The 144,179-nt window shown below is 39.8% G+C and overlaps 4 protein-coding genes across 7 annotated transcripts; 2 read left to right on the top strand and 2 right to left on the bottom strand.

Moving 5' to 3' along the window:
* The first annotated feature begins 73,457 nt into the window (after positions 1-73,457).
* On the top strand, positions 73,458-102,838 carry cmss1 (cms1 ribosomal small subunit homolog). Its single transcript, XM_080291087.1, has 10 exons — positions 73,458-73,635; positions 99,436-99,569; positions 100,084-100,155; positions 100,283-100,418; positions 100,515-100,574; positions 100,663-100,765; positions 100,852-100,912; positions 101,009-101,096; positions 101,173-101,261; positions 102,582-102,838. The coding sequence occupies exons 1-10, from the start codon at positions 73,587-73,589 to the stop codon at positions 102,663-102,665; spliced, it is 876 nt and encodes a 291-aa protein (XP_080147213.1). The 5' UTR covers positions 73,458-73,586; the 3' UTR covers positions 102,666-102,838.
* On the bottom strand, positions 76,383-80,830 carry LOC113008529 (filamin A-interacting protein 1-like). The gene is made up of 2 exons (XM_080291086.1): positions 80,640-80,830; positions 76,383-79,231 (listed from the first exon to the last, which is right to left on the bottom strand). The coding sequence occupies exon 2, from the start codon at positions 78,907-78,909 to the stop codon at positions 76,726-76,728; it is 2,184 nt and encodes a 727-aa protein (XP_080147212.1). The 5' UTR covers positions 78,910-79,231; positions 80,640-80,830; the 3' UTR covers positions 76,383-76,725.
* A 311-nt stretch (positions 102,839-103,149) lies between the features above and the next one.
* tmem30c (transmembrane protein 30C) lies at positions 103,150-107,198 on the top strand. Its single transcript, XM_026145999.2, has 7 exons — positions 103,150-103,508; positions 103,743-103,859; positions 104,149-104,256; positions 105,781-105,871; positions 105,952-106,095; positions 106,166-106,378; positions 106,505-107,198. The coding sequence occupies exons 1-7, from the start codon at positions 103,311-103,313 to the stop codon at positions 106,690-106,692; spliced, it is 1,059 nt and encodes a 352-aa protein (XP_026001784.2). The 5' UTR covers positions 103,150-103,310; the 3' UTR covers positions 106,693-107,198.
* A 2,199-nt stretch (positions 107,199-109,397) lies between these two features.
* Positions 109,398-135,984, bottom strand: dcbld2 (discoidin, CUB and LCCL domain containing 2). Of its 4 annotated transcripts, none has more exons than XM_026145996.2 (15): positions 135,631-135,984; positions 131,812-132,036; positions 129,832-129,969; positions 126,763-126,814; positions 126,606-126,678; positions 124,342-124,475; positions 124,130-124,170; positions 123,256-123,456; positions 120,794-120,918; positions 120,155-120,302; positions 119,069-119,209; positions 118,896-118,986; positions 118,748-118,797; positions 118,529-118,666; positions 109,398-111,293 (listed from the first exon to the last, which is right to left on the bottom strand). In XM_026145996.2, the coding sequence occupies exons 1-15, from the start codon at positions 135,731-135,733 to the stop codon at positions 110,899-110,901; spliced, it is 2,055 nt and encodes a 684-aa protein (XP_026001781.1). In that variant the 5' UTR covers positions 135,734-135,984; the 3' UTR covers positions 109,398-110,898. The 4 variants fall into 4 exon arrangements, with proteins under 4 accessions (XP_026001781.1, XP_026001782.1, XP_026001783.1 ...); XM_026145997.2 differs by having other exon boundaries at positions 118,529-118,663; XM_026145998.2 differs by having other exon boundaries at positions 119,075-119,209.
* Between the last annotated feature and the right edge of the window lie 8,195 nt (positions 135,985-144,179).

The following is a 144,179-nucleotide window of genomic DNA, read 5'->3' as shown; positions in this document are numbered from 1 at the left end:
AAAGGATGATTAATAAGAAAATGAAGACTATATTAAATCACATTTTATAATTGACTATCTTTTAAAGTTTTGCACAAAAAAAAAAAAAGAAGAGTTAATTATGTCTGCAGTGAGCAAATTACATGCAGCCTCTCCTTTTAAAGTTGTCTTGGAGAAAATAATGAATAACTTTAATCACCATGAAAAGAATCTCGGTTACTGTTAAAAAACACTGGGGTGTTGTGAGATCTGTTTTTTGTGCGTGCGATAGATTTGTCTAATAAAATTCACGTAGCTATTTGCATTACGGCTGACGATGCATCACAGGTCTGCACGAAGGAAGAAATTAACATGTGTCCCCATGAAGGAAGGCAAAACTTCACACAGTTAGCCTGATTAAAATCAATTAACTGCAGACTACAATGCATAATGAGAGGCCATGTTCCCTATTAGCTAAGATGTCAAAGTAGATCCCTCTGTTGTACTATTGGCTGCTCAGGGAGTCAACAAACCCGCTATCGGTCCCCGCTACTTGTTAATAAACCTCAGATGTCCACTTCACCTAGTGGGATTATACTGGTGTTTAATATTTATAACAGCTGCGCTAATTACACTCTATTAATTATGGAATAAATAATTGGAAGTAAAAACTATACTCCAGTTAGTGTAATTAAAGACTACTAATTAATGTATTAATTGATTTTATGCTAATTTAATTTTCCATGAAGAATCAAAAAGAATCTTGGGAGAATAATGCAGAGCGAAGTACGGAGCCCTTGGACGAGGTCGATCATATCTGACACGCTTAGAAATACTTGATGAAATATGAGCCATGCTCCAACAAACCAGGAGAAAGTTCCAGAGAGCAGTTTGATTAAAGGGGAAGTTTCTGTCTTATAGACTCGCTCATATGCATACTCGCCAAGTGTACTTGTGTTTTTTTTTTCCTTATATTTTTTCCTAATTGGAGAGCATGCTATAACCGGATAGCACCCTTTCGTCAATTAGACTCCGGAGAGCATCCTCATCCACCACAGGGACTTTATCTCAAAGAATCCAAAAACACAGAAATAGTAGAAAATGGTGGAAATGCACAAATGAGTGGAATGGAGGCATATATCTGAGGGCTAGATGAGCCTTTGTTCTAAAAAGAGAGAGAGGGAGAAGATGAAAAACAGTCTTCGTCTCGGATCTGGGTCAGAGCTCTGTGTTGCGGCGCAGTGTTTCTCCGTGGTTCTGTGCTGCACTGTAATGACTGTATCTGTCTCTGGATAAGCTCTGAGATGAATCTCCCCGGTGAACCGTCGCCGAGTCGATAGGCGATAGCACCCACATTCCCCCCGTCTACAGTAATACGCAAACAGCAATCAGAATTAAAATACTGTTTCGCACTCTTACATGCACAAGCGCTCAGCCCCGGTCGTGATATGCGGTGATGCAGAGCCAATGAGGCGAGAAGCCATATGAGGTTATGAGACAGCGAGTAGGCCAGCTGTGACAGACTGTTCCCGCCGTGAAAATCTGCTCCCCCTCTCTGCTCGCCCGATCCGTTTTACACTTAAAATACCACAGGAACTGTTCTCAGAGTCAGCAGCCATACTGATTTCTTATCCCCCCCCACACACACACACACACACAAGTTTTACCTCCCAACCAGACTCAGACTTGCCTGCCATCAGCATGAATGAGCTCTATTAGATTAGCAGCACGGTGAGCTAGCCAAGCCCCCTACTCCAAACTGCATTACAAGGTAGCATGTCTTTGTACGACCTTCCCTTTGCAGGTCACTGCACTCATTTTGCGAGCACAGAGCTGCAGCAAACACACACTCAACTCACTAACATATGCCGACACATAAACACACGGAAACACTGGAGATGCTTGCACAAAAACAGCCGCTGCCGTACAATGGAAGCACCAGAGGCATTTTGATTGACATTAGCACAGTGACTGTAGATCTAATTTTCTCGGCTTGGTGGAGAGGAACAGCAATGGAGAATGCACCAAATCAGCATGTCAGTCAAAGCGGCTACCTGCTCCAGCTAGGGCGCTGAGCAGTCTCCGCAGCAGAGCAAACACAGCAGGAATAACGGCAGCAACAACAGGTACATCAGTCATGTCACTCAAGCAGAAAGGATTCATCCACAAGTTGTTTTCGCTAATATATTGTTTTAATTGTGCCAATAATTTATGGCAATTATCATGTCTTGAAGATGACAGTAGTATTTTTTTGGTGAATCAGAGCAAACAGGAAGCACTTTTCACTGGGCCTCAGTGACAACAGCGCGCCCTGTTTTACAGAGAAATCTTACAAATGTACAAATCTAGGACAGCATCAGACCGTGTGCACACAGGAGTGATGAATGCCCGGTCGTCTTAGAAAATGTAAACATGCATCTTTCAAGTAAATGCTTGGCAACTGTATTCATTAAAAAGGTTTTTAACAGAAGACAATATTTAATACCTTCAATTTACTAATGTGTTGGCTAAACGTATTAAAATGACCATGAAATGATGCCCTTTCATCCATGCTGGATTACATCACTTTCCGCCACATTTCTTGTTAAAAGGCTATCCCACTTATGGATGCTTGTCCAGTAATTGTGGTGAGTTTCTCATCTTGGGCTGACGGATCAGGTGGTCCTTTTCCTCTAGCTTCTTCATCTGCTGTCTTTTTCCATCAAATTTGATTTTTAAAAAATGTCTTTCTTTGTTTTTAAACCCGAGCTAGACTTGGTGCGTGTGTCAGGTGACATACTCACCGTCTTGTGTATATCAGCACATACGTTTCAACTATCATCAATCCTCCATGGAATATTTGTCTCTCTGTGCCTGTTTTGTATTTTATTGTTTGAAGACTATTGTTTCACTTTCTTCAGTTGCCATTTTTGCTTTAGTGGACACAATTCCCTTCATTTCTCCAATTCAATTCTATTACCTTTGTTTTCCTATCAATGCAAAGCAGACTGGCTATTCTGGCTATTCACTGCATGTTTGCTCTTCGGCTTCTCACTTTAACCTTATCCCTTGAATCATCTTATGTCACACCAACCATCTCCATGTCCATGTCCTCCTTCACTACATTCTTAAACCTTTTCTGTGGTTGTCTTCTTTCCCTCCCACCTGGAAGCACTATCTTCAGCATCCTTTGTCCAATATATCTACAATCCCTCCTCTCCTCATGGCCACACTACCTGAGCGTCTCTAACTCTTAAACTGCTCAAGCTGGGTTGTCCCTGTAATGTTCTCGTTTATAAACCTGGTCACTCTTAGTTAAAATCTTCACATCTTAAATTCTGCCACCTCCAACAATGCCTTCTGTCTTTTTGTCAGTTCCACCATCTTCAAACCATACATCATAGTCCCACAGCTATCTCCTATACCTTCCGTTTCACTCTTTTTTTCTTTCTTTTTTTTTCTTTTTTTTTTTTTTTTTTTTGGAAGTGACATCAGAAACAGCAGCATGTGACATCACGTGTTGGCGGAGCTTCAGTTCATCCGTTTCACTCTTGCTCCTGGAGACGAGTGCCACCCACTTTCCCCTGAATGCACTCTTTTTCACCTTTTTCATCTCTCATGTGATGTCTGTTGCTTTGGATGCTTGGCCCTAGGTATTTTAACTCAGATTATCAGTTACTCAGATCCTCAGATCAGCCCATCTGTACGGTGGCCCTGAGAGGCCAAACGGACTGCAACTTAAGAAAACACCAGCAATAAGAAAAATGCTGCAAAAGCACACAAAACACAACGGAAATAGGAAAAACAACAAAGGAAATAGGAAGGAAACAGAAATTGGGAAAAAAAACTGATTTCCAAAAGCACAAGGGAAGTGTTTCTGAGGAGACAATAACCCGACGGACCAGTTGAAGAAACCAAAATATGCTAAGAATTGCACTGGGAAACACTTAAAAGAAGTGGAGGATTTATCGGTTTTGTGAGGAAAGAAAAGATGAGAGGTAAGTGTGTTAGCCTAACTATTAGCATTAAAATCCATCATCAGTATTATATGAATCATGATAAAACATGCCTACCATGTTTTGGGTTCCTGCAACTGGTCCGTCGGGTTATTGTCTCCCCAGAAACACTTCCCTTGTGCTTTTGAAAATCTTTTTTTTTCCAATTTCTGTTTTCTTTTTTCCTATTTCTGATGTATTTTGTGTGTTTTTGCAGCATTTTTCTTATTGCTGGTGTTTTCTTAAGTTTCAGTCTGTTTGGCCTCTCAGGGCCACCGTACATCTGGCACCAACAGCCACACATTTAAATTACACTTCTTCCCAATTCAGATGCTCACTTTCTGATGCTCGTTGCTGCCATATGACTGGCTAATTAGACATTTGTGTCAGTGAGCAGTTGAATAGTTATACCTAATAAAATGGCCGGTAATTATATAAAATGAGAAAACTGGTTAGTGACAGTAGTAAGAACAAAGCACTCATCAAGAATCCGATTGTACATTCCTGCACACATACAAAAACACATAAATACTGTACTGTTATTTTTTTTCTTTGAAAGATGATAAAGTAGTAAGTACAAACAGCACACAAAAAAACAGAATTTGTTTAAGTACGGGGACTTTAAGATCTCTTGATAAAGTCAAATCCCCTTCAGCAATGAAAATACATTCACCCACAAGCTATTACCCAGAGTGCTTTAACAGTGTGTTCCTTTTCTTCCCTGGAAATGAGGTTATCATCTGGGTTCACTTTTGAATGGATTGTTGGGTAATATCATCAGTTCATTCTTAATCTAACAGATCCTTCAGGGGGTTAAACAAGGTGTATCAGATCAATTTAGCTGCTTATAGAGGAGGATTTAGCAGGAGAAGGTGGTGGTGTGGGGCCTGAGGCAGAGAGAATAAGATCTCAGCTAGGTATCTGCTGTATCTTTATTTCGCTGGCGGGGAGGAGGTAGGTGTCATATATGCTGTTATCAGCAGAGTAGGACTGCTTCCCATATCTCTGATATCTATGTTTCATCATCGGTATAAACAAAAGAACCTTTGAACAATGAAAAAAAAAAGGCCTTAGGCCGAGTATGGCCGTGTAACTGTCTTCTTTTCTTCCCATTCGTGTTTCCTTTCTTTCCCCCCAGTTGTCACAGTGAAGGAAATGGACCCACTCGACACTGACAGCCCACTCCGATTCTAATCTTTTCTCATTTGTCCGCCCCTGTTTAAAGAGCCTTTGTCACGGGTGAGCACAGGTGAAGGACATCAGCGTCTCGGCTCTATCTTGCCCTGTTCTTTCGCGTCTTCTCTTTTATTAACCGATGAAAGGTGAGGATGGACCTTGCAGTGGATTCGGCCACACAAGGGGACCACACAGAGGGTTTTTGAAAAATCTAATTTAAAATCTATCTTAAAATCTTTTGTGCTGTCAGTTTTAAAGGGATCCAGAATAGCTTCCGGTTTTATTCACAGCAAAACCGGCAAGAAGAAACCTCGTCTGGACTGTATGGAGCGCGCGGGTGCATGTGATACTTCACGCTATCAGTAATCCACCTTTGTTCCTTTGCCTCTTTTGTTCTCCGTTACAGTAGGATGTGCTCAAAACCTGCACTTCCCTCTGCATGTACAGACATCTCCTTGACTTCTGTTTTCATTAACCTCTCAGTGTACTCTATCAGAAAGAGGCGAATGTGCTACAATAATATCCCGGTGACGACACACGGGTCAGGACCCCTCTGATCCTGAGAGGGGAGAATATCTCATTAAGAGAGAAAGCCTCTGGGACATCAAAGCAATTTGGCTTGCCCTCTGTTCTCGGGAACCAATTAAAACATTAGCCTAAACTATCGCAGCACTCACAGATGTTGACGCAGCCATGACAGTTCTTTGCATAACACCGAAAAGTCAAAGCTGTAGCCATGACTCCCAAGGCTATAATGGTAATCAGAGAAGGTGACAAATATGCCCCATAATGCAAATTAAAACAGCAATCAAGAGAAAATGAGAAATGTGCTGCAATTATAATAAATATGTTTAAATAGCTTGTGCACCCATACTGTGCATATTTTTGTCCCAAAGTTCAGAAAGTTGTGTGTGCATTTCTTTTCAGAGCAAATGCGAGCGGAGTAATATAAATGCAGTCAATGAACTTTGATTCAGACTTGAAAAGTTGCTCCCCGACTGTTCTCTCCCACAGAGCTTTCTCACATTTTCTACCCTTCGATTTGATTCCAGTCTATTAATGTGTGCTTCCAGGCCAGCTGAGAAACTCTCAACAGCTTCATTCTGTGCTAATGAAGCACCATAACCAAATCTGAGTCTATGAAATTTCTCGATAAAACTGGCCCGTGCGCCGACCTTCCCTCCGATCTCTAACTCAATTCAACAATTACATGCAAATGATCCACAGACTCTTAAACTGCACTGGTGTGAAAGAAGAAAGTTCAGGTCAGGAACATCCATGGATAAACGCAGATTAAATGATACAAAATAGAAAGAAAGACAACTCAATTGACAAGAGCAGATTTTGTCCGTAAGCCACTTTTTCATGCAATCTGGTTCGGGTTCTTTCTCCAAAATCTCTCAGAAATATCTGATTACTCATGAATACTCTTCCTGGAGCGAGTAGTGTTCAATGCTGTGCCTTTCACAAGTTATAATCAGAGCTGAAATCTGTCTTCCAGAGGAAAGATACGAGCAAATGCAGTCCTTGAGTTAACTCAGCTACCAAACCATGAGGATGTTATTTTCTCAAGTCAAAACAATATTTACAAGTATTCAGACACGGTGCTGACAGAGTGCGGCAAAAAGAAAACCTTTAAGTGTCACCTCTGACCGCGGGTCCCCCTCCTAGCCGATATGACTGACAGAAGATGGGTGCTGATATGCTGAGTCCACAGGCCATATCCCACAGCGATGTCATTGCGAGGTCATGTGGTGACAGTTCAGAGTAGTGGGTCATCACCTCCCCCTGAATAAACAGCAAATAAACAGAGGAAACGTCCGGTGAATCTCAGCAGTTTACTTCAGAAAATAACAGACAGATGCCGGAGCTCTGTAAATGTGTTATCTGCAAGAATGACTTCTCGTGAGAGCTGCAAAATAAGTGCACTCCACTGTTTCTAAACTTTAAACACTCCATCAAACTCCTAAATCCAGCCAAAAGGTTACAGATTTCAGCTACTTGTCAGTTTTGATCGCTTCACTAACCACATTAACATTAAATGCAGATGGATGATGCCTCTTTATCCCTGCACTTATACAGGCTGATCATCACTCTGCAGGTCAGTGGTCCAATCACCCCCTCGACCTCGAGGGTGTTGGTTGGACGCGGGCCAGCACTTAGAGACAGACTGGCATTTCACCCACAGCACCTAACATCACTGCCAAAAGCATGCCTTTGTGCAAGGCCCTTAACAGTTACAGATCAGCGCTCCAGACATTGTGGTTTTTGGCTGACCCAGTGTACTGTGACCCTGCAATAGAGGATACTGTTTATGTGTGTGTGTATGAAAATGTTTTTATTAGCGAGAACCCAATATCCATAGACAAGTAAACCAACCTTGATGAAAGTTTGCATAAACATTGCCTAAGGGACTGTGAGTGCCAACATCTACATGGCGTACACAAATATTTGACACAAATCCCGCAATCGTACACATTTGTAAATTTGACAGTTCAGCTGAGTGACCTTAAAATTCGCACATGCGGCTGAGCAGCCGCTGATTATCGATTGAGTTAACAAAACAAGCCAGCTAATAAAGTTCGGCTGACCATGATAGTGTCTTGAGACATTTTATGAAGCTGTTCATTTTACATGTGTATATTGTACTTCTAACAAAGTCAGTATTGTTCTGGTAAACTAACCAGTATACAGGTCTTGATTTAACACCAAAGCAAACTTTGTTTGTTAGTATGTATTTAAATGTTCATTGCAGTTCTTTAACCATTATAAACTCAGTAATAGAGCGTGGTATGAACTCGGTATGGTCGCACTAAATCAGTCAGTGACGAAGTTTGACCACATCTAGATTAGAAGAAGAAAGGTAACAAGATAATGACCCGTTATTCCTGTGAGGTGTTGAAGAACAACAAAAACACATTGCAAGTGGTGAGCTGGAAGCAGTCTCTGGTGTGCTTACACTTTTCAAATCTTGATGCAAACAACATTCGCTGCAACCTTTAAAGTGCAAAATGAAAATCTGGCTTTGGCAACACATTCAATCAATGAACACCTGACCAAACGTAACATACAGCTGAAGCTGAAGAGTGTGCTGTATTTAACAGCATGAAAGTCAAATTTATCAAAGGACATTTATCAAAGGACATGCTAATGTTAGCTAACATTAGCATGTCTGTTGCCAGTGGATAAGAATCTGAAGTCTTGGATGATGATGATGGTGATGAAACGTTTAGGGACTCATTGATAGCTTCATCAACATCTCTTCAGATAATTAGGTTGTAGAATAAGTTGTCAGAGAAACTGTGCTTTTTCTTTCCACTGTGGTTTTAGTTGACATTTTAACATAGCATTTATACACAGGCTATACTTGTCACGTGGCCGGGTGGCCGGTACTGAACAGGACTCAGGTGCAGAAACCCAGAGCGGAGACAGCAGATGATGCAACAATTTATTAGGTTTAAGTGCAAGAGAAAAATGTGGCAAAGACAAAAAACAGCGAGACGTGGAGTCTTGGTGCGGCGTGGCCTGGGGAACGTGGCTATGGCGAGGGAATGAGGCCTGAGATGCGGAACGGAGCTGAGTGGGGAACAGTCACACTGAAGGAAGAGGATATAGGAGTTAGGTAGGTAGTGAAGGCAGCTCTGCAGTGGCCAGTTGTAAGAGCAGCAATTCTTACTTGCAGTTAGGGACCTGGAGTGTTGAGAGGGGGGTGATGAAGATCCAGGGGAGGCTGAGTGGTGTGGAAAAGCTGGCCTGAGATCCGGGGCTTCAGATGGAGTGTGATGGCAGGAGGGCAGGCAGGTGAGGCACAGAGAGATTTCCAGAATGATTACTAGGTATCCTGAGTCCAGAGGTGGAGTGTGAGCCAAGGTGGATACAGCAACTGTAGCACAAGAGAGTCGTGTTAACAGGATGAATCACAGCAAGAACTTAACGTATACAGCCTGTTACCAACATGTGTTGATGACGAACTGGCAGTGAATGAACATCAACGTGTGGTTTAAATCCCTCTGGCTTGATTGTCTGCAATAGGCTCCAGGTGTGCGGGAGCTGGAGTTGGCCCTGCCCAGGGGCGGATCCCAGGTCAGTTCAGGAGCCTTATGGAAATTCCAGCCACCCACCGCAGACCATGACAATACTGAAATATCTCATGAGCGTGCAAACCTAACATGTCATAAAGTAAACCACAGATTTAATATTTAGAATGAGTAAAGTACTAAAAAAAGGTGTTGTCTGGTACAAATATTGGTTCAAACGTCAGAGCTACCCGATTCGACTCAGTAATGACTGCCAATCATCCCAAATATGTCTGGGATGCTTCAATATGGCCCACAGGAGTGTCTAAAACTGATTTTGAAATATATGTTTAAAATAAAATGACGCTGAGCTTAAATAACTATAATAACTTATTGCCCCCATTAAATGATCCCATGTGTTTTCCTTTGCGAAAAACAGAAAAAACAGTATTAAAAGCATAATCTTTTTTAGCAAGGACTCGGTTTTGTAACCGATATAGGGAAATGTGAGAGCACCCAAAGATAGAAAAAAAGGTAAACATACACATTCATACATTCTGACACACACACACAATAGGATCCCTCTTGGCAATCTATGACCCAAATCCTCTATGAACCTCCTCCCTCTTGGCTCCTCTAGTTCTGTTTTCTCTCAGTCTGTCTTTCTGGCAAGGGATTGGGACCTCATACAGTTGCGAGTTTCGAGTAGAAATACAGGTTGTTTGTAAGTAAAATAGCATCTTAACTTGTGTCTGAGCAGTATTCTTCTCTTTTGCCCCTCACTGGTAATTATACTGATAATAAATCTATTTCTTGCCTGATATCTCTTTTCTATAGTCAGTCAGAATTATAATACCTCTGTCTTTGTTTTCTCTTTCAAAAATATCTTTACCTTTGGTACTATATCACCTCTGAGTGAGACGCTGGCTCCCAGTATGAAAAAAGAGCAGGTGTCCAGGAGAGAGAGTGGCTACTAAGGCTACAGAGGGTTAAATGCTGGCTCTGACCCCCACCGATCCCCCTGCGGAGTCTATAATGCCCCCCTTAGAGTGAGGTCACAGAGAGACACGTGGCGATGCTTTGGGAATATAAACTAGGCAAGACTTGTGCAGTTATAGAGAAAACGGAGGGAAGGGATTTCAAAGAAAGTCTTCTGAGAGTTGCCATATGCTCAATAAGCCCTTTAACGCCTTCTCTCTTTACCATAAGCTGTCATAAGGATGATGTTCACACACTCAGCAGACAGCTCCATCCCTCAGAGCATTCCTCTTCTTAAGTACATTGAGAGCCTCAACAAGATACTAATTTAAAGTACTAATTTAACAATATGAATATTATAAATTGCAAATAAAATTCTATGTTCATAATCGTATTCAGGTAGAATTAAGTCTGTTACACACAACCCTATGCAATCTGCAGAAAAATTAAAGCGAACACCTATCAGCTGCAGGGAGAATTTCATGGTTTTATCCATGAGCTGAAGCTGTTTCGTGGCCGCTTTAGTACATATTTGAGGATGTCAGTGGGGCAGTTTGAGCTCTTGTTGGCAGAGTTGGGAGCACATCTGAGGAGGCAGAAAAATTATTTCAGAGAGCCGTTTGACCCTGAGCAAAGTGTGGCTGTGTGTCTGAGGTAAAATACTGTTATATAATTTTTTGTATAATCAGTACCGGTTTGTGTTTCGAGCTACAGCGCACTTGTTGCCAAATGCAGTCGTCTGACTGATCAGATCTGTTTATTTGGAAAATTCAGTTTGGTTCGAAAAAATTAATGCCCCAAATTAAAAACGCACAAAATATTTGGACAGATTTTACACATGACAAAAGCGCTGTGGGTTCAAAGACAGGTAACTGCAAGCACTTGCCACATTTTGGCCTCAATTTTGGTGACGTCATTGTTCATCTACACAAAAAACAATGTTATGACCATAAACTAGGCTTCAAAAATATTGGAAAACTTTTTTACTTACAACACTCTGAGGTTGTTTTTACCTAACTTTAAAATAGGTGTAATGTTCTTATTCCTCTATGAATAAAACATCAAGAATTGCTCCTGGTGCTAGCTTCAGCTAGCTGTTTATTATTCTTTCTACCACGATAACTTCTTCTTCTACTCTGTATATCTTATTGATTCCAGAGCGCCCCCTGTGGGTAGCTTCAACAATAGCAACTATCATTACATCCCCTTTCCAAACAGGTTGGTGTTATAATAAGCACAATTCCAAAGAGAACTGTTACTCGGTAACATCTGAACATTCTTGTCTAACATTCAACATGTTATAAATTGTGCAACAAGCTACATTCAGTAGTATTCTTTTTTTTTTTTTTATAACCAAAAATTGTAGCACAAGTCAAACAAAATAAATCCAAATGTATACCTTACATCTTCCAGAATGAACCAAATGAATCCCATACAGCTCTCGAGCACATTAGAACTCTTCACCTTTGACAGCTTGAACAGTCAATAACACATAACTCAGCAGGTATCAATTAAGTGTGAACAATTACTATTCTAAATGAATTATTATCCGTTGTTTACTTGTGATTTATTATTATTATTTTTTAACAATTCTTTACCACAACAGTTCACACTTGTTCTATGAGCCTCTCTGTAGGTTTCTTAGGTCTGGTAGACCTTCTCAGTATCTCAGACATTGGGGAAGTTGAAGGAGGCTCACTGTGGTGCTCAACAGGGTTAGCACCTCGTTGTTCAGTTCCAGTCTCTGTGTCCTGATGTTTAACATCCTGTGTCTTTAACAGACTTCTCCGGTTTCTTCTTAACACTTGTCCATTCTCTGTCTGAACAGCAAACGATCTGGGCCCTACTTCGCTGAGAACTGTTGCTTTTTTGTCCCAGAAATCTGGACCTGCAATCCTCACAACATCTCTTTCCTGAAGCGGTTCCAGACGCCTTGCAGTTTTGTCATAGTTCCCTTTCTGTCTGTGCTTGAGTTTCATTCTTTTGTCGGTCAGCTTGTTGTCATGTGCATTGTCATTTTCCTTGGAAATGTGTGGAAGTGTGGTGCGGAGCTTGCGATGCATGAGTAGCTCAGCAGGTGATGCCCCACACTCCAGGGATGAAGCTCTGTAGCTTAGCAGAGCCAGGTAAGGGTCGGTCTTACTGTCTCTTGCTTTTTTGAACAATCTCTTTACTATTTGGACTCCTTTTTCTGCCTGTCCATTCGCTTGGGGATACAAGGGACTAGAGGTGATATGTTGAAATCCATATTGTTTTGCAAAGTCACTAAATTCTCTACAGTCATATTGTGGACCATTGTCACTGATGACACACTGTGGAATTCCATGTCTGGCAAAAAAGCCCTTCATGTGTGTGATGACTGACTGTGCTGATGTACTGGAAAGCTGTGCCACTTCTGGATAATTAGAATAGTAGTCAATCACCAAAACATAGTCCTTGCCATCCAGATGAAATAAATCCGTGCCTACCTTTTGCCATGGTGCAGTGGGTAGGTCTGCTGCCAGCATTGGCTCTTTTGTTTGTTTGTAGTGATGTTTGAGACATGTTTCACATTTCTGTATCATCTCTTCAATATCCCTGTTGATGCCTGGCCAGTAAACTGCTTCTCTCGCTCTCCTTTTACATTTCTCCACTCCAAGATGTCCTTCATGGATACGCTGAAGCATGTCTTTCCGCATGGATTGCGGTATGACAATCTGGTTTTGTCTCAGCACCAGCCCATTAGCCATGCATAAATCAGCTCGCACAGAGTAGAACCCTGGACAGACTCCTTTTGACCACCCATTCTGTATAAGGTGGGATACTTTCTGCAGCACTGGATCTTTTGTCGTCTCCTGTACAATTTGCTGCAACATGACATCTGATGCTGGGAGTGAGGCAGTTACCATGTTTACATGTGTTTCAGCCTCCTCGGCTGTAGCGCTGACTAACCTGTCACCACTTGGTGCTGGCGCTCGGGATAAAGCATCCGCAAGTACGATATATTTCCCAGGCGTGTAGATCAGCTCAAAATCATAGCGCTGCAACACCATCATCATGCGCTGAATTCTGGGTGACATGTCGTTGAGGTTCTTTTTTCTGATCGAGATGAGAGGTTTGTGATCAGTCTCTGCTGTAAAGGTTGGTAATCCATATACATAGCTGTGAAATTTTCCACACCCAAACACTAAGCCCAAAGTCTCTTTTTCAATTTGAGCATAGCGTTGTTCAGTTTCTGTTATTGATCTGGACGCATATGCTACAGGTTGCCACTTGTCTTTGTTCCTTTGGAGCAGAACTGCTCCCAAGCCATCTTTTGAGGCATCTGTTGAAATTTTTGTTGGCTTTGATGGATCAAAGAATGTCAAGACCGGCTCTGTAGTTACAGTTTCCTTCAATTTTTTCCACTCTTTCTCATGCCGGGCCGTCCACTCGAACACTGTGTTGTGCTGTAGCAGCTCCCTTAGACATGCTGTCTTGGAGGTAAGATTAGGAATGAACTTACCCAGAAAGTTGATCATCCCCATTGCTCGCAAGACACCTTTTTTGTCAGTGGGTGCTGGCATATCCAATATGGCTTGTACCTTTGACTGATCAGGTTCCACCCCTTCACTTGTAACCTTATCTCCCAGGAAGGTCATCTCTGAAACACCAAAGAGGCACTTGTCTCTATTCAGTTTAAGTCCATTCTTGTTAACTCTCCACAAAAGTTTCTCCAGCCTTTCATCATGTTGTTGCCTTGTATTTCCCCAGACTACGAGGTCATCTATGTAGACTCTGGTGCCTTCCAGCCCTTCGATCAGGGACTCCATTGCCCTGTGGAAGATCTCTGGTGCTGATTTAATTCCAAATGGGAGCCTCAGGAAACAGTAACGCCCAAATGGTGTGTTAAAGGTAGTGTACCTGCTGCTTTCTGGGTCTAGCCTCAGCTGCCAAAATCCATGTGATGCATCCAGTTTGCTAAAAAACTTAGCTCCTGCCATTTCACTCATTATTTCCTCTCTCTTAGGGATCTGATAATGCTCTCTTTTAATATTTTCATTTAGATCTTTGGGATCAAGGCAGACTCTTAAGGCACCTGTATTCTTTTTCTTGACACAAGTGATAGAGTTCACCCAGTCTGTGGGCTCTTCCACTCGTTCAATGACACCCATTTGAGTCATTCTTTCAAGCTCTTTTTTCAAACTTGTCCGTAATGGAGCAGGCACTCTCCTTGGGGCATGCACCACAGGCACGGCATCATCCTTGAGCTGGATTTTGTAGGTGTAAGGCAATGTTCCATGTCCTTTGAAGACTGAAGGAAATTTACTGATAATGTCTGAACTTCCTTCATGCCCTTGGTGTTCCTGTCTTTTGCCTTGTTTGGCTTCTTTCATAGTGTCAGTATTAATCTGATAGATCCTCTTTACTAGTCCCAAATCCTCAGATGTTTTATCTCCTAAAAGTGACTCGTGTCCATCAGGCACGATGGTGAACAAAATGTTATGCTGTTTGCCTTTTGCTGTCACTTTAAGTCTGCATCCTCCTTTTGTTTGTATTGGCTGGTTATTGTAGGCCCTCAGCGGCGTGACTTTCTCTGTAAATCTTCTAGGCTTCTCAGTCAGTGCCTTGAAATCCTTCTCGTTGATCAAGTTAGCTTTGGCCCCTGTGTCAATTTTAAATGTTACCAATGTCCCATTGACTAACAGTGGAGCAGTCCATTTATCATCTGTGACTGAACTAACACTTTGGCCAGTGTTATGTCTTGAAGACTGTGCATTGACATCTTCTTCATGTGACACCATCTTAATGAAAAATGTTTCACTTAGATCATCACTGTCATCTGTGTCTTCCTGCACAGTGTGTACTTTTTGTCCCTTGTTTTTGGAGAGACACATTTTTGCATAATGGTTTTGTCCTTTACATTTTGCACATTTTTTTCCATATGCGGGACATTGTTTTGGTCTGTGTTTCTCTCCACATCTCTTGCAAGTGAACATTTCATTGTCACACGTTCTGTTTTTGTTGTCGTTGTTTTTGAATTTACTCCATGGCTTTCTTTTAATCGACACTGCATTCACTGCCTCATTTTCCTGTTGCGCTGCTCCTTGAACAGGCTCTCTAAACGTCAGTACATGTTGTCGTGCTAGCTCACTGGCTTGACTTATCTTTATAGCACTTTCCAGCGTTAGTTCTGTTTCTCTCAACAGTTTCTCTCGGAGCTTCTTCTCATTAGTTCCAAACACTATTTGATCTCGTATCATAGAGTCTCTGAGATCACCAAAATTGCAGGACTGAGCTTTGATCTTGAGGTCTGTGAGAAAAGTATCAAATGACTCACCCTGATGCTGTAAGCGTGAGCGAAAGACGTATCTCTCGTATGTTTCATTTTTCTTTGACAGACAGTGCTCGTCAAATTTCTTCATGACTTCATCAAAGTTATCTTTGTCCTCGGGCTGAGCAAACACAAAAGTGTTGAAGACCTCTATTGCTTCTGTGCCGGCGATGGTGAGCAGCATGGCTATTTTCCTTTCATCTGCCCGTCGATCCACTCCGACAGCTGCAATATACAGTTTGAACTGCTGTTTGAAAGTCCTCCAACTTGCATCCACGTTTCCAGTCAGTTTCAACGGACTTGGCGGTTTTATTGCATCCATCTTGTTGCGTTGCTTCTTATTCTTAACCCGTCTCCTGGTACCATGTAATGTTCTTATTCCTCTATGAATAAAACATCAAGAATTGCTCCTGGTGCTAGCTTCAGCTAGCTGTTTATTATTCTTTCTACCACAATAACATCTTCTTCTACTCTGTATATCTTATTGATTCCAGAGCGCCCCCTGTGGGTAGCTTCAACAATAGCAACTATCATTACAATAGGTGGTTACTATTTTAAGTCTAACACTTCTGTTTTTGGGGGTTTTTTTTGCTAGGCATTTAAACCATCAATCCGGTCGTTAAGTCTGACGTCACTAGCCATGTCTGGGCCTAAACTCCGCTGCAGGTCCATATATCAAACGATCACTATGGCATTACTGAGAGTTGAAAAACTGTCTAAAGTCTTTCATCTTTAATAAAATGATCAATGTTCTGCTCTACCAGGTGTAACAATTGAGTTTAACATCCAGGCATCCATGAAAACGGAATTTATGACATTTAACGGAGTTAGAAGTTAGCAGGAAGTTAGCTCGCTAGCTTCTATCTAAATACAATATAGCATGTCCTGACTGTGGGGTTGTGGAAACAAATTAAAACATACAGCTCTGTTATCACTTCCAAAATAAATGAAGACAGAAAACTAAACAGCAGTGACGTTTGTAGGGTTACTGAAGTTGGGCTAGCTGGTATATGTGCTACCTGACCGCTAGCGACACAGCTATGTTAGCATAATATAAACAAGCTAACCTTTTTTCCACTGGATAAAAGTTAACGTGAGTGTTCTCGGTGGTCAGGAACAAATGTAATCGCATGGCAGGATGCTGTAAAAGGACCAAACTTCAGCCAGGAGAACAACTGAGATAATCCATCCACAATACGAGGTTAGTCATTCATATACTGCTGCATGGGCTGGGCTGTAGTTACATCCTAAGGTTTTAAAAACTGAGCTTAAATAAATGATTAGCGGTAATAAAAACCGAGGGAGGTCAACAGTGATCACTGACTGTTTTAGAAGCTTTTTGAGATTAAATAGAAGAAAATACAAAACATTAAACATGTTAACAACACAAAAGCCATATTAAACGCAGACTACTTTAGGCCCAGAAGTAGGATGCGTCACGTCATCACTTAACGACCGGATAGCTATTAGCTGGGGGGGTTTATATAACTCGTTACTATAACTTAGCCCACTGCTTTCAGTTAGTGCTATTAACCTTTTTAAAGCGTTTTTTTTTAAGCATTATGTAATATTTCACCTGTCTACAAACACATACCCTGTGACAAACCAATGTGCTAAAAAAAAATTCAACATAAAGCTGATCGAGGTTATCGTTAATATTATTTAGACTTATTTATTTATCACACTGAAGGATCCTGAATCGTGAACAGCGTGGTGGAGGCAACTCAGGACACTGTTTTCAGTCTCTCAACTCCACACAACATCAAAGTCACTGGACTGCTGACCCCCCATAGAGAGACTCCCTCCGTAAGGTCTGGGGGCTGTTTTGGAAGGGGTCATGCAACGGTATGGGGGTGACTCAGAGCTCCATAATAAAAGCCCAAGCTACAAAAATAAATGACAGGGATGGTAAAATAAAAACACAGAGAAAAAGTTTACTGTATTAACTGGAAAATAATAACATTGCTTACCTGACCAATCCTGCTAAACCGCTGCAGGACCCCTGACAGTGACCTGATCTTGTGTCACTCCAGTGTCAGTGGCCTGGGGCATATACATGGATCTGCCAATACCTTCCCAGCACCCTCTCTTTACACACACCACTGTTTTTGCCTTCCTTTACATGAATAAATCTACACCCCCCTGCACACACTACACACAACCTCATATACACTTATTTTAATCTCTATTAATGTCAGCAAATATTCCATATCCATGTCTTGTCCTATGTTTACATGTAATCCTTATATACCAAGTGCCCCAGCAGTCTGCTTGGTAATGCACCGTGTATAAGAGTCCTTATTGGAAAGCTGCTGGAGTGCACCCTGATTCTATTGTTGCATAATACCTATCATTCTTCAGCTATCCCTGTCAAACATCAAAAACATCTTTCAAAAATGCTCATATATTTGTTGTTGCTCATGTTGAAGTGTCTTTTTAATTATATATACACTTCAAAGGGTCGCACATCTCTGGAGGGCTGTGAGGATTTTTGAAAGTGCAAGAAAAAAATGAAAAATACTTTTAAATAAATTTAAATGTATTATTTTCCAAAAAAATCTCACAATTGAAATTTTATCACTTTTTTTGTGAATAAAATTAAAATAAAATCGATGTTTGGAGAGAGAATGCCTTTCTCAACAATCAGTAACTCAAAAGCACCTGAAACGTGACTTTAATCACATATTTCTTGTGACATTTCATTCATATTGTTGCCAGCTAGAGTAAAAGGTATATTTCCCTCGGAAAGAAGTCAAATGGAAATTTAAATCACGCTTGAGAAAAGCACATCATATTCTACCTGAGTGCTTACACGCATTAGGTCACACCAGTTCACTGTGAACTACGACACAAAAGGTCAGTGTGGATCAACACAATGCCTCGCAAGCAAACACGGCCAGACCAACAACAAAGCGTTAATCAGCTTTCAGCTCTTTGTGGAACTTACTCCATTACATGGACAACTGTGTGATGAAGTCAGGAGACAAGCAGCAGGCTGATAATACACTCGCGCACACTGTTGCGAGGTTACTAATATCCACTCGGGCCTGGCATTGATGAATGAGATTCCCGGGTTAGCGTGGAGGTGTATTAACTGTGAGGTGAGAGAGAAAAGGATGCGGAGAATGGACAAAAGCAGCTGGGTGATTAACCAAAGTTTGTGTGAATGGCCCCTCTGATAGTTTCTCAAACGCGCATTGTTACGTTGGTGCTCGACCACGTTCGAATGTGGGGTCTTATTATTCTCATGGCAGATATTGAGAGGGAGGGAATTTTTTATGCAGACACTGTTTCACCAGGCAATCTTTTTCATGCTCTGCTATCCTATTGAGTTCTTCTTTGTGGTTTCAACAAAGCTATTTTTTTATGTAACCACACAGCGGCAATCAATATTTTATCGCTCATCTGAATTAAACTAACTCATGAAAATCTCCACAAGGTTTTAGAGACTGTCACAGAAAGGTTCAGCACCTTCATTTCGTGATACAGCCAACCCAACCCTCTATGATACAATTTAAAGCAACAATACATTTATCTAAAAACACAATTAAACATCATTTTAAGAACCTCGTTTTGATAGATTTTGGTCTATATTCCCATTGTAGCATGAATAAAAAGGTCAGTTGATAAAATACAATTCTGTGCAACATGATAGGGAAGATAAACCAAAGAATGAAAAAGGAAAAATAAACAATTTCACAACTTTCACAAGGCCTCTTCAGACACTCGTTCCATTGCCTATTTATCTACACTCATTAAAAAGACAGAAAACAAAAACACAAAAAGCAATTTTCACTTTTGGTTCAGTTGGAACCAGCTGGGAACCAGTAGTTGTTTCTATCAATGCGCCCTGCTCTTAATATTGTCATAACAGCAGTGGATTGAAAGCAACATTAATTCACAGTTTATATTTGCACATTTTCTTGCGATTTGATTGCAGCTTGTGCTGTCCTACTGTAATATCTGGATAAATGTCTAAAATAAGAGTCATTAGTAATTACAGTAGCTCTGGGAGAAAAAAAGCAAAGTGCCAACCAAACACCTTTAGCACGTGTCTTACAGTGTACAGTAAAAGGGTGAATTAAAGAAATGTGTCATCTGAAGCACAAATGTCAGTGCATTACAAAGAAGACAGAACATGCTGTGTGAAATGCTGCGGATTTCAGATCCGGCACACTTCTGCCTGTTTAAAGTAAAACTCCTCTCAATTTGACCTCATGGCTATTCTAAGGATGTGAGAGCACCTTCTCAGATCTATAAATGGGTGACTTATAATGAGTATGATGACACCAAGCAGAAATACTTTTCTGTTTCATCAGGGAACTCACACAGTCTGATTTACTCTATTCTTCTGTTTCAGATGTAATATATAGGATTGTCCTTTGTTCAAAAAGACGGTTAAGTCTCCGCTGGAAAAATCTGGAAAACCTTGGAAGTAGAGCCAACCCAATCTGTTATATTATATTTAAAATTTACACTGTCATTAGACTCTAATGTGTCTAAAACAATAGATGTTAGGATGTAAAAGAATTAAGAATTTATGTGAAGAAAGCCGACATCGTTATTCTACTTTGCAGTGGGATTAAGCAATAAGGAAATGTTATTGGTTAGCTAAGAATTACCATATTTTCATGAGCACCTGGACTTTGAAGGGAAAGCCTTAAGAAAACAACATAACAGTCACTTTCAAACCAAAGGAAGACATAAAGGAAGTCCCCTGTTTTGTTGTGTCCATAATGCAGTAACTCTATTAAACTCCATCTTTTATAGTTTAGGTATTGGCACTCTCCAGCAGGATTTAAAGGCAACTGCCATGCATTAATTAAAAAAAACATGTAAACATCAGCAGAGACGTTACAGGCAGCATAGAATAACTAAAAAAAACTGTCTTTTGCAACCCACTGCATTAATGCCAGCACATGTGATTCCTTTGCACCAGGCTTGTGGGACTTGTAGTCTGTCTGAGGAAGATTCTGTCTAAGTTAGCCTTTGCCTGCTTAACAACACAACAAGTTTGTGTTTTCAATAAACTTTCTAGACCAACACTTCTAGTGTATGTGCAGTACATACAAGAAGTTTAATGTAAGGTATGACCTCTTCTAGATGTGAAGCAACCTGTCACGCATCTGCACATGGACTGCACAAGTTTCCAGATCAGTTGTTGAGGAATATCCCTCCATTCCTGGATGAGTGCAGCTACAGGCCGCACTCATCCCCCTCAATCCCCGTTGTCCTGTTGAAACAGCTGGAAGAAAGGGTGCTGCTGCAAGAAAAGCACAAGTACAAGTTGGAGCAGTCAGATTGGCACCAAGAACAGTCAGATCAAAGATGGGCATGCAAAGCTGCTAATGCCAACACATACTGTGCCAATACGATCTTGGTGTGTTTCAGTCAGTCACAGCATGGTGGCACTGATGACAGTGCGATATAGCCACCAACCATTTTTTGTGTTCTTGGACCACTGGCTTGAGATTCCAGTAAATTGAACCAATTCTGAGGTTTACAAGTGAGTTGGTTTGTCCCTGGCAGAGAAATTACCAACCCGCCATTGACTAAAAACAGTCGACCGGAACCATGAACTACTGTTTGGGTTGTCTAAGACATTAAAATTACGCACTGAGGAAGGAATTTAAAACAAAGATTGAAAATGTTTTTTGTGACACAAAACTTTTGACACAAAACATCTCATATCATGTGGTTTACCAAGACATGAAAACAAACAGAACAAACCAATACCTCCAAGCAGGGCATCATGCAACTTGTTGCTGTGGTTGGAGCCTGTAGCTTTTACTTCACCCTCCACCAGGTGGGTAATGTGACACATTAGTATGTTTGTAAAAATGCAGTTTCTCAGAAATTCTGAATGTTTTCTTGAATTGTAACTCAGTCCCTGGGCTCCAGTTTCTAACTTTTGTTTTTGTTACCTGTAATGACCTTAATCGTATCTGGTTTTCACTGCAGTGGCCCAGACAATGATGCACTGTTTCCCACTTAATTAAAGGAGCTACACTTATTGATAGCTTGGGTTTTGGTAAATGATCATCAGAGTATGTTTTATTTTCATTGCTGCTGTTTGTGCATGAGGGGAAGGTTATGGTGATTAATATTACCTCTGCATGTGCCTGAATGATGGACCTTGGGAAGCAGAAAGACAAGGACAAGACATGAATGCTCCACTGCACGTCGGGCTCAGTTAACACTGCAGCCACACAGGTTGTGGCAGAGAGTGAATATAAATGGGCTAATAGGTCCCTCCAGTGTATTGTTGTCAAGGTTTTACCCTTTTCTGTCAGATAATATATGTTGTATCCATACTAGCTACTAAAAGGAATAATTCTTATAGTTCACATATTACTACTTTAGGATTCACTATATCGAGATACAATACTTTAAAGCAATGCTTTAAGACCTGCTCTCTGACGCAGAGTAAGCAATATTTTTGATGCGCTTTTCTACGCAGAAGACAAATTCACTTTCCTGCGAGAAAAAATACTTGTTCGTGAATAAGCTTTGGCTTGTATATTTTCCATTTTTAAAATGAGATTTCTCTACCAGCTTAATACTGCAGTTTGCAGGGATCTGACTAAATGCACCAGTCGAGATACTTTTCTCACTGAGTTTAAGCCCTTCCTGTGGCACAAGTCATTGGCCAAGAAATCAAATTAATCTTTTTCCTTTAATGAAAACTTATTTGTTATAATTAATTGATAACTGTAACTGCTGCTTGCTCTAAGCATTGATACAAAATTCTTCTATATAATAACCCAATTCCAAAAAAAGTTGGAATACTGTGGAAAGTGTCAACAAAAACAAAATGTAAGGATCTGCAAATTTGAGTGAGGGTTACAAAATAGAGACATCTGGATTAGGTTAATTGGCAACAGATCAGTAACATGAAAAAAAGAGCATCTTAGAGAGACAGAGTTGCTCACATCTCAGTAAAGATGGGCACAAGTTCACCACCCTATAAAAAAACTATGAGAACCATTTCAGAATGATGTTGCTCGTTGTAAAATTGTGCAGACTTTGAAAAGCTTGTTATCTACAGCACATAACATCCTCAAAGGGGAATCTGGAGAAATCTCTGTGCACAAGGGACAAGGCTGAAAATCAGGATTGGATGTGACTTTCAGCCTTTAGGTGGCACTGCATTAAAACGCATTGAACTTTCCAGAAATCATAATCTGTGAACACACGATCCACAAATGCAGGTTAAAGCTCCATCATGCAAAGAAGATGGCCTGTCTCAACATGGTCCAGAACTACTGCTGTCGTCTGTGGGCCAAAGCACATTTAAAAATGTTACAAAAAGTTTGGACTTACAGCTCAAATACTTCTGAATACTTGAATACTTCTTTCTTGAAACAAGAAAACATTCTGTGATGTGTTGTTCATACTCTTCATGTAGTTCTGCACACTTGTAGCTGAATTTGTGCGCAAAGACTCGTAGACTGTAAAAACGATAACTGAATACTTGTTTGAACTAATATCATTTCGTGAGAATGTTTTTTCATGTTTCCAAATAATGATAGGAATATGATGAACCGCATCTACTCCTCCAACCTCTAAACGCTCAATCTATACTATAAAAGCAAAGAGAATAAACAAGACAGTACAGTTGTGGACCAGTCAGTGAAGCAATGAGTTGAAATGCTCTACAAAGTTTGAAAAAGCACACGGGGGTTGTTGATTTGATTTGTTTTCAGTTCTTTATGCGCTATTTTGAACTATTGATGCCTGCAACATGGAAGTAGACAGCAACAGATGAGAGACTGAAGTTCAAGTTGAAGCATCCTTTGGCTGTGTACAGAGGTCTGCTTACATGTGTCAGATTATCTCCCCCTGCACATGTACGCCTGCGTCGGCTCGCTCTTACATATCTTTCTTTCTCCAAATCCCTTCTTCTTAACACAGCCTCTCCTCCATTCTACATTCCTCCCTGTGTGTCTCTCCATCTTTCGTGGTGCAGTCGTTTGTTTCTAGCTGTCTTTGATCATGAGCTGAGGAGGACAGTAATCTACTGGAAGCCAAGTGTTTATATCTAGGACGGCTAAGAACTGGGTCACACGTGACTCCTTCTGCCCTCGGCCCACATGGGCGCTACCTCGAAGTTTCCTCATGGTTGTCTCACTACTGTGCCCGAGTTTGCCGGCAGTAACTCGGCAGAATGGATTGAAGTGTTCATCCAAGTGTCAAGGTGATACCATGACAAAGGACAGACGTCCTGTACAACATGCAGTGCTTTCCTGCCATTTAAATCAATAATGTGGCATCAGGCCAAGTTCAAAGAAGATTACAGTGATTTAAAGCTACAGCCTAGTACTACTGTCAGCATCTGGTTTATGTTACATTTTTAAAAATGAAATACATTACAATAAATTCATCCCTAGTACTGCTTATGAACTTTGGCATTCAGTATAAGTAAATGCTGGCCTGCTAAACTAAATGCTTTAGCATTAAACATTATACTTGCTCAGCACCCGCATGTTTGCACTGATATCGTGAGCACGTTAGCAGACTGACTTTAGCTTTTAGATCAAAGCACCACTATAACACAGTTTGCCTTTGTAGGTCACCTTTAGATGGAACTGGGGAAGGCTGTGTCATCTGGGGCTGATTGGCTTAACGTATAAAGATCAGACCTGGTCAGTTTCTCTCTGTTTTTCCTTTCCATATGGCTGACACCTAGTCTCCAAGCATACATGCCAACAAGCACTACTACTACTACTATATGAATCAGATTTTCATATTATTTTGAGTAGATAATCTAGTTAAATCATGGACTTTTGTAGACTTGTATGTGTTGTATAGAGTTTTTAGCCTCAAAAGAGCTTGACTCCTTTTTTCTTTCCTGCATGTCTCACATGTCGGGCACCAACAGCAGGGGCAATCCTTAAACAGCAGGACGGCTGCTGGCTGTGCAGACTGGTAAAATGGACCCAGGGAGTCTCTTTTATTTGTGTTGGCGCACCAGTTGGTTAAGGTGTGCTATATCCTGGCTGTGCTCGCTGCTGCATATCAGCCATTGTGTTATGTATCCATCACAGCTGATCAAAGCTGGAGACATATATCTGTGACCACTGCAGAGGCATCAGATGCTGATTCGAAAGCTCCCCACTGAAGATAAAACTGACTTATCAGTGGAGGGTTTGTTTTTTTTCTGTGACTCTAGATTATATAACCTCTCTGTTAAGACTCTTTTCGAAAACACAAACATCGCAGCGTAAACCAAACGGAAAAATGTCTCAGACATTAAACAAGAACATGATGTGATAGCACGATTTCTAAGCTGTTTTCATGGGGTTTTATTCCAAGACGATGACTGACTGGAAGTAAGCAGAGTGTAATGCCATTACAGACATCCTCGGTGATTGCATTACGCTCTGTTTAGGATATCAGGGATAAAGTTGTCAGTGATGATGCAAGTGATGAAAAGCTTTATCTGAATTTATCTTTGCAGTGTTTTGTTTATCCGATCAGAGAGACTATAATGATCCAATAATACTGCAGATCTTTGAATACAAACTCTGTATTCACTGTGTTTATCCAGCACAGGCTCTTATAGGACTGAAAACTCTGTTCCTTTAAAACTGTACATAAAACTGATGGGATGTTGCAAAAGGTTGGGGAAGCAAAACAGGAATTTTGGAAAGGTATTAGGCAAATAGGACAAATATGCAGCTGGAAGAAAAAAATATTTTCTGTTTTTAACACTGAACCTTTTTTAACCTACAAAATGAAGACTAAGGGGTGTGGTTGTACACTTTGCCTGCTTAGAGCTGCAAATATGAGGCTATATAGTTGCCTTTCTCGCTGACAGTTCCCTTTTTCAAAGTCACCAGAAAATACTCCAAAACATTAAAAAAAAACTATTGCAGTCTCATCAAAGACAACGCAAAAACGCAGATGTGCAGCCATTGCCCTCTCTGAGGTTTTGTCAAATTCGTATATTAAAATGGTGGTTTGAAATTTGCCAGCAGACACAACACAGCAGGATGTCTAGTTGACTTTTTTTGGAAAGGTAATGCCATTGCGGATCAGTAATGGAGTGGCTAGGAAGGAATGAAATTTGAGACTTTAAGTAAAGGAAATTTACACATATAATGCTGTTTTTCTGCTGCTTTCCTTGCTTTCATTAGGCCACTGACAGAAAGCAGCACTCGGGGCCAGGAAGACTGCACGGTGATGTCAGAGAGGACGGAGGCACGTGTGCTCCCACAGATGTTCCGGTAATTACGGGGGAATGAATAGTGATGTTTTAAGAGGAGATCTGGGGCAATTACAGTGATTTAAAGCAATGGAGCTGGGCCCCGAACACACACCTTCTAATTATCAGGCAAAATCTCGCAGTGAGCACGACAGATTTGGCATGTTTGCATAATCAAACAAAGGCTGCTGTATGATGTTTATCTTTCAATATTTAAAGGTCTCGATTCTGCTGGTGCTCGATAGTGCACTTGCGCCGTGATGTGTTTGTTTCTGCTGCCGCTGTTGTCGCTGTTAATGACTTTGAAGGAGCTTGGTGATATATTTAGCTGCTAATCAGACGAAATTAATCTAAAGTAATTTGGAAATTTTGTTGCATTGCAATAGCTTGCGGGAATGCATTAGATAGGAGTGTGTGTGAGGGGGTTGCCCACAAGAGGCTAAAACAGGGATATAATTTCATTTGATTGCCACACTCATCAAGTCCAAATGAAGATTAATGAACACATGATGGAGGATTGAAAATAATAATATTCCCGTTGTCTTTAGGGCTCTAATTTGTTTGAGAACATGCTGTCACGCTACAGAGGGCTTATTGGCATTTGCTAATGGACTGCTCATTGCAATGGAGACAAGGAGGGGGGCATCTGTATACACTAGTGAGACCACGAGCCATGAAGAGTGAAAAGGGAATGGGCAGTGGATGTGTTTTTAAGCACTATCTGAGGAGACTGTTATTAAGAACAACTTTGCATAAAAGTGTGTGAGAAGGATAGAGTTAGTGCACTGGGGGGAGGCGGGGCAATTCCCTAAATAACTTGTTCATTGATCGCAGCGAGTAGATGCAGTATTGAGTGTTGTTCACCCAAAGGTCCCAGATCCACTAATAATTAATTGCAATAGAATGAGGAGGGAGAGCGTCTATACTGCATTGCAGTTCTACACAGTACACTGGAGATCCAGTGTGTAACAGTCTACGTTCAACCCTGTCTCCTTACTGATTTGCACAGCAGTTACTTTTTGAAGGAATAGTGATGCTGATTTATTTATGCATTTATGCTAATAATAGGAAAAAAATTTTAGTGGCCAGCTCCTTTGTTTTTCTGCAATATTTGCTGTTGCATCTGAAGAATAAAATATTTTTTTATTATTATATTTAGGCAGTGCATTTCTTTAAAGGCAGAATAAATACACTGTTTGTTTGAAATTCAGAGAATACAAAGTGACTTGGATCAGACGACAGGATAAGTTGGATTGCGGACTTTTAGCCAAGACCATTGTTTAAACTGAAATTTAATTTAAACTAATTACACTCTGAATGAACTCATACCTTATATTTACATTTCCAGCCTGCCTTCTTTAAGATCTGTTTCAGCTGTTTCAGAACTTCATTCTTTGAAAAATAAGTATGCAGCAACTATAAGCACAGCCTGAGTATTTTTTTTCCAGCCTTCTAACATGAAGTCATTTGATGGGAAAGTAAACAACAGTTGTTTTATTTGCAATAGCAATAGTTTGAAGTCTAATGACGCGATGCACCATCCTTCACTATAAGAAAAAAAGTGTCATGCTTGAAGTCAGAGCTTTGACAAGTTGGAAAACTCTGCAAAATGCATTATTTCTTATAAGGGCACAACTTGTCTTATTCATGCATTCCTCAAGCCAGTACATAGTGCACTGTACAGTACACAGTACACAGCAGCAAGTATCAACAAACGTTCACAGTGCCAGTATTGTAAGTTTGTAACTAGCTGATGGTTTGAGAGATTAATGAATTGATTTTTTTTTCCCAGATGTTCATAAACTCGGCAGCTTTGCATGTGAGATAAAATGCTTCAGGCTGTCATACCTCTCTTAACAAAATTACTGTTAATAGTTCAGTGTGTTTCACTGCATCAATGTTAGATTGAGCTAAGTGTGTCACAAAAATGATTTGTTTAGGCCTCAGTCACACTGGCCTAGAGAACATTCAATAACCCTGATGTTGCCACAGTTGCTCGTCTCTTGTCTGCACACCTGCAAATTACCCTACAAGCAGAAACTGTGAAAGTGTGCAAAATGGATGAATTGAAACCTTAAACCAAGCCATTCACCTCCCAAGTGAACATTGTGCCTTATTGCTGTAACCAACACATTTAAACAACTTTTACTTTGAAGGCTAATCGTCTCCGTTTCTGTTTTGCATCACGTTTTTTTCAGTTTCCACTGTTTGCAGACCAGTTGGTGTCTTCCATGCAAACTACAGGCAACCGTAGCAATCTGCTTGTGACCAAAGCAATCAAAAGGTTGTTAGTGCAGCACTCTCTTGCCAACTGGTTGAGGAATATACATTTTTCCCTTGACACTGACAGCTTCCAGGTGGTCACTCTCCCTGGCTCATGGTAACTAAGGTCTAAATAAATAATTTGTGTGACTCTTAACTCACATCAACACCAAAGAAATTGCAAGGTTTCCTGTGTATGCCTCTTTACTACTAATTTCACACAAGTGACTCCAGAAACCACTCACCAATTGGTGCTGGAATGTACACTTCTCCATAGTAACAGGTGGTTGCCAGGGGCACAGAGACTGGTTTCTTGGCCTGTTAGACTGGGGCTTTATTATTCAGCATCACAACAATCTCCATCAACCACTTGCAATCAGTGACTGTGACCCACATGACTAGTGGTTACCAGATGGTCACTAACCAGTCTCTAGGCCTGTGTGACTAAGTGGATCTATCACACATACTAGCTTATTTTGCAAATGTTGTCAGCTTTCTTTACATATTTTAAGTTGAAGTAGGTTAATGCAAACTTAGTGACTTATATCTGAATAGCTTATATTGTGTTAATTACGTCAGTGTGTGTGCATTCTGCAAATCTAAGGAGATGCATAGCCATCAGAAGTTGTACAGTACACCACTGGGAAAAGCAAATTTTGGGACATAAGATGTTGACTATAGCCTTGTTTACAAAGTCTGTCATTATAAAGAGTGAAAGGGGGATGAACAATTATTGCTTCATATGACATAAAGTATGTCTTTAGTGCTTGAATAAAGGTTGAATGAGTTTAACCAGCCCTGCATTGCACCTTGTCATTACAATGCATTGTCATGTCATGTTAAAAAAACATTACCAATATGATTTAATTAATTAAATAACCTAGTTGTTATTTTAATCATGTTAATGTTACATGGAAACAGTATACAGGCTTTAATATGCACTCTGTCGATGTGGCTGATTGTTGCCATGTAGTGTTAACCTTTATTCTTCATCATGCTAAAAAGTGATTTTTGTTCTTTGTATTTTGCCATTTCAGATTTGTTGTTATCGCATGCTTCAGTTTTACAAATGCAAATTTAAATGGCTGCAGTAACATTCAGTGCAGTGAATGTATAAACAATTTTTTACGGTTATTGATTCAGCTGTAGAAAATCAGTACACCAGCAACTTAAGTTATATTTTCATGTTTACAAAAAAAGGATCCAGTTTTGATTGACTCAGGCTGCCAAATGTACTACCCACACAAAGTGATATGCTATCTACACAAGAGACAGAGAGCACGTAGTCACTCCAGTATTACAACTATATTTACACACTTAAAATAAATAATAACAATAGTAATGTAATAATAATAAGGTCAGTGCTACTACAACCATTTTTAGTTTGTATCGACACTGACAGCTATCCAAAACCCTCCTTACGTAAAGTAACGCCACACTGAGAGGACTAACCTGAGACCCAACCAGGATGATTCAGAAATCATTCAAGATCATTCAGAAATAATGATCTGTATAATGGGCCAGAGCCGTTGTTCAGTTCAGTTCAGTTCATTTTTATTTCAAACATTTCAAACATGTGCCTTCACAATCATTACAAAATATCATTCCATTATTTGTTTGAAAAGGAGTAGGCTGAAGTATTTACTTATTTGTCCCTACCCCCTCAAGTTTTACCTCTCATTCATTAAATTTTTTTTTGTCTTAAATTAAACAAACAACATATGAAACATATGAAGTAAAACAAAACATAACATACATAAATCAAAACAAGAAATTAGCAAGCCCCACCACAGTATAGTTTCTTTCATATGAAAAATACAGAATGTGTATATTTGCAGATACACAAGCTATGGAAAAACAACAAACCAAAACAAAACAAAAAAAACAAAAAAGAACCGCAACACCATTTCCAGCAACATTACCGTCCCGGATTAACCCCGTTTTCTTCATTCTTATACTTATTTAAAATTAGGTTTTTATATTTTACTTTAAACTGTTTTATGTTTTGACTGTCTTTTATTTCTTCTGTTAGACTGTTCCATAATTTAACTCCTGCAATTGAGATAGACATAGTTCTTAAAGTTGTTCTAGCACTTTGTATTTTTAAATTCCATCTCCCTCTTAAGTTATACCCACCTTCTCTTTCTATGAACAATTTACAGATTTCTTTGGGAAGCAGTTTATTTCTTACTTTATACATTATCTGCGCTGTTTTAAGCTTCACCAAGTCTTGGAATTTGATAGCTTGCATTTTGACAAAGAGTGCATTTGTATGGTCCCTGTACCCTACATTATTTATTAATCTAATGGCCCTTTTCTGTATTATAGTTATTGTTTGTGTGTTACTTTTGTATGTGTTTCCCCAGACCTCTACACAGTAGCTCATATATGGCAGTAGTAAAGCACAGTATAAAATGTGCAGTGCTTTCTGATCCAACATATGCTTTGCTTTCCCCTGGACGGCAATGCCCCGTGCCAATTTCCCCCGAACATAAGTAATGTGTGGCTTCCAACAGAGCTTGTGGTCAATGATCACCCCAAGAAATTTTATTTCATTTACTCTTTCTAAATATACATTGTCAACACATATTTCTACTTCGATGTTTTTCTTTTGGTTTCCAAACAACATAAATTTGGTTTTATCTAGATTCAATGATAATTTATTTATATCAAACCACTTCTTTAATATCGTTAATTCCTGTGTGATCATTTCCAAAACCTGTGGCAATTCCCCACCTGCACACAGTATATTTGTGTCATCTGCAAATATTACAAACTTTAAAATCTCCGATACTCTGCAGATATCATTTAAGTACATAATAAACATTTTTGGACCCAGTACTGAACCTTGAGGTACTCCACAAGCTATATCCATCAAATTAGATTTATATTCATTTATTTGTACATATTGTTGCCTATTCCCTACATAGCTTTTTAACCATTCCAAAACCACTCCCCTAAACCCGTACTTTTCCAGTTTTTTTAATAGAATTTCATGATTAACAGTATCAAACGCCTTCTTTAGATCTAAGAAAACTCCGAGCGCATACCTCTTATTATCCATACATTCCGTTATCTTTTCCATTAAATCTATCAGTGCCAAAGCTGTTGATCTGTTGCTTCTGAACCCATACTGACTATCTGTCATTAATTCATATTTTTCCACAAAACTGTCAAATCTTTTTATGAAGAGTTTTTCCAGTATCTTAGAGAACTGGGAGAGTATTGACACTCGTCTATAGTTTGTAAAATGATGTCTTTCACCGGTTTTGTAAATGGGAATAACTTTAGCAACTTTCATTTTTTGTGGAAAAACTCCTTTTTGAAACGACAAGTTGAATATATATTTTAATGGTTTTACGATACCATCAATAACTGTCTTTACCGTTACCATATCAATATTATTCCAGTCTGTACTGGTTTTGTTCTTAAGTCCTCTAACTATGTCATAAATCTCTTTCTCTTACACTGCTCTTAAAAACATTGAGCTACTATTCCTTTCAATATTTTCACCAGTGTCCCTTTCTATTCCATCCATCCATCCATTCACTTCCGCTTATCCTTTTCAGGGTCGCGGGGGGCGCTGGAGCCTATCCCAGCTGTCATAGGGCGAGAGGCGGGGTACACCCTGGACAGGTTGCCAGTCTGTCGCAAGGCTAACACACAGGGACAAACAACCATTCACACTCACATTCATTTGCACATTCACACCTAGTGACAATTTGGGTTATCCAATTAACCTATCCCCACAAGCTGCATGTCTTTGGACGGTGGGAGGAAGCCGGAGTACCCGGAGGGAACCCACGCAGACACGGGGAGAACATGCAAACTCCACACAGAAAGACCCCGGCCTGATGTTGGAATTGAACTCAGGACCTTCTTGCTGTGCGGCAAGAAGGTCAATTCTATTCCATCAACCTTTATTTCTTCTGCCAGTTTTGGCCCTATGTTTACGAAGAATTCATTAAAGCCATTTACTATCTCTTCCATGTTATTAATACTTCTTGTCCCTTCTATAAAGTACCCAGGGTAATCATGGGTTGTCTCCCATATCCTTATCTGTTTAAAGGTTATAGAGATCTTGAACATCAATATAACAGCTGTCTGTAAAGACAAGAGAATATAGTCCTCAGGAGAAATTCAAGTCACTCTTTCTTCACATGCTAAATTAAGCTTCTCCATTCTGCATTTTAGTGGCCAGTCCAGTCTCTCCCTTTATTCTTAGATTCTATAAGAGCAACATCATTCTGCATCACCATGCACCCAACAGGATCCCCATGAAACAGGAAAATTTGGAAAATAAATGTATTCATATACCTAATGTATGTTATGTGTGTCTACTTTGCTTTAATACATTCGACATGAATCTGGTGACCAAAAAAAGAAAAGCCAACAAAGGAAGCACCACTGAAAGCTGATGGGCTTACTGTAACATTTAATGGCCATTCAGTGTATTTTACAATGTTGCTGTGGGATAATGGTTGTGCTTGGATTTATTTTCCTTTCCGATTGTAAGTGAAACACAAAGAAGGGGAGGACGTGTGGCTGACATGCTAGTCTGCTGTGGTCTGAGATGCTGGTGCACTAGCGAAGCTTGAAGTCATGTAGAATATAGTATAGCAACTTTAAAGCAAGTGTTTGTTAGCTCCACGGCTCAATAACACAGTGCGTTTGCATGTGAGTTATTAATAACTGCGTGCTCACGCTCTCAGCTTTCATCGGCTGACACTGCAGCTACCTGACGTCTTATTCCAAGCACCGTTGTCTAAATTGAAAGTACGGAGATGCCTGAGGTTTATGAGTTCTGTCGCAGTCAGGGCTGGGGGATCACGTGCAACATGCAGCTCAAATGAAATGTGTGATTCGAAAGGAGAGAGATGACATCCCTATTTCCTGAGTCATCAAGTATCCACTCTAATGCCTTCTGTCTTTCATCTCGTCTCTCCTTTCACTTCCCGCTATGTGTTAGAAAAATGCAAGCCTAAGTCGGCTGCAACTTTATTAACTTTTCAGTCTAAAATAAGTTGGAGAAACAGGGGAAGGCTTATCTGTTGGGAATTGAGTACGGTATGCAGTACAGTATCTGTGCTGTATTTTCATCCCAGCCAAAGGTTCATATAGGTGGGCTTACACTTAAGCGCATTCACATTTATGCACAAACAGCAAGATTTCTCCTACTACCTCATGCAGAGGAATAATGTGTAGGTGTGCCCCTAGGCACTTTCTGATCCTTTGCAAAAACTGAGACAGAAGGAGGAGGTGGAGGGGGGAGTGGTGGAGGGGGGAGTGGTGGGGGGGCAAAAGAGAAAAGAAAGCTTTGTAATGAATGTCATAAAAATGTCAGATACTGACATCTCGCATGACCTTTGGAAATACAGCTCTCTTGTTAAGTAGATTCACTGCCTATAAAAAAAATAAATTATGATTGAACTTATTAGTAAAATCTTTTTAAGCTGATTAATACGGAGCCCCGCAGGGGACATGGGAGAAAAAAAATTAAGACGGACTTTTGCGAGATCTCGCAAAACAAACTCGGGATCTCGCAAAACAAACTCGGGATCTCGCAAAAGTTTCATACATCTCCGAAAACTTTTGCAAATATGTGATGTCTTGTAAACCGAGCAGATATCTGACGTTTACACAACTACATTCATGCCTCAAAATATCTTTAAAGTGTATTTTGTGACCCAGAAAGAGTAATATTACAACTAAATAGCTGCCGCCATTGTTGGAATTCAATTTTTGTGAGATCTCACAAAACTTTTGCGAGATTCCGAGTTCGTTTTGCGAGATCCCGAGTTAGTTTTGCGAGATCCCGAGTTAGTTTTGCGAGATCTTGCAAAACAAACTCGAGATCTCGCAAAAGTTTTGCGAGATCTCGCAGTTTTTTTTCTCCCATGTCCCCTGCGGGGCTCCGTAGATTAACATTAACTAGTTGTATAAAAGAATGTTTTTGCATTTGTATTTGTTATTTGGGTTCAAATTCTAATCTCATAGTAAAGATGCCTCCATCACAGACACTTTTTTATTTGATGTCTAAAATAAACTGTTCTTAACAAGACAGCAAAGATTGCCGGGACTATGCTTTCTGTTGCACTGAATGTTCCTTCTTGGCTCACCTTTTTTCACTTGTTAATCTGTGGCTCCCTTCCCCAAAGAGTTTCAGAGTGCATTAATTTTTAAATTAATGCACTCTGAAAGTTAAGCCACTAGTATGTTTAGCCTTCTAGTTCCCAACCAATTGTGAAATGCAAGTTGTGCATCCTTTTTATTATTCACAAATGCAAGCATTTGGAATAACAGATGTAGTTAAAGTAGTCACAGAGGACTTTTTGGGAGCGGCAGCCAATCAAATCAAAATCAGGTATGTTTTTTTCTTATTATGAGCCAAGGTATAGTTTGGTGTAATCTCAACTTGCGATGAGTTGACTTGTGCTAAGGTGCTGCATAAGTAAAATGAAACTGAATGAAATTATTGTAGGTTATTATAAAGAAGATAATTAAACCTATTTGACATTTTGAGGGTAAAATCCTGAGGAAACTCTAGTCAGACCTTAAAGAGAAATCAGAAAGCCCCAGTTCTGTCCTCATTCATGCCACTATTATTCATCATCTGTCTAACAGATTGTCTCTCATTATCTGAGTTTTTAGGTCTTTTTGTAGGTTAAGAATATAAAGCAATATGAGCTAAAGTAGGTGATGGTGATAATGGATCTTTGAAGAAGGCAGAACAGTTTGGAAAATAAAGTACTGGTGCTCAGTTTGAGATTTTTTTGGCAATAGAGCACAAGCTGCTATCTAATGTGCCCAAAGTCTCTCATCTGTACACATGCTGTTTCATATTCATTTTCATTTTATTTGAAACTTCAGCTATTACCATGTTGGCAGCATCATTTTATCTGTAGTCAATCTTTCGTTGTGTGATCATTATCATAATACCAAAAACAAAGGAGGACACAGAAACCGATGGGGATACAGATTGCAAGTTTTACTGAAGGTTTATTAAAGCCAAGGATTCTCTCAGAATGCAACAGATAAGTGAGAGACTGGAAGGGAGCGTGAACTCTGTTGACGAGGAAACACAAGTTAGTGATCTATGGAAATTAAACAATCAATTTCTTTTGTGTGTCCAGTGATGGATTAGAGTTCTTACTTGGATTCTTAGTAAGTGTAAGTGTATCTCCTTTCTTTCACAGATGTGAACTCGGGTAAATGTTTGCATGCAAAGAGTATGCATTATTTTCCTTTGCACGTGATGAATGGCTTGATAAGTACGCAGCTGTGGGTGTGGGAAGTCGTTCCTGCAAAGCAAATGACTTTCAGGTTTCCAGAAGTATCCAGTCATCGGGGTAAGTTTCACTGACTGAAGAAGTTTTGTATCAAACAGACCTGATTACCACTGCAAGGGCAAAAACAGTCTGGCACAAAGAAGATGTTCAAGAAGGTCCTTAAATACTGTGGATGATGAATGGCAACCCACTGGTGGAGCAAACACAGAGCCAGTCCAACTATCCACCTAAAGCAGGATTTAAGGTTCAGCAGGGAGAGCGCGCAGAGAGCTGTGTTGTGTCAGTGGCGTAAAAGACAGATTTAATGCGACATGACCATTCAAACAGCAGTCGCTTTCTAAAACATCAGATATGTATCGGATTCAGTACCACATACAAAAGTGACCCAGATTGGATTTGAAAATATCGGATTTGTGCCGTTCACACTGTCACACCATGATCGGATATGGGTCGCATAGGGTCAAAAAAGTCGGATTTGATGCGTTTTCGCCTGCAGTGTGAACGTAGCCATAATGACTGGTGATGTGTGATCAACCTGAGGAGCAACAACATACATCAAACCTGCTAGCTTTGTCAATAGCAAGATATTGATTTGGACCCCTGCCCAGGAGGATGATGATGTGTCTGCTTTGTTAAGCCAACTGACAGCAGTGATTTTTTTTTTTATTTCTCTCTCTAGCACCCACTCTTCAGTCCCATACATGCCAGACATCCCGTCTGTCGCCTCTCATCCATCTCAAAGTGCCTTTTCCGGTGTGAAGGGAGACCCGGGAGAGAGCGGCAGGGGCATCTGAGACATGGCACGAAGATAAGGGTTATAGTGCTTAACAGACAGTGTCTGTCTCCAAACCCCTCGGCCAGATGGCCACTGTCTGCCAGGGAGATGGCCAGTCCCCCAGGTTCACACGTGCAAATTCACACACACATGAACACATATTAAAAAAATTAAATATGCTACTGTAAATTGACTTTACAAGTGTATTATTCCAAGAGGAACGCAATAAAAAAAAAAATAAAGTGGTGTGCAGAATCTTTTTAACTGCTAATTGGAGCTGCCATATCAGCTGAGCCAAAATTGAAGTCAAAGGTAATGAAGCCCTACACAAGTAAAAGGCATCATGACGTTTAAGCCATATGTGTTTTCGGCAGCCATATGCGGTTTTGTTGTCCATCCCGTCATTGGCAAGCAATGGCTGTGACATGGCTGCCGTGGAGCGCAAAGCGAGCCTGTGTTTGATGATATCTGCCCAAGACTCCCCACTCTTCCAGGGGGAGATGTAACAGTATGTGAGCCCCTTGGATCCACAGACAGATGGAGACACTCATCTTTTCTCCTCCCCCTCCTCTCTATTCTCCCAGGCGGAGCCGTTCATCCTGCCCCGGGGAACATATGTGCTGCTTCAAGGAGGAAGTGCACAATCGCATACAGAGGCCAGTTTTAGAGATCTGGCTAAGGGCCTTTTTATTGTTTAGTCAGACCTTCTTTTTCAGCGGACAGGGTTGGATTTATTGTCGATGTAGCACACAGCAGGCTGTGACTACCTCTTGATGGCCTGTGACCACCTTGAAGTTAAAGTATATGCAGGCATAAGTCCTGCACTCCAATGTGAAGGATTAGTACAACACAAAGAGGTTATTAACAGTTAAGGTACGGCCTGTCAGGGGATGAGGTAACATTTTTTCAACCCTTTCAGAACACAGTGCAGGTTGTTGGCTCTTTCAGGTAGCTGTTGAAAACCAATTACACCATCCAATATTCCTTTCACTTTGACAATGGCAGAGGATAATTAAATGTGATTTTCATCCAGGTAGTAGGCTATTAAATGTCTCCACCTCTGCCACTCAGCATTCAACCCTTCATTTAATTTTTCTTAAAAATAAAAGGAAAGAACTGTAAATGCAAAATTATTGTGAGGTATGTGCAAAGAGAGTTAACCTAGGAGTCACTATTACAGTGCAGTTTATAGTTACAATTTCTTTTTTCTTATTGAAAGTGTCTGATAATTATTGGTCTTGCACCTTTTTTTTGTCTTCACTCAAATAACATTCACCTTAGACTTAATTTGCAGTACGCACACTAACTGAGTAAGCGCTGATTATGTTATTAGAATGACATGTTCTCTTATTACATTACATTTTATTATGTTGGCAAGGGGCTCATAAAATAAATTTAATGCAAATTACTCTGTTGAGATTAAACTTTTCAGATTAAACTTAGTACTGAAGACTTTGATTATGACTTAAAATATGTACATTTCATTTTTTTCTTCATTTAATTCGGTTTTTGCTGTTTAATCATTTGGTTTTTTGTTTGTTTTTGGATTATGAGGTTGAATAAAAAGCCTCTAAACTCTACAGCAAGGTTTCCTTTGGGGGACATTTAAGTGGTTCCGGTCCACTTGCTTCCTTAAGGGGAAGGGTCAGTGCAAAGTTTTTCTGAGTGACCTTCACTATCATATCAGACTATGCCTCCATCCAAAGGGCATGAACGGTCAGTGAATTAATCATATCATAAAACCTCCACAGTCACATGACCTCAACCCACCTGTGGTAGATTTCAGACTGGCATGTTACACAGAGCACTCTCGTCACTGCCGACGTCAAGACACCAAGCGGGGGGAACGTATCACAATTTGTGCAAAATGTTTATGTTGCAGGACGCCCTGGAAAAAAGTTCAGTGTTTTTAATGAGCTCCTTCAGGTTAATAACAGGTATGCATTTGCAGCTGTTCAGGAAAGTGAGTGAACATTGCTTTCAAAGGTCAGAGGTAAGACTTTGTTCAGGTAAGATTTCTCTGTTTCTCCAAATGCTTGAGTTCAAGTAAGTGCTCTCTAATTTCCTCAGGTTTGAACCTGGGTAAGAATTCTCCTGTGGGGCTAGAGTGGGACTGGCAGGTTTTTCTAGAAACTAGGCAGGAGGGTACATCAGGGCAGAGTCTGTGATGAAGGAGGACAAGTCAGGTAAGCATACAGCAAAGGTTAGCAGGCAAGTGACATCAGATGACTAAGAGGCTCAAGTAATACTACCACGCTATGTGGCTTAACGATCCAGTGAGGAGGTGAGAGGAGGACTGTGGTGTAGATGGGAAACAAGTGCCAGTGGTATCTGGGGTGGCCACATTCACTTCTGGAAGGAGGTAGGCTGAGTTAATTCACTCACACCCAGACACACATGAGAAAAGGATAGAGGTAGAGCAGACAGGGAAGACAGGTCAGCACCTGAGAGGACGGGGGGAACATTTCCTCTCAGGTGCATTTTGCAACTACGTTGTTCAACACAGCTCTGTGAAGTTGGAGGATGTAAAGTAAGTAAGCTGAAGTCCTCCTACTGGCATGTGCTGTTCCTACACACTTCATGTTGGTTTTTTCCATTAATTTGAAATGTTTTTGTGGCACCCGTGTGAGTTGTTAATAAGAAATTTCTGATATATTTTTTTTAAAGTGAAAATGTTTTTTTTTTTTAATAAAAGCATTCCTAATCTGCTGAGAGTTATCCAGAATGTCTGCAAAATTGCAAAATGCCTTCTGTAAACAATAATCCGTTCCCTACAATACAATTAATCTAAATAAAGGCGCCCTGGGATATCTGAGATGTCTCTGAACAGCTCTAGCTAATCCTTTCCATTCTACATGTACTTCTCAATTATGGAATATTCCATGTGGTTCAGAAAAAGCATCCACTCGGCCAAATGTTAAATTTCAATTTTTGTTCTGTTTTATTGCTCATGATCAGTGTTGGTCAACTTACTTTAAAATAGTAATTAGATACTAATTACTGATTACTTCTTCAAGAAAGTAATCCCATTACTTTACTGATTATGCAGTTTCAAAAATAATTCGTTACTTATTACTTAGTTAATTTTTGAAAAACACGATACACAACCTGAATACGTTATAAAGCAATAGACCTTTCAGCCCAATTCTATTTTTTCTGCATAATCCACCATATAAAATTAAATCAAAGGAAAAAGTCTATTTTTAAAACTTGTGTTATTAGTTTTAATCTTTTTACTTTATGCATATTGCATCAAGTAAAAATTAAATTATATGCAAGATTCTCTGACCAGAAGATATTTGTTTAACATTTAACTATTTTCTGCATATTCCATTAATAAAATAAAATGCAGTTTCTGACTCGTGCTTCCAAGAAGCAGTTTGCATGCCATTTAAAAAACAAGACAGATGTTAATTATTCCATGTACAACAGACAACTACAATACAAAATGTCTCCAGTCCTGCTTATCGATTTCTCATTTTTGTTACTATTATATGTAAAACAACTATAAACTATAAACTACTCTTCACTTGCTGACCCAAGTGCATACACCAGTTTACAACAACAACCTACACTAGTATCAAATGACCTGATTACCTCCACGAGGGCAACAACAGTCGGGCTCACAGATGATGTTCAAGAAGGTTCTTAAATACTGTGGCTGATTATTAGCAACAGGTGTGACCGCTGGAGCCCAGCGACAACCGCAGAGTAGATTAACATAAGCAGGATGAATTTAATAGAGTGCAATATGTTAAATTACAAAGTTAAGTAATCAAGATAAAATATACTACGAGCTACAAATTAAAGATCATAAGGAAAACCTTTTCAATGTGGCTCAATACATTTAAGCAAAATATTGGCCCTAATACAAACTGAATCATTGATGCTGCAATCAGGACTCTGGTGGAGCCACGCCTTCTGTTAAAGAATGCCTCTTTGTTTAATCGCTGAAGCTAGTTTTCTGTCACTCTGTTGTGTTTCCGCTGAATAAATCTGAGACTGATCAGATGGTATTGTTGCTTGATGGTATTATGTGATACAAACACCTGAAGTGCTAACACTTCTGGACAGTACTGTCCATAATTATAAATGAAGTCAGTCAATTAGTGCTGCATGTTTATCTTTAGCATGTATTAAAATCAATGTATTTTTTGGTAATGAGGGGTTATTGCATAATTCAACAGTGACTTACAGAAAATAAGCATTACCATGATTCTATGTAAAGGAGTGGTTTGGAATATATGGCTTACATGCAAGCGAACACATACAGTAGCCCTTTGCTGTATTTATGATGTAGGGAAAGGATTGATCATTTGCCAGATTGGTAACAAGAAGAACACAGAGTCTCGACTGGGGGTGGGCCTGTGTTGAGCGCAGATCATACGAGCCATCATGGTTCATGACTGAGTGTGATGCTAAGAGAGGAGAACGGAAAATTACCACACACCAAATTAACTTGGCAGAGTGTGATTAAAAATATTTTTTGTGAAACTAATTTGCACTTACTGTACCATAAAATTAAGGGTGCGTTGGAACAGTTGGTTCAATTTTCGGAGGACCATCAGGACTTTTGAAAATTTAATGAGGATCCAAATTGCCTCTTTCTCTCCTATCCACATCATGTATTTGTGACATCCCAATGCCGTCTCTGTCTGTTAAAGACCAAAGAGCCATTGAGCAGAGATGCATTCAGCCCAAGTGGAGCTATTTGGCAGGATTCAGAAAATATTTAAGTTTAACTGTTGTTAGTGCATCTTTTGATTTATTTTAATTGGATTTTTTACTTTTTGGTTTGTTTGTTTTTTAACGTACAGAGAGATGCATTAGACAAAATTAGTACAAATATTCAGACTGAAAATCCAAGACTTTCCATCAGTCTTGAGATGACATAGCCATTACATGGATGACCTATTAACCCTTCAGCTACAACATAGAGTGCAGGGATCATTTGTAGCCCCACAGCAGCTTATTAAGCAACTTAAATGACTCCATATATGACTCCCATTTGCTTAATCTTCCTCAGGTTACGAAGGGAAACATACCAAAAGGAATATAATCTGAATAAATATGCACGTAATCAGCTATGATAAGAGAGCTATGCCATTAGAATTCCCGTCATTAAAATAAGTGTTTTGGGTTTTGTTGGTTGTTGTTGTTTTTTTTACATATAAAACACTTCTAACCATGGTTTTAGGGATCCATAGCCGAGGTAAAGGCTTTGTGTATGTGCTGCATTGTTCCCTCTTGTGGTTGACACAAAGATCGGCCTACTTGAAGTGAAGGCAGTGGATCTCTATGAGCTTCTCATGATATGGCACGAAGACATTAGGGTGACGGGTGTTCTAACCTATTCTCCTCATGGTCATTGTGTGTTGAAGAGAAATGTTACAAGATGACAGCAGAGAGAGCAAGCAGAATATAATCATCCTTTACCTTTCCATGGCCTCAATCGAGTGTAGCGGTCCTTTGCGTGTCCGCTGCAGACATCCGTGGTCTGTCTGAAATGACAGAATAAGAAGCCATGACTGACTTTGATTTGCTGGAAAAGACACAAGTTATGAGCCCTGGTGGTATTTTTATAGGCTAACCTTAACCCTTCTTACCAATGAACCGTTGCTCACATCACAAATTTTTCAGTCATTCTGTAAGAGGCCAGTATCTGTAGAAACAACCAGACCGGCCTCAGTATGGAATGAGCATTATCTTCCTAGAAAAGCTAGCTAGCTATCTAGCTACATTAATAATACATTTTTTTTAAGTGGATACAGAGAAATAGCAAGTTTTAAAATCTTAAACCATCATTTTTTTAAACCACAAAAAGGCTGTAAAAATGCAGTACTGGGTGATTGGTTAACTGTCTGACTAAAGTAGAAGTATGTCCTGGTAGTTTTTGTTACTGGCCAAACCAACACAATTCATTTTCAAGTACAAATCAATCACCAAATTGAAATATGATGTTAGAAATGAGTAAAACAAACTGCTACTGCAATAATGGTAGTATCGATCAACATTGATGAAAACACACAGTATGTCAATCCACGAAGATTAAAAGTCACAAGTGATGAAACTGCATTTTTCATTTAAATCAATGCAAAAATAAATGCAGATCTACTGTGATGGCATCAGCCACACATGGGTAAAACCTGTCCATTCATTCGTTTCATTGGTTTGGTTTGCAGTTATTTCAGTAATATAATTCATTATTATTCTTACTTAAACCTAACAATGATATTATGAAGTGCACGCATAGTAGCATTGTGTGATTTTTAAAGATGTTTTCTGTTATATTAATTATTTTTCTCCTTCTTTGAGTTACCTGGTCTGGGGAGGCCGTTTCCTGTCTGGACAAAAGGCGTGGCCAAGGCCTGACTTTGAAAACACAGGACCAACTAAGTGTTTGTCAGAAACGGGGGCTGTTTTAGGTTTAGTCATGTTATTTTTGCGCTTAGTTGGTATTGGTGTTTGTTTTTGTTTCCCCTATTGTGTGTAAATGGTTTGGTGAAACCACTATATAGGTTACCCTCCTGTGTCTTTGTGTTTAGGTCAGTTTGTGAGTTAAGTTGTGTCTATTTTGTTTGGTTAAGTTTCTGGAAGTTACTCTTTGAGTAGAGTTATATTTAGTTGACCTCTTTTAATGGGCTCAGTAATTATATTTTGAACTTTGTCTTTTTGGGGTTAAAATTTTAAAAAGCCCATTTTGAAGACATTTTTCCTGTTTCCTCTATGCCATTGCTGCTTGGTCCCTCACACCTACACATTACACAATAGTCCAGGGGAACAGGTGAAAAAATTGTTCTGGTGACAAACATTAACAAACATCATCAGTTCTTTCTCTCTTGTACCAAGACGTCTTGCAGCAGGATCAGAAACACCTGATCTCAGATGCATGGTTGTAGGTAACCTTGTACCTACAGCGAATAAGCCACAGGAGGGGATGTTTCTGCCTCAGGCTGGACACATTTAGTTGAAAGGACTGTCTTAAAGTGATCTGAAAGGCCTAAGCTTCTATGAGGATGTGTAAGAGCAAGTGTATCAAATGCAGTAGACTGCAAGGGGGGAAGGGGTCTTCTCCAGTGCATTTGTAGAATTTGGATTGTTCTGCTGATACCAGATTTGTTTTAGTCTAAGATGGTTCAGATCTAAAACTTCATTGTTCTCAGTAATTTCTCTGAAACGTTATTGCTTTGACAAAACTTTTGACAAAAAAGAACTTTGTAAACTCTTGTACTTTTGCACAGAATATAAAAAGTAACCTTGGTCCTTTTAATGTTAAGATGAGCATTAAAATGACTGCTGCCAGAATTTCTTCTTGTAAGCTGGTAAACTATGATACGTCATGAAATTGATGAAAGTAAAGCTGAATTTGTTTGATTTTCCTATATTTCAGGAGGCTCACATTTGATTCAAGCAGCAGAATCCAGTCTAGCTCATAGCTCCCTGCCACTATGAAGTAAACAAAAAATGGGGAGTGTTGAGTAAAAAAAAAAAAATACAGAAGTTAGCAGACATGCAAACAACACTAACATAACAGAGTGAGAAGTGTGAAAGTTGGCAGGGTGCATCACTATGTCATGCGAAGAGTGAGTCATGTTAGCATATGACACAGTGCAGTTGACTGCCTAAAGTACTCTGCATTACATAACATTATTATTTTTCCATGGTGATTTTAAGGTATTTTTTCATTTAAAATTGTGTCAAATGTCTTTCTTTATGAGAGGTTTGTGTATAATTTAGTAAAATGTCACTATGAATGGTGTTCCCCAGGGTTCAATTTATGGATCCTTTCTGTATCCATCATTAAATAGAGCCAGGTAATGAGCCATCATCCAGTTTAAATACACATTTGCAGTTGTGTATGCTGCCAAAGTGGGTTTATGGGTCTTGAGTGGGTTGGGCTGTTGCTCAGAAGCAGTGTTGCTAAGATTTTAGTTACACAGGCACAAGAGACTTGTTGGAAACTATCTAGCAACAACCAGTCTTGAGTAAAAATGTGTCTTCCCATCCAGTTGGTGAATGGTTGCTAGAAGTTGCTGGTGATTCCTTTGTTCAATAGCAAGTTGTCATGGTTGCCAGTGATTAGCATGTCATGTCTGAAAATACAGAGTCACATTACAGTATTTGTATTGTATATATGTATTTGTACTGACATTAGATTACACACAGGTGCACTCCATTTAGTCATTAGCACTCATCAGGCAATGTCTATGGGCAACTGACTGCACTCAGACCAAAGGGGGCTGAATAATTACGCACTCCCCACTTTTCAGTTATTTATTTGTAAAAAAAAATGTTTGGAATCATGTATGATTTTCTCACGTGTACACCACTTTGTATTGGTCTTTCGCGTTGAATTCCAATAAAATTGATTCATGTTTGTGGCTGTAATGTGACAAAATGTGGGAAAGTTCAAGGGGGCCGAATACTTTTGCAAGCCACTGTACTTGCGAACAAGCAGTTTTGAAACTGTAAAAAGTATAACACAAATGTTGTCTGTTTCTAGTTTGCATTGCACTTTTTCAAGTTTATCTTCAGCAGAGAAAACAAATGGCAAGTGTTTGTTCAGATTCTATTTCACCTGACTATAACCAGGACCCTCCAACAACCAGTGAAAGAATTCACATTTTTCCCTTGTGACTATGGTTGTCAGATGGTCACTGACCGGTCTCTGGATCTGTGTGACTGAGGTCTGGAGCATTAAATGTTCAATAACACTGAGTCTTGAAAAATGCAAAATAGAATTACCAATAAGCTTTCATCAAAATGCAAAGTCCAAACAACCAATTATAGAGCAGCTCACATACACACTACTTGGTTGCAAACTGTGAGCTACTCTCACACATTCACCCTAAAATGAACCAAAAACAATTGGAACAATTATTCTAACAAATGCTGGGTTGCATAAGTAACAAATTTCCATTTCTTGATTATTTTACAACATAAAGAATTGATTTTGCTTGTCTTGAAGTAAGTTTCTACACTTGGTAATTAAAAAGAGAGAGCAAACATGTACCCCATATTAACTATCTGTGTCTGCCAATTTGTGTGCAAAATGAATCAAAAATCACATGTTAAACAAATCAGTTCATTTGGTTTCAACCTTGACTCGTTGTCATTTAAGAAGTAAAACTGGCACTGCTAACCAAGTCTTCGTACATGCAAAACTGTTTCTGTTTAGTGTGTGTGTGTGTGTGTGTGTGTGTGTGTGTGTGTGTGTGTGTGTGTGTGTGTGTGTGTGTGTGTGTGTGTGTGTGTGTGTGTTTGTGTGAAATATGTCTTTTAAGATAAATTTTATTTTCAGTGGTTAGAGTCTCCAGAAATTCAATGTGACCCAGTATAAGCTGATGGTAATGCATGTAGAAGTTGTTTGTCGACCACCATTATACAACAAATATACAAGAAGAATGCCTTACAAGCTGCCAGACCTCAGACAATAAGGCATGGGAAGATTAACCATTACCACATGAACAGAAGATGCCAAGGTACAAGGGAATTCAGCAAGCCCTGAAACAAACAATCCAATAGTAAATATGTGACAATACATCATTTACATTCAAAATATCTTTGAAGTACAAACAGAAAATGCTCCTGAATCTCTAAAGGGGCCTCTGTAATAATTTATTGAGAAGCTGAATTGTAGTCATTGTAGGGATAAACCCAAACAGCATATATATATATACATATTGTATATTTTATCCAAAGTGCCCTACATTTCGACTCTCATGCACCAATTTGCACACTAATAGTGCAGCAAGCTTCAGTGCCATTCAAGTCATTAGCATAAACATCTGTAGGTTCTCAAGGACACTTTGACAAGACAGAAGAAGAATACTGCAATTAGCTGCTGACCTCTACCTGCTGGCTCACAAAAAGAAACACATAACAGTATTCCTATTCCCTGAACTCTAGTGGTAATATTTATCAGTCAGGTTTGGATAGCCACCACCTTTTCTTCTCTGCAAGGACAGCGCAAGGGCTTTTAATGAACAGTATAGTCATTCGATTTTTAACTAAGTCAAACACATGAACAAAAACATAACAACAAGTTACTCCCAATGCATGACTGAAAAGTAAAATGTGCATTTTTTTTTTTTTTGGAAAAAAGGGGAAGTCTTCATTAATTCAAAACTCTCAAGAAAAAGAAGAAAATTGCCAAATGATTGACTCCCTATCTTCTACATATTTTAAAAGTCCCCAAACCTTTGCAAATAACTTTTGTTTTTCTTTCTGGATATATGTTTGGAGTTTTTTAGTGGAAGATTTGATATTATTTGTCATATCCAGCATGTAATATTTGACCAGTGAGTTTGAATCTAGTGGAATACCATTATGCAATACTTTTTAATAGGGTTAATAATGAGTAATAAGTAATACAATACTTTTTTAAAGTAATCACACCAGCATTGTTGATGGCCTGGATTTTCAGTTGGTACTTTGCGGTACTTTACTACCCTCACTCACCACCACAAAATCCAAGACACAAACTACAACTTGTAATTAGTTTACTGTTAACATGAACCCTCATTTACACCCACAAATACAAAACAAGTGGAAACCACTTGTAGAATAAAAGAACAAGGCAACTATTATGCCTTAACACCATTAAAGTTTAGCTGCTCCGCTGATATCAGTCATTTATCTTCACTAATCATAGTAGGCTAAATTTACAGGTCCCTCTCTCCTCACAGAAGCAGTGGTGTGTCTGAAGACTCAAGCAGTGAGCGTTAACCCACAGCTGCTCTGACTTTGACGCACAGCGCGTGGTACTGCAGGTGGACAGCGCTCCACTAACACCCCCTGCAACTCTCGATCAAACAGCTTTTCTAGTGGAAATTCAGCATTTCTGCAATTGATTAATTTTCAAAATCACGTCTCATTGATTTTTCCACTTAATTCAATAATCTAATTTAGAATATTTGACATGAATAGTTGATAGCCCTACTCTCTATATCCATGTGTCTCATCTGGACAGACTAATCAAAACATGAAAACAAATGAATCAAAAGATGCACATGAATTTTTGAATAAATTATCTCTCGTGTACATATATTACATGCTCTGTGTTGTAATTTATGCACTCTGTGGCCACTGATAGACTCCCTAGTGTGAATGCCATTGGACCATGGAAGGAAGCAGGAGGACCTTGAGAAAAAGCAAAGTGCCATGCAAATCTTGCCCAGAGACACAGCACAACATGTCAGCTAAAATCTAAATCTTTATTGATTTCCAATCAATAAAATCAATAAAATCAAAATTACTTTGATATATTTCTTTTGTTTTCAGATGAGGGAAATATTGTGAGATGGCAATAAGGGGTAGCACTGTATATGTGCCTTCTTTCCTTACACTAGCCCCATCTCTGTGGTCTCTAATAACACACTGTCAATACACTACAGTTATGAAGTGCCCCTTAGGGAATCACATCATCCGTCCTTCAAAATAGGTTGTTTGTTTATTGTGCCCATTGACATAAAAATGAAAATAAAGTCATAAAATTCCAGACAGACAGATGGACAGAGAAATATAAAGTTTGGATAGGCTCAAATCTGGGACTTCAAAGAGCTTTTTTCATCACCGGCTTTAATGAAGCCTTCTCAGAAGGGAGTGAGCAGTGAGACTTGCTTTATTAAAGCACAGTCACTAAGGGCCCCCTATGGACCCACATAACAAAGTGTGTCATTAAAAATTAACTTTGGGTGGAAGAGACTTAGTCACAGAGGAGAGAAGTAGCACCTAATCAGTCAGGTCTAAAGCTAAGAGGCCTGGAGAGTGACCGTGGCATGGCAGAGGTAAAGCTCTAGGTTTAGGCTACGTGAAAATCCCAGATATCACTGTACAGTGCAGAGATTAAAACAGATGAAAGGCTACTAGATTTCTGGAGAACAAAAGATATCTGGAGTAAGAAATAAAGAAGAAACTGGAAGGGCATCTGATAGTATGAAATCTGGAAAGGGGGCAAGATCAGATCATTTTCCTGTTGATTTGCATGAAAGTGTTAAAATAAAATAGTTAGTACTACTGTTATCACCATGGCAGCATTAGCTTTCTATGAACGGTGCTCTAAGTATATTACTTTCAAAGCATGGGAAACTTTCTATCAAACATGAGAAAATACAAGTTCTGATCTTAAAGGGATATGAAGAATTTTACCAAGAACAAGTCTAAATGTGTCAACCAGTAATAAAAATAATAAACACCAGAAGTGATTTTTTTTCTTTCTTTCTGTTTTCACTGTAAGGCAGGGTTTTCATAATGCTAGAAGAGTAAATATTATAAATAAAAGTCAGATAAAGCACAGATACAGATGGCTCTGTTTGTTCAATGTGCTGGAAAATTTCTGTTTGGAAAAAATTCAGAAAGTGTGTTCAGCTGATTCCAAGCACAGACACTTTTTTGGGACAAACAGGAATAATTCACACCCAATTTCTTTTTAAAGAGTCTCCACCATGGTTGCCATCTGTCTGCACTGCTGTTTACAACTTCACTAACAAATCTATGGAACAACGGTGGGACCGACTAAGCATAAGATATCATTATATGCTGATGATGCCAGTTTTGTTTTGCCTTATTACAATGTATAAAATGAAGTCAGAAATTTACTTTCTAGTACAAATAAAAGAAGGAACCCACTTGCTTTACTGTTTAATGTCATATAACAATTCCTATACAAATTGTGCCAAACACAGAACAGGTTGTTTGTGGTAATTATGGACCTGTTTTCACTGACTGGCACGTGTTGTGAAAGTTTCAAAACTACCTTCACATGCGTATTTATATAAAACACTGCAAAAGCTGGCTGGTAAGTATATTATTAAAAATTTTGTGTGAAGAGTATTCAAAATAATCTGTCTCTTTGTTAATATAAAGTCCCTTTTGGGGTAACCAGATTTTAGCCCAAGATGAGCAGATGCTACATTTAATTTTGGGTCCTTTGGGATTTAAAAGAAAAAATTTAGAATTAAGGTACAAATACTGTATACTGTTAAGTCGAATTGTTGAATGTTGTCATTGTGTTTCTTAAATTTGTAAAGTCTTAGTTCAAGCAGTAGGATCAAAGACATTCCTTTGTCTCTGACCACCTCCCCTAGCCACTCTGTGCTGGGGAAGGTTTTATTGCAGATACATCCTATCTGACAGATCTGTTTCTTGTGACCCTTTTGGTCAGCAGGAGGTCACACAAACACACCCCCATTACACACACACACACACACACACACACACACACACACACACACACACACACACACACACACACACACACACACACTAAACAGAAACTACAGAAACAGTTTTGCATGTACGAAGTGCCAGTTTTACTTCTTAAATGACAACGAGTCAAGGTTGAAACCAAATGAACTGATTTGTTTAACATGTGATTTTTGATTCATTTTGCACACAAATTGGCAGACACAGATAGTTAATATGGGGAACTTGTTTGCTCTCTCTTTTTAATTACCAAGTGTAGAAACTTACTTCAAGACAAGAAAAATCAATTCTTTATGTTGTAAAATAATCAAGAAATGGAAATTTGTTACTTATGCAACCCAGCATTTGTTAGAATAATTGTTCCAATTGTTTTTGGTTCATTTTAGGGTGAATGTGTGAGAGTAGCTCACAGTTTGCAACCAAGTAGTGTGTATGTGAGCTGCTCTATAATTGGTTGTTTGGACTTTGCATTTTGATGAAAGCTTATTGGTAATTCTATTTTGCATTTTTCAAGACTCAGTGTTATTGAACATTTAATGCTCCAGACCTCAGTCACACAGATCCAGAGACCGGTCAGTGACCATCTGACAACCATAGTCACGGGTTTTACGGTGGGAGGTGCTTTTGCTGTGATGTGTATTGAACTGTTTTTCCCAATAAAAGGCAGCGAGCGGAGGCCGGATTTGGGGTCATTTTGTGGTAGGATTCGAAGTGCGTTCCTGAGATACCGACGAGGCCTCCCTTGCGCAAGTAAATCGATGGATTGCTGACTGTCTTGTTTTCTTCATGATGAATAAGTCTCTAAACTAGCGGGGCTTGTGGAAACACAGACCCAACAATACTCTAAATTGTTTTTTTGTTTTTTTTTAATTTCCAAAACTGTCATGGCCCCGAGTGCCCTTCTCACCTTCTTCCTCTGCTCTGTGTTTTCTTGCTCCTCTGTCCTAATCTGTATGGGCAATACTTACCTGCCTATAACATCGCCCCGAGGTGAGTCCTACCTGTCCTACTCTGGCTGACACACCTGCCTTTCATCTTCTTCTTTGCCTTTGTGATATTTTTCCCTTTACTTACTGTGGTCTCTCATCTTCCTGCTTCAGGTTCCCGATCTGTCAGCCTGTCATCTGCCTCAAACGTCACTCCTCATCCTCAAGAGTTGTGTGTGTTAGATACCTGATGAAGATCAGGGATTTTGAGTTCTTCATTATCTTCACATTAGCATGTTGTTTGTGCAGATGCTATAGTGGACTTGTTTCATTCCAGAAGTGGGGGCACCAGCTACCATGCCTCCACTTCCATTTCAGCTACGCCTGAAACATGATTACCCCAACACCACTGGATCAAAGCACAGAGAAGACGAGTGGGGATATTATTTAGTGGAGGACAACACATATGTATAGATATATATCAATGAGTCAATAATTATGATCTAAGAATATCATGTGTATGATTCTGAAAATGGCCTTTTACATAATGAGCACATTGACTCTACATATTTTAAGTATATTTTGATGATAAAACTAAACTTTAAAATTTTTCTCACCTTCAGAAAACTATTATAAAACTCAAAGTTATGTTTAAAGTTAGTGCAGCACCATTTTCACATAATAAATATGCAATGGGACACAGAACCTGAACATTGTGCCTAATATTTTCTACTCCGGTTTTCTATGCTGGCTCTTATTTCAGATATTTTTTTTCAATCCTGGAAACACCTGAGTTCAAGTTGTTCAAGTACACAGAAAAAAATGTCTTTTTTTTTTCTATCCATCTATCGGATAACTGAACCTCTCTAATGCAAGTATCAATGTACAGGGTGGGCCATTTATATGGATACACCGTAATAAAATGGGAATGGTTGGTGATATTGTGGGGATAGGTTAATTGGATAATCCAAATTGCCACTAGGTATGAATGAGTGCGATTCGAAAGTGAATGCGAATGGTTGTCTGTCCCTGTGTGTTAGCCCTGCGACAGACTGGTGACCTGTCCAGGGTGTACCCCGCCTCTTGCCCTAGAGCTGGGATAGGCTCCAGAGCCCCCCGCGACCCTGAAAAAGGATAAGCGGAAGTGAATGGATGGATGGATGGATGGTTATATTAAAGTCCTGTTTGTGGCACATTAGTATATGTGAGGGGGCAAACTCCTCAAGATGGGTGGTGACCATGGTGGCCATTTAGAAGTCGGCCATCTTGGGTACAACTTTTGTTTTTTCAACTGGAAGAGGGCCATGTGACACATCAAACTTATTGGTAATGTCACAAGAAAAACAATGTTGTGCTTGGTTTCAACGTAACTTTATTCTTTCATAAGTTATTTACAAGTTTCTGACCGCTTATAAAATGTGTTCAATGTGCTGCCCATTGTGTTGGATTGTCAATGCAACCCTCTTCTCCCACTCTTCACACACTGATAGCAACACCACAGGAGAAATGCCAGCACAGGCATCCAGTATCCATAGTTTCAGGTGCTGTACATCTCGTATCTTCACACTATAGACAATTGCCTTCAGATGACCCCAAAGCTAAAAGTCTAAGGGGGTCAGATCGGGAGACCTTGGGGGCCATTCAACTGGCCCACGACGACCAATCCACTTTCCAGGAAGCTGTTCATCTAGGAATGCTCGGACCTGGCACCCATAATGTGGTGGTGCACCATCTTGTTGGAAAAACTCAGGGAACGTGCCAGCTTCAGTGCATAAAGAGGGAAACACATCATCATGTAGCAATTTCAAATATCCAGTGGGCTTGAGGTTTCCATTGATGAAGAATGGACCCACTATCATTGTACCCCATATACCACAACAAACCATCACTTTTGTTGTTCCAACAGTCTTGGAGGGATCCATCCAATGTGGGTTAGTGTCAGACCAATAGCGGTGGTTTTGTTTGTTAACTTCACCATTCACATAAAAGTTTGCCTCATCACTGAACAAAATCTTCTGCGTGAACCGAGGGTCCTGTTCCAATTTTTGTTTTGCCCATTCTGCAAATTCTGTGCGCCGATCTGGGTCATTCTCGTTGAGATGCTGCAGTAGCTGGAGTTTGTAAGGGTGCCATTTGTGAGTAGCTAATATCTGCCGAAGGGATGTTCGACTAATGCCACTCTACAGTGAAATGCGGCGAGTGCTACGCTGTGGGCTCTTGCTGAATGAAGCTAGGACAGCAACTGATGTTTCTTCATTAGTGACAGTTTTTTTGCATCCACATTTTGGCAAATCCAACACTAAACCAGTTTCACGAAACATAGCAAGCAGTTTGCTAACTGTAGCATGGGAGATGGGTGGTCTCGTAGGGTGTCTTGCATTGAAATCTGCTGCAATGACCCGGTTACTGCATTCACCAGATATCAACACAATTTCGATCCGCTCCTCACGTGTTAACCTCTTCGACATGTCAATGGCTGTGAACAAAGAGAAACTTGTAAATAACTCATGAAAGAATAAAGTTACGTTGAAACCAAGCACACCATTGTTTTTCTTGTGACATTACCAATAAGTTTGATGTGTCGCATGGCCCTCTTCAACAAAAGTTGTATCCAAGATCGCCGACTTCTAAATGGCCACCATGGTCACCACCCATCTTGAGGAGTTTGCCCCCTCACATATACTAATGTGCCACAAACAGGACTTTAATATCACCAACCATTCCCATTTTATTACGGTATATCCATATAAATGGCCCACTCTGTACAATTATATTCTTCCTATAGTTACACAGGGAACAACGACTGAAGTTAGTAGAGTACTGTGTTACATTACAGAAAAATGTAACTCTTACATTTTAATGTGTTACATTGTAACCCATTGACCATCAGTGCGATCACCAGTGTGGCTGTTTTTATAGTGCTGTCATAAAATCCTTGTTCCTTTTTTTTGGTACAATAGTTGGTTCATATTCCCTGTAGATTATAAAAACTTCATTTTAAGCTGGTTAGCTTACAATATTAGACACAGACTGCAATACTGGTTCTTAATGATGTAGAGAGAACTTTGAAATAAAGTGTTACTGCTAGTAATTGCTCTCTATTGCTGTGTAGACTTGTACTTCTGTTCCTTGCCAAAATGAACACCTGGCTCTTGGCTTGATGCTGTAATAATGAAGGAGGAAAAAAAAAGACTGCAGCTGTGCTATAGTTGTATTTAGCACCTAAATTAATAAATATCTTCTACAGGTTATGCGGAAATTGATAAGACAGTTTATTGGATGTGTCTACTTTCTTTTCTCCCATTATGAAACATTGTCTTTTTCTTATTCCCTCATTTCTCCATTGAGAAATATAGGGAGTGTCATTACTTAGAGGCCACGCAACAGTGTCGTCTAAGTGACCACGGTACCTGGGAGCTAGCTAGAAAGATGGCAAAGACAGCACACTGGGGCAAAGTTAGCATATCTGCCTTCATTATAACAACCCCACTGACATAATATCAACTCTAATGCATGACAAACACAGGAATTATAATATTCAAGGAATCAAGGTCAAGAGGTCATTATAAGCAGCATTTTCATAGCTATGCTATTTTTTCCTATGGTTTAGCTACATGTTGAAGAGTATAGGAAGAAAAACAGATTGAAATCAGCAATAATATTAGCACAAGTTTCATTTGTTTTGGGTATTTTTTTTAATATATTTTTTTTTACTTTTGTGCCCACAGGAAGTGAAAATATCCACTAAAGCCACTGCTCTTCAGAGGGAATATCAAATATGGAACAGTCAGCAGAGGGAATGACAAATCTTCCTTTAAATATTTACACTGCACTATCATCTGCACTATAGCCTCATGTACTTTTTTGGTGCTGGACACAGACCTCTGATAGCAATTTCCTGTACACCTTGAGCCTCAGTTGAACAAGCAAGGCTAACTTTGGTCACTTAATTATTATTTTCAGGTAGCAGGTTTTCTGAATAAATTATTAATTCTGTTATTAATCTTATAGAAAATGTTGAACTCTTGCAAAAACATTTTAAACATCCTTTAAATGAAGCTTAAGAATTTGAATTCTTAATTCTACATCTTTTACAATCTTTTATCATAGCATATGATATCAGCTGGTAATTATTTTACCAGTGTCGATTTAAATAATGCTAACAATTATGCGCCTCATGCAGGTTGTGCGCTGCAGAGGCAACATTCTGTCTCCATTTGCTTCATGTGATTTTGCACTCCCTCCTCACAGGAGGAGAAGAGCTGATTACAGTGTTCTCCCTGTCTTTTTCAATAAGCTCAGCACTGTCGCCTCCGCTCACAGTCAAACACATGTGTGGAGTGACTGTCAACCCGCCAAGGCCCATTTACTCCAGCACACACCACATCCAAACTCCCAGTGCTCTCTCTACATCACATCTCCTCCCCAGCTCACTCTCAGCTCATAGTCATGTTCTGTAGCTTTGAACTTTTGAATTTAGCTCACCGCCAGCCTTTACCCCACAGCCCCTTTCCACTTCCTCTATTTCTACTCTCCTCCCAATCTTATAACCACCCCCCCCCCCCACCCCACCCCCCCTCGAGCTGCACTCAGGGCTACATGATAACACACTTTGGAGTGAGCTGCTTTCCCCCAGAGCAGCCCAAACTGTGAGCATATTCACTCCATCATAACAGCACTGTAGCAAAACTGCTGTCACGCCGAGTTTGCCATGCTAATGTGGCTGTAGGCGACACTCGCCTGCCCTTAAAATGCAGTGATGGAGGTGTGGGGCGTGTTTTGTGGGTGTTGGAGGGGAGGTGCGGGGTGTTTGGGGAGCTACATGGCACAAATCAGGGTTTCTGAGGCAATGGAAAGAAATATAATACAGAGAATAAGATGTAGAACAACTCTAATGCACCCATCCAAGGAGTATTTTCTCTCCTAAACAAAAGATGTCTAGTTCACTACTAGATGCATGGCATAATGTGAAAACACTAATAGTAGTTCCGCGCATTCTTTTCCATCTACCCTTTGAGAGCGGTGATAGAAGAGGCTTCAAAGGGCTCGATTGAAACCTGGCAAAGCTTTGAACTATGTCCTTGGACTGTCATGTGGAAAGACAGACACTCCCTTCAGTCATCCACTTACAAACAGAATAGTATACAGACAAATGTACTCAGATCGTACCAACATGTCAACACTGCTTTACCCTTATACCTAAACGCACACTTGTTCAGCTGTGGCTGGAGCCAGGAACTGATTAGCGCAACAAAGATCTTACTATTCTCAAAATGAGCAATTACTTCCTACTGGTAACATGTTGCTGTTGTCTGCAAAATCACTGAGACTCCAATGAACCAATTACCATCACTGCAGTTTTCTGGGTTAAAGGTTCCAGTCTTTTATAAGGCACACGTGGGAAGCATGAAAGTGAGTCCTCCTTTGATGTTTGATAATACTTCTTGAGTTAATGCTTCTCTGAAATGGCTGGTAGCCTTTTTTTATATATGTGTAGAGTTAAGTGATGCAAATAATATTTGGACATTTTGAGAAAGAGACTTATTTGCTTTCTTGAGTGTTTGATAAGAAGATTAGTACCAATCTCATGTCTCCTGCAAATTTAAAGCCAGCAAACATCAGAATGACTTTTATAAGTCATTTTTCGAACGTCCACGTAAGGAAGCTGTTTTGTAACGTCAGGCAACGTCTTCTTTTCCAAGTCTACTGAATTCTATTGTTGACGTCTGTAGGACCTCTGAGCACGGGCTATCTTCAAGATGGCGCAGCTCTTGAGCTAAGTCAAAAGTGAGCAGCCGCTCGGTGGATTTGGAGCAGAAATGTCCGGAGCTTCTCACAGACAGTTTTCAAAATGTGCGTATTGACAAAGACTGTCAAGCAGATAGTTCAGGTTATACATACACACTTACACACTCTTCTCAGTCCTTCTACCAATCACAATCACATATACTTCCTCGTACAAAGCTCTTCACAATAAAACAAGATACCAACCTCACTAAAATAAAAACAAACCAATTATAACTCAAACGGTCTTTTAAACATATTAAACGCATTGTACTCCTTTCTAAATACTTCAACCATTTTATTTTACACTGTAACATGGATTTCAACATTTTTAATATTTCAGCACTTTTTCATAAATGACCGTTTTAACCTTATTATGAACATTTTCTTTTATTTATTGAAGTAGTTAAGGAAACACAGGAAAAGGTAAAATAACAAAAACCAACCCACATGTACTGAGTAAATCAATAAGACAACACATAATAAATTGTGTTTGTTTATAAATAATCCTTATCGTATCATTTTAATAACAACAATGCTGATGTTTATAAATAAAATATATTACATTTATTAATCAAATTTCCTGCACCTGTCATAGACATCCACATGACATCCCAAATAATTACCAAGTTCAAATGTTGAACTTCATATTCATGTCCAGGTTGGGTCACGATTGGACATCCAAATTTTGGACCAAACTCAGATGTGGTATAGATGTGCAGAATTGGCCATGGACCAACGGACCCAATATAGACATGATCTGCACGTCTATCCAACATCAATATTTAGTGGGTTAGCACAAAGACTAACACAAAAACCAAAACACAAAAACAGCTAGCTCGGTTGTGTCCAAAGCTGATAAAATATGACTGCCGGCACGTTTTAAAGGTGGCTAATAAAAAGAACTAACAGACTTAAAAACTCCTTTGTCCCACACGCCATCAGACTGTTTAACTCCTCCCTGGAGGGGAGAGGGAGGGGAAACAGGAGGACAAAGGAGGGGGGAACAACTAAGCTGTAGTGCCTCTTCACCTCACTGTGCAATACCTTTTGTGCAATACTTTTGTAAATAGTCAACGGTGCAATAGACTCAATACTTGAAATGTGCAATTCACTTGTATTTTTATTTTTTATTCCTATTTATTCTATTTATCCCCTTCGTATATTTTATTTATATTGTCTCTGTATTTATATATATGTGTGTGTGTATATATATATATATATATATATATATACATATATATATATATATATATATATATATATATATATATATATATATATATATATATAAAATATTCTGTAACTCTGTAACTTCTGTCGGTGCTGTGCTTTTTTGGAAATCGAATTTCCCAGAGGAACCCACCCGAGGGATTAATAAAGTTCTATCTAATCTAATCTAATCTAATCTAATTAACATGTCATTTCTCATTTTATGATTTAACAGGTGATAGACTTGGCTTATTCCTGGTTATTTTTGGTAGGGAATTACAGAACTTCCTCTGATACACATAGCTATACCAACTATTTCAGTGTGAGACTCATCTTTCACCCTTCAAACCTAACTTGACTGGAGAAAAAAGACTCTTTAGCTATTGTTTGAGGAGGCTTTTTGAATAACTTTAAATTACCAATCTAAACTACAGCCACCTTTTGCAGAACTTCTTACACAGGCACACCTCTTCTGTTTATTGCTCCTATCTCCCGCTGTGTGTATTTTCCATTCACTTTTCTTTCTAGGGCTACTTCTGATGTTTCCCCCCGCAGCTGTAATTTGCTCCATTTTCTTTGTTATTGTAAGTCTTGAAGTATTTAACCAGATGATTTCCTTCACTTATTGAAGGAATGCCCCAACCAATAACCAGTGTTGGGGAGTAACGGAATACATGTACCGCCGTTATGTATTTAAAATACAAAATATGAGTAACTACAACAACAACAAAAAAAGGTGGTATTTAGAATACAGTTACTTTGTTGAAATAAATGGATTACATGGCAGTATTTTCCTGTTTCAAATTGTGGCGGGTCATGACTGTTTGGGTTTTGTTTGACAGCTACGGCAGCGTTATGGTTGCCATGGTTAGAGGGCGACACGCTCTCTCTGCGACTGTGTGTTTCCTGGGTGAGAGAGGCCTTTTTGTTGTTGTTGTTGTTGTTGTTGTGCTAAGCTATGCTGAGCAGTTTGGTTAGCAGCGGTGTGTTTCTGTTGGAAAATAAACGGCTGTGCTCCCTGGCAACTCAGGGTAGCAAGACCAAACGACACCTCTGTCTCCTCCTTGTCTGAGCTTGCCACAATGTGTTTGGCTTGTTTCCTCCGAAACAATAAGTTCCGTTGGAGCAGCCTTTCAACGCCTCTCTCACATCAAAGTTGACCCAGACAAGTAAAGCTATTTTTCGGCTACGAACCGGACTTATTAGCCAGAGGTCCCTTTACTACGGTTTGGAGCCGCAGACCTTCAGTAATAGTAATAAATCACACAGCAATAGTACATTCATGTAGTTGTAAAAAGCATGATAATATATTGAGTAATCCAAAGTATTCAGAATAATTGAGTAACGTAACGGAATACGTTACAAAATACATTTTGGGGCATGTATTCTGTAATCTGTAGTGGAATACATTTTAAAAGTAATCTTCCCAACACTGCCAATAACACAATTTGTGTGAATATAATGTACCCAAAAAAACTAATGAAATAAGGATTAAAAGCCTGATTCTGATCTGTTCTTAAAAAGAAGACAGGAGCATATATGAACACTGAACCAGGTCTTCTTGCTGTTCTTTCATTCTATATATACAGCCATTTTAAAACCCCTTCCTTTCAATGTAAGTGATGTGAGAGACATTGTGCTCAAACATGTGGTCAAATATAGAGCAAGAAAAACCTCTTTTTATGTCATTATGGGCAACCAATACAAGCAAGAAGCCACAATGTGAGCCTGTCCATTAAAAGAAAATCGAAGTGTTCACAACAGCATTCAGAATTCTTCACAATACAAAAAACGCATCTTTTGGCCTCCAACAGTGGACTCAGCTCTCTGCTGGTCCTGCTAGACTGCAGTGCAGCATTCAATGATAGTCACCACGACACATGCGTCCCTTAAGCAATATAATCAAGTAAGGGCTAACATTCATTGCTATACAGATGATACCCAGCTCTCTCTATCATGAAGCCAGATAACAAACACCAGTTAATTAAACTACAGGAATGTCTGAAAGGTATAAAGAACTGGATGACCTCTAATTGTCTAACCAGAAACTTACTCTGCATGGCATAATCTTGACCTCCAGTAACACTTTGAGGAATCTTGGAGTCATTTTTGACCAGGACATGTCCTTCAATGCGCATATTAAACATGCATTTATTACTTGTAGGGTCTACTGTTGTACTTCATTGTTACTGGGCTTTCCTAAAAACTCCTTGAAAAGTTTTCAGTGGATCCAAAATGCCACAGCAAGTACTGACAGGGACTAGAAAACCAGAGAATATTCACCCATATTGCTTCTTTTCATTGGCTCCCTGTTAAATCCAGAATCAATTTAAATCCTTCTCCGCTCATACAAGGTCTTGAATAATTAGGCCTCATCTTATCTTAAAGACCTCATAGTACCCTCTCACCCCAATAAAGCACTTTGCACTTGGTCTACACACTTACTTGTAGTTCTTAGAGTATTTAGAGTGAGAGGCAGAGCCTTCAGCTTTCATGCCCTTCTTCTGTTGAACCCAGTTTGGATTTGGGGGGCAAACACTTGCTATACCCTCAGGTCATCTGGATCCGGTCTTTTATCAGTTCCCAGAGTCAGAACCAGACACGGAGAAGCTGCATTCAGCTTTTATGCTCCTTATATCTGGAACAAACTCCCAGAAAGCCTCAGATCAGCTGAAACACTCAGTTTATTTAAATCCAGGTTGAAGACTCACCTGTTCTCAGCTGCATTTGAATAAAGCACCAAATCCACACTTTAAGCTTAAATTTCAAAACTTACATTTAACTACTGATTTTATCTACTGTTCTGATTTTATCTGTTTTGATTTTATATACTGTTGTTTGTTTGTTTGTTAATTAGTTAGTTTATTTGCTTGTTTTATTCAATTTTAAATCATGCTTTTTATTTGTTCTTGTTTCTAATGTCTCTGTAAAGCACTTTGAATCACCTTGTTGTTGAATTGTGCTATACAAATAAACTTGCCTTGCCTTGCCTTGCCTATACTTTTAAGATTAGGCTTAAAACTTTGCTTTTTGATAAAGCTAATGCTGGATCAGGTGACCCTAAACTCTCACTTAGTTACACAGCAATAGAATTTGGCTCCTAGGGGCTTTCCGTACTGAGAATTTCTTTTGCACTCATCTCTTTTCACTTTCTGTGTGTTTCTGTGCATTACCGCTCCTCCACAGTGTGTCTTTTGTCCTGTCTCATTCCCCTCACCCCTTGTGGCAGATGGCTGCCCCTCCTTGAGCATGGTTCTGCCGGAGATTTCTTCCTGTAAAAAGGGAGTTTTTTGTTTCCACTGTCGCCAAGTGTGGTCATCTGATTGTTCGGGTTTTCTCTGTGATATTCTACGGTCTTAACCTTATAAAAATAAAGCACTTTGGGATTAATTACTGTTGTGATTTTGTGCAATATGAATATAGTTGAATTAAAAATCGAATGGAAACCATCATTTAATATTAGAAACCATTATTAATCATGCATGCCATAAGGAGTATGAATTCTAGACACTGGTGGTGCTAGGGTAAAAAACACTGAGTGTAGTTTGGAATGAACCTACTGGAAGGACCCTTTGGCATGCTGTTCCTGATTAAAACTAAAGGTGAATGAAAAGGAAGATAACTGGCTCACAGGGCTTATGGAAATATCTGACGTAAAGACTGAAGTAAAGATCTGAAGACTATAATGCCTTAAGTCAGCTAATTTATTTGGAAGCAAGAAGGAAAAAGAGAAAAAAATGTGAAGCACCAATATGAAAAACTTGGAACTTTTCCTTTGTGTATATATGAAACCTAAAGGATTTGTTCTTCTCTGTCACTGACAAGCATCAGCTTTTGAGCCAAGGTTGGCGTTTTTACCCATAAATGCATTTTATTCTCCCTTTTCTTCCCCCTTGCTGATTTGTATGAATAGCTAAACAAAGATTACGGTTTTGCTGCAGTATGGACTGTCATCTTGTCATTGTGCTGCCTGTTGAGATATCCTTTCACTCCACTCTGCTGACATGTTGAAGTTTACACAGTGCCGCCTGTATGTTTGTGTGATGCACAAGTGAAACCAGAAGCAGGTCAGGAGTGAAATCAAACCATCAGGTTGTTGGTGTGATGGAAAATGAATGATTGTTAATTCATGTCTGTGATGAATAAGTTATCAGCGCTACAGTTCGGGGCTAGACTTAAAGGCATGGGGCATATGGGAAATGAGGAGGGGCACAGATGCTCCTCGGGGCCAGAGGGCTGATGGGCAAACTGAAAAAGGGACACAGAGAAGGGTGAGGAGGCATTGTGGCAAGTTAAAAACATAAAATATCATGCAAAAACAGCAAGAAACGACATGCTTACTCTGCCTCAAATGCCAACTGTGTTCTCACTGTGCAAAACTAGCTCACTAACTCAGCCCCAAACCCAATATCTGAAGTTCCAGTTCACTGGAGGGGCCTGCAGAGAGGCTGCTTGAAAAGGTCTATCTTTAAAGTCCTGCGCAACTTTGACCTCCCACATCAGTAAACGGCTCAAAGAGAAAAGCCTCTCCACCTGTGTCAATAACAACACTGCCCTCATGGGAGCGAGACGCAAAAGCACATAGAAAACACAGGTGTCCGTATTAAAATGCTCCCAAATATACCAGCAATAATGGCAAACATGCAGCTGATATTCCCACAGACACATATGTGGACACATACTGCGGAAGCATCGAGAGGATCTCAGCACCATCTGCTGGCGGCTTTATGAACAATCTGCTCCACAGAGGCAAAGGCAAATCAGTCCCCTAAAATCATTTTCTCCAGCATTTTTGCCAAGCTTCCCGCTTTCCATTTACACCTCTGTCAAGCTGAGAAACTAATCTGATCTGATTAGTTACAGTTTGACATGGCAGCAGCACACTGCATTTTTATCACTCATCAAGACCTTTTATTGTGAAGAATATGCAAGAAGGCAAGGGGGGGGGGGTTTCCCACAATTTGATGGGTACCTCATTTCTCATATTACAGCAATACAGTTTGTTTCATTAGAGGCTCTGAGCATGCGCGCCAACTGTGTTTAAGCTGTAAAATAATTAATCAAACAAGAAAAAGGTGGTATTTGACTTCATTGCATAGTTTGCTTATGCACTGATGCTAATTTAAAAGTTCACTAACAGAAATATATAACATTAACGTGAACCTCAAACAAGGACAAGAAATGACCTACTATACTTATATTAGGGGTTTCTCTCTTTCAAACGATTCTAGGCACATGTAACAAAATAATGTTGTCCCCTTGAATAAAGGGAATGCTTGAAGGTGGTATTATTTTTGGCTACCTAAACTATGTAGATGTAGAGCTGTTTTGAGATGGATTCTGCTGGCAGTGTGCTTTTCATATTCATCTTATCGCCTACAGAAGAACAGCAGAATAATAAACTCTTTTGTGTAAAAATTCTCCTCCCAGCAAGAAGAGCTTGTGGGGCATTTAGTTACAGTGGAAACACACAGCTTAGCATTTCAATGTCGGGGTCTCGGACAAAATGCGCAGGCTATCTACACTTTCTCGACTATGTATCCGCCCATAGCAGTTATGGGTCTGTATATGTGTAAGTGTAAAAGTGCTCCTATCTTCCTACAATTACAGACTTATACATCAGTTTGTTATCAATGGAAACAGCTGTTCAGGAGCTGATTGTGAAATGGTAATACGCTTGCAGAGAACAGTGACAAGACAAATCTTTCTCGAAGGAACATCTTTTTTAGAAACCACAGCGTGATCCCTCACAGGAGCTATCTCCGGCTAGATCAGAAAATGAGTTGCTGCTATATGTATAAAGGACTCCCTCGTTCTACTCGCAGTCCTTCAGGACATAGTGTGAAGCAACACACAGGTCCTTCTTTATTCTATGTAACCACAGTGAACTAACGCAGGGAAATGTAATAAGCTTGTTCTTGGTGTTGTTTGCTTTCTCTGGTAAGTTACTGTAATCTGTTTACGTATAAGAATCAAGAGAACATGATGTACTGCTGGAGCAGAGATTTCCTTGATGATGTCGCACCCTGGCATCACAAAAATACACGCTCACACACTCACACATGCGCACACATTTACAGAGGGTGGTAATGAGGGACTAATAGCTTCTCGGAGAAGGAGATCCAACCTAATTTGCGCCATACGAATCCCCCCCGTGGTGACTACACCTAAAAGACGAACATATTATTGCTCAGTGTGTGTCTGCGATGCTGTGGGGAAAATAATACTATACATGTTGCTCTGAGGAACGGAAAGAGACTGCAGTATGTGTATAACGTAAGAGAGAGATAAAAACAAAACAAGGAGAAGAGGAGCGAGATGCTATTCAGCGGTGCTAATCTCTTTGATACCCACACTATGGTGTTCTGTACCACGATGAGAAACACCCAAATTATTCTTTTCGTCTTTTATTCATGACCTGCGGGGCATCCTCCCTTGCCCTCTTACTGCTGTGCTCATAGTCTCACTCCTTTCTCGCTATCGCTCACGCACACTCTCGCGTTCTCCTCATTCTTTCATTTGCCATCTTATCAACCCCGTGTGATATCTCGCCAAGCTTATGCATTTATGAGCAATTACTTATTTACATAAAATATATAGTGCAGCATTAGGAGTTTGGGTAAAGCGTGAGCCGAGCATTAGCGAGTATGTTTTTCATGATTAAAATCAGCTCTAATTATGCATTAAAGGTAGTAACATCCATTTGAGAAATTAATGGCAGGTTCATTTAAGACTAGTAAAAGGGGCGATGTTATTATATTATATAAGATGAATTAATGCCCAGATTGATATATTAAAGGTATTATACAGTGTTAAAATTACTGATGAGGGACAGAAAACATTTTGTGCACAAGAAAATTAGTCAGATTGTGATGTTTTAAATAAAAATCAAGTGGATTTAAAAATAATAATAATAATGATTAAAAAATCAGTAACTAAGCATTTTAAGCAGTTCTCTGTTCTGTAATCCCTGTTTGTTTGTATTGGACAGACACCTTGCTGTTTCCTGTTTTTGTTTGTTGCTGCTGTTGTTCGTTTAATATTTTATTTTGTTGTGGCTTATTAAATGGACAAATAGACGACTGTTCCTTTTAATTCAACTGAATTCAGCTCATTTGTACTTCCCAGTCACACACGCAGAGGTTCAATGAGCTTCTAAGGCATAAAAACATTAAAAAAAAAAAAAAAAAGAACTTTACTGTAGAAGATGCTTGCTTGATTTGTTCCCCTGTCAGATGCATTGATAATGGAAGTTTAATGTTTCATTTCAAATCTCAGGTCTGTGTGGAGTTTACAGTTTGCATGTTCTCACTGTGCCTGCATGAGTTTCCTCTGTTTACTCCAGCTTGCTGACATGAATGTCAGGTAACTGTTCATAGCTGGGAATGTGAGAATGAATCATTGTGTATTAGTACACTGGGTGTACCACACTCTTAACAGGCATCGGCTCCAGTGTTTGCATGATGCTAGCAGGGCTGTTAACTTATTTGTTTAGGCTTTGATATTTTTGTAGATTACACCAGTTTAGGCTTTCTTTTTCCCCCTTTTTAATGTGACCTTTTATAAGTTAAACCTTGTTGGTGATGTTGGGAACATAAAAATACCACAAAAGCTAAAGTATCTTTTGCAGTAACATAATTTTAGGTACCAATCTTTTTTCCTTTAATATCCCATTAAATGTTATTAAAAAGTTATTCAAGCCCTTACTTTGGTTAAACGTCTTAACAGTTAAAAATGATATATTATTCCATATAACATTACTACAGTAGCTTCTTAATACTGATGCATCAGTGCTTGAGTAATATTTTGCTGCTGCTGCTTGAGATGAAGCATTAACTTCTTTACATACACTGTACAGTAGTTAGCTTTTGCACTCCAGTGGTTCAAATCTTGGTTTTGTGCCTCTTCCAAGGGATCAAGGCAGAATGTAGAGCCTCAGAAGGTGATTAATAGGAGAGAAAAGAAGAAGTAGAGGAGAAGAAACTTCTCCTGCATGCATTTGCATTCATGTTTCAACTTGATGACTTTGGACGCTGTGTAGACAAACTCTGCAGTAAGACTTTATTATGGCCACTTACACAGTACAAAAGAGAATCCATGTTTTATGATATTTATTATTGTCTTAAACCTTATAGTTCCCATCCTATATGTAGTGGAATAAAAAGGCAGCTAGGCACTATAAATGAAAATACCGTATAGAAAAACTGTACAGATACTAAACTAAATGTTTTTCTAGCAGTGCCCTGTTCTCACTGTATTTTAGATTGTCTAGATGCTTGTTTTTCTTAGCACCCATGTTAGCTGAAAGCTAAAGGTTTATTGTTGACCTTGGATAGCAGTTTTTAGTAGTTGTAAAAAGATTTATCAGACGGTGCTCAGTATGGAAATAAATAGTATAATAAACATTAAGTAACTAGTATTTAAACAAAGTAAATATTTAGGAGGGAACGTGATCACTCATTGATTACTCACTTTTTGGGGGTTTTTTTTAATGTGGAAGTGAAATGGGCTGGCACAGTCTGTCCCGTTTATCGTGCTACAAATCGTGGTTGAACAGACAAAATAAATTCAAAGTTCTGTAACAATGGAATGAATCAGAGTAGTGAAAATGTCAGCTCTCCATTGTTAAATAACAATCAATGGCGGCAGACATTTGGAGCATTTGGTCTTTTCAAGGCCTAAGTTTAATTCAATAACATTCACACTGAGTTCGTGAGCAATTGCTATTGATGACCACTGAGAGCCTGACAAGTTGTACAGACTGTTCTGCAGATTTGTTGCTTCTGATGTGCATCGAGCAACACGATTTTTATTTATGGTTGGGTTCACTTTGGGGTCTGTTTTTTTCAATAACATTAGCTACAACATTTGATCAGGTTCCATTAGTACACATTTTGCTCACTTCTCCACAGTTTTGCGATAGAGAAACTACACAAAGTGTTACACTTTACAAGGTAATGCTGAACTTCTATTGAAAGCAAATTAATTCAAAGCATTATTAAGACTGCACTCAGAAACGTCCAAATACTGGTACAGAACAATGGACATGAAAGTCTAAATTGTGATAAATAAAACACCATCTGTGCACCTTTTTATTCAGCACTTCACACAGCAGTCTGCATCCTATAAGCCTCGTCGCACTTAGCTAAGAACACAAGTGTTTGTTTCTTCTAAATGCCCTGGCCTTCTTCTCCTCGGTCACATAACACCACACATGTTGCAAGGACCTATTTGACAGGTGCATTACGTAGCAGTCCCTTTTCACCTTGTTTTCTTCCTCCGTGTCCTTTTGGTGACGTACGTGTCGAGGCCAAAATATGCACGTGTCCCTAATCTCCCAGCTGTGTGGCTGGCTCTCAGCCCTTTAATGCCATCACTTCTGCAGCTAACAACAATCACTCTTGTCACTTATCCTAATTAGAGAGGGGACACGATGTCCTGTCATTCTTCCCACACAGTTGGTTCTGCTGTCTGCACCATCCCCGAGCACTCAGAGGTGTCACACATGAGAACTGATGTTTTGCTGCATCTGTTGGAGAAAAAAAAAACCCTGGCATGAATGAGAAGACAAATCCAGCAGAACAAAGACTCATTTGATAACAATTGCAACAGACAGCTGAAAGTTTTGACAGCACATTTGTTTTATTCATTTACTTTCATCATCTGGAAATGCATTAACAGACCAAATTCAAAATAAGTATGACATAACACTCATTTCAACTCGCATAATACTTGACAATGTAGTGTAACAACTACAGCCTATGCTTATTCCGAGGGCTGTACTGATCATTGTGATACAAATCTAATTTGAAGATATAGATATATAAAGCTAAATATAGAGACATCTCTCGGCTGAAACTATTCATCTAACAGTGCAGAGAAAAAAACTGAAATAACATTTTAAACAGGCAGGGGACATTTGCAGAAATATAACAGTTGCGTGTTTAATGCTATTAGCAGCTATCACGCCTCAAGCTGAGTTTAGGAGTAGGCTTAAACTGGTTCTGTGAGCTCACTTCTTTCTAATTCTACACCCACATTTTTCCCAACTTTTGGTTTTCACCCCAACCAAGGTTTACTTAAGTGAGATCACTTGGAACCGTATGAATTTTAAATAGCTTGCTCTGGAACCGCAAATGACTTTATGACATTTTCAACATATTACAGGCACCAAACACCTTATTAGTTACAGCTTGCTACTACTGGGTTGGCTTCCATTGTTCCTTGCAAGCCATCTGGTGACTGTGGATGCCATTTGAGTACAATGATTTCATTGGCACATTTAAGAAATCATTTTGAGCTGGACTGGGTTAACATGTTGGAACAGCATAAAATGGGTAAACTGTAGTCAACAACAATACTCAGATGAGCTGTGATATTTAAATAATGCTCATTTGGTACTAAGAGGTCCAAAGTTGGTCCATTCTGTTGTGTTGTTTATGCCAAATTCTGACCCTACAATACAAATATCATGCCAGAGACAAAGATGTTCATCAGATCGGGCAATGATTTTCCCTTTTTTAGTCTTCTGTTGTGCAGTCAGAGATGCCCTTCTGCATACCATGGTTGTAAAAAGTGGTTCAGTTACTGTTGCCTTTCAGTCAGCACAAAGCAGTCTGGCCATTCTGCTCTGACCTCTGGCTTCAGCAAGGCATTTTTTACCCAAAGAACTAACACAGGATATTTTCCCTTTTTAGAATCATTTTCTCAACTCTAGTTATGGATGTGTGAGAAAATTACTCAAGATCAGCAGCTTATGAAACACCAAGACGACACAAAAAAAGCATCACATGTTCAAATCACTTAAATCACATTTTAATTCCAAATCTGATGGTTGATTTGAACTTGGGCAGATTTTCACAACCCTGTCTACATGCATAAATGCATCAGGTTGCTGCCATGTAATTGGTGATTATATTCTTTTACATTAACAAGCAGATGAACGAGTACAACTAAATAAGTGGCCAATGAGTGTATTTGTAGTAGAACTACTCTAGACTTGTAAATGAATACTGATGTACAATCAGTGACATGGCCCTTAAATCTCTTTTAAAAGAGAAAAAAGTTTAAGTTTGAACTCATTATAACTTGACATGCAGGGCCTGGTGGCAGACAAACATGACTTTCTAAAATCCTACAGCCCTGTTTTGAAATGCCAGCAAATAAAAAAGTTGGATGTCATGTAATGCTGTAACTTCTAGTCCGTTGTCTTCCAGTACACTTTGCAGAGCATGCGGTCGGACATTTGGTGAGGTTGACAGTAACTGGGACCTTTTGGATAATGTCATCTGCACTGAGATACCTACTGTCTTACCTTTAACCCCCTGACACATCTACAGGAGGGCATTTGCTTGCTAATCCTATCCGTGGTCGCAGAGAGACATGTATAATGTGACCAAACACTTACAAACCCTGTCACATACCATCATTCTCTTGCATAGTATTCCACTAAAACTCTGCTTTGAAAATGAGATTTTTGACATTTTCAGATGTCTCTAACTGATATGTATCATTAATGCTTTTCAGATTTTACTGCTGCCTCAAACACACATAAAGTACAAAAAGGAAAATCAAAGCAAACAAACAAATAAAACAGATTAAAACGTACCAGTTGCTTAAAATGCAGCTCATCTCCATGCAGGTCAGGCTCAGCCAGATGCTCATGAATACAGTTGTAAGTCGCAGACCAGCACGGGTTGCGTGTTGTGAAGTTTTCGAAAGCTCAAGGTCACTTGCGGCTCTTCTGGTCACAAACTTGCTGTCAAGGCACTGACTGTTTTTTTGCCCCCCCCTCTTCAAACTGTGGCATAACGACATGACAGTTACTGTATTTAATTTCATATTCGTTTAATTCATCCCCTTTTTTTCCCCTCACTTTGACAGCACTGTTGTACTTTTATAAATATACGATTCTCCTCGGATCTCCTGGCCACTGTTTGCACAAGGTTACTGCACAATTAAGCAACAAAGTTATTCAGTGAATGTCATCTCATCGTTCAACTGTTAGAACATCAAACTGAACTGCATATTCCTCAGTGGGCAAAACAAGGAAAGGGAAATCTAGAATGAGCACAAGTCTTAGGTAAAGAAGAGTGTGTTTATCACTGAAATCACGTGGCATGATGGCTTTTGTATAGTAATTAGCTGTTAACTTTTGAAAGACATAATTAGTCTGTGTCAATTCTTGTTTTGTCCTACCTCTCCTCTGCTGTGTTCAGAAGGGGGGAAAAAAGAGAGGCAGCCAAAGAAAATACAACCAAAACCACATCCTCTTGTGATCATTAAAATGAAAAAAAAGGAGGAACAGCTGCTCAGAACAAAATAAACACATTAACACCAATGTTCCACAGTGTGCAATCACACAGGCCCGAAGAGACAGCTGCCCGCTTTTAATTACACTAGCCTGACGTTTGTCTTCTCTTCTGTTGTTTTTTTATTCTGACAACTTTTCAAACTTTTATTGTCTTTATTTTTGATCTTGTTGCATCCCAGTTCTTCCCTATGCTACAACGAAATTGTTCAAACACAGATTCTTTCCTCCAACAAGAGCTTGATCAGGTCTTGTTAGGAGGTCGTATGGCTGCTCCCTTGGCCAGAGAGAGAGATTTACGTAAGAGATTTTGAAATCTACAGGATGTCAGAGGTTATGTGGTTCAGGTGGTAGAGCAGGCCATCTACCAATTGAAAGGTTGGATTGACTCCCGGCTCCTCATCCTTGAGTAAGATACTATTCCCTAAGTGGCCAAGATGCAACCATCGGAGTGTGAATGTTGGATAAAAAGGCCTTAGGTATAGATAAAAGCACTGCATGAATGAAAGCGCTTTGAGCTTTGAGTGGTGAGACAGAGTAGAAAGGCATAAAGGTTAAAAAACTTCTAAGTTCAGAAAAATTAACTTTATGTGGACTTTTTATAAGTTTCCTTATTTCCTGCCATGTCTGTATATCTAAATACAGTATATTGAAGAATCAATGTTTTTGCAAGTAATGTCTATGAACCAAAACCAGCCAGGCTTCAGACTGACTTTATTCTACACAGTTTTTCTATTCTTGGCTCCATGTGCTGTCAAACAGGATTCATATCCTTAATATGTAGATCTCAGGGGTAACCAGACTTAAAGAGGAGCTAAATTGACTTGATTTACACCTCAGTCTTACATGGCTAGAGACCACTCCCCACAGCTACCTCTGGTTGCTAGGGGAAAATGTGTATTTTTTTTAACCACTTGCCAAGTGGTTACTGCCTGTCACTACAATCATAAAGAGGATGCTGCAGCAAATTGCAGATTGCTAGCAAATTGGCCATAGTTTGCATGGAGGACACCTACTTGTCTGCACGCACTATAATGTAAAAGTTTTGCCTGCACACTGAAACTAATACATTCTGAACGGTGCTGCTTTTATTTTGAAGGCAAATTATTTCTGTATGTGTTTTGCATCACACTTTTAACAGTTTCACTACGACTTAGCGAACAGTTGCAGACTTTTAGACAAGTTGGTATCTCGTATACAAGTTACAGGCGATCGCTGCTATAAACTCGCCACTAAAATCATTGCAAGATTTTCAGTGCAGCACCTTATAGCTCTTTAAAATAAATTTCACCTAGCAACTGCCAGCAATCTCCAGAAAACCACTCCCCAACCAGGCGGGGAAATACAAATGTTTCCTAGTGACCAGCCTCTTGGTGTGTTTGTCTAATTATTGACCAATTATGCTCATTTTAGATCCATTTTAAGGGAGATATTGGCTGTAGCTATTTTGCTTTTACCCAGAGATCTGCCGCTCACACATGGTTTTTTTTTTTTTAAATTCTCAGTAAATCCCAAGTTATCTGTAGCTTCTGAGATACTAGGCCCATCTGGAAATATATAAATTTACTATAAATAAATAAGATAATGCTTTAAGTCCATAAGTTCAAATATAAAATTTCTGAAATCTGAGATACAAAAAAAGGCCTTAGCCGTGTTTTTCTGCCATTGCTCTTTTTCTCCTTCAAGTTTAAAGTGGAAATGTCCCTTTAATGTGTACCTGGAGATTAAGGGTGATATCAAACAGCACAACATTTTGCTTCTAAAGTTTAAAACAAAGTCTAGCTAAATTTGGATAAAATATACCTATCTATATTTTATTAAAAATATTTCAACTGTGTTTATTCAAACAACGTCCTCAGAGTCATTTCGAATGCATGAGCGCTCATGCATTCGAAATGACTCGTGCAAAAAAAAAAGAAAAAAGAAAGCTCCACTTTTAAGTTCTTCACCGTCGTGAATTTTCCCTTTTAAAATGCATCTCATCTCAGACAAGTTGGCTGATTAACACAGGATTTTTTTTTAAAGTCATACAGGTTCCTCAATGGCCTAGAAAAGATTGGATTGTGTGTGTATGGGGTTTTTTTTTTTACAGCATTGTTTCCCTTGAAAACGCAGCCAAACAGTGAACAGAAAGAATGACAAATGAGGACGAGCCCTGTGTTTTACAGGAATGATTCTTAATTACATACATAGCTGCCATTTAGAGCCTATTGTCCTGCCTGAAAGTTGGCAGACATTAGCACAATGTGTTCACTGCATCCTTCCTTTCTCTGTCTTTATTTGTTTTTCTCCCCCCATTTGAGGGTTACACAGCACAGCCATTCTAAACCCTCCATAATTTCCACAGTAATCAGTCTGTTCTTTTTTTTGCAGTAAAGCTTTAATCAAACATCTCATACCCTATACCAGGCAGAAATGTGTTATTCTGACAGAAAAACAAAAAAGCATGCAATTACTCCCAGAGGAGCCGTCCCTCCTCTCCACTACAGCTGCAGGAACGAGGGCACTATTCCAAGCGCATCCTCCTCCTTTTTCCTTTCACTTCTTCTCTGTGCTGAAACTCCTCCTCCTCCAAACAATAATGACAGAGGATGTAAAGACGTGTTTTGTAATGTACACAAAGTAAAAGAACAGTAAGATGGCGCTCTCGTCCTCAAGAGAAATGTCACTGTGTGATTAATAATGAGGGTTTATCCTGTAATTGCATTCGTCATTTGTAAAATTTATTTCGCAAACCTATTTGTCATCTTTATTGTTCTCCCATCCAACAAAACACCCGTCATCTCGAAATAGTAAAGTACTACCTACTGAAAGGATAACAGCCCTAAAAAGAAAAGCTGTTTTTGATGACTGAAGAGCAAAGGACAAATGTATGCCGAGTGAGGCACGAGTGTTTGCCCTCAGTGGAAGAAAGGATTTTGGAGCTTTTGTTAAGTGCTTAAGCAAATCTTTACTATTAATTGCATGATAAACAGATTATCATTATCACCCAGATAAGAAAGTCAGCATGTGGGAAATTAAAAAAATTTTTTTTTTTGTTTTCACAGGAAAAGAGGAAGATCACAGAGAAGATGTCCGGATGCAGCAAAGGAGGACGAAGAGAGTGTTGGTTTGACAGAGGAGGATGCTCAAGGGGCAGATGACCCATTGCCCACACAGAAAAAACCATAAATCACCTAAATGATGGGTGTTGTGCATTGTTTTTAAGGCGCCTGCCAGGTAGGTTGCTCAAAGCATCTTGAAGAACTTCCCACTGTCCTGTGGCAAGGCTGTCTCAGCTGCTCATCGACACTATCTGTTGCTATAACCCCTTCTTGTAGCTGATAAGATGCTTTATGTTTTTGCATTGCTGCAAATTTAGAGTTGTTTTTATTTGTGCTGAAGAATAAATTTGAGGCCAGTCACATGTCTCCCTCATGATACTGTGTGATGTATCTAAAGTGCCAAAAAATGTTGCAGTGTTTAATCAGAAAATACTGCACTGATTTCTTCTTGCAGCTGTTTCTCAGATTTATAGTGTACATATAACTTATTAATGCAATTTGCACTACTTGCTTGCACAGTCTTACTTTTTACTCCTCCTTAACTTGATCTCATTTTTATTTCATATTTATATCTATCTTTTTTTGGCCAGTTATTATAGTATTACAGTGAATTATAGTAATTTTATTATTAAATCTCACTTGTTCATTAAAAAAGCAATAGCAACTTGCTTAATGCATTGACTGTCACTGCATCGGGTGGCTCCCAGACACATTTTTATGCGCTCTCTGATAGTTAGGGATCCTGAGGCCGAGGCCCCTTCACTGTCCATGTGTACACAAGTAGAGACCAGTTTTGTTTTGTTTTGTTTCCCTGGTTGTCGTATGTTACCCACCTTTATTTAAGAGTCCCAGATATTATTTAACAATGAGCCACTTAGTAATCTTGTGATGAGACAAAAACATTTAGCATAATTTGAAATACTGTAACATTTCAATGGGCGTTCCACCAAGTAAAAATAAATGTGCAAACAACTGTAACTTCGAAAAATGTATAATTATTGAATCTGTATGTGTAATCAATACACATGTATGCCTACAGTATAAAGTGTGTCAGCTAGTATTTTTGTTAGTATTGTATCAGTTTGTTACATTTAAAAATCCTACTGACTGTGAACGCAACCCTAGCTTGCTCTCTTAGCGGTATATTTGGATTGGACGGAGTATTAGCTAAAGAAAATGGGTGACGACTTGGGTGACGAGTGGTGGCAACACGAGTACAAATCAGGTATTTGGGTTAACCATGTACATTTGACTTATCTTGTTGTATTGGAGGTCCTGGTGTAGTCTAAGGAAACACAACGGTAGCTTGGAGCTGTTGCAGAAATTGTCGGCTATAGTAAGCTAACGCTAGCTAGCAACAATCGCAGCAGTCTGAGTTACTGTTAACCCCTGGGTACATTCGTGCAATATTAACCTAAAGTACACATAGCGGCAAGTGAAAAGACAAAGCAGTGCTAACTGTGACTTACGTCTGGTTAGTTATTATCCGCATTGGTCGCAGTAGTTATTATGAGCAGGGGGTGTATTAACACGTGTTTTTTTTTTTCACCTGTTTTTTATGTGCGGGTCACTGCAGAAAACGAGGTTATAGGACAGGTAAAGTTGCTCTAATGTCCCCTGTCGTGCCCTTCGCTTTCTTTCAACTTAAAAATGAACTGTCTTACACGCATAGGTTTAAGCATCCAGTGGGCTGTACCCACGTTTCTTGCCACATATCAACACAGGAAGTTCCCTGCGGCTACTTCTGGAACAGCTTCATGCACTCTGCATACCAAAAGAGGGCAGTCGTGCTGTTTTAGGACGAATGACCTGATTGTGTAGCGATCATATTGGAATGTGAGCATGATGCTGTATTTTCGAGAGTCATTAGCAATTTTTAAGCTAAATATGTTCATTCACGTTTTCTGCATTTGTTGTCTCCGCACATGCACGCAGAAACGAAACATAATATGCCAGATGTTAGTGCACATGTCAGTAAAATATATTGAATTGAGCCATACCAGCCTCAGTTCAATTTCTGATCCTTATTACGTTAGTTATATAATGCAATATACCGCTCTTTAATATTATACAGGTGTTAACGTTGCTTTACAATAATAAACACCTGTGTGTTTACAGATCAGCGCAGACTTTAATTGATTAGTTGATCTATTACTTATATAATACATATATTTTACTTATATATTAATTTATTAGAGTTTGCCTATTTGTTTACTACAGTTTCCTCTTGGGGCTGATTGACCACTTCTGTAAAATCTGCATTCTTTCATAAAAGTTGGGATTTGTTCATGATGAAAGTCATGACCAGGCAGTGAGAAGGGTTCTACAAGTTGCCTGTTCTCCATGTGTCCTGGGCAATGAGCTGTGATCACTTTGAAATGCTTCAGCAGAATGTATTATCTGCACAGGTGATACTCTCCAACCTTTCATGCTATTACTTATGTAAACCCATGTGTGTTTTTATGTCCAGAGATCTGTGCAGCGCTTTCTTTTTGTAGGTTTGCCCCTGGCATAACCGTCCTTCCGTGCGTTCATATCACAGAGCTGCTTGACAGAAATGGCTGCAAGGCTGACAGAAAATTGACAGGGCTGTAAAGCAGAATTGAAGTCTGTTAGACGGAGGATGGGATTGACTTTGAAGTCTTAAGAATAAGGCAGCAATTTGCAAGAAGCAGTGCAACTTTTTCCTGCTTTTTTCTATATATTTTTTTTCTTCCTTTTTTGCGATGATGTGTCTCGTGGCCAAATTCTCAAACCAATAATAAAGGGTCTCACAAGAGCCCCTGTCAAGTTGCACATTAATATTTCTCTGCAACTGTTGTTAGATACACACTATTTGTAGGCTTGCTGCCAGCGTCTCTCCCCCCAGGACATGTAATGGTATCCCCCAGTGTTGTCAGCTAGTTTCCTATTTGGATGGCACAGCTCATCATGACTTGGTGACTAGATTTCATTTGCTGAAGTGTCTTAGGCTATTTATTTCTGCCACACTGTGTAACTGTTCATTTTGTCATGTTGCACTTAAAAATATCTAATAAGGGTTGTGTTCACTTAAAACAGCAAAGGCTGCTGTTATGGTTTCAGGGTTGATGCGAGCTTATTTAAAGGAATCGGCTGACCTAATTAAAAAGAATAAATTGATTGCTGTTGTTTAACTTGTGTGTTTTTCCAGCCTTATTGAGCTTTTGCAGAAGTTATCACTGTGCTTAATGTGTGAGGATTATCTGTGCTATTTCGGAAACTAAGGCAGTAAACTGTATTTTCTCCAAGATAAACAATAATTCCTTATTCCTGTGCATATTTTTCTTTCATAACAGATTTAATTTTCCATTACTTTTTTCAACAGTACACTTGTTTTTTTTCTTTTTAGCATTCTTCATCTGAATCTTAAATAGGTGTCTTGAAAGCAACAGAATTATTGTTTAGCTGAACTTTGAGAACCAAAACTACTTTTGTCTACATCATACAGGCTGTAGAATCATAAAGTAAGCACATCAGTATGGTGACACAATGCCTCATTAATCTATAAATTGGGATATTTGTGTGGCAGGAGAAGGCACATGCTGAATACTTTGCGGGGTCTTGCTTGTTTTCACAGCACAGGAAAGCAGTGGAAATGTATCTATTAAACCTTTTTAAATGATTTAATTGGATCACTTGTCACTTTGAAATTAGTTAAATGCTAATAATAACAATTACAGTTCATAATATTTACTAAAAAGTAAATTAGTGGCCAATTCACAATTAAACCTGGACACCTCCTCCATCACCAAGTGTTCCAAGTTTCCTTGCATTAGGGGGGAAAAAGGTTTTTGAGTCGAACCCAGCTCAGCAAACATATAAAGCTTTTTTTTCTTCCAGTAATTCATCAAACATCAAAGCACTGTTTTGCACTCACTTTTTCCCAAATCCAGCTGTTTTGCATTTAAACTGGCAAGCGACCCAGTTCCTCTGAGAAGTATTCAGTATGAATACATAGAAAACAAGATAACTTTTAATGAACAAGGGGAAAAAAGGAATGTTATTGAAACACTGACATCTCATTTATGTCTTAGACAGGCACTTGACATTCAATGAAGGGTTGTTAAAGTCAATAAATCTTGAGACAGTAATCAAATAAAGTAAGCTTTACAAAGGCTCTCATTAAACAAACATGACGAAACATTCAAATACATCAAAATACTTTTGCATTTGCAGAATTATTTTGGTTGTGTAGAGTTTAAAATGATGACTGAGGACATATTTTTTGCAAAATACATATTATATATTTGTATTTCACCTAAATACAAAGACTGCTTATTGTAACATTTAAGGATTATGATCCTGGCGAGCTAGCAGGGGATATAGTGATGCTACTTGTAATCTTTCCAACACCTTTTACATGACAGCCGTTAGTGAGTACTTGAGTTCTTTGTTCATGTCGAACATAGTATGGCCCAACGGGCTGTGGGAAATTGTGGGTCATACCATGTCGGGGCTGGAAATATGGGCTCCCCAGATGGATGTGGATCTTACTGTCCTCTGTTGTGATGATACTGGGACTTGAGTCAGGGGTACTGGACCTCGAATGGTACCAGCCGTTCTGCTGTTCAGGTGTCTTGCAGAAAATAGTCTGATCTGTAACCTCTGCTGGCTCCGGAGAGCAACTCCTGACAGTTACGATCTGAATAGGAGAGCTGTTGTGGTCGGGTGTGACAGAGCGTGAGCAATTTGGGCTCAACATTCGAGACATGTTCGCACCGTCAAGGGGGGAGATGGCACGGTCAGGGTTGGAAGTGGGGGTCTTAGGGTTCTGGATGATGGTAATTCTCTGCTTAGGTGAAGCTCCACTCGTCGGGATTAGGGCTGTGCTGGTGTATGATGACGCTGTCTCTCCAGTTGGGCTACTGATCTCGAGCATTGCTGTGTTGAGGACATGATGCGGTGTTACTTTGATGTGCAGTGGCTGACCTGGTGTGTGTGTTAACATCATAACTTCTCCATTAATTGTTGGGTGCATTTCTGTCCCTGAGTGGCTGCTGTCCTGGCTTAGGTTGTTATTTGTACTGTTTAAGCTGTTAAGGCTGTTGACAGGAGAGCTCCTTTTGTTGACGATCTCTACATTATGGTTTGGGTCTGTGTCACCATTTTGTTCATCTAGTTTCTTGCTGTGCCTCCGATAGTCAGGAAGCAGGCTCTGTGCAGGCTCAGTTTGCACCTCTCTGGTGGTCTGATCATGGACTGCAGTGTGTTTGCTGGCACTGGGTTTCACACTATTGATTTGTCTGTATCTGTCTAGCTCACCAGTAAGTTCCTTCATCTCTCTGGCCAGCTCTTTGTTCTTGGCTTCTTGCTGGTTCAGTTTTCTTTGCAGTGCGGATTGATCCACTTGCATCCTGCAGATGGATTCTTCTGTTCCCATCAGCTTCTGGAGTTTCTCTTTCAGGCTGTCTACTTCTCTGGTTAAGAGTCTAGATTTAACCTGCTCCTTCTGAAGGCGGCAAAGGAGAAGGTGCTCCTGGTTGACCTCCTGCTTCTCTGCCTGCTCGTACCTTGAAAGCTCTCTCTTTGTCACTTCCAGCTCCTCTGTTAGAGCTTGGGTCCTCGTCTTTTCCTCATGGAGCCTCTTTTCAAGACACTCAAAGTCCTCTTCCAGTTTCATCAGTTCTCCCTCCAGCACTTCCTTATCCTGGAGTCTCTTTTGCAGCATTTCTAACTCACGGGTCAGTTCTTTAACTTTGTTGTCCTCAGTTTGGCAGTAATAGGCAGTGTTATTTGGAATAGAGGTGTATGAGTATTTGTCCTCTTTTTCTTTCCTGTTCTCCAAGACCTGTAACTTCTTCTTCATTATAGTTACCTTATTCTGTAGTTCTCTGTTTCTTTCCTCCTCTTTGTTCAGACTGTCCAGGAGATCATCTTTTTCCTTTGCTATGCTCTTTATTGTTTCTTCCAAGTCCACTTGAGACCTCAGTGCCTGCAGCCTGTCCTCTCTCAGCTTTTCTGTCATTGTGGCCAAATTGCCATGCTCGTTTCTTTTGCCCTCCTTCCTATGTAGTTTTTCCTCAGCCTGTCGGAGTCTCTCAGCCATAGTTTTTCTGTCCTCCACCAAAGCTACAGTAAGTGACCTGAGCTTGCCAAGATCTTGTCTGACGACCATTTCACTCTTCTCCAGTTGGCTCTCAACGGCCTCTAGATCTCTTACCTTTAGCCTTAAAGTGTCAAGTTCATCAGAAAGCATTTTGCTGCCCTGTCTCTCTTGCTCCAAGCTGTTTTTTAGGATGCTGCAGTCCTGTTTGCTCTTGCCTAAAGCCTCCTCCATCCTGTCCAGTTCACTAATTCTGCTGTTGAGTTTATCCACTTCAGCTTTCAGGCTACGGCAGTTGCTGGTCTCCTTCGCTAGTCTGCTGTCCAGGTCTCGACATTGTTCCGCCATGCGTATCAGCTCTTCGTCTTTTCCCTCCATTTGCACCACCCTTCTCCTCAGTACCTCGACCTCTGACAGGAGGCTTAGGGCTGTCATTTTGTTCTGGCTTTTGTGGAAGAGGGAAACTTGATTGTGGCGCTCAACCTCGATATGCAGAGATTTTAGTTCCTCCCCCACCTTTGCTCTTCGTCTAGGAGCACTAAGCCTCTGCTTGATATGGTCAGTGATAGCCGTCAGTTCTTTGGTACAGCGTTTCTGCTCCTCCAGCAGCTTGCTCAGTCTCTCTTGCTCCTTTACAACTAGCAGTGCAAAAGCCTTCAGCTCGGTCAGCTCCTTTTTTAGAATGGATGCTTCTCTTTCATGTTTCTTCGCTTTAATTTCCTGGTACTCTCTTTCCTTTTTAAGCAACAGCTTGAGTCTGCAGAGGAAAAGAATTGAAATGTGTTGTCAAACAGAATAATGCAGCCAAGTTTTATTGTGTAACTGACTCATTTCAGCCCCCAAAGGGCACTTTTTATGTTTACAGCTAACCTCTTGAACTCACAAAATGTCCTAAGTTGTGTATTTCCAGCATAAACATTTATTTTTGTTTTTCAGAAGAATCTGAATAACAGTTTGTTGCCCACTCAGTTTCCCCCAGAAGCAAAGGAGGCTTTTTTTTTTTTTTTGCACATCTGTGTATTCCTGTGAAATGTACAACATGAGGACATGTGTGTATATTTCTTTATGTTTGTGTGTTTCTTTCAAAGCAACAGCCATTCTGTGGGATGTTTTGACTCACATGGCAGATGGTCCCTTGGCAGGGAGTATTGGTTAATTAAGAAGTTTCTTTACCCTTGAGTACCCTCAATGCTGCATCCAATCACCCTCCTTCTGTGCACCTCAAATGTAAACCCCACTTTAAGCTAAGAGAGTCAGGAATTCCCCTCTGTTCTTAAAGTAATTACAGACTGGCTACTTTTACCAAGTGCTGTCACTCCTCACATTCCCCCAGATGCGCACGAGTTCTGTACAAGCATTAATTCATACTGTGTATTTTGTCATCTTAGTGCATGAGACATATGCTCCAATGTGATCTGTCACCGGTGTATTTTTACTATTCGGAATGGGAGAGTTTGGACTTTTTGTGTCATGCTATTTTGCACTCTAGAGGTATATCCACAGTTCACATAGCAGAATCTTTTAAAACAAGCACACATTAAAAACAGTGACAGTGTAGTCCAGACATTTAGCTCTACTTGTGTATAATTCCAGATCCTCTATATTGACTTGAAACTAATGAGTTTTTTTGTTTAATTTTTTAAAATATAAGGCTACTAATGTTAAATCTCAAATACGAGACTGAACATTGTGTTTGTGAAAAGAATAAAGCGCGCTGTTAATTAAGATGTTTCTCTTACAACTTTAATCTTGGAGTGTGTTTTGAGTGAGTTTAATTAGTGCAGTTTAAATAGTTGTAAGTGGAACAAATGGGTGGTTATGAACTCGCTGTTAAGTATTTCTGTTTTTAATAAGATTCATTCACTGATGAGTTGTTATATTGTTTCTCTTGACTTTGAGTAATGTGTTGATTCCTTTTAAATGCAGAAAATTGCAAAAAGCAAAATCTTCAAAATAATTTTCTACATCTAAATCAACACCTTGGATACCTTTTGAACAGCTCTGTTGCAAAGCAATCTCTTTGTTTAATCTGTGTAGAATTAGCCAACAGTTACGTTATCCTTATCAGCTTATCTTGCAGTTGTAAATCGGGTTTTAAATGGGAAACGTTTCTAAATGCATGTCTGCATCTTTTTGCTGTAGAACAAAAAATTTTTCGTTCCTACCTGTGCAGTTCAGCTGCCCCGTGTCCTTTTTTTTTTTCTTTTTGGAAAAAAAATCCTCAAAAAATAAATTGCCTCCACTCTTTTACCTCTCCCTTTCCCAGAGATCCCAGTGATGTGGACGTTCCATCCGGAAAACCAAACATTATGAGAAGTGCTCCGCACAGAGACTCTCTCGCACTCAGTGGCGCCCATTACATCATCAGCAAGTCCTTATATGGGACTGTACAGGCTCTACTTCTGTGTGTGTGTGTGTGTGTGTGTGAACATGTGTGTTTGTGTGTGTGTCTTTTTTTTCTGGAGTTCAGCCCACTGCAGATGAGGTCATTGTGTAGCAATGCCAAAGAGGCTAATGGGAAGGAGTGTGTGTGTGCGCACGCAAAGAAAAGTCTTCAATCACCATTCAATCTGCAAGGATAACACCCTCAGTTTGCAGGATTAGTTTAACCGAACATTTAACCATAACCATGCTACATAAATTCTTAACCTGCCTTGGCGTGTCCCAGAAGCATGCAGACCAGTTTATATGTTGTGTGCTTGGAGTTTGAATATACTTCAAGAAGAAAAAACATGTTTTGTGAGTTGTAGCAGCTTTGCCTGGGGCCCGATAACCTGACTGGGAGATGACATCATCAGTTCATCGGCCCTCAATTGCATCCATATGTCCCTCTTTTTTTCCTCTCTTTCTCTCTCCTCAACACATTCTCTCTTTTGTGAGTTATTTTCTCTTTCTACATTTTTGCTTCTAGTTATGAAAATGCCAATCTTTTTTTCCCTCTCATGCCATCATCAACTTTCACTTTATCTATATCTTCTTTTTGATTACTCAAGTCGTGAACTGCGTGCTCAGTATAGCGTGATTATACTCCTTTATTCTCGCAGTTAGTCTCATCTGTCACAGGAATGAAAAAGATAATAAATAGGTGTTAATGTTTAAGCTTTTTAAATGATTGTGCTAAACAAAATCAAAAAAATATAGATTTTGTTCCATTTATTTGCAATGTTTTTCACTGCTAAATAAACCTGTGGTGGTACTTTCTTTTTTCCCCTCTGTCGAGCAAACTCATGTAGGCCTCAAATAAAAGAGGCCTTTTCCCTCATGAGGCATGTCGCAGTCTCACAAGAATTTAGAAAACAAGCAAAAAGGTGCACTTAAACTTCGCTTTTTAGATATTTATGTTCACAAGCTTTTTTTTTTTTTTATATGAAGCATGCCAAATTAAACCCCACTGAAACTACTTAGACACAGGTCAGGTATAGAAACAAGAAATCGCACATGCAATGTGTGTGCAATGCACAAGAATATTTAAGCTGTTTCTGTCAGCAGAGAATCCATCTCGAATCATTTGTGTCATAGTTTAACATGTGAACGTCTTCCATTTAGAGACACAACCTCCTCTTCATAACAGACTCTACAAGTTGCATAACTTGGTGATGTAAGGCTGTATTCTGTGCCTGGTTGGTATTTGCTTTAATCCCTTAATTGCTTCATGGCAACTGTGGCTGCCTGTTCTAAAGGCATAGATAGCTGTGGTTGATAACATTTCATTTCTAATTGTTTTTGGTTTGTAATGGTGATTACTTATTGTTGAAGAAGATTATCATGTTTTATTAAAACACAGAGTGGCATTTCTAATATTTAGTTTGCCCTTAATTGCATAAATTGTAACTTTTTTCTTCTTTTTTTACTGCAGGATTAATAGACCTCTTGTCTTAGGCTCTGTTTTAATGAAATGTAGCTGATAAAATGGCAGCAGCTAAGCACGAGTCATCAGACGTTTTTGGTCTGCAGTGGTCATTATAAAATGTACTGTGCCACTGGGTAATTAACGTGACACAAGCAGAATTTTAATTTAAAAAAATTCCATGAAGCAGCCACCTAAGACACACACAGCCTTGTTGTTTTTTGCTTTATTTCTGGGTCTGAGATTTACAGTTATTTTCCTTTAACCCAAATGAAATGAAAATAATCTGATAACCAAAATGCAGAAAGTTAAAGTTGAAAGTCAATTTTCCAAGTTTTAAAACTTCACACCTTACTTGAAGCCCCTTAGTGGGAAACAGATCTTGCCCAACTGGGAGGATACCCAAAGTGGAGTCACAGGATTTGGTTGATTACAAGTCTAGGCACGTATGATGATTTATTATTGGCTAATTAAGGTACCTTTGCCATCTTAGAATATGTTCACTATCAAAAGTGGCCTTTTATGCTTTGATATGCTTTGGAAATTACAACACTTAAAAGAACCTTTAACTTTTGATCAAAGTAATATTGAAATGATCAAAAGCCAGGCCAAGTTGCATTGCTTGTGTTTTGCATTTTTATCAGTAAAACCATTTCAACTACTTCTACCTCCATGGAAGACAGTGACACTATCTTAATTATATACTTATACTGTATTATATACTAAATACTATAAGATTCAAACTTTCTTTTTGCCATGACCTTTATAATTATTTTGCCAGGAAAGAGAGATTTGAGATATTTCTCTTGTGTGAGAAAGATCCTCCTCATTCCTTTGAATATCTATGCACATACCAACTCCCATATCAGAGTTCATGAGGTCCTCTTTTACATAGAGGAGGAGTTGGCATTTCATCCAGTTCTTGAAAACTCATATTTGGGGGTTAAAAGAGCGCACACACACACACACACACACACACACACACAAGAAATGCCGATATGTAATATGTCTCTTATCCGAGTGTAGCACTCTCCTCTGTTTTCTTAGCTCCTATTTTCATGCAGAGGTATAATTTTCTTTTTCTTCTTTTTTAAGGCTGTCACATTTGACAAATCCTTCTTTTTTCTAAGAGCGCTCATATAAATGGCACATTGAAAGTACAGAAAGAAAAGCAGCTGCTTAGTCAGTCGGTGTTGGCTTTCTTCCCTTCATTTATCTAAATGTTTAATAAAATTGAAAGTATGAATAACTGACCTCATCTGCTCACTATAGCTAATAAATGGGCCCAACAGCTCGTGATCGGGGCAGTGCTTCTTCTCTGAGTTGATTCACTGCCAGATCCTGATAATTTATGAACATCTTCTGACACTTCATTGGCTGAGCAGGCAGATGGCGAATGCGTTTGAGTGAGGGACGAACAGAACATCTGCGGGTTTCTGCTTTGGCACAGCTGTGTTTATTGTGTTGCTTTTCTCTTGGTTCTCTAGTAATTCAGGTAATACAGGAATAACATTTTCAGTTCTTCGTACAACTATAAAACGTTATACAAGGATTGCCGCGGGTCTCATTTGCAACAGCACATCTGTTGCATGTATGTGATATGAAGTTCTGAAAATTTTTTGTTTATTAACCATGTAATACAATACCTCATTAGTTAAAGAGTTTTCATTATGACCTGAAAGCAAATGTGAAGTACAAATATTCCTCTTCTCCTCTTTGTGAAAACTTCAAGTCTTTTTGTTGAGTTGGCAGCCAGTGCAATTACATTTTAGCCAGTGTTAAATTAATAAAATTAAAAACAGAAGAGGCTATTCAGTTTCTTTCCAGTTGTGTATAATAGTAATTTATCAAACAACTCCTTTTGTCTACAGACATTTTACACATGAGGCTGATGCTGGATTAACCAGTTAAGATGCATTGTTTTGACTGGGCATCAAGGCTCTGCTCTGATGCTAGCGCTAATGGGATCACAGTTTCACCGTCTGGAGTCAAGCTGTTTAAGAAAAGGGACTGGACAGTGTGTGCCAATTACATGGATATCACCCTTCCCGCCTGCCTTTTATTTTCTCTGCCAGAGTCCTGAAAAAGGGGTTGAGACTGATAGTTGAGCCTCAGTTTTAGGCTGAATGCTGGTTTCATCTAGGCTGTAGTGCAGCAGACCAATGTTTTACCCTCCTGCGGTTTTTGTTGCACTGAGGAGCCTTGAGTTTACTAAATAAGTCTACATGTGGTATGTAGACTAACAATGCAGATTCCCCAAGGGTTTCTGCAGGGCTTTCCACAGAGAAAACCAGGGTTTGCCTCTCCTTGCTATACATTGCCTCAACCCTTGAACTGAAAGACGTGTTTACTTTCTTGGCAATAATTTGGACCTGTTTATTGTGTGTGTTGAACTTTGGCCTAGGCTTGATCTTGCCTCTATTACTTTTTGTATATTTTGTAGCCAGATTTGAAGGCATAGAAGCTGCGAGGAAGGAAGGCATTGAGCAGGTGATAAAGCGCCACCATCCCAGGAGGACTCCCAGTACTCACTTAAACAGTTTGCAGCTGAGTGTGCTGCAGCTGCAAAACACATCAGCGTCTTTAAACCCGAGGCCACAGTTTTCACTTGGTAACGGATGTTATTATGATGCTAAAATGGACTAAATGATTAGAAAAACAAAGAATGAAGGAAGAAAACCAAAACTGTACCAGATACTCAGGTTGACGTAATTCTTGTTGATTATGCTAATTTGATAGAGTTACGCTGTTCAGCTCTCCCGTCTGGTTAGTCTCCTCCTCCTTTGGCATTTCAACACAGGAAAAGAAATAGCGGAGGGGGGGGGGCTGTAGTGCTAATTGGCAAACAATATAAGCTAACACCCTAATCTAAGGTGATAAACATGGAACAGTTATATGTATGCATTGTCCCTTTGAGCATATGACATGAACATGTTAGGATGAAAGTATTTTAGCTAACTTGAGAATTTAACCCAAAGGACTAAAGTGTACAGCCTCATAGGGCTGTTTTAAATAATCCTTTTTAGATCATGTGCATTCCTTTCCTGCATCTGTAGTGCTCACTGATGATGTATTGATGAGAAAGCCACATCAGTTGTAAAGTGAAAACATGATAGCTCTAAGAGTGGTTTTGGGTAAAGTCTATGAAGAGTTTGTGATTCTGAACTGAAATGGACAGATGAGAGCATTGATGTCCCTTGTATGTTGAACATGTGTGTGCGGTTAATGCTGAGATGCTGTCATCCCAGTAATAAACCATAGAAAATACGCACAGTCTTAAAGCATGTTCTGATAGCTGAGGTTGGAACAGCCAGATTGCTGCAATGGCATAGTGACGTGAAGATGTAATCGTCCTTTGACACATACTGTTGTGCAAAGTGGTGATACGATGTGTGTTGAATCTTCTGTATTAAATTATGGCTAAAACAAGTCATCTGTTGAGCATATGGCACCTGGTGGAGCTACTTTTCCAGGGAAACGAGGGGGGGAAAAAAGTGAGGGGTGCCGATTTTTAGCCAGGCCGTGTGGTTTTCTTGGCCTGGAGCATATACTTTGAGAAGAAACAGAGTGAGATTGAAAGATAGTTGAAGAGGATTTGAAGTAAGAGTGGAAATTCTCGTTTAAATATTTAGGCATCTGCAAAGCAAGAAGCAAAGAAAAAAAAGACTGGACTGGGAAAGAGATGAAAGGGACAAGCGTATCACCATGTGCCTTATGTTGTTTACCCAGGGGATAAATGCAAGATTTAACTCAGCTCAAACCTATTTAAGCCAAACTCAAAGAAGCTGAAGTGCAGTCAGGAATGCAAAGAAGGGCAATAGAAACCTGTGCATTTTAGACAAACTATATCTTTGGAATACATAATTCAGCAGTTGGACAGATACCCAGCACGTTAAACATCCCTAGTTTGAGACCAGCCAGAGACAGAAAACCCATCCTCAGGGAGTCTGAAACTGGTGTTCTCCTAGTGCCTGGATAAATGGCAGGGTTGCGTCAAGAACCAGCATAAAATCTGTGTTAAATCAAATATCTGGCTCTATCCGATGTGATTCACCACTGGGATTTAAGAGTAGAGCAAATTTTGATGCTGTAAAATGCTACAAAATCAGAAGATTTTACAAGGTAGATTTTAGCATTTAGCCTAAAAGCAGACGGAAACACTTAACCGATTATCAAAATGGTTAAGTATTCTTTTAACTGACAAATAGAGCCTAAAAGCAAGGGTAGGAAGTGAACCAGACAATAACCAGTGTTTCCCACACAGACTTTAGTTGGACAGTGTATCCAGGTATTTTAATTCCTGGCCAAGAACATTTGGTGATTCAGACTCATAATTTCCATCACGTCATTCCCTGCCAACTGGCTTGCTGACCCGTCTCACTGTTGTCGTGGCCCTCCACCATCATTCGCCTACTTCTCCAGAGTCTGATCCTGCAGATGAATGAGCTCAAGCTCCACCGTCTCACAGAGGCTGCAGATCAGAACAAGGACTACAAGCACTAGCTGCTCCCCATGACAGTGGAATTTGGAGACTTGACCAGGGCGCGAGGGACTCACTGGAGAGGCAGCTAGCTATTTTGCTCCTTTTTATGGTCTCCTTCTTTTAAGATCATTCTTTTAAGACAGCGTAGGTGTGTGTTCAGTCGGATTATGCTTTAGATTATTTAATAAAGAATGATGTTTTAGATATTTAGAAAGGAGAGCGGGCAAAGAGATGAAAGAACCTGTATGTTATGAACACTCAGGAATAAATGCGTCACACGGGGCTACAGACACACCACAGACATGCCATGTACTCATGTATTAATCATCATTAGGCCAAGATGAACCACATACTCTTTAAGTGAATATGTTTTTAGCTTTCCACATTGTGTTTGAAGAGAGAGAATTCTAGTGAACTTAATCGCTCTACTGGTATGACTATTTTTGGTCTTTAATTGCATATATGCCTGTGGTGGATCAGTAAAAGCCTTTTTTCAGTTTGGCATGCAGAAGCAGACAACTAGTCTCCTTCCAAGGCTGCAAGCCCAGTGCGGGTCCAGTCTCTACATAGCTAGATTACAGAGTGGACGCTGGAGGTACATGAACCAAGACAACCGGGAACTTCGACAAAACGACCTTTAAATTGCATGGGAGAACCAGTCACCACCTTTATGTTAGACCTAGCTTCACCCGTAGGCCACATCTAAATACGGTCTCTATTTGGTAAGGGAACATTTCTACCCACCAACAAACCCTCAGCACATTTCCTTACTTTAGAAGAAACCTTTAGCCTATACTGTGTTGTGCTGTTGAATGGGACATGAGAGCGCCAATTTAGCCTCTACATGTAATTGCAAGTGAGTGCATGTTTATGTGTTTACAAGGGGGAGTGAGCTGAGCCAGGTTGGCCACAAAGTCTAACCAAGTCCAGAACGTAATGGACTGTGTCTGAGTGGAGTAACTCCTAAGTACTGTCTTAAGGTCATATGTGTGTATATATAAATGCTGAGATGGAGCAGCCACTCACTCTGCCATGAAGAGCTTTACAGACCAACATAGACTAAAAGAATTTAAGCCTTCACAAGTGTACATCAGAGCTCAGGTCCGTCCCATCAGGTCTTATTCCAATGTACTGAAATACTTTAATCCCTTAGCCTTTCCTAGCTTGCTGTAACATTCCCTTCCTGAAAGGAATTGGTGGATATTTTTATAAGCCTAGCCTCAATATAGGCCAGCATGGGAGTGTAAATATAAAATATCAGTGTTGTCTTTGCTTGGGCATACATTTACATGTGTTGGGTTTGCTGCACAAACCTCTCTCTGTCCTGCCTCAGCAGAGTGGTAAGGCTGTTGCTCTTGTGGATCAAAGCCCTGTGGCTTTTCTCTTGTTCCTCCAGCCTGTGCAGAGCCTCAGAGTGAGAGAGGGTAACCTCCTGAAGCTGCTTCATCATCTGTTTTGAGGAATGCTCGTGGGCTTCCACCAAGTGTTTGAGCTAAGAGGGGGGGAAGGGAAAACAAAATGGGCATGAAGAGTAAAACTTTAGTTTACCTTGACTTGCTGAGAGTTAACCACAGGGAGAAAGCTCTCTCCTGTTGCCGTTCTGAAACCAAGACCGAATCCACAAGACAATCATCCGTGCTTACAAAATGCAACATAGTATGTAAATCTGATGAGTAAAGCTGTTATTATGTAAAAGCAACAAGAATTATTCTGCCCACATTATAATAGTAGGCATTTTTGATGAGCTTCTTCCAAGATTTTTGCTGCCACCCAGTCCACTTTGCTGTGGTAGAAATTAATTGAAAAAGTGCTCACTTACAGATTTTGTAACCATGGCAGAAGGATGGATTCAAAACATGCAACACCTGTACTGCAATTTAACAAATGTGTGCAATGATGCAGCAGTAATAGACACTCTTTTGTCAGACTGTAATGCATCCATCTCATTAAATTTGATTATCTCCTCCAGATGGTGTCTACATTCTTTCTGTTGGCAGTTAGTACCTCAGCATTAGGTCTTTCATACACATCCTGTAAGTGGTCCTGCTGGGCCCAGAGGGAGTCTCTCCGCAGGGCATGAAGCACCATCTTCTGTCTGCTGAAACCATAGTGGGTCCTCAGTAGACCTGAATCTGTCTGCTCTGATTTCAAAACAGGAATTACCTCATCCCTCGCCTGGTTCAACAAACACAGCAGAAAAACAGTGGCTTTAATTTCAGTTTCTTCTCATGAGTTCACAAGAGCTAGAGTGAACTACAAAATAAATGCAAATCCAATATGAAGTAAATCATCCTACCTGTAGTTCCCCCTCCAAAATGCTGAGCAGAAACAGCAAGTCATCACAGGACAGGCCTTCTCTTGTGTGTCTTCCCTTCCACCTCTCTCTCTTCTTTGGCATATTGTCCTTTTCAATTATGATTATCAGAGCCTGGTTAGGTTAAAAGACAGCCGTTTAGGTATTTCTTTATACAACCTCGAAGATGGGAAGAAATGTTGCTGCTTTTACCAATGGGGTATGTGAAGTCTGTCGTGGAGCTGGAAAAGCTGAGAAATAGGAAATGATTGGAGGTGACAGCTGAACATTGGTGAAAAAGAAAAATACATGCTTGGCATGAAAGAAGTTAAACAAGGTCATGAGTTGTTTTTACAGTACAAGTGGTTATTGTGTTGCTTTTGTAAGTGATGCAGATCATATAAGCTTTGATGAGCTAATCCAAAGTCAAAGGGGTCTCTTGTCATAACAGTTAGTGTTACTGAAATAGATAGGCCTGCGCCTGGCATTACTTTGCGTGCAGCTTATGTCATCTCATAGTCTTACTCTTAGCACATTTACAGCAACTGCTGTTAGTTTGGCTGATAAAATGGACTAAATGTTTCCATAAAGTAGGACAGTGATTACTGACCATATATCTAGATACTGTGTGTGTGCGCGTCCGTGTGTGCGCGTGTGTTATTAAAGCTAATCACATAAGTTAAACATTGTTTGCCGGCCAACTTTCTGTATGTTCTCACCCGAGACACAGAAAGCAATCAGGTTCATATTAGTGAAAGATGATGTCATCTCGCTACTCTTCAGCTCTGCTTTTCAGGCCCAAGTTCTGCCTGTGGGCAAGAACAGTCCTTATTCTATAGTATTTGGTCCTTTCCTTTTTAGATTAGTAACTGAAGGGCCTTGTGTTTTGAGGAAAAAGTATTTAAAATTTTAAAGTGCCCACAGATTTTTTATTTTTTTTATTTTGGGGGGGTGGGGTTCAGTATGTCTGTTTGAAGACAGCTATACCTTCTCATATATTTCGTTGGTGCATGTTAGAAAGTCTGATACTGAACAGAAAAGCAGTGAGAGTCTTTATTTTTCTCAGTAGCTCTTGCTCTTACACAAGCACACAGACAGGCAGCATCTGCTTGTTTTCATCAAGGCCCGAGAGCAACTTTGAGGCTCTAAACAAGGTGAGCACTGGTACATAAGAGACAAACATTGTGCAAGAAGAAACAAACCAAACAGAAAAAAAGACAACCTTTAACTAGTTCAGACTTTAGCCAATAACATCTTTCAGATACTAAATCACTGTGAGAGTGCTGGCTCACTTAAAGGAAGGTGTCCACATTGAAGTATTTTTCTCTTGCCCTTGGTCTGGAAACAGAGTGAGTGACAATCTCAAACTCTCCCCCCTCCTCTTGATGCCTTCTCTGTATCAATTAGGAAGACAGATGAAGCTGTCTGGGCTGTCGATGCATTTCTTTTGTACTTCCCTTGACATTTAGCTACAGAAAAGGACAATAAAACCTCAGCACAGCTGTTTGGGAGTGTAGATAAAAATTGGAAAGCTGAGTGCTGCAATAAACACGACTACAAAGTTATCATATCCTATTATAATTTGATATTATTTGTCCTGAGGCCCAGATTTGAATGATGGAAGGAATTGAGTTTGTGCACTAAAGGGAAAGTTTATAACTCATCTTGAATAGGTTCAGATAAATGCAGAGGGTCTGATGTGAGTTAGTGAGCTTTGGCACATATTTTCTATGATGGCCTGGGGTCTGTGTTCCTTGGACATGAGCATTAACATATTTCTTGTTCCTTTTGCCGTCCCGTCCTACGGTGCTTTTAATGTGTGCAAGTCGAGTCATGACACGTGCTGCTGTTTCCTTGCCCTTGGCACTCAATTGATTAATAGCGATGGGGCCGGAACGCCTCACTTGCTCTCTCTTGCTCTCACTCTCTTGCTTTCTCACACACACACACACTTACACACACACACGGACACGAGCCAGGCTGTGCTTTCTTTAGTGCCCACACAGTGTCTAGACCAGCACATGCTTACTGATGTCTAAGCACACTCGCACACAATGCCAGGCATGTGAAAATACCTCGGTACTTCAGTTGTGGCTCAGAGCCAAAGTCAGCCTTAATAATGGTTGCCAGGTCTGCCCTGTTGAGGACAGTCCGCTGGCAGGCAAGTTGGCAGCCTCACATGTGGCTGTGCCTCTGTTTGTTTATCCGAACACCACCGGGGGCAACATGCCTGCACCCCTCCTGCCCGCTCCTTTCTACCCAAGAGGGCACTGGCTGCCCTCACAATAGACCAGTACCATTTCCTAAAATTAATCTTATTCACAACACCTTGTCCTGGCCACAAGTGGTCACAGGCAGATACAGGCAGTATCTTTGCAGCTAATTTGTCCACAGACCAAAAACAATGACCGTTCACCTGTTCCTTGGTATTATCCAACCAGCTGTGTAATTGGCCTCCAAACTAGAGCTGCATTCACACATGCGGCACAGCCCTGGACTGTTCTAGACATTACCTTGCCGAGGCGAGAAGGAAAATGAGCGAAAGCATGTTCCATTCATGTGTTAAAAATTCCTTAAGGGTGAGGTTTGTCACATATATGCCACTTTTAATGAAGCTTTGAGTGGACTGCTTTAACTTTATTTCAGACACACAGTTTAGTTATTTTTTTTAGCACATCTTTTGAGATTCTGGACATTCATCTTCTTTCCATTTATCTGGAGGCAATTTGTCATGTCTGTCTCATGCCTGTACCCTGATCATTTTTCAGTAAAAGTCACAGGTATTTGTTTGTTGGATTAAAAATATGGTTTTCGGTGTTAAGATTCATTACTGCCCCATTTCTGTATATGGAGAGGGGTTTGTTACCCAGACCGAGGATGAGTGCTGCATGAGAAGCAACAAATTGTCTGTTCTCTAACCTTTTCTCTGGCTGGTGACTCTTAACTTAAGTTGCTTTAGTGGTCACAGTTAAAAACATCCATTTTTACCCTGCACAGTCATATTGAGCAGCTAGTTTTACAGACAGCTCTTTTATAATGGAACCCTACATGGCTACAGTTTTTGGCAATACAACCTGGTCCGTGGCCCCCGGGTAATTTAATTTTGACGCCCTTGCTTCAGCTGCTCACTCTCACCAGTTAGCTCACATCCATTTTATATCCACCTGTCATGGGAGGCTGGATCAGTCTGAGTGCTGGAGTCCTCTTTGGCCTTCAGTTTTCAGGGTCAAGCTGGCACAGCACTCTATAATTCATATTCGGTATGGTTGGTGTGTGTTTTGGCTAGAGCACAGTACTTCAAGAGTGGTATAACTGAGAAATTATACATTTTGCAAGCCAGCTAGATGGAGGGGTGCGGAGTGCTGAAGAGTCTGTAAATCAGTTTCGTCACAAGTAATGCAACTGTTGTGCTTTATGATTATGAGTGTGGTTAGGCTACATATGCTAAATGTTTTAAGCATGAAGGGCGTTTAATGTTTTGTTTTGTGACTGATTTGAATTACTGTTAATTTAAAATGCTTTTGGACATAAGCCTTATCATAGTTCTTCACTTTTATATACATTTTGTGCCATTTGATATCACATACCTATCTGACTGCATTTAAGTCAGTTTAATTATTGTGATGCTGGTCAACTAAAGTGAGAGAGTGTAGTAGACCCTTCTAGGGCCATGAGGTAATGCAGCACTGTGCTGTGAGTTCACATTTTACACTTACTATCCTAAATAATGTTAATGGTGTTAGTCTTCTTTCCAAATCGTTGTTTTGAGTTGTGTTGCTTTATGGTTTAGCTTTTGTGGGTGGTCTTCTTACATAACAGTAAACGATCAATAAATCAAATGGTAACCATAATTGCGGAGAGCAAAACAACAGCCATTTAGTAGCCAGTGGTTTCATAAAATACAGTGTACATTATTTAGTTGTGACGTAAACCGTGTCCTTCTGGAGTCATTTTTGTTCAACGAGACTCTGTGGTAGTGCAGGATTGTTCAGACAGACAGACAGCCCCCTACCCTCATTCTGAGATCAGATGCTAGATTCCTCGTGCACCGAATCAGTATTTTATTAATATATATGGTGATTATTAATATCGAATAAATGTAAAGATCGCCCTTGTGATACCGGCCACTGAGGTATCTAGAAGCAATAAATGATTTTTAACTAAGTACAGTACCAGTATAGGTTGCAGTATGTGGTCCTGGTTCAAAAGAGGTTTTCTCATTTGGTTCTCGTAAAAGCTTAAAAGCTTTGCCTTATTTACATACCCTTCCTATCTCTGATTAGCAATATCCTCTGGAGCTACAATCACTCTCTGCCAGCCAGGACTGGCTTCACTGAAACACGTGCACGTTGGTCTTTCAGAATAACTTTGAACATTAAACTACACAGATCAGTCAGTCAATTGCTAGCACTGAAAATGAAGCCTCGCTGACATGAGGTAATTAAACATTTTTCATGACTGACCACTCTTCTAGGACAAGAGACAGTAGAGGTCAGAGTAAAGACTCTTTAATGAATTAGACACTTGATTTTTTTTTTTCTGTAATTGAGTCAGATAAGACATGACAGTGATCGTTCCTACACACACAAACACACATATCCCACATACTGGTGACTGAGTTCTCTTAACATTAAGGCTGGTTTTATGTAAAGGTCAAGTCGAGCTGCCTTGAATGCTGGTGAACATCTGTTCCCTCTGAAGGCAATAAATACCAGATTGTGTGTGGGTGTAGCTGTTCTTTCATTTACTGATCCAGATTTCGTGAGCTAGTGTGTGTGTGTGGGTGTGTGTGTGGGGGGGGGGGTTGTGAAGCATGTCTTGCTTTGTAGACCTAAACAACTGTAAAAATTTCTGGAGAATTTATCTTTGTCAACCTCACTGTGCACCCATTACTGCTCCTCCTGGCGATATTTAATTCCTGCCACTGACAAAAGGTTAAATGTACTAACAAACCCCTTCGAGACATATGTCCACATGTTTTAGTTAGTTCTACAATCCAATCTTTTACTTGCAAACAAAATGTCAGCGTGTACCCAAACGTTCGAGTGTTGGGATAATGCACTGATTGAACAGGCCAGAAGTGTTTGAGGCAGAACACCAGTCCCTGTTCGGTATTTGCTGTCTTTGACCAGTCCACTTCATTTTTAGCCTTCTGTCTAAAGTCCCCATTGATTTAATGGTAACATATATTTAAATTGTGGCTTTAAAGAGGAAGTTGTTGGCTTTCAAAACCAATAACTGCTGTGCCCGCTCACCCACTGAACCACACAACTCCCAACACCTAACAAGCAGCCTTGAAATAACTTATTGATCACTTCAACATGTCCCGAATTGATTTCATGGAAAGTGTCTTATTGTTTTTATAGAAACATGAACATTACAAGAAAATTGCCCCAAAGTGTCTTTGGTGGTGGGGATGGAAGTTCTACTGTGTAATGGAAGTATTGGGTTTGGAGTATGGTGAAAAGAGTAAATACTTTGGATTATGAAGAGGGATCAGACAAAGTGCTGTTTTTATTCAAACATATAAAAACTGAGCATTTTAAACTGAGCATTTCTGGGTTCATGGCCAACTCGGTTTTATGCAGTTCTGTTGGCGGGGTGCTTTACTTGAGTAACAGTAATTCTGGGTGCCATTTGTCTGGAATTGAAACAATCAACTGTTTCCTGGAGCTAGTCAATTGATCCTCAGCCAGCGCCATTGACCACCCTTTAAGACCAGTCATCCATATTGATCGGGCATTAAAGATTACCAGGCAGCCCCATTTCCCCTGCATGTGATTCTGCTCCACAGGCATTAGCTTTCACTGATCTCTGGTTATGTGAGCTGTAACCTTACTGTGCTCCATTCATCTGAAAGCATGCGTTTTAATCGTTACTCCGTCATATTGTTTGACTGTGGCAAGAAGGCAATTGAGAGTTGGGGGTTCCTCAAGATAATTACCTCTTTCAGATGATGATTGAGACTGAGAGGGGTTTTTTTCTCCTCACTCATTTTATAGGAAGTTTTATATTCAATAATCATTTTTGTACTGATCTGGTGTAGATGGAAGTGGCCTCACAGTCTCCCTTCATTCACTGAGTTCACTTGAGGTATATATTCCTTTCCAGGATCTTTTCTTGAACTGAGTTTAAGAATTTCATGTGACCATGAAATTAATTTATGTAGACCACTAAATTTTATGTCCGACATCTTTTTCTAAGTTGTTTCATTTGGAAACAATCTATGAATTCAATATTACTCCTAACTTTTTCCTAACATTTGACGAACTCATCTGCACCGTAAATGACAAGTTTTGACACCTCAATGTATATCAATAAAGACCTTGTTTGACAACTATTGGAACAGGTTCCAGGTTTTTCCAAGGGTATCCCTAATAACTAACAGACTTAAAAACTCCTTTGTCCCACACGCCATCAAACTGTTTAACTCCTCTCTGGAGGGGAGAGGGAGGGGAAACAGGAGGACAAAGGAGGGGGGAACAACTAAGCTGTAGTGCCTCTTCACCTCACTGTACAATACCTTGTGCAATACTCTTTGTAAATAGTCAACAGTGCAATAGACTCAATACTTGAAATGTGCAATTCACTTGTATTTTTATTTTTTATTCCTATTTATTCTATTTATCCCCTTCGTATATTTTATTTATATTGTCTCTGTATTTATATGTGTGTGTGTGTGTGTATATATATATATATATATATATATATATATATATATATATATATATATATATATATATATATATATATATATATATATAAAACAATTCTGTAACTGTAACTTCGGTCGTTGCTGTGCTTTTTTTGGAAATCGAATTTCCCAGAGGAACCCACCCGAGGGATTAATAAAGTTCTATCTTATCTTATCTTATCTTATCTTAATAAACTGTATAGTCAGAGATCACCCTCACTAAATTTTGATACACACCCAGTCATTTTGTTCTGAAAGCAGGCCTGAAATATGACAGAAACAGCTCAGTTTAAAAAAGAGAAATAAGGGTTACCTATAGTAAGCATTCAAAGGGGGAAAGAGTTAAGGTACTGAATTAAGTTTTTTTTTAGTGTAGTCTGTGAAAACCAGTGCACTATAAAGATGGGAAATATTACCTAAACACTTTGAGTGCTCTGAAGAAGCTAGCTAATTTTCAACTTTCTGATAACAACCTCAACATGTCCTTGTGTTAGCTGTCATACTTCATCTTGCATTTCATTAAGGATGAATTGAAATGTAGAAATGTAGAAATGTCATCATGCGAAAGAAAAAAATGTTAAAGCGATAAATACGAGAGAGAGAGAGAAAATGTTAAAAGTACAGGATGAGCCAGAACAGAAATTACTGCATGGTTGGCTTTTTATAAATACTAATGTTTGTTGGATTAGGAAATTGTTTTTTCTTTTTAGTTTTTTGTATAGGTTTTTTTTTTTCATGAATATGTCAGAACTATTTTGCTCATTTATGGGTTTGGTTAACTTCTAGCATCGATAATAAGTAGCTACATTTTTTAAGTAAATTTAAGCACATAAATCCTGTTTGTGGACGGCGCAAATATTCGGAAATAATAGCAATTGAAAAGCAATATAATTACAAGATTTGTTTTCACAAGATGAACAAAATGACGTTGCACATTAAAATGCTTGACAAGTTTGAAAATGTTCATCATCAGTTCCTGAAGCAGAAACAAATATGCACGCATAATTTTCTGAATGACTTTGACCAGCGACAAAATTATTGAAAACATGGTCAGGGCATCTCCACAAGTGCTACCAAAATTAATACAACTGATGACAGAGGCTCAAGGTTTCAAAATATGTGTAGGAAGAGAAGGCTGGCTGTGATATAAAGGTCACACAGAGCATCATAGTTTTCACCCACAGAATGCACAGAGTACTCTTGTTGGCTGTCACCAACCACCTCAGTTGCTTTAAGTGGACATGTAAGTGTCAGATTTGAACAATATAATGATCTACGTGATGTTTTGCTGAAGACCTTGGGTCATGTTACTTTGACATACATCTCCCACATGAAAATTGTAGGCCATGAACTAGTCTTCATGGTGACGGTATATCCTGTTTGTTTTGACATAACAAAGAATTCAAGAAGTTGACTCAGCTTCCACATCCCTCAGATCTCAGTTCGATCACACCATCTTGAGGCTCTGTCCTAGTACTTACAAGGATCTTCTGCTAAAGTCCTGGCAGCTGATACTTGAGGACATTATCAGAGGTCTTATGGTATCCATGCCTCGGTGGATCGGGGGTATTTCAGTGGCACAAGGGGGACCTACTTAAGCTGCAGCTGGTTTCAATGGTGTGTTTTGTAGCTCAGTTTAGCTGCCGTGCTTTAGGGCTCAGTAGTTATTACATTCACCTTAGACATGAAGCCAGGAAGAGATACAAACCAGTCTCAGGTGACCACAAGCTAGTGTACTTCTAGTCCCCCTCCTAACTAACCCAGTGCCAGATTCAGATTGCTGTTAGCTGTACCAAAAGGAAGTAAAGCACTTACTTGTTATGGGACAGGTAGAGCGTCCCCTTTTCATATATAGGCCTGGATTTTGCTGTAATTATGGTCCATTTACATCCAGCATCTTGTCATAAAGGCTTCCTTGCCTCTGTAATTAACCTTGCCTTTAATTGTCTTTCCCCTCATCCTCCGGCATTGTCCTTACAACCGTCCAGTGCAAGTGTGAGAACAGGGTGAGAGCCAAGAAGAGTAGGATGGGGAATGATTGGCTTGGTCCATTAATAGTGGGAGTGGTCTTTCAGATGGAGGAGTGCATTGCTGGACAGATGAATGCACAAAACAAGGATGAATGAAGGTCTTGTGAGGGATAACATGTAAATGGGTGTGGTGTTTGAATGATTGAGAGAGACCCTTGAGAGAAAGGGAGAGCAAGATGGATCAATGATGCCGTGTAGAGTTTCCTTTTTAAAGGATCCTTGAAAATATTTAGTTGTATTTAAAACACACACACAGTAGTGAGGAAGGAGTTAATGGTAACCACTGCAAAATTGATTGTAAAATGGGAAATCAGAGAACAAGGCAGAAAATTTGGTCAACTGTTCGCGTGCGGTGTGCCTTTTGTCAGTTCTCGTGGCCCGGAGCAGAAACCCGCTGTGGCAGATCAGAGACATGCTCAAGTGTCTCAGCCGTATTATATGAGCATATCCACACGCCCCTTCTTTCATTTCAGCTTCAAAGAGCATTGTAGCTCCGAATTGGTAAAAGTTGTAATGCTTAAAAATCTGTAACCTTGGCAACAAATTCAATGTGTTTTCTGTAAATGCCTCATTATAAAAGCCTCCCAGCAGCAATGAAGAGAATGAACAGCCAACATAAATGTATATATCAAGTAAAGAAAATATACATTGGATAGCAAGCTCTGTTATTTCCTTTGAATCCTTTACATATGTGAAGCACCTTGAACCCAGTAGAAGATGACAAGATGCAAGTACATATACTGGTTAGTGCTGGAAAATGCTGACCATAGTTCCACAAACTGTCCAATGAAAAATCACTTTGAGGTCAGCTTACATACACACCAGAGTTCTCGTTTTCACGTTAATGGTAAAAGGAGTTTTGATGGTAATGATCAGGATTTGGCAGAGGTAGCATGTGCCTTATTTATTATCCACACAGTCCGAGCGATGTGAAGTTTTCAGTAATGAAACACTGCCATGTAAAAGCTTTGGCTCAAAAAAAGTCTTCGATATTACAGAGCCACAGGAAGAAGTGCAATGGCACCAGTGTGATAAAACAGCACATTTAGGATAGACACTGCAGGAAAATGCTCTGATTTACTACTGATTTCACTCCAACAGCTGTTTTAAAGGCTTTTCACCAAGAAACCAGAAATGCCAAAAGATCTAAGCGTGACCCGTAGCATGAGATGTGAGGAATGCACAGAGAAGTGGTAGCAACAGGGAGGCTAAATATAACCAGATGCGTTGTTTGAGATCTGCTGCATTGTTGTTACCTCAGGTAGCATTTAGATGTGTAGTTCTGACTGAAACGTGCACTCGCAGCCACATCTGATGAATAACCCAAAGACTTGAACACACTTTGCAGATCACTGGCCCAAGGATCAAACTAAACAAGCGTGGTGTTGGCCCTTCTTAGCAATTTTCTTCTTGTCATAGTGTGCACAGTTACAAATTAACCCATAAAACCAAAACTTGTAAAGAGCAATTTGCAAATCCTTCGCATTAAATGTGCCCATTTTACTCTGCTGACAGTGTCTCTCCTGTTCCTCACCTGAACTAAATATAGTTTGAGGTGTGGACGCATTTGCTCTTTTGCCAGTTTAATGAGGAAATTCTCCCTCTGTTTCCCAGATGCATCTGAGGTGGAGGAGGAGGAGACGGAACAAAAGAAAAAGCCAGCAGAAAAAACAAAGACTAAACCAGAGAAGAGGAAGATTGTAACAGAGAAGCCTGCTAAAGCCAAGAAGAAGAAAAATAATGAGCAGGTTGTTATGTCCTTTCTCTACAAAGGCTGCCTATTTGATGTTTTTACAGTATAGAGTGTGTAAGAAAATGTATCATATTAATAGGGCAAAAGACTGAGCCTGTCCTTGTCATTTTGTAGTCAACCAGTTCACAGGCACAAATGGTCATTTCAACAGTCGTTGGCAAGGAAGAAGTCAGGATAGATGAATGGAACACCTTCAAAATAAATGTCCACCACATACTTATACATACACCCTCATTCTTTGAGACAGTGAATAAACCAGAGTGTTAAAAACAATTATCATAGTAACTGATGACGGAAATTGAAATCCTTTGATTTTTTTCCTAGCATTTGGACATTTTGATGTACTTTTACTGTAATATAATATAATTTGACACATTTAAATTTTATTATAAAATGTGCTCTTTACATCGGAGGATTATTAGGTTTTATTTTAATTTGTATTTAGAATTTCAAATGTTCATTAACATAAATTGCCTGAATTGTGTTTTCTGCATGTACTGTTGTCACAGAACGAGCAGATGATCCCTCCAAGGAAGGAGACTCAGGATGAAAAGTCTGCTAAACCCCCCAAAAAGAGGAAGGTGGGAGTGGCGACACCTGGTGTTGCAAATATCAACTACAACAGTGTGCACTGGCTAAAGTGGCGCTATCATTTGGCTGCTTCTGGGGTTCTTACTTGTGTGTTTGTTTGTTTTGTTTTTGTTTTAGAAAAAGAAAACAATAACAGATGTCTTGGCCACCTCTGAGCCAAAACCAGGCTGTCCAGCTGACCTGCAGGATCTGGTTACGCAGTACTTTAAAGACAAGCGGTCTGTAATCGAGCAGGAGGAGCTCAAAGTGCAGGGTGAGTCAAGGCAAATCACCCTAAGCTTGCACATTCAGTCGATATCTGCTGAAATGTTGACTCACAGAGATCAGCGTGTCCTCTCCCATCCTCCAGACTCCTTTTTCCTGTCCAGTAATGACTTGACACACACCCTCTCTTCTTATCTAAAACAGAGTGAGTGCCGTTGCAAACTTTGACCAAGTCTTCCATTAGATTCCACTTATAAACACCCATCACTTTAATTGCTCTGTTTTCCTCTTAGTTGCTCCCAAGTGGGCAAAGATTCAAAAGCAGCACACGGAAAAAAGTTCTGTGGTTCTGCTTGTCGTCTGCAGCTCTGCTCTCCGAACCATCGAGCTCATTAAGTAAGTGACAGACCACTGATGTTTGTCGTGTTTCTCCAGTTACCACTTTCAAATTAACGTGACGGGAATGTTTGTGTCATCCACAGGCAGCTGACTAGTTTCAAGGGTGAAGCCAAAGCTGTGAAGCTTTTTGCGAAACATATCAAGGTAGTGGAGATGACTGTTAATCACAGGCGGTGTGTAGATTGTGAACTGTGAATGATTTCATAGAATGATTGTCTGTGTCATTTTTTTTTTGCATAGATAGAAGAGCAGGTGAAGCTGCTGCAGAAAGGCATCTACCACATAGGAGTGGGGACACCAGGGAGGATCAGCGCTCTCGTTGAGAGAGGTGTGTGTTTGTGATCGGCCTCTTTCGTTTAACTTCAAAGCTTTTGAAGTCTTCTCACTCTGATTTGGTTCCCCAGAGGGTTTGAGCTTGCAGGCATTGAGATACCTGGTTCTGGACTGGAACTGGAGGGACCAGAAGCTCAGAAGGATGGTGGACATTCCTGAGGTGAGCTACTGCCCCCTGCTGGGCTAGAAAAATGTGTTTTTATTGCTGTTACTCCACTTTGACTTGGAGCTTCTTTTTCTTTTGTTTATAATAATTAACATGCAGATTTTCCCTGATCATTGTTTCTCTGATCTCACCGTAAAGCTGCGCTTAAGATTGGAAACGTATTTCTTTAGTTAATTAACAAAGAAAAAGAAAAGAGATCACCTGAAAAAATTTGTCTTTTTTCTTTAAGTAAAAAAAAAAAGAAATGCTAAGATTGAAAAAATATTGATGTCAAAAAGTGACATTTTTATGTATCAGCACGTTACTCAAATTTGAAATCAAATGTTGTAATAATTTGAATAACTGGATTCCTGATTTTTATGATCTGTAAGTAATAATCATCAACATTAAAACAGAAAAACCTTTAAATATTTCACTCCTGTGTAAAAGTTAACTTTTAAAATACATTATGAAGAAAATTAGTTTAATTATTTGTGATGCACTTTTTTTTATTTTAGATTTGGCTTGTTGTCTACAAGAAAGGAGGAAGAAATTAGTGGAGATCTTTTAATTGAACATATACTTTATGAACGTGGGATGTTTTAAACCATTATGACTTTTTTCCAGCGGTTAACCCTTTAAAAACTGGACATATTTGTTTAGTCGTAGATTCTGAAGCCTGGCTAATTTGACTTTAGTTTTGTTTTCCTAGAATTCCCGTCTCCGGCAAAAACAGTGTTAAAATGTGAATCGTTTCAAATATTTCCATTATTTTAAATATCCTAAACATTTATCCTGAATTAATATTTTGACCTTCCATTATTTTGTGTGTGCAATGCACTGGGTGTATGCTGTAAGCTGATGACACTGTGGAGGTGGCACAGAGCGTGGGTTAAGGAGCAAGAAAATGGCTGTGGGGGGACTTCCATAGCTGTGTTGTCTGCTCTTCTCACCTGATCCATTTGATACTTTTGGTTAACTAATAGAAGTCACAGATGCTCCTGGTTATAAGTGATGTTTATGCAAAGTTTCATTCAGATTGATGCACCTGTTAAAGAGGTGAGGTGGTACAAGTTGACATATAGATATGCATATGCTACAATTATTATAGTAAGAAAAGACTTTACATTGAAATTCAGTTCATTTTGATTTCATTTACATGGCACCAAATCCAGCAACTGTCGCCTCAAGGAGAACCTACAATATTAGATAGAAGGAGCTAAAAGTTATTCAATATTGAACCCTATTTGCATTGCAGAGTAATCTTTTTGGAGAGGATCTTTTAGTTTTTCGTTCCCTTTTAATTTCACTTCATATTTGCCTCTTTTTTTTCAGATCAAACAGGATCTTATGAAGCTGTTGGAGAGTGGCGTCTTGGCTCGCTGTAAGGAAGACAAAGTCAAAATTGGACTATTTTAACTGACTGCTTGACATTTAAAGGGACTTTGTCTTCACTATTCCTTGTGCTGATCCTGTCACGAGCTTTTAATATTTCCAGAGCCTGTGTGAAATGTACGGCATTGTTTGTTCACTTTTGTGACCAACACAATGTCAGGGAGTGTGATGAATGAATAAACAGACTTCAAATTAAAGCCACATCCTTTTTTTGTTTACTCTGACCTTGGAAAGTCCCCCCGACTGACAATGTGAGGTCATGAGTTTACTTAAACCACCAGGGAGCCCCATTCAGCATCCTACAGATAGAAAGGGGCCCAGAACCACCCCGATATCTCCCGCAGCCAGTGACGATATAAAATCCTGTTCTGTACAAGTCTGTGTGTTGTAGGACGGAAGTACACAATCTTGTGGTAAATTGGAAGTAACAGAAAGAGGTAGTTGAGTAAAGAATTGCGGTTAATAAGTAACAGGACACAACGGTCGCCCCCACGATGCAAAGCCTGCTGGGAAAATCCCTTGGCAAGCAGAGGGGTGTGTGAGTGTGTGTGCAGAGAGATATCGCTGAAATAAAAAACAGGAAGACAAGAGGAGGGCTGGTTTACACGCAATTTTTGAGTCTCCAGCTGTCAATCAAGTTCTTCTTCTGAAGCCAAAGCTCTCGCTCTCATGGGGAAGGTGAAAGGCAAGCCCGGGCCCTTGGCTCGGAGACCCGACAACTCTGCTTTCAAACAGCAGCGGTTACCTGCCTGGTCTCCAATGCTAACTGCTAACACCGTGCTGCCTTTTTTCTACTTTATGGCTTTGATGTGTCTGCTGTTGGGAGTATGGCTGCTTCTCACTGTGCAGAACACCCAGGAAATGAAGGTGAGTGAAAACCACATTTGCTTCTAAACACTCACTTTCAGTTCTAGAAATTTGATGGCGTAAGAGCGCTATGCATTTGTCTTTGTTCATGTCAGAGAGGCCCCAATGCCTCTGTGTGCAATAAAAACAGGGTGTGACAACATCAGGAAAGGTCGAAGGTTATGTTTGAAAAAGTTTAAGATCAAGTTCACTATCGGCACTTTCCCCTCTCTCTCTCTCTCGTTGTCTTTTCAGCTGGACTACACAGAGGCTGAAACCTGCAACGAGTGTTTTGAAATGCGTAAAAATGTGAGCAACGCAAACACGCCCTGCACCTGCACAGTCAATTTTAGGATTGACAAACCATTTAAGGTAAGAACCTCTCGGCACAGAGTGACAACATAATCCTAACTTGAGGGCCACTTATAATCTTACTCCAGAGGCCTCAGTAGCACACGCTAAGTATGGCACAAAGCTCTGAAACAGCTTGGAAGCGGGTCTCGTGTGAAGATTATTACTCTCACACTCTGTATCTAACAGGCCCCACTGTCAGTGCTTGCGTTTGTTGTCTGTGCTTTGAAGCTTAAAGCTTAAATTCATCTTAGGATTTGTGGTTCTACACTCATCCACTTGACGATGTGAATGTGTGTGTGTGTCCCAGGGAGATGTCTTTTTCTATTACGGACTCCGTAACTTTCATCAGAACCTTCGCAGATACATGGACTCCAGAGATGATGGGCAGACGGTTGGAAGGAAGAAAAATTTAAAGGTATCATCGTCATGTCATCAGAAATGCTGACAATGCCAAGAAATAAGTATTTGCCCTCTTCCTCATATCTTATTTTTCTCCATATTTGTCACGCATGCATGTTTCATATCAAATATCATCTGTGAAAAAGTAATTGCCCCCTAAACCTAATCAATGGTGACGCCACCGTTGGCAGCAGGAACTGTAGTCAAGTTTTTGTATCTGGCGTTGAGTGTTTCACATCACTGGATGAATTTTGAACCACTTGTTTTTTGCAGAATTGTTTTGATTCAGCCTCACTCGAGGGTTTTCTAGCATGAATGGCCCGTTTAAGGTCATGCCTTAAGTGTGGATTTTGATTAGGCCACTCCAAAACATTCATTTAAATGTATCTGGAGTCATTCAGAGGTGACTTTCGGAAGTTTCGGATCATTGTCCTGCTGCATAACCAAGTATGCTGGAGCTTTAGTGATCGCAGAACATTCTCCTTTGGGGTTTTCTGGTAGAGAGCAGAATTCATGTTTTCATCAACTACAGCATTTCACCATTGTCCTGAAGCAGCAAAGCAGCTGCAGACCAGCAGGCAACCACCACCATGTTTGACTGTTGGTGTGATCTTTTATGAAACGTGTTAGTTTTACACCAGATGTAACGGGACTCAAACCTTCCAAAAGTCCACAGAGTATTTTCCCAAAAGTTCTGGGGATCTTCAAGACGATTTTTGGCAAATGTGTTCTTTTTAGTCATCAGTGGTTTTCTTCTTGGACTCTAAGAGTATTAATTCCATACTTGTTTATGTGGGGGAAAAGCACATCATTTCTCCTTTTATTTTTTTAAATCAGCTGCATCTTGATGGGCGCAGTTGAAAGAAGTTGAAGTTATTTTGGGTGTGAAGAGTACTGCCTGTATATAAAACTGACAGCGTGCACTGGGCAGTACCTGCTGTTTTATTTCAGTGGTCAACTTCATTTGACTCTGAGACAAAATAAGATGTTAAGTTACATGAAGTTTCTCCCCAGTGTGATGCATAAAGCTGCTGGGTCACCTTATGCATGGAGTGACAGTTCTGAATAAAGAGATGGATCCGTCTAACTCCAGAGGTTAAAGAAGAGGCTGGGCAGCATTAGGAGATGCTCATCTCCTCCCACAACACGGCTTCTCTGAGATGTTCAGCCCCAAAGAGCCGTTATAGAAACAGGACCACACTAATCATGCAGAAACTTTGACTTGTATGGTCACTAAAGCTAAGTCATGTCATCTGTTGTACTTGGTTTGTGAAGATAAAAAAACAGAAGTACGGATGAGCCACACCCCTGATAATGCTGGGTGATTAGTGGAAGCAGCGCTTTCATGTTGTTGGCGGAGTTAAAATTAACCTTCGGTAGTTGAATCTATGACAACAGACCTTATTTTAGTGTGTTTCATGTGTTTCGGGACCACATGCATGAATCTTCAGCTACCAGACATGCGTTGTAGTGTTTAAAGCTGAAGAAGCTTGAATTTTACTTGAATGCTCGACTTGATTAAATATCACATCTTCCCTAGGACCCAAGTTCATATTGTGAGCCATTTTTGAAAGATCCCAGCGGACGCCCGATTGCTCCCTGTGGCGCTGTGGCCAACAGCATCTTCAACGGTAAACACAACTCAAAACACACTGCATCAGTTAGCTGCTCTACCCTTCCTGTCACTCTTAACTTGCATGTGTTTTCCCAGACTCCTTCGTCCTGTGGTATCATCATCCCAACGGCAGAGGTGAGGTTCCTTTGATGCGGGAAGGCCTCACGTGGTACACGGACAAATACATCAAGTTCCGCAACCCAACGACTGACAACTTGACTCTAGCCGAAGTGTTTGAAGGTAAAGGAGGAATTTTTTTTTCTTTCCTCAGAAATCATTTTGTGTCACATTTTAAATGTTTTCCCCACAGGAACGGCGCCACCTCCATACTGGCAGAAGCCCGTGTACAAGCTCGATCCCTCCAATCCCATGAACAACGGTTTTATCAATGACGATTTCATTGTATGGATGAGGGAGGCAGCTTTCCCCAACTTCAAGAAACTTTATGGAATCTTATTCCGAAACGACAACCCCTTCACGAAGGGGCTTCCAGCAGGCAATTACAGCATCGATATAACCTACAGTATCCTTTCACTGTGTTAGAGGCATCTTAACTCCCAAATGCACTTTCCCTCCATCTTTTGTTATTCAATTTAAACACGCTTCTCTTTGATCAGATATTTTTGGCCTTGACCTCCTGCTCTTTCAGACTTTCCCGTGCAGTATTTTCGAGGCAGAAAGGAAGTGGTGCTGACAACGGTGACCTGGTTTGGAGGTCAGAACCATTTCCTGCCTATTGCTTACCTCATAACCAGCAGCCTGATCCTCCTGACAGCTGTCGTCCTCACGGTGGTCTGGTGGAAGTTTGGAAAAGATGGGAAGAACATGAAGGAGTGAAGAAGAAGAGGTGCTTCAGGAAACTAATGAGAGGAATGCTGGGAAAAACTTACAAGCAGATTAAAAGAGATTATTGCTGGGTTGATTTGAAGTTTTGTTTTGTTTTTTTAAGAAACAAAAAGCTAAGTGCTAAACATTTGTGAGTAAATGATGGATGGGGAAAATGGTTTAAATAGGAATGTTGTTTTCGATTTTGCGGCAGCACGTGAAGGAAAACTGCTTTCTTTTTCAGATCCACGCGTGTGACGGGTTTATCGTGGTGCTGCTGTGTTTACACATCTGAGCTGTGTTTACTTGATTTTTACTTGCTGAAGTTTGCTTTTATAATACACACCATTTCTCATGTACTGTTAATATGTATAAATATTTATTAGAATTCTTACATTAACAAAAGCACAGATCCAACTTTTATTTTCCTAATGCAAAGTGTATTCTTGCATCCTTGTGTGCAAAAACTGTCAAAGTGCCACATCTTAAAATTGAATAAAGGATTGTAATTAAAACGACCTGTTGAATCAAGTGTTGTTTCTGTCTTGGCTATAGCTACTTCACACCACACCATCATTTGACAGTACTAAGAATCTGCAGCCTAGCTAAATGCAAACATTTACAGGTTCAGTTGTTAGCATATTGCTGTACCAAGTTACCTTCAGACTAGAGCTGGGCGATAGAACGATAACGATATGTATCGCGATATAACTTTTACTCGATAGAGAAATTAAGCTATCGCGATAGACCTCGCCGCTCTTGTCCTTTTTTTTTTTTTTTTTTTTTTTTAAAAGGTCAGCCAATCCAAATTAAGTAGCGCAGAGCCGAACCAATCACAGCCGCAGCGTCACGTCGCGTGACTTGTTACATACAGCACAAGTGCCAAGCCGCACGTGTGTTTGTTTGGGAAGCAGCCAGCGGGTAATGGAGGAAATGAGTGTGCCGACTAGAAAAATCAACCGAGCGTGACCGAAGAGAAAACAGATGATGGTTCCAATGCCGGAGAGATTGTCGAACGGAAGAGCCATAGAAGTTCCGTAGTGTGAAGGTATTTCGGCTATTTCAAGTCTGACAAAAAAACAGAGTAGCGTGCACTGTAAATTGTGCCGAAAGCAAGTCTGGAAATACAATAAACTGGTGCATGCGTCACACTGTGCGCCACGTTATTGTTTCGGTGAAATGAATTTCTACAATACTGTTACTGTTAATTCTACTCTCTGCAGTGTTTAAATGCTTACATATACACACAGTTACTGTCCCTCCACACTTTTTCAAAAATACCCGTGTACGTGTGGACGTAGCCTGAGTCTCTGACTGGAAGCGCTAATTCGTCATTCGGCTTTTGTCAGACTAAAGTAACTGTTAAAACTGTTTGAAAAGCTAAGCTATACAACAAGGAGAGATTGAGAATTTCCTTTTAGTTCTCAGTTTATTTGATATTGACAAAAGTTAGTCAGTTTTGGCTGTTCTTCTGTAAAACAAACTAAGATTTATTTTTAGAATTAATATGTTGTTTCTAAGTGGAATTGACAATTTAGTCTGTTTCGTTTGTTCTATTTTGAAACTTAAACGCTTTAGCGGCTGCCTTTTGTGTAGTTTGCAATATTTGCCTTTATTTATCTGAAAAAGTCTCATGTTCCTTAAGTACATCTACCCTGTTGAACTTATTATGGGAAATATTTAAATAAAAACAAGCTGCTGATTATTTCACATTTTACTTGTGAGCAACGGCACATTTAAATCTTACAAATATAGTTATTTGGCTTATATCGTGATAGATATCGTTATCGCCTGAAATGAAAAAAAACATATCGTGATATGAAAAAATCTCATATCACCCAGCTCTACTTCAGACTTACAAATTGAGACTACAAGCATGGGCAGGTTGAAAAAAGTGGGTGTAATTTTGCAGTTTTTGTCAAATGTACTGAAGGTACTTTAGCCCCTCTCTTATTTCCCAACGGGTCACCGCAGCAGATTGAGCCACATTTGATTGTAGATTCGATTTTACACAATCCCGTTTATCCAGGCTTGGGGCCGGGAGTACTCTAGCTTCTTAGACTGGGATTTTGTCTCCTGCCAGTCTTCCGTGTGTTAACTGCTACACTGGCAGTCCAACACACTGGACAAGCAAATCCTGAGGAAGTAGTTTGATACCCATGTTACTCTTTCTGGGGTGGGGAGAAAACATGAACATAACACGTGGCAGTATTTAGCAAGTTGATAGCTCACAGTTCAGACTAAAGGGGGAGGCATCTTTTATGGTGTGGGGTTGTCACGTTAAAAAGCTTTCACAAAAAAGAACAAAAACAAAGGAAAAACATCCATCCATTCTCTTCGTTATCCAGCTCGGGGTCATAGATGGGATGGAGGCAATCCAAGCTGTCATAGGGCAAGAGGGAGAGTACACCCAGGACAGGCCACTAACCTGTTGGAGGGTTAACACAAAGACTGTTAACCCTCCAACACTCGCATTAACACCTATTGTCAATTCAGAGTCACCAATTAACCTAAACCCATGCATGTCTTTGCACTGTGGGAGGAAGTTAGAATACCTGCAGAAGAACCCAGAGAACCCACACAGACAACGAGAACATCCAACTCCACACAGAAAGGCCGCCGGGCTGGATTCAACCCAGAACCTCTTTCACCAAACATTAAACAGAAACAGACAAATAATTAGTAAATCTTCTTGAAAAATGCCAAGAACTACAACATTTTCTTTTAAAAACTCTTTATTTCTATATACAATCAGTGAGAGCCACAAACTCAACCCTTCTGTGACCAGGGAGCACCTGGAGCTCTGGAAAACTGGTTACTGAGCACGATCAAAGCGTGACAGTGGTACAGCTGTTGGAACAACACCTTTAGGATCAGGTTGTTGTTCTTGTAAAAGATATGAAGCAGCTTGTTCTGCATTTCTCCTCCACCTGCACATGAGTAGCACAGGCGAAGGAGAGGAACGCAGGTCTATCGGTGCTACAGACGACGTCCTACTATAAGCCACACTGTAAATTGTCCAAAAACCCCACAAGGCCAAAATATGACGACAGCTTTACGCACGTACAGACACTGATGCACAGAGATACGAATAATGGAACAAGTCACAACACCCAATTTCATCACCAGACAATCACCACGATCCACAAAACACGATCTAAGAAACACACAAACTATAAAGTTATCACAGCTGTAACATGTTTGCTCATCTACCGCTTTTTACTTGTACCTTTTCTTTCATCCAACAATGTAGAAAACAGAAAAAAAATAATCATTAAGACTGCGCAAATGTTTATTTGGCTAAACTTGGGATGTTGGCACGATTGTGAAAGTCGGCTCTGTTGTGAATCAACATTGCATAAACACAGAAAAGGCAACGTTTGGTCTCCCAATACTACAAAGAGTATTTTCAAAGGATTTTTGGACGTTCACTGGATTGATTCTCCTGACCTTTTCTTTTATACATGTATAAAACAAAATTTATTGTCAGTCAGGTGTCGATAACAGCGCGTTACTGAGTGGCGGGATGCTTACTATTAAAGAGTCTCTCCTTATCAGCAGGATGTGAAATAAAAAATAAATATTCATAAATCATTTGAGTTTTTAAACAGGATTGCAGTAATGGAATTACTAGAACTATACACAATTTCAAGTCATGCTTTTAAAACAAAATAAGACAACGACGTACCGTGGAAAGCAAGAGTCTCGCTGCAAACGAGAAACTCCTCAACATGCAATTAATTCAGTACGAAAACCCTCAGATTCGATGGATGTAAATCATCGGGTACATTTCAGTTGGATCTAGTTTAGTGTGTAACAGACAGCGGCAGAATGGAAATCACAGTTTCACAGGATGCAAGACCTTTAAAAAGAGAAAAATAAAAATCACAAAACAGGGACAAAGTCTTTATCAAATAGTAGTCAGCTTTCTTCTTTTCACCCTCCACTCTTTCCGTTCATCCATTTCCGACTCACGCCTGGCACGAGCACATTCATCTTTGTGATTTCAGTGATAGGACTCTAATGGCACTACACAAGCTGTTTGTGGCCATGCAGAAACAATTAGGAAACAGACATCTCCGGATGAATCTAAAGCGAAGGTAGTGTTCATTCAAGACTCAAGCACAAAGCTCAACGGCTCTCAACTCAACCCCATCTTTATCCTCTGGGTCGCGTTGGTAGTGAGGGGCAGATTAAGGCCATGTGCATTCAAGCTTTTCAGCCCTGTCCTGTTGGCTTTTGAGTGCTTTTTTGAGGTACCTGATAAGTCAGATCCTCAGTGGGTGTGGCAAGTTCAGTGGAGGTTTTGGGTCTATCGTATGCAGTGCTCCCTGACTGGCCACTGTCTGTCCACGGATGCAGTGAGCCGGGCCTGGTGCCCATGAAATTACACAAAGTCGAGGGCTGCTTCAAACCCATGTCAACCACAATGGGCGTAGCGTATTCAGATCCTGAAGATGGCAGGGGTTCGGCGTAGGCGTGGCATAAACCTGAAGAGATGGGGGCGTCATACAGGTCTGGATCAGAGTATCTTGGGGAAGGCCCATCATCTGGTTTAAAGGTTGACCTTGCTCCTAATGTTGTTACGCCACTTACGAGTGGTTGGGCATATTCTGAAAGGAAAGTGTACAGTAAAGAAATATTAAAAATCAAGGGCATCATACAGATACCAGGTTACTTCTTGAAATTGCTCCCAAATTCTCTAGAATGCTAAGCAACTAAGGAAACCGATTAACAATTGAATTTCTATGTTACAAAAGCCTTTAACTTTCTAATTTTATAGAAGCAATCTGCAGCTGCACAGAGGTTTGTAGCAGCAATCCAGGATGTGGGAAATCAAACCGCTAACCCTGCAATTAGTGGAACTAATTGAATATCTAATCTCTTCAAAACTTAACTCTGCCCTGAAGTGGGAAAAACTGGTATATATAAAAGTATGTTATTCAATCCTTTTTTTTTTGTTTTAGCCAAATACTCTACAGAAAGAACAAAACCAACATTTAACTGATAAAAATAGTTTAGACATGTTAAGAAGTGTGATTTATTTAGAGGACATCAGATAAATACCACTCAGATATTGAATGTGTGCTACAGACAGGAAGTGAAAGTCTTTGATTCTGGATTTGTGTGAAAAAGAAAACACTAGATAGAAACACATTTTACAGTGTTGTGAATAAATATTTGCCCCCTTCCCAATTTGTTATTTTTTTGCATATTTGTCACACTTAATTGGTTCAGATCAAACCAATTTTAACACAAGTAAGCACAAAATTTTGAGTTTTTAAATTATATCATTTATTAAGGGGGCTAAAATACTATTTCCCCCACTTAACTGTGATTAATGACATTTTTTGGAAACCTGTGGAAAATGTCACTCTCCACAACCAGACCTGATTAAGACCTGTTGAATCAAGAAATCACTCAAACAGAACCTGTTGTACCTTTCGAACCTGAAGCAGGCTAAGAGATCTCAAAAAGCAACACATCATGCTACAAGCTAAAGAAACAGCTGTGAAACAAAGTCACTGACAACTATCAGTCTGGAGCTAAAGTAGAAAAGGGCTAGAAAAGCATTTCTAAGGTTCCAGTGAACCACACAATCCACAATAGGAGAAATTTCAACAAAACTTTGCACATCGACAACTCATCCAGGTCACAAAAGACCCCAGAACAACATCAAACCAAGAGTCAAACATGGTGGTGGTAGTGTCATGGACTAGGGCTGCTTCAGGATAACTTAACTGCAGTCATTGGTGGAATCCTGAATTCTGTTTTTTTCCGGAAGTCCTTGAAGCTCACGAACACCTGGGTTACGCAGCAGGACAATGAGAAGACCTTAAACAAGCTGTTCATGCTGGGAAAAGCTTCCAATGTGTCTAAATTAAAACAATTCTGCAAAGAAGAGCCGTCCTAAATTCCTCTGCAGTGATGTCAAAGATTAGTCGTTATGTTACTGCAAACATTTGGTTATAGTTTTTGCTGCCAAGGGTGGCACAACCTGTTATTAGGTTTAGGGGGCAATTACATTTTCGCGCAGGGCCAGGTAGGTCTGAATCACTTTTTCCCCCTCAATAAACGAAATCATCATTTAAAATCCGCACTGTGTGTTTAGTCTGGTTTTCTTTGTCTAAGATTAAAATTAGTTTCATGATCTGAAATGTATAAGTGTAACAAATATGCATAAAAACAATATTTAAGGGACTTCCGGTTGAGCTTTGATGGAGTAGGACGCGAGTCTGGGAGCTCCCGCCGATTTCGATTAAATTGTTATTTATTCGCGCGTTTTGGCCGTATTTTCAGTCCTGTTTTGGTTTGTGGATTGTCTTGTTGAGAAGTTTTACTCGGGCCGGCGTAAAATGGCAGCAAAAAATGTTAAAACCCGCAGTACTATTCAGACACAACTGAGGCCTAGTTTGCAAACCGCGACCACACCCTCGAGTGAGCCGTCGTCTCCTGCAAAGCCCCCCACATGTCAAGCTAATCCTGATATTGAGGCTCTCAAGGTCGAGTTGCTGGCTTCGCTGAGGAAAGATATCGCCGACATCTTTAAAAAGGAACTTCAGGATACTCTGGGTGATGCTTTGTCTACCATTAAGTTCGACCTGCAGGCGGTGAAGACGCAGCTGGCGATCGATAAAGCTGCAAATGACGCTACCATGTCTGAGCTAAAAGGTACGGTGAAGGAGATGGAGCACGCACTTACTGTCTGCTCTGATGATATAGCTGAGATGAAAAACACTATCAAGGGTCTCACAGCTCATGTAGCCAAGCTGGAAAGTAAGTGTGAAGATTTGGAGTCCAGATCGCGGCGCAACAATGTTAGGATAGTGGGAGTACCGGAGGGCCCTGACACGTGCACCACTGCCGCCGTAGCTTCCTTGCTAAAGGAAGCATTTGATCTGGGGAAGGAGCCGCTTTTGGATCGTTCGCACAGGACCCTCCAACCCGCACCTAAGCCTGGCGACCGTCCACGAGCCATTGTATGCAGGTTTCATTACCACACTGACTGTGTCGACATTTTACGACGTGCTAGAGAACGCCGACAGATTAAAGTTGGAGATCGGACCATCTCAGTCTTCCCCGACTACACCGCCAGGGTGGCACGGGCTCGTGCTGCATTCAACACGGTCAGGCAGCAACTCCGTGGCATTGACGGTGTTCGGTATGGCCTGCTTCATCCAGCGCGACTCCGCATCACATATAAGGGTGTCGAGAAGGACTTTGTTTCGGCAGAGGGGGCCAGTGATTATGTCAAAACTTTGATTTCTGGGTGAGCCTCGTTAGCTCCTCAGTTTGATACTGTAATGCTGCTAAGGGTTCACGCTCTCCTTAGGTTTAACGCCACCTGTGCATTGTTTTCTTAGGCCATTGTGCTGGTTATTGTACTGTTGGTGTGCTGGTTCCTTTTATTTTCATTGTTATTTATTGGAACTGGATCATATAATATACTCTTGAACTTCGGACCAGTCCGGCACAATCTTCTCCAAGCTTGCTGCATTGATTTGCATAGGACTGAGTTGTTTTTCGTTTCTGTTAAATTTTTATTTATTTTTTTTTTTGTTTGGTTGTTTTTGTTTTAATTGTTTATCTATTTATGTATATTGTTTTTGTTTTTTGTTTTTTTAAATTTTATGCACGTTCGGTGATTTGTTGGAAAGTTCTCCTTCTGAGGAAGTCATATTTTGTACTGTGAGATCTTTTTTTGGTTGGTTGGTTTCCTTTTTATTTTTTTCCTTTTTAAAAAAAAAAAAAAAACATGTTTACTGTTACGCGCACACTGTTATACTGTAGAGAAGTTGGTGAGAGGTTATTTTTCCCTCTCTCGCTTTTATTTTTATTTAGACAACAATTAGTCCAGTCACTTCGGTGAATCATTTTTGCTACTTTGGGGGTACACTGCTGTCTCCTTTGTTCTGTTCTGTGGAGACTTGGGGGTGTATTTGTGTTCAGGGTTGGGTTGGGGGGGGGCTGTCCCATTTCGGCTCTTCATGGCCACTGGCATTTTGGTTTGGTCTTTTTCCTCTTCCTTTTTGTAAATGGTTAATGGAAATATAGACCCCAGCATTGCTGGGTCAGGTATGCCTCTTAGATTCATTAGTTGGAATATCAGAGGTATGGGTAACCCTGTTAAGAGATCTAAGGTCTTTACTCACTTGAAACGTCTAAATTCTGACATAGCATTTTTACAGGAGACTCATCTTCGCATTAAGGATCATTATAGGTTATATTGCCCCTGGGTAGGTCAGGTCTTTCACTCAAATTTAAATTCGAAGGCTAGAGGAGTGGCCATTCTCATTAATAAGAAAGTTCAATTCACTTTGACCAATGTTGTCGCTGATAGGAACGGTAGATACATCATTGTTGCTGGTACCCTAATGCAGAAAAAGGTTTTGTTGGTAAATGTATATGCCCCGAATTTTGATGATGCTGAATTCGCTAATAGATTGCTGAGTAACATCCCCTTTCTGAATACACATTTGCTTATCCTTGGTGGTGATCTGAATTGTGTTTTTGATCCAATTTTGGATCGATCTAGTCCTCGTAATTTGACTCAATCATCTATGTCTAAAACATTCTCAGATTTTATGAAACAGAATGATCTTGTTGATCCATGGAGATTTCGCAACCCTTCAATCAAAAAATTTTCATTCTTCTCTCAGGTCCACCAGTCTTATTCCAGGCTTGATTATTTTTTCATCGACAGAACTCTTAATTCATGTGTTAATTCTTCCGACTATTCTGGTATTGTAATATCTGATCATTCTCCTCTGCTATTGGATGTTCATCTTTCTACCCATAAACGTAGCCCTCCACTTTGGAGATTTAACTCTCTCCTTCTGGCGGATAAAGAATTTTGTGAATTTATTTCAGGCTCTATTGAGGAGTTCTTGTCCTTCAATCAGGATGATTCTGTCTCATATTCTCTGCTATGGGAGACTCTTAAATGCTACCTGAGAGGTCAAGTTATTTCTTACTCTGTCCGTGCTAATAAAAAGATTAATGCCAGGCTTAAAGAACTTATAGCTGCAATTAGTAACCTTGATCAAAGTTATACACTGAACCCTTCTCCAGAATTACTGAAGCAGCGCCTTGATTTGCAAGCAGAATTTGATCTTATGTCAACCAAAGAGGCTGAGCACTTATTACTACGCAGTCGTGGCTCATATTACGAATATGGTGACAAGGCTAGTCGCTTGTTGGCACATCAGTTACGACGTCAGGCCTCCTCGCGTGTGATCCCCATTATTAAACACTCTGATGACAATATTACTACAGATCCCTTGGAAATTAATTCTACCTTCAGAACATTTTACTCTTTGTTGTACAGGTCCGAATTTCCCACGGATAAAGCTAAAATGAATGCATTTCTTCATAATCTTTCAAACCCTGTTATTGGTGCTAATGATGCGGGGCAATTGGACTCCCCATTATCTGTTGAAGAAGTATTAAAAGCTATTACAGCTATGCAGTCTAATAAAGCCCCGGGCCCGGATGGGTTTCCAATTGAATTCTATAAAACATTTATTGGTAAATTGGCACCATTGCTTTTGTCTGTGTTTACCGAATCCTTGGAAACCGGTTCATTACCACCTACTTTCACACAAGCAACCATAGCGCTCCTTCTCAAAAATGACAAGGACCCAACCTCCTGTGGTTCCTACAGGCCATTATCTCTGCTTAATGCCGATGCAAAGGTATTGGCTAAAGTAATTTCATCTCGCCTTGAGGATGTGCTTCCTCGAATTATATCTGAAGAGCAGAATGGCTTTATAAAGGGACGGCACTTGTTTTTTAATACCCGTACACTCTTTAATGTTATTTACTCAAAGCTTTCCTGTTAATACGGCAGCACGTCAACTTCAACAGTCCGATCTACCCTTTCGTCTCAGTCCGTCTGGGTTTAAGTACTTAGGGATTAACGTGACTCGCTCTCTAGCTGGCCTTAAATCAGCAAATTTGTCTCCTCTTATATCTAGGGTCACATCTGATATTCAAAGATGGGGTAATCTCCCCCTTTCTTTAATCGGTAAGATTAACGTTGTTAAAATGAACATCTTACCAAAATTTTTATTTTTATTTCAGTCAATTCCCTTATTTTTGCCGAAAAATTTTTGTGTTTCACTGGACAAGATTATTGGTTCTTTCATTTGGGGAGGGAAGCCACCTAGGGTCTCTAAAACTTTGCTGCAGCGATGCAGATTTAGTGGAGGACTTGCATTACCTAATTTTTTAGTCTATTACTGGGCCGCTCACATCCATAAACTTTGCTACTGGCTAAAATCTTCTGGTTCCTCGTGGTGTAAATTGGAGCTATCATCATGTAAGGGCTCTTCTTTACCGGCTTTGCTCTATTCCTCTTTACCCGTGAGACCCTCTCTGTACACTGATAATCAGGTGGTTCTTAACACACTCAAAATCTGGTTTCAGTTTAGACGTCACTTTAATTTTGTAATGCCGTCTTCCTCGGGTCCTCTAAGCGACAACCATTTGTTTCCCCCTTCACTTTTGGACTCGACATTTTCAGTGTGGTGTGACAAGGGTATAAAACAGTTCAAACATTTATATGTGGATGGTGTTTTCGATAGTTTTCCAAACTTGTCTTCTCGTTACAATCTCCCTGTTACCCATTTGTTTCGCTATTTTCAAATTCGAAATTTTGTTGCCAAGTGTTTCCCAAATTTCCCCTCTTTACCTCCAGAACAGCAGTGGGAAACTACGTTATCATTTATTCCTCATCACAGAGGAACCATTTCGAAACTCTATGATGCTATTCTGTCTTTTAGTAACCACTCTAATGTTAAGCTTAAGCGTACATGGGAAGAAGAACTGGGATTTCGAATACATGAGGAGTCTTGGGAACAGGCTATAGCGAGAGTACGATCTTCCACCTCCTGTGCTCGTCTTGGACTTATTCAATTTAAGGTCATACACAGGGTGCATTTCTCTAAGTCTAGACTTTCTGAATTGTATCCAGAAGTGGAAAATAAATGTGATAAATGCCATGGTTCTCCTTGTCACCTTAGCCACATGTTTTTTCTGTGCCCTGAGCTACAAGGTTTCTGGACAAGGTATTTTGCTATTATGTCAACTGTTCTTGGGGTAACTCTTCATCCTTGTCCTCTGATTGCTGTATTTGGGATTCCTGCTCGCTCACTTACACTTGATTCCACACAAAGGGATATTATAGCCTTCACATCCCTATTAGCGAGACGTCTAATATTGTTGCATTGGAAGTCTGTTAAGTGTCCTACTATTTCCCGGTGGCTTAAAGATGTCATGTTTTTTTTAAAACTTGAAAAAATTAAATATACGTTGAGAGGTTGCACAGCCAAATTTTTTCACAAGTGGCAACCCTTTATCTCTTATTTTGCTAGTCTAGAGGTATTGCCTGTTTAAATCTACTTTTGTTACTGTTATATTCCTCTAATATGTTTGATGGTTGTGTTGATCTGTGTGGGACTGGGGGGGGGGGGGGTGCGTTGTGTTTTTTTTTTTTTTTTTCGTGTGTGTGTGTGTATGTATATATATATATATATATATATATATATATATATATATATATATATATATATATATATATATATATATATATATATATATATGTGTGTTAATTAAGAAAATTAAGAAAGGTTGATTGTATTTCGGTAACTGCAAGTACTGTTTTCTTTTTTCAATAAAAATATTTTCAAAAAAAAAAAAAAAAATATTTAAAAAAAGAAATCAGGGTGGCTGCAGATGCATTTTTCCAACACTGCATGTCAATAAATACAAACCTAATTCGACAAAATTAGCACTGTACTAAGAACGCCTGGTTACTTCAGCAGCTACTGCAGGCGACAGCATTTACCTGCAGGTTCAGCATGTAGCCCTGGTACGACACCCCTCCCCGTTAGCCGGCTGACTTCACTGCTGCTGTATCGCACCGAATCCTCCGTCTCCACCATCTTGGAGGGCAGTAGCTGCTTCATGCTTTTCCACCAGTCTGCTACAGATGCACAGAGGTGCAACAGTAAGTCCACAAAACACATCCAGGCAAACTGAGCTGTCCTGCACGGCGATGACGTACCTGTGCTATCCAAGTGAGGAAGATCATACGTTCCCTCAGAAGTCTTTTTCCTGCCAGAGACGAGTAAAGTCAAAAGGGCAAAAAAAACAAAAACCAACCCCCCCCCCAAAAACAAACACACAAAAACACGAAGAAAGAAGATGAATACCTGTTCTTCCAGTGGCAAGCACAGCACACAATCAGTATGAGAGTCACGACCATGACCAACACGGGAACCAGGACTGCTGCCAGAGTCACATCTAAAAGGGGGGGGGGGGATGCACAAAGTTATTATAATATAAAATACTTTTTTTAAGTGTTGTTGTCAAAAACTGCACGCACCTTTACCAGTGTGGGGAGGCATGGTGGTGTTTCTTATGTTTGGGGTAGGTGTTGTTTGGCCAAGGTGAGGTGGATGTTTTGTGCCGCCAGGAGTACGACGGGGAGGGGACATCCTTGGCCTTAAATCTGTCGTGCGCCTTTCTGCAAATAAATGAATACAAATGTACTTCCAGTACGGTGCTAATGTCTCAAGCCACCCTGCAGTTCTTTATTTGTTGCTGGGAAAATGGAAAAAAAATTTTCTAGCAAGTTAATGAAATGTGGAAATATTCAATGGAAATCCACAGTTTGTACAATTCTAACGGGCTTGAAAGTCAACATTTGGTATGACCACCTTTATTCTTCAACACAGCCTGAACTCTACTAGGCAGCATTTGTATAATCTATTTAAGCAGCCTTCAGGAATAGCTGTCCATCTTAAAAGACATTCAAACCTCTTCTTTGGATGTTGGCTGCCTTTTGTTCTGTTCCATCAAGATGATTCAACACTCCTTCAGTAATGAGATCCAAGCCCTGGGAGGTCAATTCATGACTTAGGGGTGTTCCATTGTGTTTTTTTCCCCCATTCAGATATGTTTTTACTGCACCAACTTTGACAACACCTCTAGCTGAAATACAGCCCCAAACCATGAAAGCAGCTCCACCATGTTTTACATGTAAAATGGTCACTGCTGTTTGACCTCCCCTTCCACTGATTTTTTAGTTTTCATATTCTGTAATTTGGCATCTCTTTTCTCCATGTTTCCTTTCCTTAAGACTTCAGGTTTCGGGCCAACCACTCTTCCTCTGAAACCATCTAGTAACTAGTAACAAAGATTTTAAATTTAAATCTAAATTGAAAATTGGCTCTTTGGTTAGTTTGAGACAATTATAGTTCATCCGAGTTTGGTGTCGTTTTTTTTTTTTGCTTAAATTATTCATATGACAGTATTAAGTAGTTGAATAATAATCAGGTACAAGAAAAACTTTGGAGAGAAAGCCTAGCAAAATATAAAGAAATGAGTGGTGTCTCGAAACGTTTGCACAATACATACATCTGTGTTGATCAGCTCACTTTGCTGATCTGCCAGTAAACACCCCATTTACCTGAAGGAACTTGGCAGCCAAGCAGCTCCAACTTGAGTGCAATTCTCTTGTACCATGAGATGGGATTGATCCTCACAAACCGGGCCACGATTGGTGGAATGAAGTTATTCCTCACCTCGTCTCCGTAGTTGTTGTTGCCTTGAAAAATCTAACACAAAATAATAGCAAGCTCTCTTATTTGTGTCAGAGGTTTGAACCCAAGTGTAGTAACAGCTGCAGGAACAATTCAGTTTGAGGACAAATGCACTATAAGCTGATTACTTTCCAACTTGGCAAGCTAATAATTACTTTCCTCCACACAATATGAGACTGAGAATCCCAGTAGAAAGGAACTGATAGACAGCAGTTTCAGCCCAAGAACTCTGCCACTAAATCCATATCCATCCATTATTAATGCCCGAGTGTCCAGACTTGTCTACCACAGCACTTAACTCAAACCACTGACTGCTCCAATTTCCTGCCATAAACATCTCTTAGTCAATAGTAGCTGCTCTGGTAACAATCCATATTAGTGTCTCTGCAGACTTCTAAAGTGATATTTTGGTCCATCTGCACCAATTGGAAGAAGGGGGTTACGTCATTTTGCTTTGCACTCTTTTTGTTTTTGTAACTGTTGAGCGAGCAGGGTTTATTGATTACCTTGTTTTGTACAGAATTTGATTCTTTGTAGCCGGACCACTGCTTGCCGTCGTTACTGTACAGGACCCGGTATGCTGAAACGTAGCACTTTTCCTCGCTGAGGGTAGAACCAGTGGTGATGATTCCTGGACGCATGCACAGAGAGAGGAAACAGGAAGATGTCGTACAGCTGACTCGACTGAAAGCTCAGGACTGCGGCTGTGTCCAGAATCACTCCCCATTTACTACATCCTGTATTTACCGCCTGCCGTTTTTATCAGAGATGAGAAGAGATACTGAGTTCTATGGAAACCACAGTCTTGCATCAGGCATTCTCAAGCGCCACATGCAGTAAATGGTTTACATGGAATGCATTTGTTGTGAAGCTTGAGCTCTGGTATCTCTTAAATCTGTTTTGATGCAATCATCATCTCAGCTTTGATCAAGTCTTTGCCTCTGTTGTAAATGAGATGGCGTACCTCCCCTCACTATATAGAAATTATATTATAACATAAGTAGTAAAAAGTCATGATATTGTAAAATTGTTTATTTCATTAATGTGCAAAAGGCTTATTTTATTTTACGTATATAGTGCCAAATCACCACAACACTTCCTCAAGGCACTTTATATTGTAAGGTGAAAACCGTACAATAATAAAGAGAAAGCCCAACAACCAGACGATCCCCTTTGCGTTAGCGCTTTGCAACAGTGGGGAGGAAAAACTCCCTTTTTACAGGAAGAACCCAGCGGCAGATTTAGGCTCAGGGAAGGGCAGCCGTTTGCTACGACCAGTTTGAATTCTATTTTTGATATATTTTTTTTTTTTAAATATTTTTTTGTGGCCTGCCAGTGGTGCAACTGCCCCGCCCCTTTTATAGAGGCTCTGAAGTAAGCAACTGCCTTCTGAATTGAAAACAACAATAATGACTCATAACACAAATGTCTGGAAGGGGCTATAATTGTGCCCATGGCATGCACACTACATATACACAGAAATGTTCAAACATTTTCCTAAAATACTGATGAGGAAGCTCTGAGTGGTATCTGAATGTCCATATAGGCATTCAAAGCTGTATATGTACATATGCATGTGAGTGTATGTACATATGTGTTAGGGCTGTTCGATATATATCGGATGACAATATAAAAACGTCTATCGTATCATTTGCTATCGTTTGTTTCGTGGTGTCGCAAAATAAAGTTTCGGGCAATATTTTTTTCATGGTTTTGATGGTCACTGTAGTGGCTATATTAATTTCTTAAAGTTCTCTCTTTCTTTTATATTTAATATAACAACACTACAGACGGACAAGCGCCTGTTTTTATGCGTTGTGGTTAGCAACAACAACGGTAAAACCATCGCATGTCCGCTGGTTTATTTTCCACATAAACCTTTCACAATAAAGCTCAAGATCCTGTTGAGACTTTTCAAAATAAACTGAATCACGTGAAAGAATCTGCAGAGTATTTACGGATGAGAAGCAAAAAAAGAGCCGCCAGGTGGTAAAAAATAAACAGACTCAAACGTTAGAACAGGCTTTTCCCCGCATCACGCCGTGTAATAAATACTCACAAAGAAAACGGCGGCCGTTACAACATATCTAAAAATGTATAGTTTCATGCATCGGTTAAAACATTCGACTCCAGCTACACGACGCCCAGCTGGAAACACTTCATGCAAGTCGAGCTGCCCGAGATTTACAGAATTTATAGAAAATGTTACATTTTTGTGATTTATATCGTTATCGGGACGATAGAAGTCTTATATCGGGATATGAGATTTTGGTCCTATCACACAGCCCTAATATGTGTACATGAATACATTAATACGTTCACTCTTTACATGTATATATCAATGGATAGGTATAAATGCACCTGTATGGGTATGTGATTTGAAAGTAAGATATTATTGTGATCATTCACTAGACAGGAGGGGGAAGGATTGTATATGTTAATACTTCTTTCTACTCAAACATTAAATCTAAGTTACTTATATACAGTTGATTAAAATAGTTGGTGTTTTATTTTGTTGAATGTCTGTATATGTCAACTGTAGTTTAGTCTGTTAAATGTTTGAAATAAACTGATCTAACTGATTTGTGATAATATTACAAAGCAACAATGCATATAAGAAAAGAGAAATTTACAGATATGTAACTCAAAAGCTGCCAAACTTTCTTAAACACTGAAGCCACTGCTCATAAAGGTTTGCAAACTTTATCAGCTCGCCTGAAGGTGACCTTGTTTTGTAAAGGTACAGATTAAGTATGTGGTCACAGTTTATCCTGAGGATGAGGTCAACGTTTGTGTAAAGGAAGGTGTCACAAGACAACGTCAGAGAATCACCAGCCAATCATCCACTGAAGCCTGGTAAGATTTTGCAGCTAAGCCTATAACCTAAATTAGAGACAGTGGCTATAATGTATGTGTATGTGTTGTGTTTATTGAATGAACATAACTTTGTTATTAGAATTTTGTTTACCTGTGATCCGCTTCTCCTTCTTGAGATCTACCTGCAGCCACTGCTGCTGGTCACTCTGAGAAGAGGCCCATGGCAGTCCCTCCTTTTTGAGCCGTGCCCCTGACGGTGCCCACACACGAGTGCTCCAGTCCAACACAGACGAAGCACTGAGCTGAGTATAAGCAACGCCCCCAGATGCCAAACCCAGCGTTCCATAGCAGCCTGAAAGCACAAACAGACCCTTAGCTTCAGTAATAAGAACAGAAAATCTTTAAGAAATGAAATAAAGTTTGGGTTGCATTACATTAAAAGGTAACCTTCAAGATTTACATCCTAGTTGATAATGCCTGTAGCAACAGAAATTCCAGGGGAACGTCCCCCAAAATATTTGGATGTCCAGTCTCTGACATAAGATTTGGAGCCCTGTAGAATTTTCCAGCTCGGACATTGATATTTTCTTTACAGACAATCACATTTTAAAAAGCCCCCTGACAAAATAATGCCATACAAGCACCTAAAAATACCCCTACCAAAATAATGACAGTAAGGAAGTGAAATTCATCATAATTCTTTAAACAAGTGTCTCTTTCCCTTGTTTTTCCCCCGTTTGATAAACTGAGGATGTTTCTTCATCATCATCATCATCAACTTTATTTATAAAGCACTTTAAAACAACCACAGCTGACACAAAGTGCTGTACATTGGAACTGTAAAATAAAATTACATGACTTTCTTAAGCAACCTATAAATCATTTAAGCAACTTACTTACAAATCAATTTTAAAATTGTATCTTGTATTTCTCACAAAAACATGTCATCGACAGCAAGTGAACAGAATCTGAAAATCATGTCCTTAATAGGAAAAACAATACAGCAAAGACCCTGGATGACTCACCGTTGGTCGTGAAGGTGAACAGGCTATCTGACCGAGTTCCTCTAAGGAGTAAGAAAGAAGATCCAGCAAATATTATGATTACCAAACTGTCAGAATCATTTATATTTGCATATATATTTAACCTTCTCTAGGACAGAGACCAAGTACATTTCGTTTAATAAGAGGAGCAAACAGAGAAGAAGAGCATGTGTGTACTGTGGTGAATCTCTTACACAGTGGAAGTGACATTGTTAGCCAGTGTGCCCTCATAGTGAGAGATGCCTTTGCTGTTGACCACACTGATATTCCCTCCTGCTGCATTGGACACCACACCTGCATGGATTGCTGCCACACACAGAGAGGAGGACTGTGGAACGAAAGGAACAAAGGATTAAACTGATATATTCTTATCATTATGTCCTTTTGTTGTTACAAACCAGATCAGATTAACTAAAGAGTAAGTGAGTCAGATCTGACTCACCAAAATAAAAGCTACAACTAACATCTGAAATGTACTTTTCACAAGATTAAAAACAAATTCTTGCTATTTGTAAATCACTCAAGGACATTTAAAGAGGTTGAAATTTGAATGAAAGTTAAACAGTGTCATCTCAGAGAGACTTTGTTTTCTACTATAACCACTTTAAATCACCTAAAAAGTCCATTTCTTTCACCTTATCAGACCTCGCAGGTCACAAGAGAAACATCCAGTCTTGAGGTTTCTGTTTTCTACCAGTCGTTCCTGTCTGCATGAATGCTGACCGCATGTTGTAGTCTTGTGACTTGTAGTCTGTTGGGCCATTGTCATTGATGTTGTTAATGTACGACTGGTCATATTAGTTTGCAAAGATTTTCAGCATAAAGTCTGAAAATCTTTGCTGTTCAGATGCACCCCGCCTCTTCCCCTGTGATAGCTGGGACAGGCTCCAGCCTCCCAGGATAGGCAGAGGATGGATTCCCCCCCCAAACAGAGGACCCACAAGTTGTTTCATCAATAGAAAAATGCTTGATTGAAAACCATATCTTTACTACCTCCCAAACACAGACTTTGAAGAGTTAAACTTTTTGGAATCATGAAGTTTTGGGAAAGGAAAGACAATCTGAGTAGTAGTGGCGTTCCTATGTGGCACACATGTGGTGCCATTACAAATTTGCTCCATTTTCAAGCTGCTGAGTGGAAACAGGCAGTACCGCTTTGCAGCATAATCGCTTAACCTTCAAACCGAGGGAGATAAAGGCTGATGAGTCAGGATGATGTCACTTCTGTGCACAGAGGATAATAAGTGGCAATGAAGGTAATGATTCCCTCCCAGCTGCATTCCTGTCAAAACCTGGTGCCACATCACTGAGAAACTGACAAAACCTGATCCCGCTCTGGCCACGAGCTCCTTCCGATGAGCAGCTGGTGGTGCGAGGGGGAAAATCGTCTTACGGGAAAGACCCACGCTGGCATTGTGGGGGAGGGGGGGGGGGGGGATAGTGACAAGCCCACGCATGTATTCACAAACACACGTAGCAGTTAGAGGCTGCCACAAGCAATCAACACTTTCCGTGTGACTCTTAAACTTCCCCAAAAACACATACCGCATCCTTAAGAGAGCCAGCCAAAACCCCTAACACAAACACAAAGTAATGCTCCAAACCACAGTGCCCTGCCTCCAGCAGAGGAAACCACGCTAACACGTGTTATAAGTGGGAGATGGGAATTTTAATAAATAAATAAATACCAGAACATGGATCACCGAATAAATCTGTGAAGTAAAATTATTAAAAAAAACTAAAGTCAGCTGCAGGATTATGATCTGGGTGTAGAAACTGATCCTTGTGAGAGACGCACACACACTCACCATCATATTCCACACTCCCAAAGACACAATCATGAATGAATCACATGCACACAAGCAAAAGCGGCTCAGGCATGCACATACACAAAGGGTTTCTCCAACCTCTAATCACACTGATTCACTCTTCAGGCTTTTTGCTCTCCAAACACACACCCAAACACACACCCAAACACACACACACACACACACACACACACACACACACACACACACACACACACACACACACACACACCCCTCCCCTGCAGCTGGACTGGATTACAAGGTTATTATTTTCAGCCAAACTATTATCTCACCTCCCTTTCACCCGCTGACCCTGCCCCTCCTCTGTTCCTGTGGGGCGCCTCGTTCCCTGAAGCACAACCCCACGCTCCTCCCTATCCTCCCGTCAGCCAGCAGCACCACTCCCTCTCTCGCTCCCTTCCTCCCTTCGCTCCTTATGAGACATCCTCAAGCTCTAAACATGAGGTCATCAACCAGAGACTTAGTGTCCGTGACCTCACACGCAGCGGGAGTGCTGTGAGGTCATCAATCCAAGACACGTTTGAGCCACCGCTCCTTTCGCCTCCTTCACAAAGATAACTTGTAGCTAAGAAAACATAAATAAAAGCGATGCACGTGTATGTCTGTGCATAGACGGGGCGTGTACCCACCTCTCTGTAACCATTGGGTATAGTTCCAGAAATCTCCTCTGTAGATGTCAAGCAGCCTGCCGGACAGTACTTCCTAAAAAGAGAGCGGCACGTTCACAGTTCATATCCACCAGTATAATCAGTGCGCCGACATGCACAAAAAGCAAACTCTGTTTACCTGTACTCTGCCTCGGTGAAGTTCATTCCCTTGTCCACGCAGGTGATTAGATCTGCAAAGGCAAATAAACAGCATCAGAACTGGTCTCTGCATGTTCTTGATAAAGTATCACCCACTTTTATTTTCTTCTTAAATCCACCCTTTCAGTTTCTTTACCTTTTGAACCGTTTACCATATCCAGCTAATCATCATCGTAATTGCTGATTAATGTTAAACATACATTTCGACAAATCCAACGTTCTGACTAAATTTGGCCTCACGGTGACAGTGAGCGAATCATAAGCCCCACTGGGATTCCTCAGAGTGCCACGAGGGTGGGTACATTAAACATTAAACAGCTGTGAAGCAAAGTGGTGAGATGGACCATTCAACAGAGTGCACCGCTGCTAGAATGGCTAAAAGCAACCATCCAGAGCACTCAGGTTGAAATGTTTTTTTATTTATTTTGTGTTGTTCAAGCGAGCAGATGTTCAGTTCACTCTCACTGGATCACAGCAGACAAATAAACACAGCAAAGTAATTGCATTAAGTAGCTGGAATCAGTTCATTTTGGAGCAATTTTGGTTGTTTTTCACATCCAGGTCGAACACGTTAAAGTCATCCAGTGAAGGATGTGTGTTATTGGAGAGGTATGTCAGTTGGGTGTGGACGTGAAGTCCAACAGGATGATGTGGGCTACTAAGAAGTGTAAATAAACCTCGTGGAGATGGTCAGTGTGTGGGAGTCTTCACCACATTACAAAGAGAAAAATAAAACCCTTTATCTGGCAGACCAACCAATGAGTCAAAAAAATGACAAACACCCCCAATCACCATGGTTACTCAGTTACTTAGCTGTGCAAACTGTCCACCCACGCTCATCTGCATGCATCAGTTACAAGACGACATCACGCACATCAGCGCCTTTGTGGAAAAAGTGGCTGGGCGCACTGATGGCCTTGTTTGCCTTGCAGTGATTCAGTCGAGCTGAGATAACCGCCAAGACAAAAATATTACTGCATCGCACACACGTCACTGCTGCGGCTTTCTTCTTGTGGCTCCAATTATCCATTTATCTCCAAAGCATCCACATGACGAGGCACGTCTTCAGAAACAAGGGAGATGCTTACTAAGGAAATAAATCTCTAATTTTAAATCCTTGGTAATTAAGCTAACGTACAGCTTTGTCCCCATTGTCCCTGTGCAGAACTCTAACATGAGTGCCTTGGATCGAGCTGCCACCGGCTGTTTCTCGTGTCCGTTACAATTCATCTAATCCTGCAACCTCACTACTGTGTAATATATCACAGTTGAGCTCAATTAGGACTTTCTCACAGGATGCAAGTCTTACAATAAAACCACAAACCATGAATATTTTTTCAATTACTCTCACTTCCTTTTACCCCTCAGTGCCATTGTGGCTTCACTGTGGCTTTGCCCCTTTTCCACTTCCCAAAAAGTCTGGATTTTCCTTCACCCCCTCCCTGCTACTTTCATTAACTACACTCAGCTTTAACCATCACAGCCCAGTGGGAACACATCCAGTAAGAAAACAGTAGATTTACTTTTTTCCCCCCAGTCATGGCATGCTGCTAATTTTCAATCTGACTAAACCCAAAATTGTGCACATTCAGTGGTTAGCATCTGCTCATGCCACCCCTCGCTGTTCTCGCATTTATGTAAGAAAAACAGCCATCTGAAACGATGCCCACTAGCATGATCACCCTGCACATACTGCAGCTGGAATTCCAGACAGTCACAGCAGAGCAGCTCCTTATCTTTGCTGCATGTTTAAATTCGTATTCAGCGGTGAGCAAACACCACATCGTAAAAAGCCTCTCATGCGGCCTCGAGCGCCGTCGCCACAGAAGTGAACACACAGTTCTCTATTCAACTCCCACCTTTCTTTTTTTGTGTGGTCTTTTTATCACCATGGATATCGTTTGCATATAGGATAATGAGGCATGCATGTCATCTACATTGGTCCTGATCATAAAAACATTCAACATACATATAACACTGTCAGTATGAGAACATATTAGCCGGTGTGTGAGAAGGGGCATTTCGCACAAACACACAAATATTTAGAACCATTTTCTTTTTAAACTGGGGGGAAAAAAGCCAAAGGATCTAAATCGAGCAATCACATGAAAGGATGTTCTGCAGCCTCTAATTGACTAACTTGTTGCAACTAATATATGATATTAAATATCCAGGCAATACAAAAGCACTAGTTTTCAAATATGACTTAGAGTGACACTGTTTTTAAGCACAGTGGACATTGAAGAAGGGTTATTTCCCAGAAACTAGCACCAAGAATGTGCACAATGGCCAAATATCTATTTATTAGCATGCGCGTGCTTTCAACTCCATTACATCAGTTTGTTATTTACCAAATGGAATTCTTTAAGAGGCAGATGATTAAATTAGCAAAATAAAATGACGAGTCACCCTCCCTGCCCAGCCCCATTAAAGATTCTCTTGGTTCCAAGTGTTTGGACACATCTGAATTGGCCCAGTGGAAAAACTGCATGCACAATCCTCAAAAAGATGTTTAAGGCAGCCATAGAAAGTCAGACCTGTTCCAACTTTACCCATTAGAAACAGAAAACTTAGACAGTCCCATCTAGAGGTTGCAGTGTTGGCCAATTAGGTGTTAGGTGTATCACTTTTGCCCGGACTGATCGACTGACGTTTTCATCCACTAACACCGGCAGGATTTTTGACAAACATAGAGAAAACTGGATGATCCAACAGGAGGGAGATCTGCAGTTCTTACACACCAACAGTAACAGGTTGCCAGCTTTTAGACAAACCCATGTGTTACTGATCTGCGTGCAAGACTTTTCCAGAACACCCAGATTACTTCAGAGCTGTAAAAATAATGTGAAGGTGCAGAACGAAATAGCTGTGATTAACCCAAACTCACAATCGCTGAATCAAGTCTTATTCCCCCACCCCCGGGGCCGAAGCAGACGTGCACACAAGCTCAAACTTGAGATTTCTGAACCACACGACTGTTACTGCAGGCTGGGATGATAAGAAGACAATGAGAGACTTCGGCGTGGGTGAGCTGAGAGTCTGCCGTTACCTGCGTGTTCAGTGGTGGAGTAGGACAGGTAGAAACCGCGTCCAGTATGGTGGGTCCCACTCATGAACTGCACAGTGGCCTGGTTGCCAGTGGAATTGAACAGATGTTCAACCTTCAGACCCAACCCGCAGAGCTTCACTGTTAAGCAGAACAGGGAAACAAAGAGGCTGGTCAGTTACACAAATTAATGCCCCAAAAAAACAAAACCACAAAAACAAGATTTCATCAGTTTCATTAAGTAAGATGGACTTGAGGAGTGTTTCGGATATATTCTGGGAAAATTCAATCTAATTTTCTTTCTCCAGGATTCACCAAGTTAAATGCAGGTCTTTATAAGACCCTTCTGATAAAGAGCAACCAAACACCTCCTTCATGGTCATAATGGCCTAAATTATAATATAAATATATAATAATAATAATAACAACAACAACATATATGATGCAGACTCATCAGCCACAGACTGATATATTTGTTGAGATATTCATATGCACCATCATGTATTATAATACACTTTCCAATGCTTTACATCCATACATAGCAATATTTTAGATTGATATAAGGCAACAGTGTTTCCAAAAACCTTGGGACAATGTCAATCTGGTTATTGAAAATTTTCACAATCAGGCAGCAGCTCATCCGGCTCAATTCACAGGTTATTGCACGTAAAATGACAAATGTGACCTTGACCGTGAGCGCAACATGTGCACATTTCACTAGAATTTGACCAATATTCTAGGAGGCATAAACTTGTTGCTGAGGCTGTGTGAGATGAAAGCAGAGTGCAGTATTTTGTAAATCATTTAAAGCCAACATTTGATTGGAAATAGCACAAAGACATAAGAAATGTTACAACTGATTATTTTAAGCATTTGTTACTTTAAATCTGATATAGCAACACAAACGTAACAACACATTCAGACGGGGGGGACGAAAGATGGCTGGCTTTGGCAATGAAAACGAGTTTTGCTCAGTTTATACTAAATATAACACTTGTGATAATAGGCCAAAGTTTTCTTATTGCTCTGATAGCTTCTGATCTACCAAGGTTAGACGTCTGATGGTAAAAATATGAGAAACTCAATAATAAAAAGGCTCAGAGACGCTGCTGTGCATCTCTATTAGTAGTATGTATTAGCACCTCGTATTAGCAAAGACCAATGTTGGAAACAAACGCATGACCTTAGCAGGCTTTATATTCCCTAAGCATCATGCAATGACTCGGACTTTAGCGTATTAAACTGCCCAAAAACACCCATAGCTTAAAATAATCCACCCTTGGCTGCGATCAGGGCGAAATCTGCCTAATAACTTACAATGGCGAGGTTATAACAGTGAAAGACAATAGGTCCTCCAATTTCCTGACATTTAACTCCTTTAATGTAATAACCACATTTCTCCTGTGCCTATAAACAGATAATGTTCATTATCTGCTCATAAGACGCGTTTTCCAAGCTCATCTGAAAGAAGAGGCGTTTGCAGGCATTTCAAACGTCCGCACACAACATTGAAGTGAAAAGCCAGACATCATCAAGAAAAGGAAGACGCAACAGAATTAAGATAATGGGTTAATAACAATGACACAGTCTCTTCAGTAGTATGGTAGTTCATTATTTGTAAGAAGAGTGACAGAAGAAAGGAAAGCTAGAGAAAAATGATTAAACTGTGGGTACAGTCTCTCTCATCTTTGGACACCGGCCAATCATGACAGAGTGGGTGTGAATGTTGAACTGTCGATTTCAGAAAATTGTTAGACTCTGACACCCAATAGGCAGTGTTAGAATGACGCACAGAGAAGGGCTTTCCAAAGATCAGTCCAAAACCTGACAAAAACCTATCACAGACTGATCTGCTGCTTTATATAGAAACAAGCAGGATTCCCTTACTCTGTATTGTTTACTGCATGTTTATTTTTAACAACAACTTGGATTTGCCCTCTACAAAACATTAAGTCTAGTTTAACATCCGCCTGTCACCCTCACCAATCTCGCTCCTGTTTGGACCGATGCCGTTGTACAGGCGGAGGTAGTTGACCTGGCAGTCGCTGTCTTCTAAGTCCAATAAAGCAAAGAGAAAATGGATCCTCTTGTCATGCGGCACACTGATCTCCCACTCGCACACAGTGTTGTTCGGATACGTCCTTGGGTATCCCAGAGAGGACAGAGTCCCACTCTCGGGGCCAAGTACACTGGGGCCACAGCCATCACCTGTGGAACAACAAAAAAAAAAACAGTTTGGGTTTCAAGAAACGCAAGAAAAAAAAAAAAAGTGGGTGTGATTTACACCATCTAAAGTATAAAAGTAACACCACATCTCTTGGTTACTGGGCAAAAACTAGCTTTTGTTGAGTTTGTGTTCATGGTCACTGAGATCTTGTTGCAATAGAGGATATATTTACTCAGTTTCACTTAAAACAAGCAAAGATATGTAAGGTTTAATGTTTCCTTAAGCAATTAAATTGCAAAAACGTGACAACTGAGGTTTATTTTAAGTCAGTTCAACTTGCACTGTCCTGCTGAGTTACCCCGCAGTTCAAAATGATCCCCAATACAAGTATAAACAGGCAACGAGCTAGCAGCTTATTGCTTCACATCTGGCTGGGGCTTTACCTTTAGTCTGCTCAAACTGAATTAGCATTTTGAAAAAGTAAACAAAATAGTTGTTATACATAAAATGTTTATATCCATAGACCGTATATAAAAGATGGCTCTAACCACAATGACATCATAAACTGGTCAGAAAAGTTCTGATGCGATTCTCTGAATTTTATGGAGAGAATTTCTAGGAGCAGCCAAGTAGGGGAGTGGCTCGACTTTGCTGGTCTCAGGATTGCTCTCTTGACTTCGTCAGGTGATGCTCTCGACGTCACACTTGGGCGTTTTGCAGCGTGAAGCGGAAGAACTAAAGTAGTGTAGTAATGTAGATGTGACAGTAAAACTGTTGATTAGCTTGTCTGTCTACATTCCTACCTTGTGCTATGGACACAAGCAGTGGGTAGTGACTGAAACAATGACGTTGCATACAAGCAATGCAAATGAGCTTCCTCCAGAGGGTGTCTTTGAGAAAAAGGTGAAGAACTCGAGGCAAGCATCGCCTTTAAAAGGGGCTAACAATGACAATGCATGTGAACCCTGGAAAATGTCGAAAGCTGTCCTGTTCAACATATCGATAACACCATTATCTCATCAGGCAATCACATGACTGCAGCTCAATGCATTTAGACAGAGAAATTGTAAAGTTGACCAAGCTAAGAATCATAATGAGGAATTAACGTGATTTTAGGGACTTTAAACGTTCTTTTTGTTGCCAGATGGACTAGACTGAATTGAATATTTCAGAAACTTCTGATGTACTCTGATTTTCCTGAGATCCATTTCTTGGGAATATAGAGAATGACCCATAAAAGAGAAAATTATCCAGTGGGTGGCAGTTCTGTGGGCAAAAAATGCCCAGATGATGTCAGAGGCTTGACTTGACAGGAAGGCAAAAGTAATTCAAATAACCATTCATTACAACCAACGTGCACAGAAGAGCATCTCTGAATGCCTGATACATGAAACCTTGAAGTAGCGGGGCTACAGAAGCAGAAGACCACACTGGGTGCCACAGCTGTCAGCTAGGGGCAGGAAACTGAGGCTACAACTCACAGACCCACAAAATAATGCCTGGTCTGTTGAGTCTAGGAGGTAGGATCAGAATTTGGCTTAAACAATCAGGAAATAAATGATCCATCCTGCCTTGTATCAACAGTTCAGGCTGTTGGTGGTGGTGTAATGGTGTGGGGGATAGGTTTTTTTTTGTACACTGCCACCTCAGCACCAACCGAGCATCATGTACCTGAGTACTACCTTTGACATCAGTGACAGTGTAGCCATCTCCTGCAAGATAAACCACCATGTCGCAAAGCTCAAATCATCTCATACTGGACTCTATAACATGAGTTGACTGTGCTCAAACAGGCTGAACAGTTGATAGATCTCAATCATGTCAATATGGACCAAGATCCCTCAGGAATGCTTCCTTGGTTTAGCTATGCCATAAAGAATTAAGGCAGGGGTCCAATCGAGTACTTAGCAAGGTGTAGCTAAATGTTGTGGCTGGTGAGTGTATGTTGACCAATATGAACTAGTATCTTTCTTTCTTTTCTTTTTTTTTTTTAAGCAGAGCATAATACAGAAAAAGATGTTTGGGCTAATTTAGTGAGGGTGTCCTCACATAACCCAGCTTGCTTTCCAGAGCGACTGATTCCTGTTGTTTATAATGACCTTTGCGGCACATGCAGAAGTGTCCAGTGCTGCTGAGTCCAGCAGGGATTTCACTGTAAGTCGCCCACAAGCTTGTGAAACACTTATAGAATGACCAGTTTCTCACTTTAACATATCTGCCATACTTTATGCAAAATCTATACACAAGAAATTCAGATGTAATGACACTTGAACTTCTTACTTTTTGAAAACTTATAGCATTAGGTCAACAACAAAAACAAAGATTTTAATGCTGCCATACTTTTAATAACAGTGCCTGTTAAATTATGTAATCCAATGCAGTAATGGTGTTCAGTGAAGGGCTAAGTATTACTTCTTGTTTAGTTTTTATAGACAAAAAAAAAAAATGTTGGCTGTTCTCCAGAGAACAACACATGAACCTGAAAGTTAACGATTACATGTAAGATGATTTAGAGACTTTTTCAAAAATTAAAAGCTGTGTTTCAACAGAGCGTGTGTGTGAGAGAGAAAGCAAAGCCTCAGAGTCTGTGGATGTTGTGTGTGGCTCTGAGATAACACTAAGCAGTCACGCTTCATGGTGCTAACTCGATGTTCTGTGGACCTGCAGTTACGTAAGAGCCTCTCAGTGGACATTATCCAGATGAACAGGACAAAAACAAAGCAGCTTCCCTCACCCTGACTCACAAAAGTTACCGAGCAACTGTATGGTGCTTAACAGGAGTGCAGATTACTTTCATAAAAGGAGAGCTCTCAGGCTCAAGAAACAATACTAAAAGCAAATGTCTATCATCACACCCATCTATTAATGTGAATGTACAGTTAACGTGAACTGCAAGTTATGACACACTATGTCCACGTGTTTACAGCATTACCCCCACTGCTACCCCACCCCCAATCTGAGGCCACCTGAGGACTGTGTGTGTGTGTGTATGTGTGTGTGTGTATATGTGTGTATATGTATATATGCATTTAGCTATAATATAGCGCAGGTTAGCATCCTCCAACCAAAATATATTGTTACCCGGGGTTGTTATGCTAGCTTTAAAGTAAAAATTGGGCTACCTGAAAAAGGCAACAAGGCCACAAGCACCCAAACGTGCGGTCCTCTCGTAGAGACCTCAAAAACCAGACTCCATTAAAAAAGTCTGTCAATTTAAAGAGAACAGGGGCACCAGGAAAAGCACATAAGCAGCATACTGTTGCTTTCAACGTTAGCCAAAACATTTCATGCAGCACGTTAATTCGGTAAGCACCCGTTTTATAAGGCGGCAGTTATTTCCCAACAGTATCAGTTTTTGTAGGAACCGGTTTGCCTGGTTTTACTACAACCGTCTCACACCAAAAAAGAAAAACATCACGACGGGCGGTGGCGAGCTGTGCTCAATTCCACGTACACGCGCACACACACAGGGCCATGTAAGGTAGGTTTAAGTTTTGTTGACCATGACAACACACTTTAAACATCCCACGAAACATCGACACGTCTGTGTTTACACTTTAAATCGGCATGGCCGCGGGTTTCCGCGGTCACACACAGCTCGTCCAGTTGTCACTGCACTGCCGAGTGGTACAAACCTTTCTGCCCTCCACAGCTCTCCGTGGTGAGAATGATGAGTATCGACAAGACGAGAACCCCGGCCCCTGTCGGTCCCCTGCCCACCATTACCGCTCTGCCCATAGCAGCCTGCAGTCTGAATGCATAATGCTTGCTTCCTGGCCGGCTGATTCAACCTGTACCGTGGAAATAAAAAGAAAGGCAACCCTTCATCTCTTCGAGATACAGTCCGCGGGTGGTGTCTTCCTGAGGATTTTTTCTTTGCTTCTCTTTTCTTATCGCTCAATAGTCCAGTGGTTTGCGACAAACACACTATGGAGGTAAACGCTCCACACGCACACACACTTATCCAATCTGTGGAGCTACTTCCTCCACTCCACCGAGGCTCCTCCTCCTGGACTGGGATACCCGAGTCCCCCAAGTGGTCTAAATGGTCTTGTACTGCCTGCAAGCACCCCCCACCCCAACCTTCAGCACCTGCTGCACTCATATAATAAAAACGTCCACCCCCCAAAAATCCACCTGGTCACCAAAAGGAAACACTTAGACAACACCCTGCAGACCCTACAATCCGTGCTTCTGTTTGCTTCTTAAACCACACTCTCCCAGTCTTAGTAAATGCGAAATGAAATCCTTTATCCAGGTAAAAGTCCTGCAGAGAGTAGTCTACTCATGTTTCAAAAACAAAAGCTCTCTTTGTGAGAATCTCTTTTTCGCACACGTTTGGACATGGCAGAGCAGGAACAGCACAGGTGTCAATAATAACTGATCACATCCTGCAAGGGCAAGTCAGAGGATCTGCTGTATAAAGCCATATTGTTCTATTCCATTATTAAAACACTGAATAGGATTTAAAAGTTGAAACAGGACCAAATCATGCTGGGTTTTACGGATTAAAGTGCTCAACACAAAGGAGGTGCTATTTAAAAAAAGATAGACAATGAAACGATAGAATTTACTGCTTTTAACATTTTATTAATTTTTTTGCACACTTTTTATTTCACATCTCACTGTGATTTTATTTTTCAGTCTTCATCTTAGTCTTCTTCTTTTTACAGAGTAAATAATAGTAATGTTTAGGATACTGTGATTGTAACTGCAATAAAGCAATACATATGACAATACTAATAATCTAAATGAAAACAAAGTAATAATTCTTGGAAATGGAGCTTTAGCTGTCGGAGTTCGTGGTGGACTCAGTGACAGCAAGGCATCCAGGTCCTGTCAGTGCAAAACAACCCCCACTCATCATCCCTCCACCGCCATGCTTGACAGTTCGTATCAGGTGTTTGTGTTAATATGTCATGTTTGGTTTTCTCCAATCACGACACTGTGTGTTATTGACTTTGTTACAGCAGTCTTGTGGTTTGTTCAAAGGCAAGTTTGCATTTGAACAAAAATCACCTGTCCTGCCATGTTGTTTTTAAAGAAAACGGGCTTTCTCCTGGCAGCCTTTCTAAATAAAACACTACACATATTCAGCTTTTTTCTAATTTTACTGTTGTGAACATTAGTATTTAACATGTTAGCTGAGGCCCGTAAAGTCAGAGATATGGGTTTTGGTTATTTGCAGTTTCTCTGAGCGTTGCTCAGTTTGACCTTGCTGGGATGTCAACTCCCACAAAGATGCAGTATTGTGTTAACACACACCTCAAAGCTCGAGACCACCAAACTGTGAGAACTTCTGCTTTCAGTGGATGGCAACATTCAGTGACAATGAATTAGTAAAATGCATTTCATTAGCACAATTTGCTAGCAAAATGGTGATGCACAGGTGACTGTACACCTGTACATACATTAATTTAATATCAATTCTATATCACTGAATCTATTGTCCAATTAATTAAAAAAAAAATCACCTTCTATACTTATGGTGGTGGTGAAAGAAATAATAAAAATAAATGAATAGAAATGGGGGAATTCAGCAAAGAAGGGGTCCACCTTCTAGGAAGCATACATCATCTATATGCAATTAAACAAAATAGTAGAATTAGCAGAGGGAAATTCAAAATGACATAATGGTAAATTTTATGTAATTTTGCTATGAAACTAATACAAGGTGCCTCACACTTCCTGTTTTTTTCCTTTTCCATAAACTAAACACTACAATTGATATAAGTACAAGGAGGTTAAACTGCATTTTTATGCACAATGTAAACAAAGAAAATACTAAAGCACTCGACTGAATATGCATTGCTGGTGAATCAGCAGTAATCTAACTTTTGATGCAATTTCTGGGACTTAAGGGGTCCTGTGTTTTCCTGGATCTGTGTGAGAAAATGACCTTAGTGTCTTTTTACCCATTTACCCATTATTTATTACACCATTAGTGTATCGTCTGAAAACACACATCCCACACAAGAGAATTTACATAATGGGAAATCCGATTATCAAGGAGATTTTATAGAAAGACACTGATTAAGGTTGATTAATGGGTGGGTAGCACATACTGTATCATACGCCCAGGCTTTGGCTGGACACTGCAGAGAATTAAGAAATATCCACTTATCATTGTTCTCCAATACACCCTCACTTGGCAGAGAGCTCAAATGTGAAGGAATTGTCAGAGTAACCAATAGTTACATGTAGCAACAAACACAGTTTTTAGCCTGTAGTATGTGAGTAATATGTTGGATGATTCAGAATTATTTCTCCCCCCTCTGGCTGGATAGGCCCATGTGTGTGCTGTAGACCATAGGCAGATATCATTGAGGGCGTATAAAAGTATACAATAGCTAGATAGACCCTTATGCTGAAATTATTCTTTTCTGTGGGTAAATGAAGTGGATTTCTATCCACTTCTTCTACACATGGCCCACCCGCTCTCTCCTTTGCATTCCTTATCTGTTTTTCTGTGAGACATTTGTGCACAAGGGGGAATTCCAGTATATTCTCAGTGGCAGACTTATCGAGCTGTCCCTTAGAGGGACATGCTTACAAATTTCCCTAGAAGCTCAATATAGATTACATGCTATATGAAGTTTGAGGCTGGAAGGTGAATAATTCAACCCAGTGGAATACAACAAACAGCATATTTATAGAAAATAGATTTTAACCCATGATTCATACTTGGGCTTCATAAACTCAGTGCACTTCTGATTTTTAATTCACCCCATTCAGTTAAACTCTAATGTCAGCTAGCTGCATACTCATTTTTGTTGGCAGAAGAAAATAATTTCTACATAAAATTGCTCAAATGTTTTGTGTTGTTTTACACTTTGAGCGTCACAGTGAGATAGCAATTTAGTCCAGTTTAGTCTAAAAAAATTGGGTCACCAACATCAGTACAGTCTAAATGGGTTCATTGGCCAGAGGGCGAAAAATAAACATGTATAATTGACTGTGAGGTGCAGTATCCCTTTAAAACCATTACAGAGGGTTTGCTGGATATGATACTGAAATGTGTTTCTACAGTTATTCTAATAATCGGCAGTCCAGTTCTACACCACTACTAAATAACCAACAGTGAGCCTAAAAGCAACACCTCTCACATCACATAACAACACTGAACTTTATTTTTTCCCTGTAGGTTGGATATTTGAGTTCTTGTATTGGGTTGTGGTTTGTGAGTTTACAGGCGTATCTTCTAAAAATCTCACTAAGTGTGAATTACTTTTGTTGCTTTAAAAATGTCTTTCACAGAAAAAAACAACGGTTTATACATCAAAGAGAAACAAACTCCATTTTTAGCATCTGACATGCAAATTTAAAAGTCCAACAACAAATCTACAAATAGATTATTGGCACAGCAATCTAATTAAAATGTGACTTTAACAGCACCCTGTGCAATGCATCTTTTGTTTCCTCTCCCTGCATTGTGTTATCTTCTCAAAATCCTGTTTATTTGCATAAGTTTAGCAGAAGTCAGGAAGTATCCAGAATAAATCAACATAACAGGGGTAAGAAGTGTGACACGTGTTGACTTAACTATGCAGTCTGGTGATCTCTGAGTTTATGGTGGTATTTATTGTACACATTACCGTTCATAACATTTTATATATCAATAAAATTAATGATAATTTGTTTCCACACTTGATGTAAATATGTCGTTCTGTATGGACAAAATGTGATCTTTCTGTTGACCAGAGATTGCTAAGTATATGATTTACTCGACTGGAAGTAAACATTCACAGTACTTTCTCTTCCTTGGAGCTGCACTAGTGTTTCCTGGATTTCTGCACTGCTGAGCTTGTTTAAAGAACTATCAAACATTAGTTATGTTAACCGGCTGGTATTATAAAAACACTGATAAACTGCTACAGAGAGGACCCCTGCTGGAAAACTGCATATTTTGAGAGAAGGCTCATCCAGTCTAACTACTAAAATGATTGCGCCACTTTGTGGTCACATAGTATTATAACAAGTTGGCAACAGCTTCCTTTTGTTGTTTGGATTTTTCCCTGTGGAAAAGTTATATTTTCTGTGATATTTCTCTGGCTAATTCTTTTACTGCCCTATATCATATTGGTATAGGATGATATCCTGTCATCACATCACATGACATGACATGTACTCATCGCTGAATAGTACATGTCAGAGCAACCAAGTAGGTGGTTGTTAAGAATTAAAATATATAAATCCAGAATTTAAACTGATACATTTATAAATACAGCATTGACAGTGCACAGGAGCAAAAACACAAAAAACAAAACTTTTCTCCGTAACAATTTTGTAGTATGCCACATTTGTTCGTAATGTTCCCTCTGTACACGACCACAGTACATTTAAAATCACAACAATCGGAACAATCAGGATATATTTGAAGTATCCAAATACTTATACAGCCAGCTGTATGCCATACAGGATGTTTTGTGTACAAACAGATCAGACTGCGCATAAAACATGACATCACCCCACATTTTTGATAAGTCCATAATATCCGATGTGGTCTTCTGCTGCTGTTGCACATCTGCTCTTGGTTGTAATAAATGGTGATTTGAGTTACTTTGCCTTCCTTTCAGCTCAAAGGAGTCTGGACAATGCATTTTCACTCAGAGAACTGCTGCTCACTGGGTATTTTCTGTTTTTTAGATCATTCTCTGGAAACTCTAAGATGTGCAGGAAAATCCCAGTAGGTCAGCAGTTTCTGAAATACTCAGACCGTATGACACCTACAACCAATGCCACATTAAGTCACCTTTCTTCACCATTCTGATTGTTTAAACTTTAGCTGGTCATCTTGACTAATGTCTAGAGGCCCAAATCCACAGAGCTGCTTCCATTCAGTTATCTGATTAGATATTTGGACAACAAGCAGATGATTGTGTTTACCTAGCCTGGAAATAGCCTGTGAATCTAATCTTCTTTCTTTTCTTCTCTTTTCCTTTCTTTTCTTTTCTTTTCTTCTCTTCTCTTCTCTTTTCTTTTCTTTTCTTTTCTTTTCCATGTCAGACAATGTAATGAGGCCTTGGCAACCCATTATTCAGGGGGGGAAACCAGTTTACAAGGAAGTGAGTCATCACATGTAAGGCTCCTGTCTGTACAGGTTGTCTGTTTGAACAGCAAGCATACGATCAGAATTGCCAACACTAAGATTAAATTTTTTTATTATCAAAACTGAGCAAATACCGTAATTATATAAATGTTAGAATCAGAAGCTGAGAACTATCATAATTCACACATTCAGTTAATATAATATTTCTACATTTTCAGTACTTAAAGATGATTTATAAGGTTATTCTGCATAGTAAGTCATTTTACTTATATTGTAAAACTAATATGTTTGCCCTTGTATTCAAGTCAATTCATATCTGCATGTCTCTATGTGATATTGATCTATTTGTTGAGGGAAGTTCATGGAATTTCCTCCAGATATTTGAAGTCTCAGCATGTTGCCATTCTCGCCCGCTGAGCTGAAAAATGTCAGCAGATGCAGTAGAAAGCTGATGGTATTCTAACACACTCAGCTGTAAAAGGAGGCTTTGAACTTGAAAGAATTCAACCAGGAAGCTATACTGACCACAGGGTCACAAGTTTCCAGTGACCCTACCCTCAGGGCACTGTGTCATGATAAACCACCAGTAAAAATCACATTGGTGTATGAAATCCATAATAAAAAATTCATTTTATTTAGTCCTTTGTGTTGACAAACCGTGCTGTTTAAAGTTATCTGTTTTAGTCCCAGACATGAAATCCATGCACTTCATAACATCTCCACTGGGAGTCAGCATAGGGCACGAGACGTGTTTTAACATGCTACAAACATGTTAAAACATGTGCTGGAAATATAAAGATATTTATTAATAGCATACTTATGTTGTTATGTTCCAAAGTGACAATTTATCAGCAATGCTTCATAATTTCTGACTACAAGGAATACAAATTAGGCTTAGAGTTGTTAAATGTTGTATGAATGCAGTTATGTGAAGAAAAAAGATACAAACGTTTTCTCACTGTTTTAATTACAATATATTATAAGGTTACACATCACGTGTAACATATAAAATAAAAGTATAAGATAAAATGGGACATTTGTATTCAAACAGTGTTATAGCTTGTGAAGTTAAAATCCATTCTGACAAAAGCAGTAAAATTAAGTATAAGTATGACCTGAAGGTTGATATCCTATGGAGTGATATGAGTTAAAATACAATAAGCAGAGAGTTCAGATGGTTTGACTTTTACTAATTTTCATTCTCATTTCTCTGTTTGTCCTGACAAATAAAGCCGTCTTTTACTTTATCTTCTCCTCCTCCTTCTCCTCCTGCCTGGCACTTCCATATTTAACGACCTTTGACCCATATATACACTATCCCTCCTCTGCATATGTCCAAACCATGTTAGCCTTACCTCTCTAAATTTGTCTCCAAACTGCACAACCTTAGTTGTCACTCTTATATACCCATTTCTAGTGTTGTTCATTCTGGTCATTTCCAACATCCAACAGCTTAACATCTTCAACTGTGCAGGTCTCACTACTATTCCCTTTCACTGCAATCCGTTGCTGCTATACTTCTGCCACAATTCACCCCTGAAATTCTTGATTTCCAAAGTCGTCCGATAGACTATCGTCCAGTGCTGCTTAGCTTCATTCTCCCCTGCTGTCTTCCAGTCTCCCATCTCCTTCAGGTTGCATAAGATGTAGTCTACATGTGTACCTTCCTCCACTCTTGTACGTCATCCTAAGTTTCTGTTTCTCCTTCTCTTTGAAATATTTGTTCACCACAGCCATTTTCATCATTTTCTCAAAATCCACTAACGTGCATCCTTCTGCATTCCTCTCCCTAACATAATATCTACCCAACAATTCCTGGCATCACCCGTGTTCCCTTAACCCAAATCCAATCCACTCTACAACTTCATCCAACTCCAGAATTATTTTTCCTCTTTTACGAACATCCAACCTGTGAGACATACGCAATGACACCATATTATTTTATATATGCAGATATATGTTCTGAAGATATATAAAACATGTTTAGCAAATAATACTTGTATTACTATTGTTTGGGAAATGAAAACTATATTATATTAAGACTGTTTAGTATTTTTAACATAACTTAAACCCTTTTATAAATCTATAAAGGTAAATTATAGTGATAATTTTGAGTCTCACACATTTCTTACTAATGTGTGGATCTGGTGTTTGTGTGACATGACGTTTTAGGGATTTTTGTCCGTAGATGATTAGAGAAGATTATTTCAAATGTCATTAAGAGCCATATTAGTCTGATCACTAGAATAGAATAGAATAGAAAAGCCCTTTAGTGTCATTGTAGATGTACAAAATAATTGTACGGTGAAGTGCTAAAAGCCTTATTAAGAGACTTAAAAGGCTAGTAGGTGATTTACTATGACCACACAGTACAGGGAGTGCAGAAGTATTAGGCAAATGAGTATTTTGTCCACATCATCCTCTTCATGCATGTTGTCTTACTCCAAGCTGTATAGGCTCGAAAGCCTACCACCAATTAAGCATATTAGGTGATGTGCATCTCTGTAATGAGAAGGGGTGTGGTCTAATGACATCAACACCCTATATCAGGTGTGCATAATTATTAGGCAACTTCCTTTCCTTTGGCAAAATGGGTCAAAAGAAGGACTTGACAGGCTCAGAAAAGTCAAAAATAGTGAGATATCTTGCAGAGGGATGCAGCAGTCTCAAAATTGCAAAGCTTCTGAAGCGTGATCATCGAACAATCAAGCGTTTCATTCAAAATAGTCAACAGGGTCGCAAGAAGCGTGTGGAAAAACCAAGGCGCAAAATAACTGCCCATGAACTGAGAAAAGTCAAGCGTGCAGCTGCCAAGATGCCACTTGCCACCAGTTTGGCCATATTTCAGAGCTGCAACATCACTGGAGTGCCCAAAAGCACAAGGTGTGCAATACTCAGAGACATGGCCAAGGTAAGAAAGGCTGAAAGACGACCACCACTGAACAAGACACACAAGCTGAAACGTCAAGACTGGGCCAAAAAATATCTCAAGACTGATTTTTCTAAGGTTTTATGGACTGATGAAATGCGAGTGAGTCTTGATGGGCCAGATGGATGGGCCCGTGGCTGGATTGGTAAAGGGCAGAGAGCTCCAGTCCGACTCAGACGCCAGCAAGGTGGAGGTGGAGTACTGGT

The sequence above is a fragment of the Astatotilapia calliptera genome, chromosome 16 (genome assembly GCF_964374335.1).
Source record: "Astatotilapia calliptera chromosome 16, fAstCal68.1, whole genome shotgun sequence".
NCBI classification, from domain to species: Eukaryota; Metazoa; Chordata; class Actinopteri; order Cichliformes; family Cichlidae; genus Astatotilapia; species Astatotilapia calliptera.
This window is presented reverse-complemented; position numbering and strand designations above follow the sequence as displayed.

Coding starts and splice junctions, on each gene's coding strand:
- cmss1 (XM_080291087.1), top strand. CDS start 73,587: ATGGGTGACGACTTGGGTGACGAGTGGTGGCAACACGAGTACAAATCA. Junction 99,570..100,083: donor AGAAGAAAAATAATGAGCAG/GTTGTTATGTCC, acceptor CTGTTGTCACAG/AACGAGCAGATGATCCCTCC. Junction 101,097..101,172: donor CAGCGCTCTCGTTGAGAGAG/GTGTGTGTTTGT, acceptor TTGGTTCCCCAG/AGGGTTTGAGCTTGCAGGCA.
- LOC113008529 (XM_080291086.1), bottom strand. CDS start 78,909: ATGACAGCCCTAAGCCTCCTGTCAGAGGTCGAGGTACTGAGGAGAAGG.
- dcbld2 (XM_026145995.2), bottom strand. CDS start 135,733: ATGGGCAGAGCGGTAATGGTGGGCAGGGGACCGACAGGGGCCGGGGTT. Junction 124,171..124,341: donor AACAATGTCACTTCCACTGT/GTAAGAGATTCA, acceptor CTTACTCCTTAG/AGGAACTCGGTCAGATAGCC. Junction 111,294..118,528: donor GCTACATGCTGAACCTGCAG/GTAAATGCTGTC, acceptor CTTTCCTTTCAG/AATATGCCCAACCACTCGTA.
- tmem30c (XM_026145999.2), top strand. CDS start 103,311: ATGGGGAAGGTGAAAGGCAAGCCCGGGCCCTTGGCTCGGAGACCCGAC. Junction 103,860..104,148: donor GGATTGACAAACCATTTAAG/GTAAGAACCTCT, acceptor TGTGTGTCCCAG/GGAGATGTCTTTTTCTATTA. Junction 104,257..105,780: donor GAAGGAAGAAAAATTTAAAG/GTATCATCGTCA, acceptor CATCTTCCCTAG/GACCCAAGTTCATATTGTGA.